We start from the raw sequence: 144,179 nt of genomic DNA, 5'->3' as shown, positions 1-144,179 counted from the left end.
TACACTATACACTGAACATGACCACGACAATACACTGCGTATGTTCATCAGTATACTAGTCCTCCACATGCGCTGTACTCGATTGCATTTGGATTGTATACAGACCGTAGAGGCCACGTGCGAATTTGGCCGCTGCAGGGCAGGTTTGATTGCATTTACAGCCCATAAATCGGACAGCGGATGTCGCTTATAAATCTTGTATCGCCATAAAATGTTCGCCGCCAGAACAATGTGAACGTTGCTGCTGTGTTCATAATTACGGAGATGCATTTAAGTATCGTTAGTGTCTGGGGAACTGTATCCCGTCCTGGCAAGATATTATTAATTGTGAGATTAGATTATTATTTGACGAGCTAATTTCTGCAACAGGCTAGAGAATTTTATTAGATTTATGAGTAAAAAACTTTGTGCATATGTGGATAAGCTGATGCCACGAATAGATATTTTACCCTATAAAATATATTCAAGTTGAATATACTGTCCAGCTGCCTGCCTTAAATCTTTGCCACTGGCTTTTAAAGTCGAAGTTTAATGTTGAGCCTGTTTAATTGTGTAATGTATTATATTTATCTCATTTCGCCTGTCTTGCGCTAGCCTTTTATCCAAGTAGGAGTTAGTATCTCTTAATTTTAGATGTATAATGTAAATAAGTTTCGTCAAATTTCCTATGGCCTGCTATTTTTCATTTTAGCAGATTTCTCGCCGGCTGACGAGGTGTCCTCAGTCAACGGCGGAATGATCCGAGGCGAGTTACACCCGTGCGTGGCTGGAAGGCATGTATGTATATAGGGTCTCGTCATGCTGATCTTGTCGCGATATCTCTTGTTGAACGTGTAACTCTGAATCTGAATAAAGAATTTCCAATGGCTGCCTGAACAAAATTTCTGAACCAAACTAGAACAAAAAAGTGACCCGACTACAGCCTCTACATTATCTCGTTATTTATAATACTGTATTAACTTATTTTCTTTGTTTTGTAACTCTTGCCACCTCCCTACATCGATTGTTCAACGCTGCTCGCCTCCAACACGACAAAGCTTCCTCCGGGGCCCTTGGGGCCCTTGTTATTCTCAACTGGAATTGGCCGGCAATCTGAGGTGCTGGTGAAGAGATCGCCCGCTCCAGGCGCCAACTTGAGACAAGCTTTGCCGCAACTTTTGAGTTCGACTCTCAAATGCGACGAACTTTGACGAACAAAAGAAGCGACTTGGAGAAAAAAATGTAATCGAAGGAATCAGCAGCGACTCTTGGAAATTGCTTCGGAAACTTATAGCCGATTTCGTTACGATGCAGCGTCGTCGGTGCCGCTCGAAACAAAGGCATATGCAGCTTCCTGGGCTGAGGCGATCGGGGTGACTCAAGAAATGATTGACTTCTTAATTATCAACGCGAGACAATGACCGAGCCCGCGAATTATTTACATAAGTCAAGTATCTGTGCTCCATGCACATGAACTTCTTAATAAAATCATGGTTCAAGCGCATTAATTATTGAGGCAATTTTAGAGTCAGGCGCATCGCTAGTGAATGATTGATATAATTCCGCTGTTGTGCGCCTAGTGCGTGGATTATAATAATCATTTATGCAATTTGTAAGCTACGCACGAGATATCCACATCAAGTTCCCCGGCTTGCACTATTCAGCAGGAAGTCTCTTGCGAGTGAATCTTTATTCATCAATTTATGTTACTCAAGGGAAGAGTATTCTTTGCTTCGAAAGGAAGGAATTTTTAAAAGTAAGATGTTTTTTCGTTTTAATTTTTCTATTGTTGAAAAATATATAGCAACTTGGGCACTTAANAGAGTACCAAGATTGGCGCAGAGAGGCGCGGGTTCGATCCCAGCTCTGTGCGCCAGTTTCTGGTCAGAATCGGCAAGGAGGCCGGGCGGTTAAGCAAAGCAGAAATTGAATCAGTGAGTTGTGAGTTTGAGACCGCAACAAGCTGTAAATATTCTGCGATGTCAAGAATCGGCGACAGGCCTACGGCCTACTAAACGCTGAAACCGCTATATATATAAGAGACCACGTGGAAAATAAAATGTTAAGTTTAAGTTATAAAAGTTAAAGCCGTTTAATTTCGAAGATTCTTTTCACAAGGTCCTAGTCTTGAGAGGTTAAAGTATCACTATAGAGTTCTGCGAAAATGCATATCAGATGGTCCGAGCTAGTATTTTCATTTCCTATGCGATATTGGTAATAAAAAATTGCATCATGCGTCGGCCTAGCGTCATTAGAGGGCATCTCTGTCCTCTGCCCGGTGTAAGGGCAGCCTTACAGCGTTGCATGCAGCAGAGCTACCCTGCATCATATGTTGCTTACGGTCCATTCGAGCTTTCGTGCTGCAAAGCTAAACTCTTAATGCAAGATGTCGCCAGACGATGTATCATTATAACAACTTTTTGGAAGTTTATGGAAGCTTTTAAGGCGAGTGCACGTCTGGTGAGGCTGCATTTCTGCTGCTTTTTTGCCGCTTCTTCCTCGACGTGAGCGCTGGGGTGATGGTCAGCGCTGACACTACCATTCCATCCACACTGCCGTCACCACCAGCAGTCTCAATGACACCAACATAAACGCACGTCTCGGACAATTTTACGACCGGTCTCACGGCCGGTCTCCAAGGAATATCTCCCAAAGTAATGAACGCAGCTCGATTAAACTAGGTAGATGTATGTAACAGTGGACAGGCCACATCAGGCCTACACTTCAGCGCCGAGATCAATATGTTATTAAGACCTAACGGCTACGCTTAGCTCGTGAAAATTTTGTCAATTTCACCTTCATTTGTGAGTTATACGATGAAACGGGCCAAAATTGCTGTGGCCAAGACATTTCTTCTCAACTACTGAACAGATGTGAACGAAACCTTGAATGTACATTTCTAACCACACAGCGGTGATGTTTAGCTCCTGACAACGTTTGCTACTATAATACTATACTATACTATACTATACTATACTATACTATACTATACTATACTATACTATACTATACTATACTATACTATACTATACTCTAATTAGTCTAATATCATCTTAGTATCATCATCATCTAACGAAGATTAGCATAATTTCTTTACTTTTTTTCTTCGAAAATTTGTTGATATTTTCTGGAAATTTTTGAAATGTTTGGACCAAAGTTACTGCAATTCTGGGCAAATGTTGTCAGGATATTGTAAAATAGCCCTATTTAAAAATAGAAAGAAAACTGCCTCGATAAATTTAAAATACATGAAGCAATGGAATATACGATGTTATTATGCACTTCCCTTTCAGTAACTCATAAATAATAATTTGAGTTGATAATCAAAGTGTCTTGTTGATAAATTTTACGACTTTCTCATTGTGATGAAGGATCCGCACTGGAGTGGTCGAACATGCACTTATCAAAACTTCATTATCATCAACCATCTAGCCAGAAGTGCTACCCATCCAGTAATGCATGAACTTTGTCGATAACTCATCACATGATCATAGTACAGTACAACGAAACTTTTTTCTAACTTTTGGCCAACGTAGCACTTAAAGTGCCAATCTTACTATAGCTGACGAAACAAAACAGTGCCTCAACTGCCATCGAAAACACAGGTTAATCGACGTCAACTGCCCATGCAGGAAAACGGTCATCATAAACAAACAAAAAACAGCACTAGTCAAGAAAATTCAGAAAACCCATCAAACATAGGTTAAATAGCCAAAAATTCAATACAATAAACCAACGTCCCCAAACAAGCAGAGCCTCACTCTCACAAACACCACACAAATCAAAATTAAATGAAATATACGAAACGCACATTGTCAGCTTCATTATATCGGAAATACGCTGGTGCTGACGCTGGTGCTGACGCTGGTGCTGACGCTGGTGCTGACGCTGGTGCTGACGCTGGTGCTGACGCTGGTGCTGACGCTGGTGCTAACGTTGGCGCTTGGCAGCACAACATTTTAACAAGGTCTTCAAGATCAAGCTATAAAAAATTCATAGATTGAATTTAATTAACGTACTTAGTTGATCAGCTTTGAAGCATTCGCCATTGATGAAAGTGGAAATTCATTGTTATTTTAGTTACTAATCGTGTATTTATCTGCTATTCAGAGGATTTGTGGTAAATTATAATGGTTTTTGCTGATTTTGGTTCTGGTTACAAATTATTAGATGGCTTCACTCGTGCTCATGCATATATTTTTTGTTAACACTGTTCTCCATTGGACTGATTTATTCAAATAACGACAGTAATATAGAACTTTTCACTGTGCTCTAATATTATGCTACGAGTGCTTCGTACTGAACGAGGAAATTTTTCATTTGCATGCTAAATTTTAAACCATTGCCTGCCGTATATTCTAGCTTCATATTGCGCGCACTCCACTGTAAATATTAAACTAATTATTATTTTCGTTTACACAGCCTTTTATTTTATGGTAGGTCGCAAATATTATCGTTGGAGTGTGAAGAATAAATAAATACACGAGTGTCGTCCGCTGCTCGCTGGACACGTGAGCCTTGAACTGAACGTCGTGGGGGGATTTTTACTCTGATGTAAAGTTGGTCGAATAAAGTTAGTCGAATAAAAAAAATCTGATTTTCCGATCGAATATTTAATATAGACTTCTTCACGATTCAACCGTGCGATTTATGTGCGCTTTTCCGTAACGAAAAATCAGTTCTTCTGCACATGTACCTTTGCCTATTATATATAATTTTACATTCACTTTGTCTCTTATATAGAATAAAATTTATTATATATAATAGAGCCGAGTAACTCAAATTATGTCGGAGAATGCGGCCTAGATTTTTTGTTAGTTTTACTTGGTCTCCAAATGCTGGCGGTAGTGTGCAGAAGTATATGAGGAAAATAACTCAAATATATTTGACTTATAGTCAAAACCACTCGTGCTGCCGAAACGGCCATGACTGCTGGCGCTGCTGCATCATAAAGAAGCGAACACCAACCCCTTGAACAACCTCTAAAACTGGCATTTTTATCAATTAAAATACAAATTAATTTTAAAAGTTTTGCAAGAAAAACGATAACAAAGAGGCTGCAGGGTTCTGTTTCTGTCTGAATAAATGTTCAATTTTGGGTCCCCTTTTTCAGCTGACGCCCACCAAAACGTGCAGTGTTGAATTTGAATATCGAGCTGGGATGAGACGTCTGGGATCAGACGTCTCATTTAACAAGCGGTTTGAAGGTAACGATAATTATTACAATGAAATGATGCAGGTAATGATAATTATTACGGAAGCTGATATAATCAAGCCACTTTTACGCTAACGTAACAAAATTCATAGCTATATTACTTGAAGGGAAATCCGTTGCTAAAGGAGGTCACATTCAAAGTGACTTCTACAGAATTATCCCGATGACTACCGCGAATCCTGATCACATGTTAATTAAATAAAGAAGGAAATCGAAAAACTGACAGCTCAATTTTTTAGACGTTGTTGCCAATATAAATTCATTTTAAAAGTTTTCGTAAAACTTACACTATGATAGAAGTATAGTACAATCATAATTTCACCTAATAGGCTTTTTATACGTGCCCTAGCATCTTTATGTGCTAAATTTTGAAAATTCAAGCAGTTTGCACTCGGAAAAAATTGAGATATACATGCATAATTGCTTATAACTATAACAACCGTTTCATGTAAGATTTAATAAACATAATACAACCGAAACCTTTGGTCTAAATGCTGTTCAAAACTATTCATTATTTTAAAGCCTCTCATGATTCCAAATCGTTGCCCTCTTTGCATAACTCAATAAATTTCACGAATACATTGTCAATGTTGCTCCTTCCTGCGCTAGCAATGTCTTCGTAAAAGGAATAATTACTGAGAACTCACGATCGGGTTCTCACAGTGCCCCGTATTGATCCAGGTTCTATAAACTCTGTTTTAGAGAGTGGCCAAGTCCCAAAGTCTCAGGGCTGTAAAGTCTCAAAGCGGTATATATCCGTGCTCGGTATATACCGCTTATCGGTTTGTGGTTTTAAAACGCGCGGTCTTAAGGTGGCCATCTCTTTTCGTTCTTTTATCGTTTAGGTCTGCCGTTCTCAAGAATCGCCGAGCGATAACAACTGAGTAATTTAAAACGTATACATCTCCTTATGTCTCCAACATCGCTTCTATGGGACGTATTATTATCCGTATTAGTAATCCCCGTTTCGGCATATATGTTTATAAAAATTACTTATGGGTGGTCAATATCCAATACAATTAGGATCATTGATAAATGTTCGTTATACACGCCATTGTAGTCTAAATGTTACACACGTGAAAATCTCAGAAATTTATACGAGTCGCACGATCCATAAATATTAGTGCACAAAATTTTCTCACCATGAATGCTTCCATACATGGTATATTTATTTGTATTGTTGTGCATTGATTGCAAATAAGCACGCGGAGAAGCAAGAGATTTCCAGAGTGCTATCTCATTTATGAGTGAAGCTGGTGTGATCCTTCTGAGTGAAGGAATATAGTTAGTTAAATGGTGTCAGAGATCTCGCGCAGTGAAACAGGGCTTTAACGAGAAAACTATATGCTGCTGAAGTCTTTACGTTTCTACGGAAACCATAAATGTGTGAAACAACAGCTCAACAAGTCTGGTTTGAACTCGTGCCTCCCCTGCTTACCTCTGTGTTTAATGCCATACTATCGTCATTTGGTTCCTATTTCTGCTATTAGTAGAGGTTCTAGAACCTCTCTCAAGTGCTCTGATCTAAGACTGCGGCTCCACACGCTGGTTCAACAAGCAGATTCAAACGCTCTTTTTGCAAGCTAGTACCATACGCTTGTTTAATACATTGTTTCAACATAATAGTTCAGTAAGCTGGTTCGACACGCTGTTTCAACATGCTGTTCGTTCCCATAGCCAGCTTAACATATCGGCACAGGCGCGTGACAGACCGCGTTGATTCCTGTGGCACAGAGCGAGTTCTGGATCTTCTGGTTGACCACCACAGCACACATCCAGTACATGTCGGGGTCCGGGTAGGTGGCGTTCCAGTCAGCGGCGGCAACCGCAACCTGGATGGTGCCTGTGCGGAATATGGTGCTCTTCCAAGCCCAGGAACCTGAGCGGTTCACGTAGCCGATGAAGAACGCGCCCCGGCTTTGCACTGCTCAAAAAATGTACGAATCTAAGCACACCTTGCGCATATAATTAAAAAATACCGTTTGCATTGGATGGTGTTATATAATTTGATATTCATCGAAAGGGTCTCAACATTGCCCGAAGTCCTCGCTGATAGGCCGGATATTTCAGCCTATCACCCGACGTTTCGGTTAACAAACAGTAAAGGCTCGGTACAAACTTGACTTCCGGGAGTAGAAAGACCTTCTACTCACCGGAAGTCTCAGCGAGCAAGGCGGTGAAGTCTGTGTACACGAGAGGAGCGAACAGGTCCATGCCCAGCGCGCGGCACGCAGTCTTGGCGCCCACGAAGGAGTAGTTCGCAGCCAAGTCCTTGAGGCAGCCGGCAGTGGTGGCCGACTTGGAGCTGTCACAGCAGGTGATGGGAGGCGCCGGCACTGAGGGCAAAACAGAGGGGTAGAGCTAATGTACTGGAGGTTGAAGAGAAGTAAGAAGGTCTTGTTGCTTTTCGTTGATATGAGATATTTCATGAGAATTACCTACTTTTCTTGACACTTAATCTCGGGTGAAATGAGCATTTTATGGAATATTAGACGACTTGGAAGAATCGTAACTAGTAAGATTTATGATATATTGATAGTTCAGTTATAGTGATTTGATTCAAAGTTTCACTGAATGTTTTTACCATGAAAATCAGACAGCTACCGCAGAAGATAACATATGAAACGCTGAGTTATCATACGCATATCTCATGTTAAGCACAGCCAAATGGATTGTGCAATGCCTTCACCCATTCATAGGCTTACTTTAACTTTACTTACACAAACTATTTCTATTAAAATTATTTACTTAGACCATTGATGATGTTATTTTCTGCAAGGAGGACAGAGATGAAGCCTAAGACTCACGGTTGGATTCAAGACCCGAGGGCCGACAGACGAAGCCACAGCCGGGCTCGGGGCTGTAGGAGGCGTACATCGGCACCGTCGTCGCGTCGGGCAGCACGCACTGCTGGATCCCTGGCACACCATGCGAACAATGTTACCTGCCTCACTTTAAGATAGTGTAAACTTATTTTGAACATCTCAACTAAGAATATGCTACCTTTGACTTAATACTTAATACTTGAGTGCAGAGTTAGGTATTATTCAAGGATCTAAATGCTTCCGTTGTGGGTATGGGATGAAGTGAATAATGTTTTTTGCAGGGCTACAATGTTGTTGCAGCAGCAAGAAAAAAATCCGTATATTTGTATTCAATTTGGCTCACCTGAGGTCAGGCATGACCAGCCAGCTGTTTGCGGACCAGAGACCAGGAAGAACTGGTCTGCAGCCAGGACGATGCACTCGGAGGAAGACTGACATATGATGGTATCAGTGGTCTGCATCATGCCTATGGCCCCGCATTGTACGACTGAGGTGCGAGGCCATGCGACAGCTGAGGACAGCTTGCGCATGGCAGGCACATCTACTTCGATGTGACGCCACATCTCGACTTTGTTGGAAATAGAACCCGCAGCCAGCGGCTCTTGAAGCACAAGTGACGTAACCACGAGCAGCACGTAGAGCTTGAACATCTTCGGTCGTTCTATAAAATAATGAATCGGAAATTATAAGCAGTTTGACTGAGAGCAATCATTAGAAAAATTGCACCTATGGCTCATACAACGGACAAACGGAAAGAAGCGCGAAATAAAATTTTCTTAGGCTTATAAAAGAGATGAAACAAGAAATCAATAAAAAATTATTAACATGTATTCACTCATTCCAAATTTACAGTAAAGGGCAATGACGTTGTTTACGACGTTGTTTACTTGAACGGCAATCAATTGTTTATCATCATGTTTTGGCCCCAACACACTTGATAGCAACTAATTTCACAAAATTATTAGCTGACGCAGAAAATGGATGACAACCATAATAGCTCACAAATGCTCTTGTACCGGAATATTAAAAAAATTGCGTTTGAATATTTCAATGTATTTATTCAATACATGATTCAAGTCAAGGGTTTCAATTTTATCAACAGGCGCTGCAAGCCTAGAGCAGTCTAAAGATTATAATTAATTATAAAAAAATGCCGGCAAAAGCAGTTGAGTTTTAAAAATTTTCTAGATGCGCGCTAATAATTGTGGACGGATTGAATTTGAGCAATTAATTCTTCCAGTCCAGGAAATAGAAAACTTTGAAAGCATTTTCCGCTTTACCGAACTAACGGTGGCTCGCCACTAGTTTCTGTTAATTTAGTCTGCTCGGGGTCATCACAGAATTTAAGCGAACCAGAAATCACAATGTTTATAAAATGCGTTTCATCGCCAGAAGCCACAAAAGTTCATGCAATTTGCGAAAAGTTTTGAGGGAATAATTGTCTTATGCGGCCGGCCACCCTGTCATTACTAATGATAGCCTCAGAAGTTGTGGCCGGAACGGACGAGCTGGCAACGAAAGAATCAAGCGTGCCATTTGTTTGTGGTGAACATAGCAGAGCACCTCGGCCAATCGATAATGACAAAATATCTTTAATTCAAATTTTTGAAGTCACCGCAGAGAGGCACATAACTTTATTGCAGAGACATGCGCTTATAATTTAAGAGATGTGCAGCGTATAATTGCCGAGACGTGCATCGCATTATTGCCGAGACTTGCATCGCATTATTGCCGAGACTTGCATCGCATTATTGCCGAGACGAGCATCGCATTATTGCCGAGACGTTTACATCGCATTATTGCCGAGACGTGCATCGCATTATTGCCGAGACTTGCATCGCATTATTGCCGAGACGTGCATCGCATTTTGCACTACGTTTGCACTACATTATTGCAGAGACACTCGCCGCATAATTACAAAGGCACGCATGCATTATTACAGAGAATTGGCACCAATGCCTTCATTCACATTGCATTATTTCTCTCAATTCACAATTCATTAGTTGCAGCAGCATATGAGATGATTGACTGCATTAATTATTTTTTGATTTATAAATGCATAGGCGAACGCCTTCTGACAATTGAAGATGTATTAGCTTCATAGAAAATAAATTCACAATACGCTTGCATGAATACATATTCTCTCGAGAATTTAATAATAAAAATGCGATTGATGGCATAATTAGTTTCGGTCTGCGGCATTTCGCCGGTGTCTTAAGTGGACGATATTTGTAAATGTGAATTTAATTTCGAGGAAAGATTTGAAAAGGCTTTTACAAAAAGTGTAAAATTTAAATATCTGTTTGGATAGCAATAGTTTTTAATGTCAGAACACCTTTATGATAAAAAAACTAGAATGCAAAATCTCAAAACGAAAAGACATGAAAATAATGACATAAATATTAGACTGTGAGTTAAATACCACAAGAGTGTCGACTAATGAATCGAAAAGTAATATGTCAAATGGAAATGTTAAAGTTAAATAGATTTTTAGTTTAAAGACATTTTCCTTACTAAACATTTCTTTGCACTTCATTTACATATTTTTCAGACAGGAAATTTTAGAAGGACACGAGAAAATTTTTTTTGCTCATGTGACTCTTGTGAGAAATTCACGATCGTCCTTTAAATTCACGCAAAACTTATTACGAATGCAACGAGATTAATGGGCAAAGAAGATTATTTGCATCCCAGCTTGAGGATCAGTATGAACGATTAAGTGAATTTCAACCGCATGAATTGAACGAAAACTTATTTAATGTATAGAGTAAAACTTAACCTTCACGCACTGGTAGCGAGACTACGACCGGAAGACATTTATCCAACATTACTTGGATTTACGATGTCGTTGTCTCCGGCATTGCAACAATTTGATCAGCTATTTTATCATAAAATTAATGTAATAGAGTAATTTAATACGTGAAAATAACCTCAAATTTTTTCTTTCTTATAAATAATATTTTTATTCGAGTTTAGTGCACTCACTGCCATCAGAGACATTCCTCTGCTCTTAAGTCATTATTTTTCACGTGATGGTTCTTCGCAACTTTATTTCCCAAATTATCATATTTTATTGAAATTTTTTTCAATAGATTTCCTTTATCTCCCAAATTATCATATTTTATAGACATTTCCTCCACCCCTTTAGGAAACGAGACTGAGATCGATCCTTAGAGGCATCATCGCTCAAAGAAATGTCGCTCAACAATGAAAAATAATTAAAACACGTTTATTTGAATACTATTTAAGTGACTTACACATTCTAGAATCATCTTGCTAGTTGCAATATAAGTGAGCATGTGGTGACAGTAGCAGGTAGGTTGGACGGATAAGTATCAAGACCTGATATTAGCGAGCTTGTAGTGACAGAATGACAGAAACAGGAAGGTTGAAAGGATTAGTAGCAGCACCTGATTTTAGCGACATGGTAGTGACAGAAACAGGTAAGTTAAAAGAATGAGTATTTTGCATTAATCAACAAATGAGGTCACTCAACAAGCCAAGGAAAGATGTAATATCATCATGTCATACGTCCAACAAATTAAACAATTTTACCAAATGTGTCTAAATTCACAAAATATGATTCAGTGTCAAAATGTGCACGCGTATGCATATCCGATAAAGTATGAAGAGAAAAACAATCAACGTTGAATGCTGCATTGAGGTCAAGCAATACTGCTGCCTTGCTGGCTGTCTGCAACGCACATTAAAAAGTTTCGGCTGAATACAGTAGATTGTTTAGCGAACCAATATCGCAACTTTCAACGGATAAACATTTATATACGAAAAATGTGATTATCAATGCACTCCTTCTAGATAATAATAATCATAAGACCTGTAAATAACTCACGTTAGCGACAGCGGTTGAGTACAGAGGGAACAGCAGTGCTGAGGGCGAGCGTCCGGGCAGAAGTGAGCGCTCGATCACTCGCACAAAACTCCTCGAAAACCGTGGGTAAAACTTCGGGCATCGGGCAGCTCAGGGGCTCATCAATGAACATTATCTCCGTGGCGACCGTCGCGATCAGGCCAAAACATTACGCGATTTTCACCAATTTCTTCGTCATATAGATCACCTGGATATATGCAGTTCATACCGCTGCATACTGGTGTCACTGAGGTATATTCGCGACTATTTTAAATCAGTTACTTCTCATGGATGGCTAAAAAATGGAGTCCCTATTATATAGCGTTTTGGGTTTTTTGTAAAATTTTATTTGTCATTACCTTATCAGCTTTAGGGACATGTATTACNAGCTTGAGGGACATGTAATACAATTTTTCCTCTTTACATTAATATTTTTCTATAAATTTAAATAATTTTCCTTCAGCTGCCTCAGCGAGAATTAACAAAGAATTTTGAAAACATCTTGAAGAAATCCAGTAAGCGAGCACGACGTATGTAGATCGGAACGCGATATGACGTTTCATGCCAAGACCTGACCTTTCGTACTTTGACCGTTCAGGAAAAGTAATGCATTGATGGGTGCAAGAGATATTTTATCATTGATTCATTTCATATTTGACTTATTTCATAACTATAGCAATTCATCATTGGGCATTTCATCACTATAACAATTCATCATAAAGGTTATTTGATGAGAGAAAAAATCTTTCTTATTTTTCATCTCCCCATAAAATTTATCGAAATGAATATTGTAATGCAGTGAATCTGAATCGGTTGATAATAAATTTTCTCTGTGACCGTGCATCGCATTTTTCGTATTAAATAGCGAGAAAATCATATGCCATTTTGAGTTTGGTTTTTGGTTGTGACACGCAATTACGTTTACAGGAAATATATCGAGTGCATCCAATTTTGGTATTCCATCTAAATTCCGCAATTCTTTATCGGTTTTAATCAGACTCTCTAGAAATTTAAAAGCAGAGAAAATGCCACAAAGAATCACCACATCCTTATAGAAAACGTTTCGGAGTGTAGTCAGTTATATGGAGTTCGTCATTTAGTATAAGCTAGCTGGTAAAGAGAACAGTGAATAGTTTTACTGTAAAGCGAAGAGTTAAAAATTTCACCGTTCCCTTGCATGCCATCTTTAATTTTCTATGCCACCCTCTATTGCATGCCACCCCGTTTTCTATGAATATGTCATGAATTTTTGTGGCATTTTCTCTGCTTTTGAATTTGTTGTGAATTTTTTATTTAAGCAATCGACTGATATTGATACTCTCTAATCAGGCTATCTTCTGAATTATTTGCAATGCTCAACGAAGCTCCCCGAACACAATTATTCATCGACTTGAAGAAATATTTATCAAAATCCGATTTTGCTTTTAGTTTTATTCTGTTATCTCATTCAATAAGTTCAACATTCTTCCAGCCCTTATCATATAACATAATAATATATTCAGATGAGCAGCAAACGAACAACAGATAAACACATCCATTATGATTAATCTGGTCAAATGAATGGGTTAAATAACATGAAATAAAATGTAAGTAGTTTTTTAGAGGAAGCTTCCTAACTGAATACCTAATATTGGAGTTATAATTAGAATTATATTTTAATCTACGTATAATTTGTGTTTAACAGATACATGTAATGGAAAGATATATTATAATCGTATATCCTTTGTAAAAGTATATTCAAGCGTAATTCAGTATTTCCTTTTAATTCGAATTCTGCAATAGTAATGTCCGGTTTTTGGTACAATTGCACCGTCATCCAATATATATAAGACATAACTTAGCGAGTATTGGATTAGGTAGTATTGTTTTTTTGCTCGTTTTAGCATTAAAATACCCAATAAAATGTTTTAATTGTCATTACTTTGCTTTTCTCATCGATGATCGAATTTTTTTCATATTCATGAAAAGGCAGGTGCATTTTAAACTCATTCTGGATTTGGTCTCAGACTGCATGAGGAAATATCACCATTCACACGAATGTTAAAAGGCATTCTGTTTGAACTTTCATATCCATTCTTGTATTTTGTATCGTTGTATCCAAGTTTTTTTCCACTTCCATGAAGTATGCTTCATTGTAATAAAATGTTTTCATTTAAACGACTAAACCCTTATGCAGTTTTGTTAGTTTTAGTTTCATTTTAAATGCGTTGAGCCGGACCAGTTTATCCAGTTTGTGCGTAACTTGAAGAATAAAAAAAAATTACTTAAGTGAAACCAAGTCTGTGGCCGTACTATCATTGATCATTGATAGTTTGTTACTCCGTCAGTTAATCGCTGATGGCTTTTCAAGTAAACCCAGAACACAGAGATGAGACCTCCACCGCTACGTGTACTTAAGACGCTTCGTGTACTTAATCAAGTTGTGATATAATGGCCTCTGAACGGTGATCGGATCGCTTGCGTCTAGCACCGGTTATAGTACCACAGTTTGGTTAAGTGGTTCAGGGTCTTATATTGTATCGTGTTTAAATGATATAATTTTGTTGATGAGGAAACTCTGACGTCAGACACAAAGTTGCTTTTTAGTAAACGTCCTTGTGACAGCAAAGGTTTCAATAAATATACAGTGTCTTTAGATTAAGTCGGATAAAGCATGCGGGTCGCCCTAGGGTAAATAGGAAAACTTATCGGAGTGACCTCAACTGAACTAAATTGAACGAAAAGTGTCGAGTCTTAGTTGGAGTTTGGAAGAGAATTTCAAGAGGAAAACTGAGATGGCTGTTGAAGGTTAAATGATTAGCTAGCTTTAGAGCAATCTGATTATAAAAACTGTAATTGTGAAACAAAATGAAACTGCCTGCCATCAATGGTATTTTTTAGATTGGGAAAAAACATATCATCAGTTTTTTTATTATACTGGACGGATGAGGAAACAGCACTTACAAGTACGTTTAAATAAGGCTTGTGATGACCTGATTACGGCCACTGTTCAGGTAACCGTAGTCTCTATGCTACTCTCATTCTTGACCACTTTATATTTATATCCTCATGTTGTAGCGGCCAACCATCAGCTGCGCTTGGAATGTTGTGCATCCCAGTCTTTAAAGCACCCACACTTCTCTGAAAACGACTAGCGATCAAAATTTGAATGCGTATCTTTTCTTTAGAAGTAACCGCGTCCTGAACAGTAGCCGGACAGCATTACCATCTTCGCTCTGACATCATTTGAATTTAATTTGTTAGAGTCTGGAAGATCTTCGGATCAAATCAAATCAATGTGCGTTTCTTCCGAGAATGTCGTGTCATGTCTCAAGACTCATTCCAATAAAGTTATCTTTTTGGCCTTAAATTATTCCCTTGTATGTTTTTTTACCGTTCAAGCCAACGCAGAGCCAGCGGACAGAAACGCTATAGTAATATTAATGTACCTACATCTCCCGCAACAACGTAGCTTCGCGTTATGAACGAATCATCAGTTTCAATTCTTGCCATGCTTTATAATTGGATTACAGACCGGCTGCTCGCTGGGATCAATCTTGCACTGCCAGAACCATTTTTGAGTTGATTTCGATGTTATCCTCGGGTCTTTAGCTTGTCATTACTATAACCACGCTTAAGCTTCGGGAATCTACCGAAAAATTAAAATGCTTTTCTTGAATCTCACGTTACCTATAAACATCGCATTTATGCGTAGTTTTATATAATTTTACATCTCGTCTTTTGATGATATATAGATGATAATTAATCTCTGGATGCTAATTAATGTTTCAAGTGTAATTAAAGTTTTTAAATTTCACCACCCCAATGCTGAGGCCGCCGTTTAGCGAATTCGCGCCGTGTTGCTGCAACTGTTGGGACGTCACAGACACCATTACGAAACCGAGTCGAGATCTATTTATGTGAATTGGAAATGCTTCCATGGACCTATTGAGAATCCCGCCGACAGCGAAGTGCGTGCATTTCTATGTGCTTAACACTTCATATCAGTTGGGAGTCATCGCCAAATCTGTGAAATGTTTGGTGAAAACATTATGAGTGCAGAAATGGGTAATTAAGGACCTTTAAAGATAGCTGCACAAACAGTTATGAAGATGAACGAGTTAGGAGCCTTACAGCCATTACCGATTGTACGATTAAGTGAAAGAGAACAGACGATTAACGACATTGTCCTAAGCTTAAAAGTTTGGGGCTGTCTCAAAAAGTGTTTTTATGAACTGTCTATTTAGGAGGCAAACTTTTCTGACGATGGCATGCGAAAGCTGGTCCTAAGATATAATAAATGCTTCAATACTAATGAGAATTATGTAGAAAAGTAAAGTATGACCTTCAAGTCAGTAAACTACGTATGGAAAGAAATTTACTTGTTTTTTTTCATGTCAAAACGGTACTTAGTTTAATAATACGCCTCGTATATAAAAGCGTTCAGTAAACTTTAATTATTTCCTTCTACGATGGAAGGCCGGTGGCCACAGTTTCTCGAAATCCAACATTGGACAAATTCAATCAAAACTTGGAAAGTATTATTTGATGACAAAGTTTCCGCAAGAGTAAATTAATAGTTATCAACAAATTAAGAAATGGCATTAAATGGAACAAGATACTCTTGTTGGAGCAAATTAACTAGACAAAAAATCAAATTTATACATAGAAAAGTAATAGTGAAAGAAAATTTAGTTGATGATTTTCTGGATGCGCTGGATGATTGTGTGGCGTGTAATTTGATAAATAAAATTTAACATCTTAATATGATAAAAATTTAAATTGATAGGTAGGTTGATAAAACTTTATTCATATTTATCTTGGATATAACCGTTGTGGTTTATCAGCTACATTCATCAGCAGGTGTCTTTTTTGGATCTAATGAATGAAAATGTCAGATATAATTTTGACTACTATTCATGTAATTTTCCTGCATTCTATCATTCATATTTTACAAATTATGGTATAGGTAGACAGTAGTAGTTCTTTGATGCACGTTTTTTGGAAGATCAGAGTATTTCTTATGCTTCTGAGAAATTGAGAGTGACAATAAAAAATTGGTTAATAAGAAATATTCTTTGGTCTTCAATGAAATGTTCATTTACTTTTAAAATTTCTTCATACATACACTAATTGTTACACTAATTACCATTATTTTTAGGAGTTTATAATAATAATAATAATAATAATAATAATAATAATATAAGTTCTCTAAATATCATTAGTCAGTGTTCAAATGGCAATTGTGTTCAATTTTAGCGAAGGTTCACTAGCAGCGATATATTCAACGCCCAGAACTTGCTGTACATAAACTTGCTACTCTTACTCCGACATTCCGAGAAACGCCCAATTGACCTGAACTCAATCACGCTAGGGCGAAAGTTTGTCAAGTTTGAAGCCTGGCGCTGTGAATGTATACGGGCCATTTGAGCACGTATCCTCACGGACAATCGTGTCCGGATATTACCTGAGACTGGAATGATAATTTTAATTTTTGTTTCATGAGATGATGATAAATGGGGGATTAAAAATTCGGAATTTAAAATGTAGTCATTTCAAATTTCAAGAATTCTTATTATATTATAATTTTTTACATAATGTTATTTCATTTTTCATATTCGTATCATAACTTCTTGTATTTATATAATTTGTTATCATTTTGGGAACATAATTAACATTTAAATTTGCTAAGCAGGAGTTTAGTGGAGGTAATCTGCCAATTTGTGTTTGAACCGGTCTTTCTGTAATTATCCTCACTTGTTTCTAAAATACAGTACGGTATTCCGGATAGTGGAATTTTCATTACCAGAGGTTTCTTCTCCCGAACAACGCGGGGGTTACCCTGTTGATATTTATATAATTGGAATTTGTTAAAAAAATGGGATTTCTTGGGAGATGGGACGGGAAGTTTCAACTTTCCAACACTTTTTCAACTACCCAACTTTCCTTTCAACTTATTGCATCAATCAATAAGCGGCCATTACCATACTAACATCTGCATTTACTAACTAACTAATTACAGTACAATTAATTATTTATAGAATTAGGACTTTTATTAGTCCAAATAATAGTACTAACACTGCATTAACTGGCCTAATATTACTAGACTTAACGAATATTCAGAAGATATGAAACCTGTCACGGATCAATGTATTAAAATGAGAACAATAAATAAAAGAAAAAGCAATTTTGAGGCCTTAATGTGCACGCGACTAAAAGAAAAAATAAAAAAAATACACGCGTATGTATAGAAGCAAATTTTTTAAAGCTGCAATGATTGCATGGCTTAGTAGTAATTTATTTATGGCTTGCTTGCATTAGAACAAAGCCTCAGCATGCAGAGCAAGGCCAGTTCCTCGTATCCATTTCATCTTTACTGTAGCAGCCTCCTGAGCAGCCTCGCTATGTACATGTCATTTCAAGATCTCTCCTGGCGGACGAGGAAATTCAGTCGGCAAATCCGGTCCGGTGTTCGTGTAGCCACGTGATCCCGTGGCTACACAAAAACAACGGAAAACTCAACACTCATTGCAAAACAACGGAAAACTCAACGATTATTATAATCAGTTGACCGTCGAAATTCATGTCTACCTTCAAGAGGGATTACAACTTTTACTGTAGGATTTTGGATTATTATTATTGTATTATTTTTTCTTCTTTATTACACTATTGAAATCAAATTAAATTTAAATGCATCATACATTGATCAATATGAACATGCTCTGATGTATGATATGTGAAAATATAGAATAAATCTGATGGATAACAAACACGCACTGTAATTTCATAAACTATCAAGGTATATTTTTAATACCATCATCAGACCAAGCTCGACTTATACTTAGGTATCGGTTGCTTCAATTCGCTGAACATTTTACCCAATCGGATTTTCCGTAGCTGTTTTTCAATGGAAGTTGTGATCCAATTCACCAAAATCATTCAGCGAATAAATCTTCTTCCGGATCGCCCATTCTCCACTCAGTCGAGAAACTCTTGCCATTCACGTAAAGAGTTTTCATTGGTGCAACGCATCGGAGTGGCCATAAAAATTCCTAAGCCATTGATTTTTTTACAAGCGCCACTGAAAAGCGGCTTTTATTTTGATTGCTGTCGTGTGTATTCCGCTACAGTTAGTGCAACAGTTAATCCGAACTTCAGCCATCTTATCTGAACTCAATGTCGTAACAATCCCACTCAGTCTGATGTCGGGGCGCTGCAGAAATGGTTGAGCTTTCCTTTTGCTTCTATATAATTCGTGACATTGAGTCAACCCACTTGAGTGACATCCAGTATCTGGTAGTTTTTACCTCTTCCATTTTCAGTTAATGGCTTGTGCTTTCATGTTTTTTTAACTTGTTTTGCTTGAGTGAATTGAAGGATTTACTCAAAAGTAAGCGCTAAGCGCTATATGCATCACTATTAAGATACACGGCAGGCGATTCAGCAACAGCAAGCAGCGGGCCGGCAGTCAACCTATAGTGTCAATAAAAATTTTGTCAATCATGAACGACTCGATAAAAAGGGAGAGGAATTTGTTTGCATGTCCAGCGGAAGGCTAGCGAACTTGAAGAACGAAAAAAATACATTTGCGCCTCATTATGATGGATACTTTACGCACACAAGCTTTGTGCTGACACTTCAAGGGCATGAGCTCCGTAATGTTACTCTACGTGAACGAACTTTTCAGACACTTAATCGGCACGAACTTTTTGCTGACAGTTCATGGGCTCGAGCTTTGTGCTGCAATTCAAGGGCACAAGTTTGGCGCTGACAATTTACAGGCACAAGCTTTGTGCGGACAATTCTCGAGCACGAGCTTATTGCAGTGCCCAGCCTCGCGCTGGCACTTAACACGGCACTCGTGACGGTGTACGGAAGGCCTCATGTGTCGTAACCTGACCTCTTGACCAGTCGCGCCCAAGGGGCGGTGGCCTACGACCGGCACCAAGCCTTCGTTTGTGATGCAGTGTGGCGGCCACGGCTCCTCTGAGGATACCGACATTTCGTCACCAATTGTTGCTGGCTGAAACACTTGAGAATAATATAAAGACTTGAGGTGGTATAGGTGGGGAATGTGGCTGTTGTGTCATTGATCGCATGGAATCATTATGAAGGTTTTTCTGAGCGAGGTAGAGAGATGATGTTCCATAGAACGGAACTATCTTTATCACAGTCAAGGATTCTGAAACAAGACCTAAAAACATGAAGTTACAAGTCATAATTCTCATTTCAAATAACGCAAAGAAGATTATTTAAGATGTTAAAATCGACATTAAAAATGGGACCCTTGTAATTGAATTTAAAGTAAATACTTTTATCATCTGATTTACTGCTGGAGCCGATGGTACAATTATTCGGTGTAAAAACTTAGCAAATCCCTTGATAGAGGTGATGAATGTGAAATGGTTTTGTAATGGCTGGCGAGATTGACAATACACCGCATTGAATGTGAAGGGACGGACCTAGTAATTTTTGAAATCCCTCGACAGTCATATTATATCTTTTGTGTAGAAATTAGGGGTGAATGATATATTAATGAAGTTTAATCTCGTCGCTTCCGAAGTAACAGTTCTTTGTGAAGTCTAAGTGCATCCAAAAGCGTGACCATGTCTTGTGCAATCGCATCAATTGAAGTTTTTCTTCTCAGTTGAATTCAACACAGAAGAAATGGTGGTGCCTCTTCATTTTTCATTCTTTTGCAGCAAACGCTTTCCTACTAGCCCTTCTCTGAGTAAACTCTAAACGCTGAAGTGTTGGCTTTTGTTATTTAGTATTTGTATCGACTGAAGTATGTCTCTTTTCAAGCCCAGTGGATTGAATTTCTTATTGACATGGAATATCTGTGCGTAGGAATCCATATCTTTTCTATATGTCAGACGGGTTACACTTCTAAAGAAGAATCCCCTTGCTTATAAAATCCTCGTACGAACAATAATTATCTACGTTCACGTAATCTCCGCCGGTTTGTAGCTACTGCACTGGTTGTAGAGATCTTTTATCACACACATGTAGTCTGAGGAACTGTGAAAGCAGGACTCGAGAGACCTACAAGAATGTAAAGTAATGTTATAGTTTACAAGTAATTTCATTTATCGTATTCGCGTCATGCTCTCCTAATTAAACAGAAAAAATTGAAATTTCTCGAGGTCAGTCTTAAATGAATTGGCGTAAGATACTTGAGTGTACGTTTAATCCTTTTTTGAATTTATTCATCTCTGCTCTGGAGTTATAGTCTGCGGACTTTGCTACCAGTATTATATTACCTCACAATGCTGCCATTGTATTACCCTATAATATATCAGGTACCGGAGCTAGCATACATAAGAATTAGTCATTCTAATTCTTCTATTTGAACTCGTGACGTGTTCTTTAGCAAGAGTTTCTAAGGAGTTCAAATTTACAGCTCACAGCCACGCAGGGCCCTCCGTTTCTATTGTTCGCAGCGGTCCATTTACAACGAGTACTGAGAACGAGCAAAATCCTGCTCCTAGTTATTGGCCTTGTTCGAGAGAGCCACAAAAGTGGCGCATTTTGGCGCTTTTCTTAGTGAAATAATGGCCTTTCAAAAGTGAGAGCGTAAAGCAAAACTTTAACAAAGCTTGTCTCTCCTCTTGAGATTTGCCTCCGTGCTAAGACTTGACTGTCATTTGCCTATCAAGAGATTTAAGAAATATGGTCATTTCAGTTTTATTTTATTTTGTTGGTACAATGTTTAGGAGATAAAGTTAATCCAATACATATCTTTTATTATCATTATCAATGCTCCATTGAAGTATGGTTCTTCTTCATTTAATTAAGGGATGCACAAGAATGAGCTCACGAATTGCCTTAAGGTGAAGTTTATAAGTTGCTAAACTCAGGCTAACAGTCGAAATAAATGCAATTTACATTATACCTTTAGTTATAAAAATATATAAACATAATAATTTGAAAAATGAACTGATATTCTTGCAATATTTACGCATTACCATTGTCCATTTCCTTCCTGTTGATGTGAAGGCGTTGAATAATAAGGTCCATTTTGGCCAAGATCCACCTATAGTTAAGAATTTATCACTTTGTAATGATGCGCTTTTCGGCCAAGTTCATGTTCTTAATTTTGATTTATAATCCCAGCCTTCATATCAAGTTTGCTCATCTCAATGTTAGCCGAAGCTGCAGCAGCCTCGGGGCATCGTGCACTGCCGCTGCTAAACTTAAGCTCCCTTTAGACAAAGCCTGGAGCTACAATTTCTGAAATTACCCGAGTCTCATTAGCTGTATTTCCGACACACTCCAGATTAGGTGTATTTCCAGAACACGGTCGCTTTTCCAGGTCTCCGTCAGACTGGCGTATTTCCCGTTCATAAATTAAGTCGGAAGTCATCAGAGCGAGATGGGACTGAGAGGCTCCAGAATTACGGATGTGATTACAAGTCTTGTGCTACAGCACCGAAGTGATCACGGCATCGGACGCCTCCAAACAACACATTAATTCACGTGACCCACAATCTGATGTGTGATGTGCACAGTGGGGCCTCTGTTGGAAACTATGTTGCGTTGACAGGCGATGCGTCAGCTTCTTTAAGCGAAATGTATGGTAACTATGCATAGAAAAATTAAGACATGAATCAGATTAGAAAAAATAAGTAGCAGATATATGCTCCTTACATGGAAACTCTATTGAAATAAGATTTAATCCGCCATTTGAAGAAACAGCGAGGAATTTTTTGTTTGATGTCTGCTTTTGGAGTGGACTGACAGAAAAATATTAGAATGAAAATATTTCTGACTCTTCCTCGACGAATTTAGTTCATTCGGTGCGTCGTACACGTCAGTGAGCCTGTAGCTATCTGAGCAAAAAATATACGTTTGAATATCTCTTGACTGCCACCAGACTTCATTGGCTTCAACCAACGCACCACACAACCAACGCACCACGCAACCAATGCACCACACAACCAACGCACCACGCAACCAATGCATCATGCTAACAAAGATTCACGCACTTCCCAAATAACGAATCAAGCAACTAGAAACCACAAAACTGATATATAACTGATATATAACTGATATAAACCACAAAACTAAATACATAAAACACCGCCATTCAAACATCCTCGCAGTTAACACGTTCCCTGCATATAAAACGATATGTGTACCAACATTTATATTCCACTGAGATACCAGGGTACCAAAGGCAATATTTTACGCCGCTTCGATAAAACATAAATAACGTGAAATTTCGTTGGTAAACTCGTTGGTAAAATTGTGCATTCCGGATACGCGGGAAACGTGTTAAGCTTAAAACATTTATTTATCAGTCAACCCAAGACCGTGCAATCATCAGTCCGCGCAAGACCACGCAATCGCCAGTCAACACAAAACCGTGCAATCATCAGTCTGCGCAAGACCACGCAATCGCCAGTGTATGCAAGACCACGCAATCGCCTGAGTATGCAAGACCACGCATCGGTCAGTGTATGCAAGACCACGCAATCGCCAGTGTATTTAAGACCACGCAATCATCATTCTACGCAAGACCACGCAATCATCAGTGTATGAAAGACCACGCAATCATCAGTCTACGCCAAACGACGCAATCGTCAGTGTATTTAAGACCACGCAATCATCAGTCTACGCCAAACCACGCAAACATCAGTCTACGCAAGACCACGCAATCGCCTGTGTATGCAAGACCGCGCAATCATCAGTCCACACAAAACATCGCAATCATTAATGCAGTGCAATCAACCCCCTGTGCCCCGCACCATGCACTGTCTCATAATTCAGCCTCGGCCTCACCCTTTGCAACTAAAGAAGAACTGCGGCGGTGCAAGCAAAGGACAAATTTGGAGATCCTTAATTCACTGCAGTCGCCACCACGAACAAAGAGATTTCCTGGCATGCTGGGATGAGGGAACCTTAAGAAATCAAGGGCTCGCCCGGAATATGTGATTAGCGCGGCTCGGGTCGGAGACCGCAAGAATTTCTAGATCTAAGTAACATGGAATCTGGCGCTCTGCCCTGCCGCCATTGTGGTGAAATATTTTAGCTTGATTTCAGTGACGGCCTCAGGATATATGAATTTTTATATTTGTTGACAAGCGAGGTCATCACTTGGCAAGCATCCTGTATTCATTATATGTGTTTTAGTAATTATTTTTCAATAACATTACCTAAACTAGCCTCTCAACCCTCACACAAGAGTTTCATGAGATTCGGTAAATCGTCTGAAAAGATGAGTAGCTTCGCTGGTTTCGCATCTTCAGAAGTCACAATTTGCTCAAAAAATGAAAATTTACTATATTATTCAAATAGATATACACTTTGTGCATTTAGCACTGATACGCAAAGCTAATGTTGAGCCAAACTGGACCAAAAGTGCATCGCTAATTGGACAAAGACTCAAAGATTTATAAAGTAACTGCGGAGCTCCAATCTCTTTTCACCTTTTCGATACAGCCGCGCAATAATCATGCTTTCGACACCTAATTAAAAACCGGCGAACAACTTTGTTTTCTTTCTCAATTACTTTAAAGTTACCATGCATTGATTGTTCCTTTATCACACACTCTAAACTAAAGCAGTCAAGCAGATTTCACGCCTCAGTCTCCAACAATAATAAATTCACAAATTATTAGTTTCCTCATCGCCCAATCTAAAGTAGCCATGAGCTCTCGCGCCTTCGTCACCATCTTTAAAGTAGCCATGCAGCGCTGGTCTTTTCACCACCCGCTCTAAAGTAGTCCTGGAACTCTCGAGCCTTCGCCACCCACTTTAAAAGAGGAACTCAACAAATGTCCTTTGGTCCCCCCTTTATATTAGCCCCACGTCTCTCGTCTCGTCTTCACCCACTCGTTGCAAACTCATAGCCTCCGTGAAGGCAATCTCAGATATTGAATGGAACTCAGACAATGCGTCGCCAAATCCAGAGACGCTCATATTATTAAGTGGTAAACCGTTGTTGTGTTGCCATTGGTCCCTTAAGTCTCTTATATGCAGCAAGCAGCGAGAGTGCAATCCTGATGCTTCCGCTTCTTCCTCTTTACTAACTGATTGGTTATAAGTTTTAGCAATATGAAGTTTGAGATTTCATGTACAAGGTTATTCTAAATAATTGACCCAATTTAATAAATTCGTATTTATTCAAATATAAATAAAAATGACTAATTTAAACACCAATGGAAAAAGAAAGATTAATTTTTTAGCATAATTATAAATGTTCAATATGTCCCCCATGTGCTGCACGGCAAACATATAAACGGTACCCAAACTCGTCTCACACGCGAGAAAGCATATCTTCTGTTACTGAGTGCACCGTTGCAGTGATACGGTTCTTCAGATCAACCAGAGTTGCTGGTAGAGGCGGGACGTAAACAGAGTTGCTGGTAGAGGCGGGACGTAAACAGAGTTGCTGGTAGAGGCGGGACGTAAACAGAGTTGCTGGTAGAGGCGGGACGTAAACAGCTTCCTTGACGTAACCCCATAAGAAATAGTCACATGGGGTGAGATCAGGTGATCTCGGTAGCCAGAAGTGTAGAGCCAGATCTCCATTTCCTATGTGTCCTACCCAACGCTCAGGAAGCTACGCTCAGGACGCAACTACCGCCGCCGCTGCCAAATTCCGCGTTTGAATAAGTTAAAAAAAATTGAATCTTTCCATTAGTGTATAAATTATTTATTTTAAAATTATACATGAATAAATTAGATGAATACAAATTTATTAAATTGGTCTATCATTTAGAATAGCCCTGTATAATAACTCCTTACGGTAAAATTATTCAGCTACATGAAATTGAAATTATCTTCGGAAAAGCGGAGGAGAGAATATGAATTTTTAATCGAAAATTTGTAAAATTTCTACTGTTCGAAAAACAAACTTTATAAGAAAACCCTTGCAAAAATAAATACCTAAATTATACCGAAAATCACTTGAGGAAATTATAGCAAAAATTTCGAACAAATTTCATTGACAGAAGGAAAATCGCATTTTAATACATTGGCTTCGTCAAACATATCACACTGGCTCTTTAAATTAAACTTAAACCGTAAGTAGAGTCGTCCAGTTATTTTATCATCAGCCAGCCACAGTATTTTAATCTGTGGAAATAAATTCGAAACATCGAGCCAAACTTCTCAAGAAAGTGGCTTGCTCCAAACTTGGGCGGTTAGCTTAAAGTCTACGGAGCTGCTCTGCTCAAGTCATTTGTGTGAGCGGCCAAAACTTGCAAGTTATGGGCGATATTCTTGATATTTTACGTGACGGAGGAGTCCATTTGCTCACTTCGTCGCTAATGGTGAACATAAAAACTGTCCGATGAATTATCAACTTCACGACTAAATTTCAGTGTTGTAAAACAAATGGAGATTTTTTTCGGAGAAATATAAAAATCAAAAGATTTTGGTATCGCATACTATGTATACAAAAAATATAACTTGAAAGGGAACGCTTTTGTTAGAATCTTCCATGAAGCAATGTCATATCTTTATAAAATTGTAATTTATTGAGTAAGTTGTAAGCTGAAGTCGGTACAGATGATAGATACCAAATCTGAGACAGTTTGTCACTGATTCGAATCGGAGGAAAATTATTCCACTCAATTTCTTGCGTCCTTTACATCAATTTAGTTATTTCCTGAAATGGTATCCAAATTTCAGCGGAAATAAAAATACTGAATGGATTAAAAATAATTTGAAATGATCTAGAATTTCTTAAATAAGCGATAATTTCAAGAGATGCCATGATAAAAGATATAAAAATAAGATATTAGAGATAAAAATAAAATAAGACTGTAATAGGCTAAAATTTAATAACAGCTAAAATTTTTCATATTGTCTCATAAGTTGCCAATTGTACTAACAAACTTATTTAAAATCAAATTACGCCATTCGTAGTTAGATTTATACAGTTGCGAGCAAAATCGTCGTTGTATTTGACTTTCACTCGGGCTTTGATCTACATCGTGAGTGCCACACCGAATATCTCCTGAAGTCAGAGCTTCTTGTTATGCTCTAATTTTTAATTTGTCTTCATGAATAAATTAAATCTTCGGTGTCTGTAACGTTCCCCTCGCAGCTCTCTACCCTCACCAGGACAAGCAAACAATCAAGCTGATCCTAATGGATCAATTCTTGCAACGCTCGGGCTGCAACATCACTAGGCGGACTGACCGAAAAGTTCCGCAATTTTTCAGTATGTATCCTCATGACGGAATCTCTGCAAGCCAAACACGGCAATCTCAAGGAAGCTGTGCTGTGTTTCCGATGCCGTGAGGTCCGTGAAATAAACTGCAATCTTGTTGCAAATTTCTCGAGTTTTCGAGACCGTACTCGGAGATTGTTGCCTTGACAAGTTGTTTAGTGAATATCATGTGCAGGAAATTGCATGAAGTAGGTAAACTGCATGCGGCTGAAGAATTAAAAAGTGGTAAGCTACCACTATAATCAATCCGTTATTAATGAGCTATCAGGAGGCTAATAGAGATTCGTTTGAGACTGTCTCTAGTGTTACTTTCTATAATTGTTCGAACAGTATCATTCCCAGAATCAGTTTTGGACTATATATATTTATTATAAGCATAAATTCTTAACTCAGAGCTTCCTTAATTAATTAGATAAGAAAGTCTTCTATTAATACTCTACCTCAGATTCTAAATAGAACAAGATTCATGAGCTTACCGTGACCGGGGATGCCAGTTGACAATGAGCTTGTAGGTCATGAAAAATTATTAATGATTTCATGGCAAGAAATCGTGCCATGACCTAAGCAGCAATAATGTGTATTCAAAACCTAAATTCAACAGCAATTAAACTGAAAATATCTCTTTATTCTTAAATTAGTCAAATTAAAGTCATAACATTATGATAAACCAAACAAGCAACCATCGAAACTCTTTCAATCTGTAGAGAAATATATTTGTGATATCACTAATTTTTTTTAATCAGCCTAGAAATCAAACGCATAACATTGATGGAAAAACTAATTATCAAACAGGAATAATATACTTATTGTTGGGTGCGGGTTTAGTTTTAAGAAGTCGTTGCAGGGTGGCCGCCCGTGAGGCCACATGAGAGGCCGCCCGCTACGAGCGCACGAGTCAGGCAATATGGCGGCATGGCTGCCACTCGGCCATGTAATCCGCGGCAAAACGCAGCCATGTGGCAATTTATAGCTGGCAGCTGTAGAGCACAGCTGTTTCGGCTAATGTAGAGCACTTGCTTTCGGCTACCATTCGAGCGATGATAATTTTAGTTTTGCAATCTATAGGTAGACTTCGAAGAAGAGAGGCAAAGTAATTTTTTACTTCGAGAAGCCGAAGCGGCAGCCGATTCTATCGGATCTTGCGATAGGTAATATTGTATTACTGAATATCAAATGATGCATAGGTGTGAAGAAACAGTGGGCTTCTTAAATCTGGTATTAAGCGTATTAAAGCTCTCGTGAAATCATTGAGTGAACTGGGTCGTGCAAGAGTAGAACAGGATTAGGTAAGTTGGGCTATTGGAAAGGAATTAGAAAAAGTTCTGACTTCGATAACACTCCATAACAATAGCGGTAATACTCCGTGCTGACTATAAAATGACGGAACAATAACGTCTAAACTGAGAGGTATGGAGATCGTGGCAGTTATTAAAAACTGTTAGATTTACGCTTGGAATGAATACGAAGACAGTTAACATAATGAACCAAGTTCTTAGTTCCCTTATCAAGTCATTTCCTTGCGATTATAAAAAAATTCATAGAAAGTGTTAACACTGCCAGTGAGACGCTTGTTGTTCAAAATACTACTCTGGCAGTTTCTCGAGTATTTTTATGTATTCAGTTTGTGGCCGCGGACAATGAAGACCCTGCGGTGGAGCTCCCCCTGCCGCACTCGCATTATACTTGGGTTTATCAAGCAAAAATTCCAGCGTATCTCGCTTAAGAAGCTCGAACGCCACCGGATTTGGTCGGCTCTTCGTCATCACTTATGCAAATAAGTCCGTTATTCTCGCGGCACTCGCGGCCAAAAACAACCTCCATGTTCCAGGAGTTGCAACATCGCTGTAAATAATATGAAATGTGACCTCCTCAGGAGCTCGCTTTAAAAAAATTTAATTTGTTCGGCTTATAGGCCCAGTGATTTTCAAACTCTTAAGGTCGATCCTACTTTATATCAGTAGGAACTTTAATGCCCCACTAGACCCTGTAGGCCTGCAAGAGTATTAACAAATTACATATTAACTTAATTAAGTGTTCACAGGTAGTGCAAGTTAAAATGAATTAAACAAATTGTATAAAATAGCAAATTTCATGGTGGGAAAATAAACAGGCAGCTGCAAGTGCTCCACGAAGACAAAGCCCAAATTTTAATTAACTTGGCAAATGTGCAGTGGTTTTCAGGAAAGAGAAAGTCATATCATTAAAAAAGGGAAAAGGAAATGGTAACCTTAGTACTACTTGATGCTATAAACTGTTAAAAAAATAGGTAAGTTGGTAGTTGAGGTTGGCCAATAAGCGTTGAAAAATTCTAGGCAGGACATGGCTTAGATCACCAAAATTCGAACGACAACATACGATGGGAATGAAAGTTTGTGGGTCGCAGTTTTCGGTACGAATTGAGCCTATTCCAGAATTATTGGTAGTAGCAGTAGTATGGTACTTAATAAGAAGTATTATTATTTGTACGGTTTACTACATTAGGAAATTTCTAGCACTTGGAGAGTGCTGACTGCTGACGAAGGAGGCACTGCTCCTGGCGGCGGCCAAGCCACAAGAAGCAAATGTTGTAAAGCAACCAAGTACTCAGCGTCACAACCATGTTGGGTGGCATGACGTAGAGCAGCCAGGCTCGTTCGATGGCAAAAAATAAACGAAATAAGATCGAAAAAAAGAAGAACAATCTATGTGATTCGGGTTAGTAAAGATGAGCTCAAAGTTCTTTTGAGTAATAGGGAGCAACTAACTTTGGTTCAGTAAAGCCCAGTGGTTACAGTTTGGTATTAGGATTGGAGATGAGATGTGCGGGTTCGAGACCTCAACAAGCTGTGAATGCTCTACGATGTTAAGAATCGACGACAGGCCTATACAGCCTAATAAACGCTTGAACCGCTATTAAAGAAGAACAATCAAGTTCGGGTGAACGACGAAGGACAATAAAGTTTGGTTGTGACGTTGATTAGACGGCGGGATGCCAGTCCTGGTTTATCCCAAATTGCTAAAGCAATTTAATTATGCAACCATAAATGAAGTGGGACAAAAGTAAAACAATGCATTTTTACGTAGATCAATAATCTGACTATAATTATTTATTCAGTCACACTGATGACATGTTGGTTATCATCATTTCATTATATTTCATTATGATTTTATCACGAATATAACTACACAATGTCTGTTGAATGTTGGGTTGGATCAACACGCTTTGTTAGGCGCGTCGTAGGAACAAATGCCTCACTGAAGCGCCATATCGCCGAGCAGTTTTAAATGGTGCTCCGCTCCGAGGATTGTCTCGTGTAAAACTCCTCGACATTTTTGGTCGACTTTGCCATGCCGCTTCCTGGCCGGCAACAAAGGCGGCGCGGAAGCTAGACTCCCGAGACTTCCGACTCCCAAGAAAACTGTGGTTGAGAGCTACAGCAATGAAATGGTAAACAAATTCATTTTCTACCCAAGTTTTTCTATAAAAATGTTCTTCAATTATTAAATTCACGAGTGTTATGATTAAAACCTGAACCGACGCACAACTTCAGCCGGAAATGAGTTAATATTTTATAAGCTATGAATGGGATTGGATAGGAACAGCGACACAAGGTCTTTTTTAAACTAACAAGCCAGTCTCTCAATGTGAGCAACAATAAACGGCGTGTGGTATTTCCCGTTCATTTGATTAAAAAAAATTATCTGTTGAGACTTTAACGTGTTACTTAAATCGTAATTATTTGCCATTACGTGTAAAATATAAGGACTGGGATAGCCATTGTAAAATTGTCTTACGATAAGCTGTCGACGCTATGGATGAAGGCATGTTTAGAGTACAATAAAGTCACTCTACAGCTTGGGGGTATCGCAAAAACGCCGTACTTGGAGCACCGGAACGCAATATATCCTTTCATTAACCGGAGAAACTTGAAAGATAACAAAAATTCTGATGCGAGAGATTCGTGTAACTTGCTTTTAATTAAAAAAAAGGTCTCCTGCAAGCTATCGCGGTCAACAAGCTTGCCCTTTGATTTCTCTTTCATCTATTATTTTTTGAAAGAGTTAGCAATTGCAAGACGTCTTCGTTCCACTTCTTAGTTTATTTGAATGATGTGCATTTGAGAGGTCATCGACAGAATTCTTGCACTCACGGGTAGAGCCTTCGAATGCTGAGATAGCATGAGAGCAGCCGAACATCAGGGACGGGCCATTACCGAATTACCGATAAGACGGATACCTGCCACGATGACATTCATCACAAGGCCTGCACTGACGTCTGATACCAGCGACAGTCTCGCCAGCCTCAAGAATAAACTATATTGAGTGACGCTCTGAAAGATGTAACATCAATCACGAGTGTCGGATACGATTTCGCTGACTTAGAGTTTAAAATATTATAAAAATTACACAAGATCTCGGGCTGTATTTTCATGTTAAGGAAAAATCCACACGGTTGATATGAAAAATTATTTTGGTTCAACTTTTAACAGAAATTCGGTTAAAGAGGTGCGTCATTTGTTATTCAAACTTGGCAGCAAAGCCAGAAGTTTTTGTTCAGTTTACTTGTAAATTGACTTTGAAATGAAACACTTATTCTCTGTTGAATCGTAACACCTACGGTTAAGCCAAATTCATATTATACTTTAGGAAGAAATCTTAACGTACTAATTCCTATTGCCATTCACAATTTCAAAGCATTAAACTAAATGATAAATATGTGATAACTTGATCTCTTCACTGAATAGTAATTTGCGCATAACTTTAATTGAGAAAGGCGACAGCGCAAGACTGCAGAGACTGCAGTATTAAATTACCCGTACTCTTTAATCGGACCTCGACGCTAACCACTGAACTGATTATGAAGAGGCACTCGAGGCTCCCATCATCAACGTGAGCTCATTTGCTGCCAGAGTAATGCTGCAGCTCCCTTAGTTAATAGGCAAGGGTAAGAGATATTAATGTTGTAGTGAATAAGATTCAACCTCGCATGACAGACATTTAATATTGTGGCACGAGTGTGCACGAGTCCACCCTCATTCAACTAACATTTAAACATGCCGTTAATTATCACAAATTTAATTATTTCGTGTAAATAATGATCTTTAGAGTTTAATTCACAACCGAAAAATGGAACGTAATAATATCAGAATCGGAGGGAATTTCAGCAAAATTTAATATAATATAAGTTAATTGCAGGCGTTTCGGAGACCAGCTCCATTGCCAGTTCAAAATTCGAGAGTGCAAAGATAACCAATTGATAAGAAAAAACTTACGGAACAGACATTAAACCTCATTTGGCATAATTACCTAAAATGTATCAAAGTATACAATAAAAAATCATTCATAAATTATATCAAATGGACTAGAAAAATCGGCGTGGTACAAAAAAAATGTTTTCGGTTAAAATATTCCAGATTTTCCAAGGTCCTCAAGTCGGAAGCATCGGAGGTGGAAGCTGAAATTTTTAAATCTCCATCAGATGCCGCGATGTCGCACAGTTCTGCACGAATGCTCACAGCTGAATGTCATTTGGACGCAAGCTTTTTTATTACAAGCCAATATTCTACAACAGATAAGGCGAAGTCACGTACATATATTACTTTCAATCAAACCTCAAAGGTTTCCAGTTTTTCTATTCTCTAACCTCATATGTCTGCAGTTTTTCTTATTTCTCAACTAAATTCATAAATTCAGAAGTCTATCATACAAAAGAGCCGCTTTTCCGATCCCGAAAATCGAGATATTCGATTGCAACAGTACTGATATATAATTTGTTACCTTTTCCAGGTAACGCATTAGGAATTTGAAATTTCGTGTCATAATTTTCCTACAAGTGGGCTTGCGCCAAACCTTGTGCTACTGCAATTTAGAGATTCTTGTCACTGTGAAATTATTTCAGATGTTTAGAATTTGTTTATTTAATTTAGTTGTGGCTGGAGATATCATACGGGATACCTTCTTGCGAACTTGCCTTATTCAGCTGTGCGCACATATGCACAACTATGCGCGACATTACGGTGACATAAAGTGATTTTAAAATTTTAGCTTCCAGTCCAGTGCTTTCGTTTTCGAAATCGATGTTTATATTTAAACGATAGCAATGCTTCAACAACGGATATAGCTCTATTTTGCTCAAAAATGTTGGTAGATGATTTAAAATAATTTTTTTCCGCTACTCTGATTTTTTATCGTCTAACTAAAATTTAATGGCCACTTGTAAGTCGCATGAATTGTTATCGTATTAATCTCAAAATTTTAATGAATGCCGGAAATCGTTTGCGGAACGTTTGAATCGAAGATATGATGAATGTTCCTGGTATTTTTTCGATGGTGTATTTATGTTTGACTTTCGGTTCAGGCTATCGAATGATCTTATGCATATTTTTTGATTGACTTGAAATTTAGTTTAGTAAAAAGTTTATTTATTTATTTAGTTTTTATTTATTTATTTATGTTTTTATTTATTTAGTTTTTGATTGACTTGAAATGCATTTTAATTTTTTCAAATTAAATTTAGCAATTTAATTTTTTGTCACATAATTGATAATTATTTGTTTAAAGCTTTCAAGTGATGACAAAAGATCTCTACAAAACAATTAAAAGCAAAATCAGTATTAGCATACAAAATACAGTGGAATATTATATCTTAATTATCTGCTACCAGAATTACCAGCAACAAGATGGAGGTATTTCTTATAGTCGTGTACTGAATTCATTACCAGCAGTTAATTTGTGAGCGAGAAAATCGCATACAAGCTCAGTGCAGTAATCACAGAGCTTGGCGCCCTCTAGCAAGCACCTTATAATTAAAAGCAATTACGAGCGGGAATGCAATTCAGTGGGTCTTTATTGTCCTGTCTGGAATAGGGAAAGTCTTAATCAAGCTGCTGTCCGTCTTTCCCTCGGTTTAGAGTAACACACAAACACTCACAACGAGGTTCTCACCGCGGCCAGACATGCACGCATAATACATTCTAACTTGAGCCCATCGTATCTGCCTTGTCTGCACTCAATCCTTACCTGAGCCCAGGTATCGTATCTGCCTTGTCTGCACTCGATCCTTACTTGAGCCCAGGCATCGTGTCTGCCTTGTCTGCACTCAATCCTTACTTGAGCCAAACCTTCGTATCTGTCTTGTCTGCACTCAATCCTTACTTGAACCAAACCTTCGTATATATATCTGCCTTGTCTGCACTCAATCCTTACTTGAGCCATACCTTCGTATCTGCCATGTCTGCACTCAATCCTTACTTGAGCACCGGCATAGTGTCTGCCTTGTCTGCACTCAATCCTTACTTGAGCCAAGACTTCGTATCTTTTATGTGTGCACTAAATCAAGGTCATAATCTGAGTGGTGTAATCTTATTAGTGAAATATTATCAATTTCGATCCTAAGCCATGATAAAATTAGTGAGCTTTCGTGCGGCTTATGGCATGTAAGACCCAACTTTGATCAGTTCATAATTAAAGATAACAGATTGACCTCCAAGTAAATAGGTTGAATATTATTTCATTAGAAATAGAGTAAAAAAAATATTTTATTGATTACTTCCAGACTGAACAGTTCTCAGTTCTCTAATTGGATGAGATTGAAGGATTTAATTATTTTAACATTCCTTATAATCGGTGCAGTAGTGTGGGTTGTGGCTCTCTCACAACTCCAAATTCAATACAATCAGTGAATGTTGACCTGAAGATCTAATGCATTTGAGTAAACCATGCAGGTAGCTGACTGCGTGTGTACTCGCATATATCTCGACCCGACCACAAGCAAACAGTTCACTTTATTGGCGGCCGCCCACAAACAGCGGACGGAGGCAGTGCAATTCTCGACATCGCCGAACTAAACCAATCGACTCGATCGTTTTCGGGATCCTCGACATCCTTTGCAAGGATTCCAGCGATCGTCGGCAGGAAGCAACCGACGCGGTTATCTGCGGCAGGAGAAACTTTGCGTATCACGGATATGGCTTAGCACTTGGCGTGCAGGCGCTGAAGTTGTTTGGACGCAATTGCCAGGGAATGAAGCCTGCGAGGTGGCAACCGGACGGGAGGAGCATCTGGGAACCTGGGAACGGTTAACATTTAGCGCTCTCTAGAGTGAATTCGAGTTAATTCTAGCTGCAGAAGTTCAGACATTCGATTCCCTAGGCCGAAGGAAATCTGTAATCAATTATATGTTGTTTGGGCGAGCGCCCGAAATTGTTTTGAATGCATGGAGCTGGTAACACGAGGAGCATTTGTAACTTTATATGCTAGTTTGAGGTTCAATTGAAGGCTCTTGAACTCGTTGAGATTTGAAGTTAAATAGGAAAATATGAAAAATCTGATATCGAGGACGTTATCAAGATACTGAGTGTTGAATATATAACTTGCTGCTTGATAGTTTAAAATTAAAGGGAGATTACATATATAATTCAATTGACAATTTTTTTGAAATTTATTTATGGTCGTTTTCTTTGATTTCAGGATGCAGACGTAAGAGCTTTCAAAATTTTCAGCTGTAGCAGACAAATCCTATTTATAATCTATTGTAAACAATCCAGAAGGTTGAAGGTGTAGGGTTGAACCCTCGTTTAAATAATACGTGGTGAAGTAAGTGTGACGTGAGAAAAGAAGTTCAGTAAATTTCAGTTTCTATAGAATGGGATAACTGCATACTGAAGAAGAAATTAGTTGATTAGAATAATCGTTAAAATTAGCGTGGGTTCAATAATCATAGAATCAAGGACTGTCTGTATCGATGGATGCCTTTGCTCGGCAATCAAGAACTGTAATAAATTAAAAAAATAACAAGTTTAGCTAGAAATTTCATGAGTTTGTGATGAGTGCGAGCAATTTATACAACAGACATTGTGCGCTCCAGCCGTTTTATCGTACTTTTGTTAAAAATGAATAAAATTATCGAGGAATTCTGCTCAAATTTTCATTTTTAGGATGAATATTGAATTATCTATTCCATAAAATTATCTACTCAGATATAATCTGATGTTATTTTTTTCAAAGTAAATTTATACTATTGATACCCGATAACAAATTGTTTATATGAAACTCCAGCTCTCACATAGTACATACATAAGTCAGTAATGAATTTAGTAATGTATATCTGATTGTATTCAGTCATCCCATTATATCATCGCATATCGCATTGTGTCATCGCATTGTGAGTACGGAATGTTGTGAGTTACATGGAATGTCGTGAATCACAACATCCCATTGTGAGTACGTCATCCCATTTCCAATGTCATTCCATTGCGTCAACTGTATGGTCAACTCAGTTCTAACGGAGTGACGATGTTGTTGACGATGTTGTGCATAGTATTTAGTAATGTATATCGAATATATTGCTTATTTGAAACTCAACCACTCTCATCGTACCTACATATCTAACCCGGCATTGAATCGGGCGAGCCTCTTAATAAATCTTTCATCACTAGCAAAGTTCTACCAGCCGGCTACGCCAGGTAAACCTCTCGGTTTAACCTGCAGCATAACCCTTACAAGTTGATTGTCTATGACAAGTTACAATGCGAGGGTAAACCAACAGTGCATTGTTGACTCGCTATTTCTTATTTGTGTTGGTAAACCTGCGAGGTTAACCTGCCATTTATGATACACGTCCTCTGCAGCAACGCATGGTTCATCCTGCTAGTTTCTCCCGTACAGCGACGCCAGATTATTCAAGCTTTGCTCGAGATGAACTATTTATTACTAGTCACGCCGATGCGATGCTAGGATACGTTAGTACGATGTGAGTGCTTCAATTTATTTAAATAATACTTTGTCATAGATTAATATCACAATTTTACTTTTCAAAGAAGGTAAATAATATGAATTTTATTTGAGCCTATAATTTTATGGTGGAAATAAATTCAATAGAAATCGTAGACCTTAATTAGCATAGGTGTTAGATAAAGCGTCTAAACCGTCCGATGCCTGTGGCGCAGATTACTCAGCATCCTATTTGATCCAAAGGGGAAGCACTCAACTAATTAACCCTGCACCAACGTCATAAAAGCAGATAGTTCAAGGCATAGCAAAAAATTCTTTAACCTAGCACTCGCGTCATAAATGCAGATTGTTCTCGAAATAGCCAAATTCTTTAATCCTACACCCGCGTTTTCAAGGCAAATGGTTCTAGACATAGCCAAAACTCTTTAACGTAGAAACCAATAGTTATATAGACAAATAATTCACGGTGAAGCATTGAATTATGGAATACTGTCTCCGAGCCACAAGAAAACAAGAACACTGTCTCCGAGCCACACTGTCTCCGAGCCACACTGTCTCCGAGCCACACTGTCTCCGAGCCACACTGTCTCCGAGCCACACTGTCTCCGAGCCAATGCACCCTTGATAGCTCAGATGATAAGTCCGAGAGCTGCATTCCATTCTAGCGGTGTCATTGAAAGGTGCACCACTAAACGAGGCATCAAATTTCAGACGATCTCCGATAGGTTAATTTGGTTATAAAAATCGACAGTAAACGCAATGTTAAAAATTCAAAAATTTGTGACGGAAAAAATGTAATTTTGATGCAATAAAATTGGGTATAAATATTTGTATGAGAATTTGGTTAGTTTTGGAATTTTAAAGACAATTTTTTAAGAAATTAACGGAGGAGCGAAGGTTGAAATACTGATGTGCAGTGTGGAGCTAGTGGAGGTTCTTGAAATGTATTGTTGCGACTGGTTGTAGTGGAATACGAGTTTGTAATTAGATTTGATAAATATTTAGGTTTCGTGTTAATTGACTAATTTATTGCTAGTTCATTTGTTTCATATGAGCGCCCCACCTGCTTCCAGCTTCAAGTGGCCAACTAAGAAAGAAGCAAGAAATTGACTTTTTTTTCAACTCAATATTTCTGAATTTGATTTTTGTTAAGCTGATCGAACTCCAACACATTCATTATTAATGTCATTTTGTCAATAAAGAGTTTTTCAACAGAGCGAAAAATATGTGTTTAATCATTATAAATTGAAACGTTCTTAGTTTTCTTTACAACGTGAAAAACTGTCACCTTTATCGGGTTATTCGTTATAATTATAAATGTTTGTAAAATGCTGACAATCATATATAATTTCATTTGTAACTGAAAACTATTTATGCATTCGTTCTGATTTCAAGATTGTGTTCACATGATCAGGAGCTGCAATTCCATTAAGTCTGTGCTCTTCGCTGATGATGCTGCTAATATCTCTTTACAATTTAAAAGTCACGGAGACCTACGAGTAAATGAATAAATGACTATATAAATCGGCTTATTCTCAGTCCATTAAGAGTTAAGCCTGTATTTTCTAAATAAAGCTCGCTCATATTTGCCACTTGTGCCCTCCTCAAAAAATTACCTACTATACAGAAATATGGCGTCGGGCTTCTTGTTCCTCAAAAATTTAATTATTTTTCTCTAGAAAAACATTATTTTTCCGGTATCTGAGGATGAAGGAGTACTTTACGGTAAGTAGTACAGTATGTAGTACAGGACAGTAATAAGGATCTACTTACATTAAGTAGTAAGTAGATGTACAGTCGCTTAACCCAAACTAAGTTCCTGAAGATAATGAAATATGGGACGTGGTTCAGGAATATCAATCCGCACTGAAAAGGATTCCCTTAATGGTTGCTCCTGCAAGCGGAGTTCCTCCGCCGTTCGTTTAAGAAATCTTACATTCGAATTTTTCATTTGTCTCCTGATACTTACACAGACTGGGTGAGCAGCGCATTTATATTCGTTTGCTTTTGGCATCTTCGGCTTATAGAGCTTTGCAATTAATTTACAAATCTCTTCCCTAAAATTTCTGAAGTGAACAAGATCGCTGGTCCACTTCCCCTCACAATACTTCACACCGTATGATCGCGGGCCACATGGATAAAGTAGGCAAGATACGGAATAGACTTTGACGCGTCGACTTGCAGTGATGCTCAATCGCCTACTTCAAAATTAAGTGTAATTATTCTCTTACAAAATCTCTTTTGCATAAAATAAATTGACTTTGACGCGTCGACTTGCAGTGATGCTCAATCGCCTAATTGAGAATTAATTGAAATTATTCTCTTGCAAAATCTCTTTTGCATCAAATAAAATTTATTTTAAAGTATAACTCACTGCCAACAGGTCGGGACACGCGAAGTCAAATATCCAATGTAATTTACCGCTGAACTAAGCCATGGATTTGAGGGTTATATCCCTATTGCATTCACAAGCCAGGCTGCGCTAGTATTTCACCGTCAAGAAGATAAAGCGCGTTTAATTAAACCTTATTTTCTTGCCTGTCGCTGGGGACTGCAACAAAGCAACAGTGACTGTGCACCTCCACGGTATACCTCAACGTTATTATCTTCAAAATCATAGCCATCACATCGCCGGCCAACTGCCGCGCGGCCATTCGCTCCAGCACCTGCGACTGTTATAAGGGTTATAAGTGTCCGGTGCTGGGCCGTCATAATTTTGGGTTTGACTTGTAAAATCTTGTGAATTGAAATCGAATTAAATTGATCATTGCAATAAATTTTAAACGAATTTTTACTAAGAGAAAATGTTATTGTTGTTCATAAAGATAAGAGCGACGCGTGTCAATTCATTGAATTTGTTTTGATTTTAATGAGCAATTTGAGGATAATTGCCCTACGCTCAGCTGCAGGGGATGAATCGAGCATTGAATCACGTAGCAAATTTCGCTTCTTTTGTCCACGTGACAAAAAAATCGCGATAACTGCGATGTTTCTGTCCGATCATCCTAATAATAAATCAAGAAACGTTTGCCGGCCTTCATTAATCACTCGGTAATCCTTCATCCGGAAACCTTAGGCGTCAAAACAGCTCGCTGCCTTCAATATATTCCACTCGAGAGTTCACGGAAGTTTGGCGCCATCGTTCAGTAGCTGTCAACTTGCTAGCCCCGTTGCCCTAACTTCCCGAGTCAAATGACTCTGATGATGGCTTCAGCCACTGAGAAAACTTCTGCCTCATGTGATGGCTGCCTAGAAATGCTAATTAAATTGCAGCCCAAGTATCTTCGCATCCAAACACCGCATGACTGAAGTTACGAAGAGAGTTCGCAGTTATTTTTTTTAAAGTAAGCACGCTTGAGAACAAGGCGAGGGGATTGTGTGATTATGGCTACCATGATATATTGGTTTGTGAGGTAAGTAAGATATTGCATTTTAATAGAGCGTGTTCGAAGAACCTACCACACACTGCTAGACCAGGACGACGCATTATGCGCTTGATGTCTATATGGATTAAAATAAATCCTACAAAGTCCGCGAGACCAAGGTCTCCAGGCTACTATATCAAATGTGTTGACACGGTGTGAGAAATAAGACTATAGTTAAACTTGGTATTTTATTCCATGATTATTAGTATATTATTAGATTAGATTAAATTAGAACCTTAGTGTATTATTAGTAGACGCCACTGCCGCTGCAACGACGCTGCCTCTAAGTACCTAATTTGTACTTCCAAGGATTCTCTTTGGACATCGCCAGTCGTCCTATACATCCAAGGACTCTCAACCCGAGCATCTTTATTCATAAAATTATGCACATGTCAGCACATTGAACAGCAAAACATACAATTGCTCTGGAAATCTGGCACGCTGTCCGACTCTGTAGCAAATTTGCTATTATTCTCCGCTTCTGTGGATTTAAATTCACTAATAAGTACTCTAGATGAGACACGAGGTTACCAATGTTTATGAACGACTGTGACAACCTGTACTATTGAACATGACTGCAGCTTGGTTATATTTACATTTTAATCCATTCGAAATTTTTACTGATTAATTCGATTTTAAGTAATGCTTCTTACCGAAGGGATGATTAGAGTGAAATGGTTATTAAAATAATGATGCTTATAGTATTTAATTTTTCTATTAGTCTTCTTACGTTGATTCTATTATAAAGAGACTTATGGACTCATCTTTGGACTGACGCAACGAATGCGTTTGGCGGTGCACATTCGATGAGCTGCTTTGAGACATTTCATAAATGGGCAACAAAATTAATTTGATAATCATCTGAGTTTCAAGTTATTCATTTTCCTTGAACTGTTCATCCATAGCTATATATACAGTAACATCATAAGAGAATGTTGAGTGTTTAATTTACATAGTATGTCGAGCTCCGCAAAATAATCTAGTGATAATTATAACCGTCATAATCATGGCGAGAGACGAGCTGGATGTGCACAAACGATGGTTTTGAAACCCGAGTCAGCAATCAGCGGCCGAAGAGAATAAATCTCGCGTTTTTAGCGGGATTGCCTCTGAGATCGTCAGGAGATTACCTTGGGGAACGATTACCTCCAACTTTGGCGTAAAGTTCTTGCTAGTTTGCGAATTCTGTCGCTGTTCACGTGCCATATTGGCTCTGTTTTGGAATACGTGGAACTCTGGTGCAGGTCATTAAAGAACTTTAACATGTAGGCACGAATTGGCTTCCAAGTAGTTCAGTTGCAGAACAAGGGCTCACCACAAAATTAAACCTAAATATTTGATCAAAAGGAAATGGAAGAGGTTAAAAGTAGGTAAATCAGTAGCGAAAGTAAGGCTGAGCTCAACACCAAAACGAAGTTGATCAGGCCAAAATCAAACCACTCTAGTTGTGTGTGTTTTTTTCTTACCTCGTGTTGAAACTACCGTTTCGACTAGCATTGTTTCTAAAGCATTCAGTGTACCAACAATGTTTTATTTTATTTAACAACCTAAATACGTAGTGTACCAACAATGTCTTTTGATTTTTTTAAGCGCTCATTGTTTTCTAGATAAAATCTGCACTTGAAGCCCATGGATTTTTGCTTCATCTACGTAGATTTATACTAAATCTACTTTATTGGCGTGCCACACCTCCACGATGTTGCTGCGCAATATTCATTAACTAACAATGCAATGTAAGTATGTGAACTTTGTATAACAAAAATAATGACGGAAGAAAATATTTCCCATTAAGCCGCATTAATTTTACGACTTATGTGCTTTTTTAGATGTTAATTGGTTTTACTAGATTTCGTTAAAGCTGTGATATATTGCATAGCTTCTAACTCACCAGAAATAAAATTTGATTTTAATGAAACGACAGTTTACCTACTCTACTGGGATTTGAAGATGACATAAAGTGCTAGATGAAACGACAGAAGGAATATAATTAATCCATTAGTGCAATACTTGTTCACTGTAGTGTAACACATTAATCGTACTGATTTACACAATATCGCACAAAGATTTTTCCTCAACGTTCCAGCAGTAAATGAAAAAATTAGAGAAAATGATTGCCTACTAATCTATCAAACCGTGTACCATTCACTGCATATGATAAAAATTTGGTTGTTGTTAAACCAATAATATTAGAATCGGGTTGAGATTTCAAAAATGTATCTTAGACACCGGGTGCGGTGAAGTAATTTTTGTTATATTACGCTCAAAATAAAACATTCTACAACTTTTGAAATTAAGTATTCGGATAAGGCGTTGATTACATGCAATGTAACTAAAATATTCTAATTGATCGCTCGAGTTCAAATATTAAAATTCATAACAGTGTGCCAAAACTGATTTAAGCCGCCCACACAAGGATATCAAGATTATTTTTCTGAATTAAGATTCGTTTCTAATTCATTGTGAAATAATGTTACGTTGCAATTAAGTAGATTTAACGAAAGTAAATTATCGCAAAAAGTAATATGATATCACTTATTTATTATCGAAGATGTATTTATTCAACAAAGTGACCTGTGAAATTTGAAACGAGGAAATTTGAGGATATATTTATTTTGGCATTGCCTTAACTCATGACGGACTGGCAATTAGTCAATTAGTCAATGACTAATTGACGGACTAGCAATTAGTCAAAAATATAATCAGATTGCCAATTGCAGATTTAGATAAAGTTCCATTATTAATTATATTTAGCTAGTTCCAGCAAAAAATTTCGACGTAATCTAACAGGAAGTTCAAGAATTTAAAGATTACATGTTATTTTAATATTTTGAACTGCAATGATACCTGCCAACTTTGTATAAATGAACTCTTTGATCTATCTGATTTGACAAATGCTTATATACATCTGGACAATGTCAGTTAGAAAGTTTTAAATTCATTTATAGAAAACATACAACTTCAAAATTCAGTGGCAGTATTCAAATTCAAAGCTTCACCTCACAATTAATGCGCGTCATTCATGGAAAAGTTTTAATATAATTTCGAGAAAATGTTCTGAAAATGACTATTTTAGAGCGGAGGTTGCAAAGCGACCATTATCGACCTTTGGGTGTCAAGAAAATAAGTCATTGCAAGGGTTCGAGGAATTTTCTGGGATCTTTCGGTTAAGAAAAATAGACATAATACATTTTTGGCGCATTTTCTCATTTATTGAAAAAATTCACTATTGTGCTCGCCTTGTCCGTCCGTCCGTCCGTCCGTCCGTCTGTCCGTCCGTGTTATATTTTTTTATTCTACTTGAAACGAGTGAAGACTGACTCTTTCCTTTATTATATTTCTTTTTACAGGGTTTGGGACGCCAAATTAGATTTGTTAGGTATACTATATTCATATATTCGTAAAAGCTGATTGATCGCACCAGTAATCCTTAGCTTATCGAGTTCGACGAGGTCTATAGCGATTTAGTTCATTAGTATTGGCTGGTGCTAATATAGTTGGCCATATTATAAATAATACACTCTTAATTATACCACATATATAGGAGCGTATGAGGGGCTTGAGCGTATATATACCATATATATAGGGTTGATAAAATTCTTGCCAATTAAATGTAAAGTAGTTTGCAGTTTGATAGCGACTGAATGCGGTGCAGGTAAACTGTTTATCCCTCTCTATTTTATACGAAGGGTCCCGAAGAAACACTTTAAATTGAGCATAGAAAAGTAATAAAGCAGGTAACCAGAGTTTAAAATAAATTATAATGTGTAAATTGGATAATAATTGATTAAAATTAAAGCCTAGCCCCACATGCAGTGGTCAAAGTAGTCTATTTCGATCCTTGTTTAGAGCAGGTATGATGTCAGTCACCTCGCCTCTGTGTCCAGGTCGAGGCCTCTAATTACCTCTTCATGAATATCTATCGAATTTTATTACACGTGCAAAGGGATGTCTGATTTCAAGCTTTGACAGCAATAGCGAGGAGAAGTAGAAAATTATCCTAAATATTTGACCGTGAAAAATGAATGTGCAGAATTAGTGCAGTTCTGGACATTCATTTCTCACAGCCAAATATTAAGGATATTTTTCAACTTATCCTCGCTAATGCTGTCAAAGCGTGAAATCAGACTCAGCTGTGAGAAATGAATGAGCAGAATACATTTGAATGCCTTGTGATGCTCCTCGCAATTCTTGTAATTAAAGACGAGCAATAGCTCTATAGAGTTTATACTTCTAACGGTTTGTGTAACTTATAATTCTTCTGTGCGTGTTGCCAACCACAAGGCTACCCATAATATTGTCTTTGCCAACGAGGGCAATATGGGCCCGGCAAAGGCACTGGGCACTGCCAATCAGATCCGAGATTGGCGTCCTTTGATCGATAAGACCTCGCCGGGCAAGACGCGCATCACAGATGCCGGCAAGATTGCAACAACTCGTGCATGCAGTGTGTTAACATGACAGATTACGACGTACATCCTCAAAAAATTCAAGTTTTCAGCGTGGAACAGGAACACCAATATGTCAATGAAGGTCATAATATTAACATAATAGTACATGTTTGGAACTTGTTATAAAATACATTCATTGTGGATCCACAGGAATCTCTTTGATATATTTCAAATATATAGTATAATAATATTATTTTCATTTCCCTTTGATGACTTGACTTAAGAATTTCACGATTTGTCGTCTTACATTAGCTTTCTTCTCCGCTGTGGTTTGGGCAAACGTTGGTTCAACAAAGTCAACTAATAATCAACGTTGATTTTAATGAAGCCAACTCTTAATCAACGTTGCTTTCGATGAAATCAACTCGTAATAAACGTGGTTTCAACGAAGGCAACTCGTAATCAACGTTGATTTAAAATTTTAAATAAAGCCAACTCGTACTCAATGTTGATTTCAACGAAATCAACTCCTAATTAACAAGATGTCCTCGTAAGTTAGCAATCATTTCTCCAGTTCAGGACTACAGTGCACATATATCAGGTAGGTAATTTATTTATTGCGACTAAATGTTTAAAAAATCGTCTGTAACACGGAAAATTGAACAATATAATTTCAACGGTTGTCAGCAAATTTTTGCAATAAAGTATCTACATTCAATTCTGCGAGCGGGANAGACGGACGGACAAACGGACAGACAGACGGACGGACGGACGGACATGGCGAGCACAATAGTGCATTTTTTCCATAAATGAGAAAATGCGCTAAAAAGACCCAAAAGGCAATCCCATGCAAAATGTATTCACCGTACGCAATCATTATTGTCAGATGTTCCTAATTTATGGTAAATTTAATGATGGTTTGTAGGCAATTTTCTTATATGCAATTCATACAATTACATATTTTGCATGCGTTGTTGTCATATGAGGGTTAAGTTCAAACGACTATAATCCTTTTGTAGCTCATGAAATTTCTTGGAATTTTGATCATAGTCCAATAATCTGCCAGGAACTTTCTCTAAGTTTGTTCTAAGGAGGAAAAAATTCGGCGGCGAGTGTGCCATCGAATGCTGTTAGTGAAATTTAAGGCCGGCGTTAGGTATCGGAAAAATCATCGATGCATCGATTATCCGCATTTGTTCTACCGATGAAATTGTCTCGTATCTCTTAGTGCAAGTATTTCTTCTCGAGAACAGACTGGATATCTTTTTCTATAATATCTGCAAATATTTTTGTTCAAATAAAGATCCCTACCGAGAACATTTCTGTAATATTTTTCCATATACCATGTTAACTCTCTAAAGGTAAAGAACTACCAGGTTAAGTACCATTTTCCGAGATAGCGAATTCGCGAGTTACTGCAATATTCTGTTGAAATTACACTACATATTCATGTAAAATGACGAGCTTTGCTTTGCTTAAACTGTACGTTAATAAAAATAAAATTCAGCAGGTATCAGTCGGTCTTTCATGCAATCGTTACTTGAAAATATTTACTACGTCCGTTGCATGGTTGAACTACTGTAGTGGATAGTTCAACCTTGGTGCGTTGCATCTTCACTCAGATTCCGACTGTGAACACGAATTAATTCATTATCGTAATAAATTTAGCATCTAGAAAAATTGCGCCGGAACTTCAGACGAAAACGTTAGTGGCGGCGAGGATTAAATTGTTTCTTGCCACTGGGATTATTCAAAGTAATCCTTCAAATGTCTAACATGAACCTCTCATTTACTCATAGTATGTACGTACCGCTCGTATATAATTGATTTAAATTGATATCAGCTTAAAATTCCATTTAATGATTGAAGTGAGAGTAAATGACGGCAAATTTACAAATCGGCACTTAAAAAAATCATTTAAAACATAAAATTTTCTTATCACGAGTAGGAACGATGTTACAATGCTTGTGCAATAATAATAACTATAGGACAAATACTCTTAACATACAATTAAATGTAGTCAAGTATTATCTCCTTCAGCGCACCGCGCTAATTCCAGAGTAAAGTATTTTCTCCGTCAATATACCACACTAATCTCTAAGTCACGTATTATCTCCCTTAACGTCTTCCTAATCGTAAACCATTAATGAGAAGTCATTGCGTTGGTTCGCGCCCCAGAGGCCAGGCTTCCAGCAATATAGGTCCTTCTGCTCTGACTTTCCCCGTCAGAGTTCTTAGCATCGAAAATATCCAAGAAGCTCTTGATAATATTGCAGCAATACACAGCACAATGGCTTCAATTTGCCTCAGGAATATGAAGATTCAGAATGACGACATCGAGGAAATATTAGCGATAACCAAGCAGAAATTGCCGCCTGGAGTCTTCGCACGACGGAAACGCATTTGATATAACCGGCCATTTTGTGTTCATCTCTGATACTTCACAGCGTTGCCTGCCAGATAATTTTGAATTTTGATGCAAAATTCGACGCTCCCGAAAGAATGCAGGTAGCTTATGTAATGCCAACGCAGCAAGTGAGTTTCAATAGAATGCGATATGCGAGTCTTTGTAGCTTCAGTTCAAGATTGAAGGACAGTATCAATGGGAAATACCTCTATTGTGTATTTTTCAAGTGACATTGATAAAAGTCTTTGAAGTGTGTTCAGGCGAAGCAAAAACCAATTATTTGCTCGTAATTATTTGAGTTCTTTTGACCACGAGCAAAAATTGACACTTTTCATTAGAACAGTTGAGATTATAAATGAACAGTGGATTAAAATTATTGAAAAAAATTCCATCAATTTCATGGTGGGCCTTTAACGACAGTACACATCTTAGATCAGTCAAATGAGTTCAGTCACGTTCTCGTTGAGCATCACCTTATCTCGAGAAGGCGTATAGATACGTGGCTGAGCACAGGTCTGTGCCCCGGTTTGCGCTTAGGCCGAGACTTGTGCCTCAATCTTGGAGGGGATCTTCTGAGCCAAGATCTGGTCATTCAGGGATCCTGCGCATCAGGAAGATCCAACGCAGATCCGAGTGGATCGTCGAGCCCGCAACACAAAGCCGTAGATGCCAAACGAGCTTCGCGAGTATCTCGCCGAAGATCTAATGATCCCAGCGTTGTAGCACAATTGATCTGTTAATTTAAGTGAGCGTGATGCAATACAATGCCATTGATCTTAGCGTTGTAGCAATATTGATCTGTTAATATAAGTGAGCGTAATGCAATATAATGCCATTGTTCATAGCGTTGTAGCTATATTGATCTGTTAATTTAAGTGAGCGTAATGCAATACAATGTCATTGATCTTAGCGCTGTAGCTATATTGATCTGTTAATTTAAGTGAGCGTGATGCACTACAATGCGTCAGGTCTTAGCGTTGTAGCAATATTAATGTTTTAATTTAGGTGATAGTAAAGCAATTCAGCGTCCGTTAATCTGAACGTGGTAGACTTGAAATAAAAATTCAAATATTAAAGATCACCGGATCTTGGAGCCGCTGTATTATCAAACAGAGATCACAACCATGAAAAATAATCAGTAATTGATCTCGTAGTCTTGTTGTTAAGGCAACAGAGATCTAATTATGTACGTCGTGGATTAATAATTGTTGAGTGGAGAAAGTTTTTAAACAAAACGAATACAATTATCCAATATAACTGGTTATTCACTTGAAGAGAGCCATAAACCCACTAGTAAAGAGCCGCTATGTCAAGAAAAATGAATGAATCATAGTTAGAAGCAATAATAAAGAATGATTTTAGTTGTGAAATGCAGTTAAATTGCAAAAGTTAAGAGACCATCGTGTTTCGATCATGTCAGACGCAAAATTAGAAACACGGGCTTAACCGCAGCAGCAAAATTCGAGGCGACGAGGGTGAATTTGTTTGTATTGAAGGATGCCGAGCTTAACGCCAGACATATTCCAGTATTGCTGAGGGTTCCGTGATGCTTCGTATGCGTCGGCCTAAACGAGGGCCGCGGCTGAGTGTATGCGGCACTAGAATTGGCGCCATGACTGAGGACGTTTCATGCCACTAGAATTATTGGCGCATGCGCTCTGAGGCCGCCGTCTTACCACTAAAATCTACGGCTACAAAGGCGTGTGTTTTTGCCATTTGAGTTTTCGAGAAGCAACGGTTGTAAGAAACTACGAAATGTTGATTAAACTACGGTAATATACCATGAACGATGGCGACGATGTGCTACGTTAACGACCGCTGTTATATTTTTAAGCCGAGCAATACTGCGGCCGTGAGAGGTTTAGAGAAGCAACAAGATGCGCAGCGTTCACAGAAAAATTTCCTTTGGTCAGTCCTCGCGATGACCTCGGCCGATACAAATTTTAAAAAACGCGCATCCACGTTATGTTTTTCCGGCCTAGCGGTCAAGCCATATTATGCATTTAATTGCTCAACGACTGTCGACCACTCTCATTAACGCGACAAAATCGAGATATAAGATATTTATTACTATACGGAGAAATCAGAATTCAACAACTGCTACTCATGTGTAACTAGTCTTAATTGTGTTCTTAATCTTTTATAATGAGTCATGCATACCGGTTTTGTATATCCGTTGCAGCTGTTTTGTATGTTTCCTAACTACTCGTTGAATCCTCGCCATTCAATCATTATCCGATATCCATGCACGTAATGTTAAGCTCGAACAACACTTTGTACTTGCGTTTGAACTTTAGACTAGTTCTTTAATATTCAGACTCAGCCGCATCGGCACTGTAAAAATCCTTCATTCCAAACACACGACTGTTCTCTTGCCACGCATCCTGCGCCCGCGTAGCGCTCCTATATTGCGTACTCATGAGTAGTGAATCGTACACAACCGCAATACGCTCAAGTTTTGTCGTTAACATACCTTATATTGTCGAGGCTGTGCTTAAACTATGGCTTAGATAAACTTCTTACCTAACTTCAACACTGCAGCCTTATTAAGTAAGTGTTTCGCTGGGACTGTTAATTAGCGACTGCGATTGTGTGCATTGCTATGCTTATGATGTCGTTGCTGTTACTGATGGTTCTCGTACAGGTAAAAGAAAGTACAATGCAGCCTTGATGCTGGAAAAAGAAAAAGCTGGTGAAGAATTAGTTTAATTTTAATAAGAAATTCACTAGATGTCGTATATTTCTGCAAAAACTAACCTCTTTTTTAGACAAAAAGGGCGAAAAATCATGCACCCGTTGCGGAAATGGCGAGCTGTTGAGATTGGATAAACGCAATACCCGGTAATGCAAGAGACTAAGATTACGACGTCTACGACATTCATGACGTAAGTTTGGCTCTACGACCACAATGGATTGTCTCCAGACAAACTCTGCTTTATTAGTGGAATTGGACTCGGAGCGAGCGGCGACTCGCCTAGATCACCAATTTCCTCACAAGCCACCGCAGAGTGGGACAGCCTTGCTACATGGGCCGGAAAAATGATAAATGCTGCTCGCGCAACTAAATAAGACATCGTGTTCTTTCTCTGTTGCAACGAGAAACATGTTCAGCTCTTCTAGTGGAATTGTTGGCTCCAGATGAGATTATATAAACATTGGAGATGACAAACAAATTTCGCGAGAGAGAGAGAGAGATCGCTGGTGAAAGTTTTTGAGTATTTTTTATGTTGTTAGTTTTTAGTTTAGATTGTAACTGTCAGAAATAATAAATAGCTGTATCATTTAGTACAGAGTATCGCATCTTTCAGTAAACTAAAGAGATCAGTTAATAAGTATCGTATATACTCCCTAACCATTGAATTGAATTTCACAAGCCGGCGCTTTTTTGAATTCTTAAGACGACTTCAGCTACAAATTCAATTTTCAACCAATATAGAGTCGGTCGCGATACTAAAGTCAGCCCTCGAATGTGACCAGAGTTCAACAATTAAGGCTAACTTGCATTTCACGTAGGAATAGTATTACAAGCAAGGGGCAATTCCAGCTATTGAGCAGTAAAGGCTCAACTCCATAATTCATTAGCAGCTGCTTTGCTTACTTTGATGCTAATGAGAGCCAGGCTCCCTCCTTATAACTTCATTAATAAGAGACGTCGAACTGCCCTCCGCTCTCGCCGTTGCAGGCGTCGGAGGTTCGCTGGCCGCAGTCTCATGGCACCGTAGAATAAAATAAATTACACAAAATAAATAAATCAATAAATAAATAAACACAGTCGGCGACTGTGTTTAGAACTTCAACATCAGCTCCTAGTTATCAGGCACTTAAAAATAACAATTTAATATTGGCAAAGTTGTTTCATATAATTAGCTGTTTAATACTGCCGGCAACATGGGACCTAATTCTCAGAACTTTATTGAAAACCTTTGGTTACATACTAACTATAAAAGAACTTATAATTAGCAAGAAAGACTTTCAAGCTGTTTGTGCAAGCAACATAATACGTGCAGTAGCTTCATTTTCATGCGGATAACAGAGGTATTCTCCTCTTTTAACATGTTCGTGTAAATTTATAGCATTAAAATAAATTTCTCTCATTTCATAATTTTAATAGTTTAAATCATAACAATCCCACCAGAAATCTGACGTGAGATCAATGTTGGATTAAACGTTGTTTTGTTGAATCGACGAATAAGTTATGAGGTTATTGCAAATCCTACGATTCCAAAACATATTTTTTAGCAAAATTATTATTTCAATCTATCTATAATATTCAATTGATGTTCTGGCAATTATTGGAATTTTGCCGGGATTATTTCCAACACATTACAATTGCAAATCCAGTGAGCAATTTTATCTCAAGTTGCCATAGTTTCCACTTTCTTGTAAAAGAAAGACGCGTGAAATGACTTGTTTTCGCATTTACTGAACCTGCTCCACTAGTTACACCAGTTACGGTAACTACTGATGATTTTCTCCTAATTGCTTTTGGTTAATTACTCTCACGCGAGCTCCAAGAACCACGTCGCCATTATCACGCATCGGCAAAATTCACGAATCTGCAAAAAATTCGCCTCGGAAGCTGCGGCAGCCGAAATAAAAACTTGGAACCTTTATTTTTTGTGTGATGCGCCAGCGCGGCTTTGGTGGAGCAATTAATGTCGGCGTAACGAGGAGTGCCGAGCACGAGGCCATTTGCTTTATAATGCGCACCGTGTTCAGAATTCTGCTGAAATTTCTGTTTTTATGAAATCGATTTTTGTCTCTCGGTTTCCTTGATTTTGAATTTCAGTTTTAATTTTGAATGAATAAATTTTCGTGTTATGTTCTTTATTTTTCTTACTGCCTTTTACATTTATTTAAATTTTCTACGTTCCTTGCTGCATCAGAGTAAGTATATTTTAACAGTTTACCTTGGTATAAACTAACGCTTTCTTTGCTTTTTTTCAAGATTCTTGAACTGCTTCTTAAGTATTGTTGATGCTTACAATCGATACATCCGCCTGAAATGTTTACAAAGCGACCGATCTTGCCTGAGAAGCAGCAAGGCCACAAGCAGAGGTGGGCAGTAGCGCGCTACATGTAGCGGCCGCAACATTTTCGGTAGCGGTAGCGGCGCTAAATTTAAGCAATTGTACCGGTAGCGGTAGCGCCCGCTACATTTAGAGCATGTAGCAGTAGCGGTAGCGGCCGCTACATTTCTAAATTGCGCTGCCCAGCTCTGGCGACAAGTTAATATATTCCTATTGATAAGCAAGGTAAATGATTGCATGTGTAAATATTTTTTCTCCAACTCCCTATTTGAGCCTGATTCACAATCATTATAAAAAGCTCCAAAAATAAACTAATTGTAAAAATTGGACTGTACAATTTTCTTTTAAAGTCAGTGCTGATACTAGGGACCAAGTCTAAGTTACGGAAGGAATAGTAAAGTTTTATGGCCGACAATATTCTTGCCGAAATTGATCAAAACATGAATATTTAAATAAGGGATTCCACATAAAATTTCAGCGCTAACATCACGGACAAAATTTGAGGAAGGAAACTGAATTGTAAATTCGGGCAGCACGCAATGGTTGGCGCTTGACAGCCCTACCGCGGAGTCCCGAATGCACCGGCGGGCGAAATGTCGGTCCGTATTTTAGGCTTGCCGGGCCCAAAAAAAACTAAGCTTCCGGCAATTGTGAAGTGGCGCTTGAAGTCCCCAAGCAACTGCGCGGCCGACGCCCCGGGGTGTCCGAACTTTGCCTGCTCGTCCAGGATTTCCAAAAAGGGATTCTCCGAAGCGGAATTTTTTTCTCCCGATAAGTCACTGCAGGCTTCAGATAGTCACATATGAAGACGAATACAAATTGCATGATTGGTTTCTTTATTTTTCATTTGAGGATCGTGTCTTTAAAATGTAGAAATAAATGAAATGTAGGTATAAATACATTTTTTTAATTAAAATAATATTATTTATATCACTAGTTCACTGGAATCGCAAATTATTCCAGAATTTCAAGGCCAGAAATATATTAGATTCGCCACTTTTTCATGAAGGTTTCCGAGAAAAGTTCCATCGTCAGTTCAAACATTCAGGAGTACACGTATAATCTTATAATCTTGGTTATTGTCAATTTACTTCGCTTCACTTTTTTGGTTTTTGGTATAACTTTTGTTTCGTCTTTTTTAATGTGGAATACACATCATCTAAAAATTCAAGGCAAATGATCAAACAAATATGTTGTTCTCATTTGTTGCTGTCACGAAAAAGGTCGCGATTGTAGATGCGGCAAATGTCGCTACCGACTTTAAGGAGCCTAGGCCTAAATTCTTGCAGTGACGATTTTCCATGTGCAAACACGGAAAAAAACTTTTAAAACATCACACCGCCGGGCATTTACTCCTGGGTCTGAAAATAAGGCACGAACGGTCAAAACTACCTAAGTATTTTTTTTTTGGTGCTGTGGACCAAATTATCTCCCGCTAGCTATTGTGTGAACTTTCATTTGTCTTGCCCTACCGTAAATTCCATCTTAAGTATGGAGAGTTCTTGAAGTTTTTACTCATAACTAGAAAGACTGATAAATAGACGCGGACGCCGAGAAAACTCATCTTGGATAAAAAGCATCAAAGGCAGGGTAAAATGAATACAGTTTATCTGGGTAATTAAAGGATAAGAAGCAGAGCCGGTAAAACTTCATCAATGTGGCAAGTTTAGAGCGGTTCAAGTTGCTTCATTAATCTTTGATTAATTTCCGGCGTTGAGCTGCCGTGTCCTAAAACTGGAGGTCGTTTCGCTAGAATTCTTCTTGCTTTATATGACACTCCATGTTTTGTTCATGCGTACCAAGACGCTCGGTATTCGTCATGAACAAAGCTTGTGGATATTCTTAGGATTCAGGCGTTGTGTCGTAGCACTACACTGTACATATGTAGAGGAAGCGTATGAGTAAAATAACAGTTTTGCCTATTAATATAACAGTTATATAATAACAGTTGATGCCTGTTTCGGTGCCTCCAGGGCAACGCCATCCATATTTTGATCTTTATGGATTTACAAATGATTATATATAACATTTGTCGGGCTGCTCTGGGTGCAAAAGACCAACGGTTTGATATTCTACTACGCAACGGATCTGTGGTTCACGATAAAAAGTGTAACGCTGTCGCTATTGAACGAGTTTGAATCACTTCTGTATTTACGAACATAAGTTCTTTATTTCTTACTTAATGAAAATCATGAAATATTCGTTCAATAATTTTATTACCTCTAACTTCTCAGTTATTCTCATTTTCAACCAAGTAAATATATTTGTAACGAGCTATTGAATTAATTTAAAAGAAGTATCACATGTTTGTACCGGCTATTTGTATATTTTTGGTTAAATTTTTGAACAATTTATAATTAATATAATAATTATTAATGATTTAAACACTTAAATTAGCTCCTTAATTTTATCTCAGTTTTCACAGTGTGAGGCTATAACCCTACCTATTTGCTCAAAACTGCTGTGTTCACCGCCTTTTTCTATCCAATATTACCATTTATATTATTAGCCATAACCCATTTACCTATACATCATTATGCCGACAATTCCATTACATGGCGTTAGTACTGTAGCCACTGAGGAACTTTTGAGTCAGCTACAATATCTGGTAGCTGTGATAAGCTTATCTAAGTTAATCCTTGACCTCCAATTACCAATGAACTATAATATTGAACAATCGAACATATGTTAAATTTGACGCTACGAATTTCATCTGCTGTATTACAAATTCCGGAAACTGGAGCACGTGACCCGCGGGGAGCAAGTGGGTCGGTGCACTCTGGGGGGGGGCGCCCTCGCAGGCGCAGGGTTGTTGCCGTGAGTGATGTGATGAGACGTCGGAGTTAATTTCCGAGAATTAAAAAGCAAATAAAATAGTTTAAAAATTCATCTCTTCTATATATGAGATAACGTTTCGTCCAGCTACACTGGATTATTTATGTTGTTTTAAAGCCATTTAAAATTTGCGATTTAAGCAATCAAGTGACCTCACTACTTTAATGAGTTGTACGTTGAAGTTTCATATATAAATTTGTCCGACGTTTCTCTCCAGGGTTTGGCTAAAATTCAAGTGATTTTAAAATTTTTTAGTGTGAAAGCTACACAATTTTACTGCCAAAACCGCATTGTAAGCAGTCATGAGAGCCACTGTGCATACAATGAAGTTCAATCCGGTGATTGAATCTTATTCCTGCACCTTATGTCCCATAGCTGTGAGACATCACTTCCTTTGAATATTCCATATTACATCATTTTACACTCCAAACATCGCATTAGCACGTTATTTTTCAATAGACGTTAGTGACGCGTTTTTCATTCCTAGCCTCACATCGTAACACATCACAAAATAGCGGCAAGAAAACCTCAACCTCATCGAGCATTCAATTCTATCTGTAACGTTAAACGCTGCCGTCCGATAAACTCGTATGGCAGTGAAATTATCCGTTCAGTTTAGCACAGCAGTCTTTGCCAATAACGGCATCACCGCTAATCAGTAATGAGCTCCAGAGCGCGACAACCGCAATGCAATTTTTCAAGTGTATCATCATTTAAAAGGCCCATAGAGTTTATGATTGCAAACCGCGTTCACTACGAACGAAAGTGGAACCTTTGCGATGTCAATAGCAAAGCCTGGCCATTTAACTGGATTAAACTGATGAGCGCATTACGCTCACGAGTCGTGAACTTATGTCCGGTGTTGCAAAATATGCCACCATGAAATAGAACAACGCGATGCTCGGCATGTAACTAATAACCTTAATGTATGCGCGGAATACTGAATACTAATGTATTTACAGGAGATAGAATGCTACTGCGTGTAGGAAAAGGCGTGTGTTAAATACAGGATTTCAATCCGTATATGAAACACTAGATCTAAATGCATGTTCAAAGCACAAAATCTCAATGCATAAACGCAATGCCAGATCTAAATGCATGCACAAAACGTAATGTCACTGGCACGAGTTGGGCGCGCGTGTGAAATGTAGCGTTGCGATGCGCTGCCTCGACGACGTGATGGATTACGGCGTAGGGAAAGTGCACGGCAGCAGTCGGGCGTGAGAACGAGTTACGGTAGCAGAGCAGGTTACGGTAGCAGAGCGGGTTACGGTAGCAGAGCAGGTTACAGTAGCAGAGCAGGTTACGGTAGCAGAGCAGGTTACGGCAGCAGAGCAGGTTACGGTAGCAGAGCAGGTTACGATAGCAGAACAGGTTACGGTAGCAAGCAGGCTACGATGTACTGGCTGAGTCCACGAAATCATTTGCTGGGATTACGCTAGCATTTAAGTGGATTATGACAGAGCTGATGATTGCTGTCCATAAATGATCAATTTGATGCGTTAGGCTCAATGACTTGAAAGTGATTGAGCTTGAAAAAATTCTTCTCACTTATTTTGGACAAGACTTATTATTTTTTATCAATGTCAATTTGATGCTAATTTGTGCAATTTGTGTCAATAAAGACACAGATTGTTGTGCATTCATGCTGTCGCTTTTGGCTTTCTGAGGACTTTTGTATATTTAGACATACTCGCCATGTACGGCAAGATCTTCATCCGAACCTGTACCTACAAAACACGCGAGAGTGATCTATGCAATGTAAGTGAATTCATAATTTATACAATTACCGTACTCAATTGCATAGGAATCATCGAGATAAACTACCGAAAAATTTTCATTATGATTTTTTACGACCTGTTGACGGGTCAAATGGGGAACCTGTTCCAGCCTTTCATGGAGCATAGTGGAAAGAATTTTTTTCGCAAACCCACTATTCTTGCAGCCACATCGTTTTGGAAGATCGTGTTTAATACTAATTATTGAACAAAAATGTACGTAGAAGTAGGCAGGCCTATGTGAATCTAAAATTATTTTCTTTTTTTATGGCATGCGACTTATGGAACAGCAAGGTTCCCAAACAGTTTAGTAAAAAACTGCCTTATCTTGCGTATTTTTTAATGAAATATTGACGTACCGAGTGTAGTATCATTCAATATTTTGCGTATTTCATATTACGTAATTTGTTTGCAGAGATCATTTATGGAAAAAAAATTTACGTAAAAGTAGGCAGGCCTACTCTTCAGCGCCGACATCACTATGTTATGTTATGTTATGGTTCGTTGAATAAAATGGAAAATACGCATACGTTTTTGACTACCTGCGACGAGAAAATTTTACAGCAATGCCAATTCGGGACCAAAGTCTCAAGTGAAAGGCAAATTAACGTTGCGATGCCCTGCACCGGCGACGATACGGATTACCGCGCAGGGAAAGTGCACGGCAGCAGTCGAGCCTGAGAACAGGTTACGGTAGCAAAATTTCTTTCGCATATTTCTACAGTTGTAGAAATATGCGAAACATCCATACCCAAATAACTAGCTACAATAATCAGACGTTCTTAGGTGTAGACTACATTCTACGTTGCAACGTCAACTTGTATACCAATCATTCTACTGAAGTCTACTGCAAATCTTGTATCTCGTGTCAATTATTTCCTAATCCATCATGTTTCAGTAGCACCAGCGCGTTTCAGAACCAGCAATAGTTTAACAGTAGAGGTCGTCTTTAATTTTAATACATGACAAAAACAAAGCCCCTGTAGACCAGGCCCCTGTCTTTTGCCTGATACTGCGATCACATCGCGCAGCTGGCAGGTGTTATAATCGCATCGCGCAGCTGGCAGGTTCTACGCTCACATTGTGCAGCTGACAGGTGTAATGATAACTGCGCAGCTGGCAGTTATTATAAACGGGTCGCGCTGCTGGCAGGAGCAAGTCAATTCACTGTAAGTAAATTCTGCAAGTCTCTTGATCAAAATCGGCGTGTAGCTGGTATCGCACCTGTTTAAGGTTTCTGTACAAATCTATGGGTTTCTCTGCACTTTTAAAAGAGATTTTAATGCACCCATTAACTACATTATGAGTGCATTACGCCTTTGTTGTCGCTTTAGTTGTCGAATGGGAATCTGAATAGGTCGTAGGTCTGCATGAGGAAATTCTAATGCAGCGAGCATTAGAATTCGCACGGAATGACCTGAGCGAGCATTACCGATGCAGCACTGCAGTTAGAAATAAATGGTGTGAGGGATGTTGTAAATCAATTGAATCAATAGCTGTTAGAAAGAAATATTTCGTTTTACTGTTGGAGTTGAATAATATCAATGTGTCATCTAGTCGTTATTTTAAGGGAAAATATGATGTCATTTGAATTTGGAAAATGAAGTGAATTTTAATTTATGTTTAATATACGAACACTTCAAGTACAATTGAATTTAAATTTAAAATAAATTTTTGTGTTTCTGTGTCAGGAAATCAATAAGAACATTTCAAGTCATTTTCTAGGCTCGGCACTAATTTGAGGAAGGCGCTCCGGAAGTACTCGCTCATACCTGCGCTGGGCGGAGGTCGGACAAACGGCGCTGTTTTGAGGGCCTTTACGGTCTTTTTAACGGCCCATTACATCCTCTTCCAATGAAAATAAAAGATATATTTTTCTGAACTTTACAGTCCGCAAGAATTTGCTCCTCAGCTGCGTTGGAGTGCGCTCAACTTACCAAGATTGCCTCCTCACTTCTTCGGTGAGCGGAGAGACGAAGCACTTTCTCTCATATTTATTTCACTGTGGATTATGAATTTCAGCGGAGACAGAACATATAAAAATCAACGTAAAATGTTCGATTGCTGATCTGCGTTTTCGTCGGTGAATAACTTTCCAGACATTTTTTGGCAAGAGAAGTTCTCTCCACAAAGGATCCTCTGCGAATTTTTAAGGCTCGCACTGGGGCTCGAATTTTGAAGCTGCAAATAGCTGTTCAACCGCACTAACGAGCTGCAAATATAACGCGCAATGAAACATATTATTTAAATGACAATAAATTCTAAGAATCATAAAAAAAATTTCACCACATGTGAGTCATTTTTGTGCCAGAATAAAATTATAAATGATCCAGCCTAATAAATGGACTCCACGAAGAAAATGAACTGTGTTTCAAACATAATCTTTTGGCGTAAAAAATAGCAATTGCAGGAATATATTAATTTGCCATCAAGAAATAACTTGCAGTATCCAAAATGGAGCATATGCAGTCCGCCAGTACCATTTAATATATTAGAGTTGTTAACCACGCAATTCTTGTAGTTCCTCTCATTACAGCAGGTCGAGATTTTGATATAATAATGGTTAAGTTGCACAAATATTGATGCGGGATTATAAATTCAAACACACGAATACAATTTTTAATTGTACCAAATAAATATTGCGTGCGATTACGAATAGTAGATATGAGAGAAAATATTAAATGCAAATAGTAGTTAAAGTAGATATCAACGCAATCATGATTAAAGTTGAAATTAATATATACCTTTCACTTGAGTAGGTTTAAATCACCTAAACATAAAACAGATGTAAATGAGCCTATAATAGAAGTAGGTATAAATCCCATAAACCTAAAGTAGATATAAATAACCTAAAAATAAAGTAGATATATGATGCCCCTTTAACTGAAGTAGATATAAATTTCTTTAAGGGGACCGACCTAGCTAAAATTTGAAAATTTTGAGTTTTTCTGTTTTGCCTAGAAATTGCGTAATTTAATTGCTTCTATAACTGAAGTTATAGAAGTCTACAACTGTACCTATGATCGAAATATATGTAAATCCACCTACGATTAAAGTTATTTAATTGCACCGCAAACTAAACTAGATGTGGATATCACCTTTGATCACAATTCATTTAACGACACCTATAAATAAACTAGATATAAGTACACCTGTGACTAAAGTTAATATCAATACACCTATACTTCAAGAAGAGGCCACTGTGACTAAAGTAGATTCAAAGCATCAATGAAAAAGTTGATAATAATATACCCATGGCCAAAATTGATATCAATACAACTATGTACAAGTAGAAATAATATACATATGACTCGAGTAAATAGAAATGACCTTACGACTAAATATCTTTCATTTTCCCTCTGTCAGTTTTATTCAGTGTTGCTTCAAAAACGATTCACACTTTCTTGCACTTTCCTCATGCATGTTAAATACGAAGGCAGATATGTTATTTGACGGAAATTTAGAGCAGGCACAAACTAATGGCTGTTTTGATCGCCTGTTTTCTACGGCCCACGGATTTAAGGAGCAATAACCCAGAAGTTGAAGCAATGAAAACCTGGGGAGTTAGCCACTTGCTTCAGATTTGCATTCACATCTCGATCGGTATAGGCAATCACCTAAATTTTTTTCACGTGAGATTTTACAGCGTTCACACACGCTGACATATGAGCTTCGTTGCAAGAAAATATCTTTGCTGGCAATATTTCTCATTTTTGTGCACTTTAGAAAGTATAGCGCCGAAGTACGAAAGAGAGAGAAGATTGTTGTTGTGTCATGACTTGCTGAATCTCGCAATTCCTGTCCACGATAATAACATCGACAAAGCAAGCATCGTCCGTAAAATATCACTCCGCGTTCCGTAACGTGCTGGGACGAAAATAAACGTTAGAAATTAAACGTAAATTTTGTAACGAGCCTCAAAATGTTTGTTTATTTATTTTGCCCTTTGCAGCAGTGCATCTCACTTTGTTATTGCAATCGCACAACTTTTCGCGGGTAAAAATAAAGTATAATTTATTTTAGGTTTCCGTAAATATTTTATAACTAGTGTTATATATGTGGCCGTAATCTTAGCCTGTCAACCATATTATACCAGGCCAAAATGCCTTCACCAGAGTGCTCCCCTATTGAGTTCTCAATGGCTTCCTCACCGTCCGTTCATTGGCTGTCAAAAAATGACTTTAATTTTACCCAGCGGCGACTACGCGCTTTCAAGTTTCAGGACTCTTGCATGTGGGCGTGAAGTCGCTAATCCGGCTGGCCGAACGGCTTACAATGGCTCCGGGTTTTAATTGTTTACCTTCAAAATTGATGAAGTCTTAAAACATGATGGCTTAAAATTGGGCTTAATGGCTTATTTCGGGAGCCCAATTAAAATTTTCATAATTTTTGCTTAGCTGACGGATCTTAAAATTAATTCCTCTTAAATGAACTATTCTATGGGGCCGTAACTTGTGTCACAAATTTCACTCAAAATTACGAATTTCACTCACAAATACTAATCTCACTCTTAAGTACTAATCTCACTCACAAATCCTCGTCTCACTCACATATACGAATCTCACTCACAAATTCTAATCTTACTCACAAATCATCTCAATCACATATACGAATCTCAATAAGAAATACGCATCTCACTCACAAATCATTATCTCACTCACAAATGCATTACTTTGACACTCGCATTATTTCTACAAATGTTCATGTTAGTCACTATTACTAATCTCGATAAGAATTATTTATGTCGTCCACAACTACGAGTATTATTCTAATTCAAAATTCTTTGACGTTTTGAGATTTATAGATCTTTATTTCTACATTACGAGACATGCCGAGGCATTCTCCGTATTTTCCAGCTGAGGTCTAAGATTAATTCTAGAATAAGAGTATGAAATTAGTTCGATAACAAGAGCATATAATTAAGTTCGAACCAACATGTTGAGGCGAATAACCGTGTCTACTTGATCATAGAGCGTTGCTCAACTACACTAATTTGGCGTCTGAGCCAAAAGTTGAATTTTATTCAACTTGGCCCCATGTCCAATATAAATTTCTGAAGCTGTTTTCAAATGACGACTAATCATCAGAGACGGTAAATTTTAGGAGCCTATTATAACGCTATAATCTTTGTGATAGAAATAACAGCACAAGAAATTCGTCTTCCTAGACAAAGAAGAATTTCCCGAACAATCGAGGATGCAGCAGCTGTCAGTTCAATGGATTTTCACCTGTCACGATCGCGCGAGTCTGTTAACTTGCTCGCTGACATTTGCAAATATGTTAATAAGGTACGCACTTAACGCCATTCTCGACTATAATGAAGACTCTGCGATTCCATTACGAAGAAAACAATCTAATTAGGCGATTCTACGCGCAATTCTGGCTCTTGCGAGAACTCAGTGGCGAGTGAATGGCCTTGTGTTCCAGAAAACTGTATGGACGCAACGTGCCGGAAAAACATTCAAGTCTCGCTCCTGGAAAGAATTTCTCGCAAAGTAAATTTTTTTTGGCACACTTGTTAGTGAATTTTAGCGAACTGTGGAATTCCCGAGCTACTTTAAACAAGTTTCCCGAGCTTTTTCCTATAGGGATGGTAATAAGAAGTTCAATTTCTAAACTTGCCAAAGTTGAAGCAGCATTTGTAGATGTCAAACTTTGGAACAGAATTTACAGGGGCTAAAAATCTTATCTAATTTACTGAAATAATACCTGTTTTTAGAAGATTGGTATTGAACAATTGTGGTATGATCGATAAAAATCTGATGTGGTCCGTGCCAAATAACTGGAAAAATATTTATTTAAAGTCAGGGCTGCACGAGGCGCTGTTATGACCAGCCTCCCTTCAAAGCCGTGCTCGACTGGCCTCTGCATGACAGTTAATCAGGCGAATTTTGCCGAGCTGTCTTTCAGTTGTCATATCGCAACGAACAAATTAAACAAAAATTATTTTCGTAAAAGTCTATTCCCGGCAGTCGTGAAAAATACGGTGAGCTTTTCATAACGAGATTTTTTTACGCTGGAATATGAAACAGGATCTCATTGAGCTCGTGAACGTGAAAGATGCGAACGATTTTCAGGAGCGTTATCTTAGAGGATTGTAATTTTTTCATTATTTTCATAGACACGAAACTTTAAATATAGACTTCTTATCAAAAATTTAATGCAAAATTTAAATTTTTTAATAAATTTCGTAATTTTTCCGCTGGAAAATGTCATGTGATTATTATCATAACGTTTTTATTTTAATTTATTAGTTAATTTGAGATTCGAGCAATTAAATGATTCTATAATATATTTTTCTGCTGTAGCAAAAGCTCATGCAAGGCGCATTATTACTACAATTCACTGATGAATTTCCTGACAAATTTTATACTGATCTTTAATTGCAAACTGGCTTCGTCAGTATAAGACGCAGTGGGCTGAAACTTTTCATGCTATACAACTGAAAAAAAACATCCATACACCATAAACAACTGATGTTAGGCTTTAAATAAAGATATACAATTTAAGCTTCTATTCGCGTACTATACGTCTCAGATCAAGTAGACTTGAGAGAAGAGTTCGAGCAAGCGTTCTCGTATATACAAATCGTGAGCAATACAGGTAGCTTTTAGAACAGTACAGCTTCGTCAGATCAGACGAATACCTGGCCTAACATTACTGTAAAAAGAAATTAACAGAGTTCTACAGCGGCCAGCAATGGAAAAGTTCGAATAATATGGTTATAATAAGATTTCAAGCTTCGACAATATGGATACAATCGTGTATAGACAAGGAATTTATCAGAAAAAAACACCCCAAACAAAAAGATACTAACAAATAATTAAGAAGTCTCGTCCGCAAGCCACAAAGATTCAGACGGCACCCTCCAGAAAAACAGTTATTATAAGGGAAAAAAGGTAGACTGTAGCAAATCTAAATCGAGTTTCAAGTTTGAAGAACATAATATTGTATTTCAATGTGTTACGTCAATTAATTGCACATTTTAAAGCTACCTTAAAATCTTTTGCGACCAGCTGTATACATATAATTTTAAGAGGCAATTAAGAGGCCAAATATCGGCGGAAAATATGAAAGCACAAGGAAAGGCAGACTCCGAAGTAAGAAATGAATATTACCTCGAAGAAGAACTCTGTTCTTCTTATTAAGGTAGGAATATATATTGAGGTATTCAATTAAAGTTAATAAGCCTGAGGCCAAGTTAGTTATAACGCGGTAAGGGCAACGCCCAAGATTAAGTCGGTGTCTGACTCATAATTAAAGTAGGAGCGAACATGTACTTAAATGCAAATAAACATAACGAAAACTAAGACTGATCACTCTAACAAAAATAAAGTAAAGAATGTATGGCGTTAAATACGGACTACCGAAACGCGTCCAAGAAAATCAATCTGTCTGTTCACCTTCAACGTATACAATTCCTACTACATTATTTATAAGCCCATACCCATCAATAGGTATGGAGAAAAAGAACTCCAAAGTTCTACTATATAAGAAATTAGGAAATTTCCAACACCGAGAATTGTATGGGAATTATGGAGATTAAGTTATTTTCAGTACGCTTAAATTCCATTCAGGATTCTGTACACCTGCAAGTTAAAGTTACAGCCTCCGCTGTACCGCGCACTTCTTTTGTTGTTATTTTTGTTGAAACCAACGGACTAAACATTCGAATATTTGCGAATTTAAAGTTGGGCAATAAAGACGGCCTTATAGAGGTTCAGACTACAGAGTTACGTTTCAAACTTGCCTGGTGGTCAATATGAAAACTTTCTCAGAGATCAAACTTCTGAATGCCATTCATTTCCTACACGTTCTACATGTTTTATCCCCGGGTATAATCAATCTATTGCTCCACGTGTGATTCCTATCAAGGTTGCCACGAATCCTGCTGTTTTATTCATATTCATTAGATAAAATATTATTGATTGTTAACACTTACGTATGCGATTTCTGCTTCATAAGTCGTAGCTATGCGTGGCAAAAGAAGCATTTGCATCAAATCTTCCCAGTTATGCTGGCGGTAAAGCTTTTAACATACACATTCTTTCAACTGTGATGTGCGATTTTCTGATAGTATTCCTAACCGTCTGTATAAACGTTATTAGTTACCAATTCACAAGTCCGTGATTCAGTCTGCGGGATTCATTTGAAGCCACTTTTAGAACGCAAAGTTTTTTTAAATAGAATCCATCAAGTGACTCGATTCGTATTCTGTGCGTTAATCAAAACCAAAGTTTAATAGTTTAATGCGGTCGCACGAATAGCCCCTTGCATCTATTAGTTGCACGGAAACTGTTGTCATCAGATCAAATTAATTAATCGCTGATGAACAACAACCTAATAAATATGAGGTCAATAATGGCTAATGTAGCCATGGCTGGTGTAGGTCGATGAGTTTTCATGGTTCCAAAAAAATCAACTATTAAATCATTGGAATTTGGGAAATTTACTTTAGAACGCGCAAAAGTTTATTATTTTGATGTGTAAAAATAGCGAAAATGGTCTTTATTTGTTCAAGGATTTGATTGGTACGCGTTCCGCTTGCGTGTTGTTGCCAAGACTCAGAGCTTCGAAAAATAACTCTAAAATTACGGCGTCTGAAAGGAATTCCGCCTTCTGATAAATAGCAGTGTTATAATTCTGGGCGCCCATCCATTATTCAGCGGACACCCCAAGCCATCTTTAATTTTGAACAAGAACTGAACGAGCGTGATACCACCAGGCGAATTACGGTAAGTAATATTTAATACTCGCCGATTTCTATTGGTCAACGTAGTTTCGACGCAAATTTTCGTATGGGATCGCATGTCTTGCTTTGCTGTCAGATAGACGCTATCGTCTTCTCCTGTTCGATTCCTGAAGTGCGCATCCCAGATCCGTTCATTCGATTCCTATCGACGAGCTAGAGGGTCTAGAGCGCTGCAGCCTCTCATCTCTAGGGAACGACATGGAATCTTCAACAAGTGCTTGGCTCCTTGGAATCGCTCACTTGAATCGTTGCCTCAATTCGCTGCTTGGAATGATGAACTTTGAGCTGCAAGCATCATTCTGTTCGAGTTTGTCCGAGTTTGAGGTTAAGTGGAGCGCTGGGAAGCATAAGCTCGGTACGCCAGCTAACTCCGCATTGCTCTGTTCATATCGAGACATTTAACTCAATTAACCTGGCATGCCGCTTGGTAGTAGGCAACTCAATCTCACTTTGACCAAACCACGCCTTTATTTCAGTCGTTTCATAAAAAGTTATTGTGAGGAAATATAGGAGTTCATATGAACTGAACTTCAGGCGCTTCAAAAAAAGCTAATGAGAAAATATTGCAAATTAAATGGACTGCATATCAGCCGTTTCTTAAAACTGCTTTTAGAGCAAATCTAAGAGTTAATTTCAACTCTATGTCTGGTGCTACATAAAAAGTTATAGCGAGGAATTATAGTAGCTTATTTGAATTTTATTTCGGTGCTTCATCAAAAGTTATAGTGAGGAAAACTTACAGCATATATGAACTTCATTTTAGGAGATTCTTAAAAAATCATAGAAAGAAAACCTAATAGCTTATATCATCACCAAGAATATATGAGGGTATGTCCCGTGTGAAACACGAAATGTTCTGTTCCAAGGAAAATTTATGGCATTTGCTTATAGCGACATTTGTTTACGCTGTTGTTGTGAGATTTTGTCGAATCTAGTGTCTAATTGTAATAATTGTAATTCGGTGTAATAAGCTATATCAGTGTTCAATTGACACTGATCTAGCCCCGACGTAACAGTGAAGTAAGTTTGAACCAGTTATTTTGTTTGTTATAATACCTTGGTCTATTTTTAGAAAAGACTTCGTTTATAAATAGTGAAAGTTGTCTCTGAATTCTAGCGACTTCATAATTCACTGCTGTATTTGGTTCCTTCAATTTTTTTTTTCAGTTAACTTCCTCAAAGTAGGCGGCATAAGTTAAATAACATCACATATAACGTTGTTACCTTAAAATTTACAAGCCACAATTATACGACAGCTCAACTGCCCTTAAATGAGAGGCTTCTCAACTTTTTGGCCCAATACACATTTTTATTAAAAAAATTCCTGTCTCAGTTGCGCAAGAAGTTAGACTGACAAATTCCTTTTAATCTTGAGTGTTTGATCGGGGATTGGCAAAATGTAATGAAATATAACACAATATGACAGAAAGTTTGAGAAGTAAACATAAAAAATACTGTTGCGCGCTCACCATGTGAATAAAATAGAAAAGGCTAACTACTAATGACAAAGATTTAAACGGCCTTTTCTACCTTTGAAAAATCATTCCTTGGGTTAACGGCTACAATGAGTTTATTTGAACTGCACAACTTCTCGGAATTTGGATTCCATCCTCAAACTTTCATCTTAAAATCATGCTCAACTTTAACCACTCGTATAATTAATTTTTTTGTTGTTTTAGGGACGTCACGACAGATAAAATGAATTAAATAACATAAAATGAATTCTAGATTGCAGTCCTGCAATCTAGAATTCACTGATATTACATTGTGTATGGACAGTGTACCTCAACCTCAGGATAGAATTTGGTGTCACCGCTGAAAATCGGTTTTAATTGGTGGTGGGCTAAATCAACTGGTCATGAAGGTGGAAAGAAATACGGTTAGCTTAACTGTCAGTGCGAAATGAACACCATATCTCGTTATAATTATTGCTAAGCTTTAATTGAAAATCATTTGGCTCCTTATCCCGCCATAATTATCGTAACGCTGCAATTGAAAATCATTTTACGATTACTGTTTTGCAATGTATCCACTCAAAACCCAAGCCGCTCAAGTATGGCTGCTTATATACCTAAATAAACAAATTTCGAGTTTAAAGCGTAGGGATTGTCTAATTTAATGCGCACTGAATATTCCTAGACATTCCTGCTATTGTTTTTGAACTTTCCGAAAGCAGAGGAAGCAGCGACCTGTTATTGCATGATCAAACTGATAAGGTAATCGTTAGTAAGCCACTTACTGTGTTCAATTGGATACGGCGTTTATCTTAGAATAGATTGAGATCGCATTCTCTAAATATTCTTTTAAGAATATCTAGGCGCATAATATTATCTTGCTTAACGATTGTGCCTAATGGTGCCAGACCCATTGTATTATTATAATAAAAATTAATTGCTATGCACATTTACACACAAAGTCAATCATGGAAGTATTATTATAATTACTTCATCATAGCGGCATAAATGAAATTTAAAATAGAACCCACTGCAAAAAGTACAATTTAACAATTTCCTTTCTTCAGGTTATAAAAACCGTTATCTTCAGGAGGTTCAGAAAATCATGATGAGCAATATTTCTTGTTTCGTTCCAAGAAGTGACAAGACTTGGGCTGGTCGACTAGGCCCAGTAAAATTTCAATCCGAAGCTCATATTGCGTCGCGACATTGAGCTGCCGCTCTAGGTTAACGGCTGCGGCAGTAACCCCAATTTCAGCTTCATGGCTACATCGCCCTAAAAATTTCCATAGATTTCTAGGGAAGGCGTGGGGAACTTGAAAGGGCTGCTGAGGTTTCCCGAGGCTTTATAATTCCGAGGGAGAATAAAAGCAGCCATGCGGCGACACCCAATCAACATAGTGTCGGAAATATGGCGCGTGAGACGTCGTTGTGGGCGCGCTCATTGCTGCGTACGCCGCTGCTCGAGACGTCGCTCCGCGGTGCTACCCGCATTCGCAGGAGGTGCAGGCGAAGATTGGCTGCGATTTCTGGGCAGGGAGATTCCTTTCTGGCTAATGTAAACTCAATGAATATATTCTCTTTATTTCGTTATTCATTGCAGTTAGAAGTCGGGTAGAACGTTAGAAGATGAGTAGTTTTAACAATTACATTCTCAACGTGGCATTCAATATTTTTTTGACTCTATGGAGATAGAAGTTTTCATTCGATTCATTTGTAAATATTCTTTTATTACCTGCCGTCGTGGTGAATAAATTCAACGGGTCATCGCAGTATCCAGAAAAATACCTAACAGGATGACATCATTAATATTATTTGATTTCAGTTTGTTTCTTGATCAATTATTTATGTTTAAACTTGCCTCTACCCTCACCTGTTAGGTGGATGTGGAGTTGAGTGAAGTTAGTGGTATGTCAGGGTGTAGAATTGGGAACTATGTAAACACTATGATTTTTGTACAATTTATTAATTAAGCTCGATCAGCCGGCCGGGGCATTGCAGGTACAGTGTGAAAACAAAGATCTACTCTTGTTTTTTAATTGTAGGGAGATAACATTAGAATAGTATGCCTACACTGCAATAGTATGCCTATAGGCATACTAGAATAGTATGCCTAGCTTAGACTAGCTTTACAGTAGTCTAAGCACTATCTTTTCTTTCTGCAATACCTACTTATTTTGACCTCGTCAGAATTTACAAATTTTTTTGAACCCCTTTACCGCGAGGTTTACTGATCATAAGTAAGTTAATAATTGTGGCGAGCTTTAAGTGGATTTAAGTGTTTTTTAATTGGAGAGCTTTACGTGTCTTGTTTCCGTGTGCCACAAGGTACGAGTATCTCTGCGAAGGTTGGCTCATCAACAATGGCATCTCTAATACCCAACTGCAGGTCACAGCTCAACATTGAGCATGATTTAGGAGTGAAAGTTTCGGGGCAGCAACCTAGTTTGGGGAACTTTTGTTCTTCAAAAAATGGCTGCACGGGAAAATGTCTGAGCTCTTTTCTTACTCACAGATTGCGAAGCAAAAACTCTTTGTCTGGATTCGTATTTTCTTTGTCTTTCACTCATTCTGCATTTGTCTTTCATTTATCTTTCTTTTGAATTTCCTTTGTTTGTTTTCAATTCGCCTTTTGCTAGTCTTTCATTTGTTTTCTAGTTGACACGTATTTGTTCCTTATTTTTGTTAAAATTTTCAGATCTCCTATTTAATTTCATTTGCTTTTCTAGTTGTCTTTCATTTATCTTTAAATTGTCCTTTCTTCGTCTTTCGTTTTACTTTCACAAGTCTTTCCTTTGCCTCTCATTTGTTTCTAATTTATATTTATTTTCCTTTCATTTATTTGTCATTCATTTTTCATTTATCTGTCTTTCATTTATCATTTATACGTCATTCATTTGTCTTTGATTTTATTTTCGCTTCATTTTTCGTTTATATAACTTTGCTCATTCATGTGTATTTACTCAAATTTCGTTTGTTTTCCCTTCGTTCTTCACTTATGTTTCATAGCTTCTCATTCGTCTTTCATTTTTGTTTCATTTGCTTAGCCTTGGTCTTTCATTCACCATTTATTTGCCTTCCATGAGTCATTCGTTGGTTTTCTCTGGGTAATTCATTTGAATTCATTTGTTTTCATTTGTTTTCCCTCTGTCATTAATTTGTCGTTAATTAGCATTAGTTTTGTCTTTTATTTGTCTACTGTGTTTAGTTTCTGCGTAAGAATATAAAAATGAGGGCACTACAAAGTTTTTATTTTTTGACTCCCAGAACTTTTTATTATTTGATATTATTGATCTTGAATCAATTTAAAATATCCTGGAAGCAGTTGGTTCAGAAACGTGGGAATGTAATTTGACAGCATTATTGTTTACGCTTCATTGACCGGTGGTGCGTGCTTATTAATGTAGGGAACCACCAAAAGACAGTAAATAACTCAATTAAACGAGGGCGATTCCAGCGAACTGCAGGGATCAAACGAGCAGGCAAAACTGTGAGCCTTGAGGCCAGTGCCTGTCATAGCCTACACTAAATTGTTTGGGGACTGAGTTTGGAGGAAAAGCAATAATCATTTAATAATCAACTTTATAATCATGTAATCATTTAATAATCAACTTTCTTATTGTCAACAACTGTAGACAATAAGATTATATTTACTCAAATTGAATGTTTTTCACTAGTCTAGATAATTATTTTAAACTGTCTTATGTAATGCCTTATGCTTCTTCCATCAGACGCTTTGAAATGATTAGATACAGTAGACTAGTGAAAATTATTTAAATTTAGGAAATATGATTTATTATCGATAGTCGCATTACTCAGTAATGATTATTGCGTCGTAGATAATTTAAAAGAGAGTTTGCAGCGTAACTGAAACAAATGGAAATATAATCTTGTTAATTATCTATTGAGTGTGAGAAATTTAGGGAAGAGTAAATCAGTTCAACAATCACTATTATTAGATAAGAGCTTCATCTAACTACGGAATTTATTGCTTCTTAATTATTGGGGCTAAGTTTGAAAAAAATTAATAACTTTGCATTGCGGAAGCATTACGTCAACGATCCGTAAGTTGTTTCTATTTCAAAGTGAAAAATAACCATTTAATGTAGTGTGTCTTAACTTGTAAATACTTAAACTTTAAACACACAATATAGAAGTTGCTGAAGCCATTCTCGGAACGGTAAGCTGCTGAAGCCTTTCAGTTAATTTGTACATATAAATGATTTCATGCAAATATCGTGCTTAACTTCAGACGCGTTTGACGATTTCGAATGATGATCCAAGGAAAAATGTAAACACCTTGTTTATAAAAAGTGTTGCGAACCAACTAATTGAATTGTCTTTAAGAACAAGCTAATTTCTGCTACTGACGCAGCAGCCGAATTCAATAATTATTTCATCTCCGTTGTTGATAGCATTATACCAACTACCTATTTGACCTATGAACAATGATATGGCACATGAAATTCCTTTCTGTGAGGCATCTTGCTACCTTTTCAAAAATTTAGAAATTGAAATAAAAAATATCTTGCGATTGTGCCAGGGCAAGCGACAGCAGATCGATGAAATTCAGCACAGAATATTGTCTCTTGTAGCTGACACTGCATAGCTCCAGTTTTAGCTTTAATTTTTAACCCATGCATGTCCACTGCATGGTGCACGTGTATCCTGATTCGTTGAAACGTGCTCGTGTTATACGCATTTTTAAATCTGGTGACCCCTGTAAAGTCTGAAATAATTGTCCAATATCAACCTTGCCTTTTCGTAATAAGATTTTTTTTTCAATTCTCCATTCCAGACTAACAAATTTTTTCGACTAATTTTCAATAATATCAGATAATCAGTTTGGTTTTCGTAGAGGTACTAATACGACAATGGCTATATTTTATCTTCTTCAAGACCTCCTTCATATAATTATAAGACGTATCATTCCAAAGCTTACTGTGTTGCTCTTTTTCTAGACCTACAAAAGGCTTCTGATTGTGTAAATCACCAAATTATCTTGAGTATTAGCTCCACCGGTATGGCATTAGAGGGTCTTTACTTTTACTTATCCAGTCTTACCTAGCGAATAGAGAACAGTTTGTCGCACTGAACGAGTTCAATTCCCCTATAGGACCCATCAATATAGGTGCATCGCAGGGCTCTGTACTTGGGCCTTTATTATTTAATACTTTTATCAATTATATCGCTTCATCTTAACGTGAACTGCAAGCTTTTTGTCGACGATGCCGTTTTCCATGTTTCGCGAAGTTGATTAAAATTTCGTGTGATTAAATTTCGGAGCTGGCGGTGGATTTGTCAAGATGGCTTTTAAAAACAAGCTATTGGTTCACACAGATAAGACCAAGTTGATGCTTTTTACCTCAGACCCATTTCCTTTTAACCTGTCATCACCTTTAATCGGACAATTTTAGAATGGGTCGATGATTTTAGATATTTTGGTTTAATAATCGGCAATAATATTTCCTTTAACAAACACATTAACTACGTCTGTCAGGGGCTGAGAAAAGACCACGGAGTTTTGCGTGTTCTATCAAGTGCTTTACCTATTCCATCATTAAGAACGCTTTTCTATTCATTGTCTTCATCAAAACTATGAAACACGATGGTAATCTGGGGTGGGGAAAAGAAACGGATCATCACCGTCATTAATAAATCGTTTCGTACAATATTTCGGGTAAGATGATGACAAAAATATCGCATTGATTACTAATAATTAATGTATTATATATAGGCAGTGTAATATCAAAACTTGACGATATGTACAAATTTCAGTTTTTAAAATTCATGAATAAGGCACTTTTCCATGATAATCGTCTTTTTTGAAGCTGCGTTCGCCTCTCTTGATCCTCAACATACCCATAATACCAGGGGCATACGCTTTAACTAACCCCCACTTCGGTTAGATATTGAATAAAACGACCCAGTTTTTAATTGTCTAAAATATTTTAATTAATTGCCTGATGATTTTAAAAAATGCTGTCCTAAATTCCTTTTAAAATACAAATTCCGCGATTTCATTCTTGCCCAATATTAATTTGATTTCGATTATCATGTACGAATAATATCAATTTGACATACTGTTTTCAATTACCTCTTAGTTCCAGTGTAATGCTGCTTTTGCCTTAGATATACTTGCTTCTAGTGACATGCTATTATCAGTTTTCTTGAGGTTATTGTAGTGGAGATGTTTATTTTTATAAAATTTCTGTCGTTTCTTATCATTATCGTATAATCATTTGAATTGGGTTAATGCACTCGAAAGCTTTTACTATTTTATTTCGTGTTCCTTTCTATTATATTGTCTTGCATGCTACTGTTTCTGAATAAATATCAATAAACAATTACGCTAGCCGTTTTGTAACCACCGAAGTGTCAGTAACAATTTTTTTTAGAGAAGCAGGCCGAGGCGATAGAGACTCGGGGCAGGAAGCAGCCCGGAAGCGTTCACTAACGACCGACGAGGAGCTCTGCTGCGCGTGAGTTCAATGCAAACCTCGATTTCGCAACGCTCGTTCCAGTACAAGAATTGCACGGGGGCATGAGGCTTCTTACTGAACTGGTATTGTGTCTGGAGCGAAGAGGTCTCGAGCAAATGGCTCAGAGTCATGCTTGTAATGCGTCTTCTAATTTTTATTCAACATGAGTGACATTTCGTTACATAATTTAAAAAATATAACTCAGTACTTACTGCAGTGAGTGACAGAGAACGCATTTTCTCGTCGACGAAAACTTGAGGTCACGGACGGATGGACAGACGGACAGACAGACAGACGGACATGGCAAGCGCAATAGTGCATTTTTTCATAAATGAGAAAATGCGCTAAAAATGAGATCATGTTGAACTGTAAATGAGTTGATTTATTTTACGAGGACAGTGGAGATTACCTATCTGAATTATATGTAAAAATACCTACAGGTATACAGATTTGAGGAAATATCTACTTGACTATGTAAGAGCTGGACGGTTCAAGTGTGCTACTACATTTCCAAGCCTCTGCTGAGCAGGTGCCAATTATGTACGAAGCTGATTCACATACTGAAGATGATTCATAGAACCTTCCGATAAATTCGGAATTATGATTCTATGCTTTTTCTAGTTTAACTTCCCGTCTATTTCAGCAACATGGATGTTGGAAGAAGCTATAGGTTATCTGAGTTGGCAAAATTTGTAACAAAGTTCGAAGCAATTGTTTATTAAATTTCCGAAGTTGATATCCTTGCATATTTAACATTGCGACCAGAATGTAGAAAATGCCATACCTGAAATGATTGTTCCTAAGAGATCATATAATAAAATTTATAAGATAACATTATCACATGAAGTTTTACTTAATTCATACAATATATTTTTGGGGGTCTGGCTGTTATTTACGCTAAGGGAGCGAGAGCCACAAACTGCGCAGTGCGCAGTGGTCGCTATATGACATGCAGTTCAGTGCGGTGCAGTGGTCGCAGTGGCATGCAGTTCAGTGCGGTGCAGTGGTCGCAGTGGCATGCAGTGCAGTGCGGTGCAGTGGTCGCAGTGGCATGCAGTGCAGTGCGGTGCAGTGGTCGCAATGGCATGCAGTGCAGTGCGGTGCAGTGGTCGCAATGGGTGCAGTGGCATACGGTGCAGTGGTCGGCGGCGGTGGCGAGCTTTAAGCCTGAATGATGGAGCAGCGCCGCCCGTCATCCCCCGCGGCGGGAGCGACGCTTTGCCGATACCGCTGAGTGGCGCACGACAACGGCGCGAGGCGCAAAATCCGAAGATGAAATGAATGACGCCATCAGAGGTGGCAGACTCCTGCAGAGCCGCCTGCTGTGTGCTGTGATCAATACCTCGCTTCTTGTATGCAAAGCTGTTCTAGTATTAACTGATGCTCTTCGCGAGTACCAGGAAATTTTATTTCATAGTTCTTAGGTGAGACTTTTAAATGTTTGATAATTTAACAGATAATTCGCTATGTCCAACGCTTGTATAATTTTCTGTTTACTTACGAGATTAATTATTTTAATGTACACTATTATTAAATTCACTCTTTCCTCGTCTGTGACACTCAAAGGAGAGTGTAATTTTTTGTTTGGCGTTTGAACAATTATTTCATTAATTAATATGCTTATCATCACTTCGGCAGATAAGTAAATTTTTCTTTACTCGTGACTTTTCTATACTCGTCCAACTCTGCATTTTTCAATGCAATCCTTTCAATACCAGCTATTGATTTAGCGCAAGTTTTGGCCAGCCATTATTGGTTTGCGATTATCCATCACGATTTAAATTCATGCAGTCCGCTGAAGACAAATGGACGGCAGTCCATGGGGTGGCTGTTGACAAAGATGGTAACTCGCAATGGAAGCCTGTCGTCAATTACATAGCATTCAAGTCCCTTGCTTTAACCAGAAGCTTAGCTTGTGTTTGTATTTGTCTGACGCAACCCCTGCTGCCTGTCCAGATGTGAGGCGAGTGGTGAAGAACCAAGTCCTCAGAAAGTGGACATAAGAAGAAGGGTTTGTTGAGCTGTTGACATGATAATCGTCGTGTATAGTTTAATGACTTTTGTTGAGTTGATAACATGATAACCGTAATAAGGACGTTTGTAAATGGGCAGTTAAATGGATAACCACGAAGTTCAGCAGCAAGTAAAGACCTGCAGTTCAGATACAAGTCATAACCTGCTATTAAAACATATCATAACCTGTTGTTCAGACATACATCGAACCACGTTCATGCCCCAGTGTTCTGGAAAGTTGGGTCACGGGCAAAGTTTCGCTGGTTGGTTGGTTGGGTTAGGTTAGGTTAGGTTAGGTAAGGTCGCGTCTCCGGTCGCGTGGGTGTCTGACGATCACACATGACATCTGCGATGGCCTGATCTACTGTCAGCTTTGGTATCACTTATTGGTGGTTAAAAATTTCTTAATTCCTTAATCAATAAAACTTTTATAATGGTTTTCTTCAAGTTCCCCGTAGAATGTTTGGTTTTATGTGTTTCCTTTTCTTATGTAAACATAAAAAATTAGCTTCCCTCAGCTTCGTTCATCAAACGATGCGTTAATATACTCTATATAACTTACATTTTCCATGTACCAGCTACAGACTTTCTCAGTGGTATTGCTGTATGATCGAATCTGCATGGGCTCCATAAACTCATCTATATTTCAATATCCATAAACTATTTGATCATTTTTAGGACAAAATTAGCTGAGAGTCTTCGAGTTTTCGATCGTGAGCGGGATTGCCTGAAGGCGTCAAAAGGATAACCCATGATTGACCGCATTCCTTATTAGCGCCTTGTCACCTTAGTGCCAAAAACTTCTCTTTAAATAACCCGAGAGTTTTTTCTCTCAGTGCCTCGCACGGAGCTGATATTTTCTCGACCAGGTCTCCAGTCCCCATGAATATTTGAGCTCGCAGCAAAGTTTTCTAAAAAGACAGACGCCAACGCCCAACAGGTCCTCCTCCATCTTGCATGGCTTTGCATCAACCAAAATCTGTTTTTTTTTGCTTGATCTTGGCACTTGAAGGGCGCCATCCACCGCGGCAAAGAGGATTTGGATGAGCTCATCCACGTTCAAAGCGTGATGTTTGACTGGTTGTTTCTGCGAAGGATGTTACTTCATTAAAAAATGCTCCCATTTCAATTTAGAACGTTACTCTTCGCAGACCTCAGCCGGTAAACATAGTTTGCCGCCCACGCTACTGAGGTGGCTTACTGAGATAAAGATAATACTTCCCATGCTAATATTAATAAATTACAAGCATAAATTCTACTCTATATGTTGATAAATTTTTATCTATTTATGTATCGTAAATTTTGTTGACAATTTATTTATCGGTGTAATTCGTTGAAAAACACAGTTTCAACCGAATAAATAAATTTAAAGAATATAAAAGACCACAGTCAATAAATCAGTTACGTAAAATAAACTCATTAATCATCAATTACTACAGGAAAATAGGCCGAAGTTTCATTGCAGCGCTAACTTGAATTAGGCTTAATTATGTGCTAATTTTCTTTGCTTTTATTTTCTATATTATTGCTTGGATATACGAGCAGGTGTTAAAAAATAGATGACAATTATTATGATACTCTCGTGCGGTCATGATCGAAGCATTTTCGGTAGAGGCAAAAATAATTTTTCGTCAATGTATATAAGATTTCATAATATTTGCGGTTTCAATCGGTGTTAGTGGCTGCTCGAGGGAAGGGTAGCGGGAGGTCGTTAAAGTTTCCCTATGTGAATTTTTCTTGCCCCAACTTCGCGCAGAGTGTCCCAATCCAGCGCCAGAAGAATGAAGACTTAATCAGTGTTGTGGTTTGTTAACAGCGTTGGAATGAGTGCACCATCCTGCCATTTGAACAAGATTTTGGACAAGATTCTCCTATGTATATTGCCTTTTCGACAAGATTCCTCTTTCTATCTTACCTTTTGGACAAGATTTTGGACACGATTTCTCTTAGTATTTTGTTCTTTGGACAAGATTTTGGACAAGATTTCCCTATCTATCTTGCCCTCTGGATATTTATCTCTTCAGGCAGACAAGTTTTAAGCTTCTATTTCATGAGCATTCAAGAAAGGAAGTGTACAACTTAACATGCTCTAAAATAATGCTGACCACACATCATAAAATAATGAACTGTCAAAATAGTTGTATTCATATATTCCCGTGTCCTAGGCTTATAAATATTTGTTTGTTATAATGAATTTAACAGAAAATTGTGCTAAGCTCAATGCTTCCTCCAAATTTATTCACACTATTCCGTTGCGAGTTCGTCTTCTATCTTTCACTAAGTCTAACCTTTGAATTATTTATATCGTGAAGTGCTCTGAAATTTGAAATAGATTAATTATTCCCCGAAGGTTCACTTATTGTTGCAGAATAAAAATCTTTATGATTATATAATGGGTATATCAAGCGTCTAACGCGTCCGCTCCACCTCGACGCCGCAGGCTTCGCCAAATTTCTGGAAGATATTCATGAGGATATTTTATTCTCTTCGAACATTTTGGTCTGTCCGCCAGTCGACGGTATTTTTCCTTAACTTTCTAGATGAATATCTTGAAGAAGCCAAAAGTTCGTGAACCATCAGGCTCTGCCGCCGTTGGCAGGCTTGAGAGCAAACTTGTTTTCGTCATCATAACTTCGGGACAATGCAATTGTCCAAAATTTTAAACCTTGTCAGGCCATAAAAGTTCACTCACACTCCCTTAGAAGTTCTCGACCAGGCGTTTTTGGTGCGTGTCCAGAGGCTCAGGGAAAAGCCCAGCTTGTGGCAACACAAATGATATTTTTCTTGGCACCAACGCATTGTTTTCTCTGATTCCTTTTCTTCTTTGTCATGGAATTGTCTGTTTTGCTCCAATAACACCAGTGCTGCATGAGTAGTAAGTTACGATGATAAAATTCGTTCACTAAATAAATATGACTTTCCAAATTATTAATTTAAATCTCAGAATGAAACATTACTCCACCATGAATAACTACTAGTACCTGGCTTTCGTTCACTAAATAAACATTTTCTGTATTATTTATTTAAATCTCCGAAGAAATCGTTACTCCACCTTCAATAACTACCCGGCGTATTTCTTTAATATCAGAACAATTCTAAGATGATTAATAAGTTTTCTTTATAATACTTGTAATTAAAATCAATTGAAATGAACGAAACTCAAAACTCGGCATCTCAGAATCAGCCGCTCAGGTAAACTAATAGAATATTCTTCACAGTTATTTATTACATTATTAGACATCATAATAATGAGCAGACATCCACACTACAAAGCAAGCGCTCAATATTAAATAATTCACGTGGCATTCAATTTGCTCTAAAATGTTAATATTTTACTATGTAATAAGCATCGTTGAGGTCATGTTTGTTTCTCACTGTTCTAAACCCAGAGATGAGGGCTATTCTGGTCTTTTTCTGTATAAAATCTTGAACAAAGTTTCTATATACATTGAATGCAACGCGTCACTCAAGTATATAAGAATTGCTGGTATGTGTGAAGAACGAATGTCAATCGTTCCTTCCTTCATGTATTTCTTAACACATTTCCTCCTAACCCAATGGCTAGAAGTGTTTGAATATAAAAATTGCTAATCAATAACTTGATACTGTCACAATTCTTATTCGGATAGAAATTACTTAACATTTATTAATACATAGAAAATCTGGTATTGTATGTGATTTTTTACTTTTTCTATATAATGCGAGCGATTTAACGAAAAATTTCATTTATTTCCTTAGTAATAATCAGAGGTAAATATTCTCATTACCGTGGAAAATAGCGTCGTTGCATGTTTTCGAAAATACAACGGAATGCACAACAAAATGCAACTAGGAGATTTCAAGTTACGATTGGAATGGAATTAAATTGTACTATTGAGTACACTATTGACTCCAAGTACACTGTAAACTTCCACAATAACCTACAGGATTGACAGTTTAATTTTTACTTTCATCAGCGAAAACGTATAAAAGATATTCTGCCCAAAACAGGGTTGGTTATTCTGAGAATATCAAAGTAAATTCACTGCATGCAGAGGATTTTAGTGTTAATCTTGCATGCAAATATTGCGATTCTGACGTCATAAACCCATCGACAACTGCTGTGGCTGGTCTGATGGCTGGAGCTCGGCCACTGAGTTTACAGCTATAAGCCGAGGATGATTTTCAATAAGGTACATGCGAGGTACACGACCAAGGGGCGCGCTGTACGTGAGCCAGCGCCTCTTGAAGCCACGTGGCCTATGAACGCCAACAAATATATCCGTTAGTTCAAAATACACTGTATCAACAGCAACAATTACGTTATAATTTCACGAAAATCGTCAAGTATTGGAATTTTGATCTGGAATATAATGATAGAATATGATTTGTATTGAGTAGTGAAGAATATTTTAATAGAGCGTAATGATTGAATTTGATTTGTATTGAGAAGTGAAGCATATTTTAATAGAGCGTAATGATTGACGATGATTTGTATTGAGTAGTGAAGAATATTTTTAATAGAGCGTAATGATTGACGATGATTTGTATTGAGTAGTGAATCATATTTTAATAAAGCGTGATGATTGAGGATGAATTGTATTGAGTAGTGAAGAATATTTAAATACAGCGTGTTACACACCTGGAGCAGGACCGCTGTTGAGTAGCGTAGGCAGATGCTGAGGCTCGTCAACCAACACAGGTGCCTCACCTGGTCCGAATGCCAATTATCAAAATGGATCCTGTGAAAGGAAGCCGTGCACCTGAACACAGGCTAACGAGCTGTGAGCAAAATTTTTAGCTTAGTCATTTTCCATTTTATTTTAACCATTCATCTATAAAACACAGACATCCCCTCCGAGCTTCCGATAACGTGTAAACTTACGAGCGCCTGAGCGAGCATGCTTCGATATCACCATGCATGTTGATATCGTATATTTAGATATACGTGTTCACTAAAGTTATGTTCACAACAACTTAAGTTCACAGTCGTCCACGTGCCATAAGTTCAACTTAATTTTAATTCTATAAGCTGCATGCCAGAAAACCGCATCAACCTTTTCCATGCGCATTACTTTAAGAATGTGGTGCTATCTCAATTTATATCTCATTCAATACAAAATTGAAATGTTGCTTATTTACATTATTATGTAGGAACAACTTTACAATCTGTTTTAGTTTGGAATTACCATTCTGAATCAGAGTGCATTTTTTAGTTTCAATTTTTTCTGCAGTCCTCATTTCACTCTGATCTTCTGCGCCCTAGAATTTCAGCAAGATTTTCTAGGATCTGACTATCTAGCGTAGCATCTTTAAATTTCCTAGTTAAAGTGGCGCCTTGCGTCCTTGCTACCGACTTCACATCTGCGCTGGACTCGACCTTCCCGCCCTGGGGTGCCGGCAACAAATCTGCGACTGCAGGATTGCGCGCATCCTTCACGAGTCCAATTTGCAAAAGCCATCCCAGAGATCGGCAGGTCAGGGCCACAGCTAACCAGATCTTTCTTATTGCGGCATCCATCATCAGCGCCTGCTGCAGGCCCAATGGCTTCCACCATCTGCCGCCACAGATGGACCGACGAACCACATTCGGCAGGGACCACGAAAAAAGTCATCGTGCAATCCTAGGGAAGACAATGGGCACGCTTTATGGCCAAGATAATTTATTGGTCAATAAATGGGAAGCGCGGGGAATGGATGGACCGCACGCATGTAAGCTTCAAAACGAAGGCTGCACGCATGTAAGCTTCAAAACGAAGGCTGCACGCTTGTAAGCTTCAAAACGAAGGCTGCCTTCATGTAAACTTCAAAACGAAGGCTGCCATCTTGTAAACTTCAAAACGAAGGCTGCCTTCTTGTAAACTTCAAAACGAAGGCTACCTTCTTGTAAACTTTAAAACGAAGGCTGCCTTCTTGTAAACTTCCAAACGAAGGCTGCCTTCTTGTAAACTTCAAAACGAAGGCTGCCTTCTTGTAAACTTCAAAACGAAGGCTGCCTTCTTGTAAGCTTCAAAACGAAGGGTGCCTTCTTGTAAACTTCAAAACGAAGGCTACCTTCTTGTAAACTTTAAAACGATGGCTGCCTTCTTGTAAACTTTAAAACTAAGGCTGCCTTCTTGTAAACTTCAAAACGAAGGCTGCCTTTTTTAAACTTCAAAACGAAGGCTGCCTTCTTGTAAACTTCAAAACGAAGGGTGCACGCACGTGCAGCAGGATAACAACAGCAGCAGGATAACTAAGGATAACTATATAACGTGTAGCAGGATACGAAGGCTGCCTTCTTGTAAACTTCAAAACGAAGGCGCCTTCTTGTAAACTTCAAAACGAAGGGTGCACGCACGTAAGCTTCAAACAAAGGCTGCACGATTGTAAGCTTTAAAAATAAGTCTATTCGCTCTGAGCATCGATAAGCCGGCACACAAAAATACGCGGTTACTCCAGTCGTCATTTGCTCTGGCATTATTTGCGCGGTCCCGTGGGTGGGGCCGACTTAACTCGAACTCCCTCGAGTTGAAGTTTGCCTAATCCAATCATGGAGTTAGATTGGAAAAATATTGCTTCTGTAAATGTGGGTAAATGGTGATTGCGCTTTAATTATCGAGGGAATATCCAGCTCTCTTGGAAGGCAGCGCTCTGCCACCGCGGTTAGAAAAGAATCATTTGCCGCGTGATCGCTTGTCGTTAAAACCGTGTGATTGAATTGTTGGAGAACATGTAGGACGGTAAAAATATGTACATGTAGGACGGTAAAAATATGTACATGTAGGACGGTAGAAAAATTTGTGAGGTTATCAAGGATGCATCCACTGTCACATTTTCACAACTAACGTCAATTCAAATTCATCCAAATGATTTGAATATTCAGTAGGCAATTTCGGTCTTTGGCTGTTGAATCGAGCACATCTCATATTATATTCAATTTACAAACGCATGAAAAAGATTGGAAAAAGTAGTGTGGTTGAGAAGAATTTTTCCAGACTTCTATATATGCGCAACCGAGCAAAGAAGGAAGCCGTGTGATTGTTATATATATTTTGTGGCAGCTTGACAAAACTCAAGTGGATCACGCGAAACAATCCGACAACATCAAACGAGGCAATTCTATCTAAATAATTAATGCGACTGAAAACAAACAAAATGGACTATCTCACTACCTGCACCACTAATACCTGCATCGAGAACACCTACGTCACTTACCTACATCACTAATACATGCATCAAGACCACCTACATCAAGACCACCTACATCAAGACCACCAACATCAAGACCACCTACATCAAGACCACCTACATCAAGACCACCTACATCAAGACTACCTACACCAAGACTACCTACATCAAGGCCACCTGCATCAAGACCACCTACATCAAGACCACCTACATCAAGACTACCTACATCAAGGCCACTTGCATCAAGACTACCTACATCAAGACCACCTACACCAAGACTACCTACATCAAGACTACCTACATCAAGACTACCTACATCAAGGCCACCTACATCAAGACCACCTACATCAAGACCACCTACACCAAGACTACCTACATCAAGACTACCTACATCAAGACTACCTACATCAAGGCCACCTGCATCATGCAATCAACAGAGCGCCACTCACCTGAGCGTGACAACATTCCTCCTGGCCAGTCGCCGCGTGGCTGGGAGACGCAGCGTCAGGGAGTCTGTGTACAGAGTCTCCTCAGCGCCGTCAGCCGGCACGCTGCTTACGGCCTGTTCGCCCCCTCTGTTGCTGTGCACCTCTGTGTTGCTGGTCCCCCCTCTGTTGCTGGTCCCCTCTCTGTTGCTGGTCCCCCCTCTGTTGCTGGTCCGCCCTCTGTTGCTGTCACCTCCTCTGTTGCTGCTATTTACCGTTTGTTCACTGTCAGCCCTGCTGCTACTGCCTCTCCAGACGACCTCCACAACGGGTGGTTGCTCCTCTGTAAGCGCCTTCTCTATCTGGATGAAAAGACTGTTTCTTGATACGCAATATTCCAGGTTAGTTAAAATACGAGTAAATTAAATTCAAAATGCTCTACTTGCCAATCCTCTACTCTCATGGCATTTAAAATATGCGTGACTGAAAGCGAATGGTGAATTGTTTGTATTTATGCATGGGCTCTTCATGTCTCGTCTTGAATAAACTAAATCGCGGCTGTTAGTATGAAAATATACGTTGCACGTAAGAAAAACTTGCTACATAATGTGCGAACACGAGAAACAAATCGAAATAGAATAAATTAAATTTCGGAATATTCGCAGCATCGCTTTGCAATTTTTTGTAATGAAAGGCTAAATATCCTGCCTCTTCTGATCCTCAGTATAAAGGAAGTCCCTTTACGAGCGAACGATACCGGCGTATTTCCTTCCATTTCCAAAAATATTTATGGTGTAAAAAATTATTCGCACAATTTTATGAATTATCAAATAAAATAATTTTGATAAGAAACAACGAACTTAATTGAATATAGAAATATAAAAATTGTATAAACAATTTTAGTGATCAAACAAACTTTGATCAGTGCAAGTCAAATGCAATCTTGCGACGAGCCCGAGGCTGTACTGGAGCTACACGAAGTGTGCATTTGTATGCAATGCATAAATTTCGTAATAAACTTACAGGCAGCCTGCATCCGACATCACTGACAGGGCCAGAATATCTCTCGCCAGGACACCGAAGCTACATTCACCTGTCGGAAAGCGTGCCTCGCCCTCTCAGAGGGCGCGTGCTGCTGTGGCCCGACAGCCCTCGTTTGCAGGGCCAAGCGATGCTTCGGTAGACCAGGAAGCTCTTCTCGTGAGACGTGCGCGTTTACGAGTTCTTTAGCTGCGGAGAGGGAGCCGTGCTCGCGGACCACGCGTTCCGTTTGTTGTTTGTTGTGGTGTACTGTGTTGTGATGTACTTTGCTGTATGTGTTGTAATGTGGTGCAGTGGTGTGTTCGTTGGTGTTACGGAGTAAAGGGGAGGTGTATGAGTTGTGTACTTGTGTGGTTGTGTATGTGTGGTACATTTGTGTGGTAGTGTATGTGTTTTCAAGAGGTGGACCAGGAGTTGAAGAGTGAAAGTGTTTCTGAACATGCGGAGGTAAAGTAAGTTCTTGCAAGGTAGTTGCGTGTCTCAGGTTCGTTGCCTGTGACACAAGTTCGGATAACATAGGATAGTCGTAACTATTGTCCTTAGAATATAAACTGTTATCCTGATTAAAAAAAGGTGAAGCTGATGAGCCGCGCAGGTCTTTAACTTCCCTCCAGCCAAACAACTTCTTCTTCGAATAAAACGTTCGCTTATGGGTGAGTGTTGGCTGTTTGTTGGCCAATGAAATCGACTTGAGTGACCGGAACGAGAAAAATAGCGGATAGGACGAGCTCTCCCGCGAGTGAAGTAAATAATTTTGGGCCTTGCCGTGCACATCTGAAGAGATATTCTTTAAATCTTCCAAAACTTCACTGAATTTCCCATGATTCGTGGGGATTGCGCTTCGATTGAACTTCGTGGAGTAGGTGAAGGGTATGGGTGCGGTTGTTTTTCTCGCGGCCGCAGCGTCAGCGGCTTGGCCGTAAGCCGTGTGATCGCTGGCGCGCGTGTCTTTGCCTTTCAATATTTCACTCTGTGCCGGAATTTGCATGCGAATATTGGATCTGGGCAGGTCGTTCTTGCGAGCCTGCTCGAGGCCCAACGTGCCCTTGACTTTCTTATTTGTGACTGACTCAATTTTGCCGAGCCTCGGCTGAAGGCTTTGACGGTCGTCTAAGATATTACTTTGTTGCAGCTCCTCGTCCTCCTTAATGGACCAAGAAAGCTGGGCAGCTGGGAAGGATCTGTACGACGTACACGTTAGACTAATTACGTCGCCTTCATGGTACAGATCTTTGAGTCCTCTGATCACTGGAGGACCGTCCGGGGTGTCTGCACGCCAATAATGCATCACTCTTAAGTTGTTAACAGAATATTTGAAAATAAAATTCATTCACTGATTGAGAAATTCGCTACATTCATGATACCTTATTGCGATCCTGAGCGATTTTGTGTGATGATTAATTAAAATTAAATAAATACTTCCCTAGTAATAACTAATACATTAGTCCATTATATTGGTAAAGAAGAGAAATGAATAAACGATAGTAGAAAAGCAATAACTCACTGATGATGGAGAGGTTAGCAGAGGCGAAGGTGGTGGTGAAGGTAGGGCCTTCCCCCACCAGCTCACATCTGTACTGCCCGCCTGTGGCTGCCGTCACCCCTACCAGCTCCACACGGCCTTCTCTGGAGGCATCTATCTGCAATAGAAATCGACGGAATGCCTTTATTTATTTGTATAAATTCACTGATATAGTAAATATATATGATTATTAGATTATAATAGAAATAGATTATTACTAAAGAGCATGACAATCGCGCATCGCATGTTCGCTTTTAGTTCTTTTCAACATCAGAGTGCTCGAGCTGTCACTGGGATGTGCGGGACAGATTTCGCGTTCCAGAATTGTCTGCCTTGCCAATGGAGGTTCGGAGACCGAGTGAAAGTTTCCCGCAGCGGTCGGAATGTCAATGGAAGCTCTCGGCCATTCGAGTCTCTTTACTCGTCGAAGAAACTGCTTCCTCAGGACCTTTGTGCAGTGAATTCACGTCACATTCTGGACAAACTAATGCAATTAGTGCGGCCCATTTTACCCCATGATTTAAAATTGGCTTCCAATTTCTGTTATTTTAGAAAACAAGCTAAAAATTGGGAGCGACGTCTCGGTCGAGAGAGTTTACGACAGATCGATTTCTGTGTGGAAAAAACATGGGCTCTGGTGCAGCTTTTCGCCTAAAACGTTGGTTTTTCTGGTATCAAATAGATATGTTGTATAAAACTTCTGTTTCTTATCCGTCGTTTTGACCTGTCTTCGTCTCGTAAAATATTTCAGTTTCAAGACTAATAGCATTAATTCCACTGTGATTTTAATTTTGCCTAATTTTTTAGGCCAAAAAAAAATTTCTTCCTTCCTCTTGTACGGCTCAATTTATAGAAGTTCGATGAACTTCCATGTAAAATAGGGGAAAACTGTGGTATACAATATTAAAAGATTGGCTTCAACCAAATTCGCAAGAATGTAACAATTGGATACAATTGTAACAATTCTTGCTACATGAGTGAAGAAATACCAAGCTTTGTGCAGTGCTCGACACTTTCGAATTCCCTAGATGATTTTTTTCCGTTTTACTGTCGAAATTTCGAATTCTGGTGTGAAACAAACTTTCAACGTAGATACCTGGCAATAACTTATCAAAAGTTTGATTTCACTATAAACTTTGCCCACAACTCGAAGGGCAGTTTGTAAAAACCTTGTAAGTATTCCTCGGAGGCCTGGCCTCCTTGGCCACTTTCTTCGATACCGCAAAGCAGATAAAATATTTTTTGACAGGCCTTCGCTCTCAGCAAGTTTTTTTACATATCTTAGCCCGAGTTCCAAGAAAATCTCCATTCGTGAGTTACATCGTAGTACAAAAGAATGCTTCAAATTAGCCTTATGCATTGATACAAATCTTTACAATGCTCAAAATTTTCGCTAGTTAGTAGGAATCTGCCATATACCTTGAAAATCCAATGCTGCAGCTCAGGTCGAGCGAAAACACTAAAAAATATAACTCAGTACTCACTGTAGAGAGTGACAGAGAGCGCATTTTCTCGTCGACGAAAACGTGAAGTCACGGACGGACGGACAGACATGGCGAGCACAATAGTGCACTTTTTGCAAATATACGAGAAAATGCGCTAAAAACTAAACATTATTGTAAGTTTCTGTAAGGTTGGCACTAAAATCGAGGACAACTGCGACAGCTGCGTTAACATTTCTCATTTCATTGATAGTTAATGAATAACATCGCAGTGATTGTTCCTTCAGATGTGACATATCCAAAAGGTAAGTGATGAAGCTGCTTCAAGTGATTTTAACAATTTGACTGGAGACCAGTCTCAACTCTTCTTAAACGACGCTCTGCATTATACATTCGTTAAAATTAAATTCTCAGTTATCGACCGTGAGACAAAATGAATAGTGGGGATGGTTATACATGCATCCATGCCAGTGAATCGTCTTCACTGAGGGCCGAAAGGTTGAAACGAAAGAGCAGTTGTTTGTTAAACTCACAGCGATATTTTCTTACTGTTTTCATGAACGCCAGAATTCACTAGTATATTGTGAGATGTTTCTGGCATAAGCGAAGTATTTAGCTAACTAAACGAACTAGAGATTGGATTGATCCTCAGCAGATTATATTGAAATTCGCTGGAGATTACACCCATTGAGATTGCATTTGAAAATTCTCTTCATTTGCTAATAGTTGCTAAACAGTGCGCGGAATTACAGCATGAATAGTCTGCAAGTTTGTGCTCAAAGAAAAAGCTCTCACGTTAGCACCGATCTAAAACTGCTACGATTGATATAGGAGCTGTCCGGTGTGCAATTTACTTAAACCAATTCGCCACTTCAGCAGAAATAACTCAATCTCGCAAAATGCCTTTTCATTTAAACATGAGTCATCATTTCTAGAAAAACTATTATGGTCTGGAATCAAACTTGTTTAATGTCACTATGGATCTTTAATATCATCAGGAATATCCGTTGCTATGCTCAAAGTAAATGCAATGTAATATTCTAGAAAACATTTTACTATCTTCATGAGAAATAGGCATTTATATTCTATCCTGTGACTGCCGCTTGAAGAACACGTCGCTCATGCTCAAAATCAAACCATAGAGCAATAGTCTGGCCCCCAAGGAAGAGCTTTACTGCCGGCAAACTTGCGCAGTTAAGGCCGACAAAAAAGCAAATTGGCACAGGCCTCCTAAGCCGACTGCTCCGTGCACCCCTTACCTGCGATGGCCGGGCAACTGCTCGCTTTCTATAATGGATGAGCTCCACTCCTGAGCTCTTAATGGATATATGATGTACTGAGCTCCACTCCTGAGCTCCTAATGAATCTATGATGTCCTGAGCTCCACTCCTAAGCTCCTAATGGATCTATGATATACTGAGCTCCACTCCTGAGCTCCTAATAAATCTATGATGTACTGAGCTCCACTCCTGAGCTCCTAATGAATCTATGATGTACTGAGCTCCACTCCTGAGCTCCTAATGAATCTATGATGTACTGAGCTCCACTCCTGAGCTCCTAATGAATCTATGATGTCCTGAGCTCCACTCCTGAGCTCCTAATGGATCTCTGATGTCCTGAGCTCCACTCCTGAGCTCCTAATGAATCTATGATGTACTGAGCTCCACTCCTGAGCTCCTAATGAATCTATGATGTCCTGAGCTCCACTCCTGAGCTCCTAATGGATCTCTGATGTCCTGAGCTCCACTCCTGAGTTCCTAATGGATCTATGATGTCCTGAGCTCCACTCCTGAGTTCCTAATGGATCTATGATGTCCTGAGCTCCACTCCTGAGCTCCTATAGGTTAGTAGATGAGTGAACCATTCATGATTTTCCAATAGATTACCGTTTAGAGTTTACCAAAAGGAGAGTGACGAAGGCTAAAGTTAGTTGATTACTCTACCGTGTAATACCGGAGGAGAGAAGGGCCTCAAACCCAAATATCTAAGCTTAATCTACATGACTTGAACTAAAGCTTTGAAGTACTCAAAGAAAAAAGGAATGAATTAATGTCTAAAAGTTCACAAGTGTTCTTTCATTCTTATAGTTTAAAATTTTCGGAATATTTCATTTTTTTTATTTGTAGACAGTAGTGCATTTCAGTTTTTTGGTTACGATTTATTTTTAACCATAGACCTATGCAGGCCCTTGGACAAGTTGTAGTGTTCCTTCAAGCACCAACCCCTATATGGCTATCTTATATTTTGAAATAGGATTTTAATTTCTATGCCCTTGAAATGGGATCTGAGTGGCCGTACTTTTGATATTTAATCCCTGTGATCATACTCTTGAAATATGACCTCTATTATTATATTATTGAAATAAGGTCATACTCATAACCCTATTAGTACATACACATGAGTACGGCCTTGGTGGCAATACACTGAGTATAGGATTGAAATTTGCATGCTCGTGAAATTGGATCTCAATGGTCACACCATTGATATATTTTTCCATTGCTCACGCCATTGCAATAGGAATTGCATTGCCTCGCAGTGCGTTGAAAAGAGACGCTGTGCCGCAGGGCCGCTTTGAGGTTTTTCTTGGGGTTTCGTTTGAAGGAACACCGCGCCGTTCCTTCGCTCTGGACGACTTCAAAACGAACCCACGTCGAGGTTCTGAATCTCGTCATGAATATTCGGGTCTTGTGATGGATATTTCAAAAAATGACTATGAACTCTAGCATGTGTGAATGAACACCACGACAGATGTCTAGTCCAACATCTTGTACTTGTGCAATACCATTGATCTATTTCGAAGAATTTGTTGAATCTTTCAATCTATCGATTCGATTAGATTTTCTCCCATTATTTCCATCAAAAAAGAAGCATCAATTCCAATATTAACCCATATTAACATTCAAGCGATTCAAGACCCCGAACTTTTAAATTGCGTGCACTGATATTTCTAGCGTCATGTTTCAGATACTTATGTGCACTGAATTGCTACAAAGCAAATACCACAAACCCATCTAGATTGGAATTGGAACAGATGAACCGAATCGCTTGTGGAATGAATGATGACATTTAAATAACTTATCTGACATTCATCAATGCGCAAGACCCTCCTCGTGACAGGGACTTTTCAGTCAAGCATCTAAAGTCTCAGATATAATAAAGCAAACTAATGCTCGAACATCATCCACATCCAACGTAGTCTCCTTGTCCCTCGAATATAGGAGCTTGTAAGCATAATGCAGAAAGCCGTGTTCGATTTAGTCACAGTCCGGACCCTTTGATGGAATTCTCCCAGCTCCTGAGCTCCTTTCTGCACCCGAAATCTACTGGAATTAATGTTTGAAAGTTGACGTCCGGGTCGACGGTTCTCCGATGAACCACTTTCTCGGTTCCAGTGGTTATAGAAATTCGTTGGTAATCCCTTACACTGACTCATTTCTTACTCAGTTTGGTATAATTGACTAAACTGTTATGGCTGGCATCGTGTCCGCTACTTGACTCACTTAGCAGTCATGCTTGATTCGAAATCATTAATTATGAATAAACCTTTCATTCAATGCTTTTAAGTCAATAATGGTTGAGGGATGTCGACCGGCTAAATGATTTTCACAGAATCCACCCCAGTCCTCATTACAATGTTTTTATGCCGTTAATGGTTGAAGGATGTCGATTAGCTAAACAACTTTCACACCATCCAGCCTCACCCTCTAAAATAGAGTAATTGAACCCAAGCACACGCATCATCTCCAGCGTGGAGCAACTCTCGGAGGTAATCCATTTTTGCGACCGCTGTTTCTCCAGCGCCCTCGTCATAAATGGACGACGTTAAGCTAAGCCCCTGCGTAAGCTGATTGCCTGGTATGCGTGATGAAAAAAACGCAAGTTTTGTCCCAGCGACGCACGCCAGATTTGTGGCCCCTATGGGACGTACAGTCCTGCTTAGCTGCAACGAAACTCGTCTGTTTTATTACACGCTTTGAGGGGAATTGTTAAGGAGAATGCCATTCATATTAATGCTTAATTAGTGACAATGGATACTTAAATTAATTAATATTGCTTTGACACTCGCGGGGGTTTTGAAAATTACAAAAAAAGTTGATCGGTGTTAAAAAGATTGCTCTAAATTAATACAAATTGAGCTTCCACATACATAATGTATCAAAAATTTTGTTTTTGTGTACGTTGACACTGATTCCATTTGTCTAGACTAAATAACCAAGAATATCATATCATCGGGAAAACTCACTTGAGCGAAGCTTCAGTACAATAAATTGTATCCCGTATATCCCGAGCCGGATTCATATCATTGAAATAAATTGCATCGAAGTTTTTGCGCAGCATTGAAATGAATACTGATAAAATGCTAAAATATTAGTTAGTCAGCTTGATTACTCGTTTGTACAAACTCGAAATTTACGCCGACTATTTTTTTTTTTTCGCGCGAGATCATATCGCGTTGCTCGCATCGCTACTAATGTTATTTTATTTTGTAACGCGACGCTGAGGCGGCGTGGCAGTAATGCTTCAGTAATATGATATACATTTCATCTGCAGGTGTCATTACACCTAATGACCAAACAGTCGTACAAAATACAAGGGAATTGCTGAACTGGACGCAGTTTCAGAACTTTCATTATGATTCATCTCAATATCACTTCAAATCAGGCAGTGGATCATATAAGCTTTTATGATTACTGAGGAACTTTGTGACGTATTTTTTATGGTTTGCAGAAAATCTGGTATCATATTACTAATAAATTTGATTTAATGCTCAAAATCTTTGCTTGTGCCAGAGTACTTGTGTCGACGGCAACACAAAACACATCTAGGATTTTTTTTAATTAAAGAAAAATTTTAAAGTCTACGTAAATGTAATCAAAATAATACGTTTATACTCATAACCCTTCAAGTCAGGGCTTGACTCAACCATCTGGGCAGGGTGGCCCAGTAGTTGAAGTTCAGAGTACCAAGATTGGCGCAGAGAGTTGCGGGTTCGATCCCAGCTCTGTGCGCCAGTTTCTGGTCAGAATCGGCAAGGAGGCCGGGCGGTTAAGCAAAGAAAATTTTAAGCAGTGAGTAGCGAGTTCAAGCCCGCAACAAGCTGTGGATGTCCTGCAATGTTAAGAATCGGCGACAGGCCTACGGCCTACTAAACGCTGAAACCGCTAAATCTCACCCTAACGTAAGTTTGAGTCTGATATTAAGTGAAAGAATAATAAATGTCACACTCACATTGACGGTGACCCCAGGCACATTGAAGACGACGACCCTAGGGCTATTGCTGGGGATGTAGGAGTAGAACTGGCGACCGTCCTTCCACCAAGTGAGGGAGTATAGCACCTCGTCCTGCAGGCGGAAGTGACACGCCAGCGTAGCGCTCTCCCCCAGCAGCAGGTAGCGGGGCACCTCTACTGACGACACCTCCATCCCTGGGGGGTGGCATGCATTTCAGATAACATTACAAAATCCTCTTGAATATTTATATTAGTTTTTTGAATAAATAAGGTATTCAGTGAGTGGAAACATTACAGAATCCTCTTGAATATTAATATTATTTTTTTAATAAAATGAAGCATTTATTAAATTGAAAACATTACAAAATTCTCTTGAATATTAATATTAATTTTTTGAATAAAATGAAATATTCAGTGAGGCGAAAACATTGCAAAATCCTCTTGAATATTTCAATTAATTCTTTGAGTAAAATGAAGCATTCAGTGAGTGGAAGTGATTGGTGACAATCTATTAGTCTGACCAGTTGTACAGAGATGCTAAGTGTAAGTTCCCTATCAATTTAAGTGAACTAAAGAGTGCCATGGAAGAGATATCATTGATAGTGAGCTTACAGAAACGATTGCAGCAACTGATGCAATTATTTGATGTTTTTTATAGCGACGAAATCTATATGAATCTTTATCAACGTTAATGAAAAATATTCAGAGATTTTAATTACGGTACGGAAAACAACGCGAGAATCTTTAATTCCGCAAAAACCTCCATTAATTAAATGATTCGGGGTAATTGCCTAATTACCTCTTTCAGGTTCAGGACAAATTATGCTGCTGTAAACATATTTATAATTAACGCTAAACATATTTATTGTCATTTCATTAAGCAAGCTTGTCTGATTTAAGTTATACTAAGATTTATTGCTAGACTTATCGGTATCTGCAACCTTCGCTGACCTAGATGCAAAATAATTTCAACCTGTGGCATTAGGTCCATAACTGTGACTGGCTTGTGGCCTGTGTTAGCGAACATCTGTTTCTGTTAATTGGAATTAAATTTTCTCTGTTCAGTTACCAACTTTCATTAGCCATGCCCTTGTGTTAATTAAATAGACAAGAAACATGAAGACCGTCGCATAGGATGGTTAAGTATCCAAAATATAGGCTAAATGACTGGATTTAGCGGAGAGTGACACCTTCTGACGCTCATTTAAGAACACCCACAACTTTATTTCAAAGCTTTAAACCTATATTAGTAAGCCATTTTCGTACTACACTATAGATTTATAACTAAACATTGTAACATGCTACACTCGAATGCCAATGTCGATAGCTATCTCTTCCTTGCATTGATCAGACAAACGAGTTGTTTTATGAATAAGGTATATGTATTCTTATTAAATTATAAACCATCGCTCGACTGCCCTGTTACTGAAACTCGTTCAACAGATGAACCGCAATTACTACCTGAATTATTCTATTTAACGAGCAATCGAGATGAAGCCACTTACTGGCATGCTACCTTACTTAAGTGTGGGTATGCATATTTTACAGGGCAAATGAACATGGCGTGCCGAAGTCGCGTAGCTAAGACACAAAAAGCTCTACGCTTCACGAAGTGAATACATAATATTACAAAGATCATTTCATCTGTTATCAAACATTTGTAATGCGCATCATTCATCAGATATAAATCTTATAAAAATAAAAGCGAAAAATGTACGGCAGCTTGCTCTTAAATAAGGCAGCAATGCTGACTCGATGTCATAAATAATTTACCTTGCACGGCTGTGAGGCTCCCAACGGCCTGCAGTAGCAGCAGCACGGCAGCGCCACAGAGCTGAGCTGATGACTTCATTCTGGAACATAACAAACAGTTCATTAATGTGGCTATTATTATTATTATTATTATTATTATTATTATTATTATTATTATTAATATTTCTTATTGATTATATCAGAGCATGAGATGTATTGCAAGATAATATTTAACGAACAGATTTCAAGAACTGGTTTGCGCCATGGTTGAGATCCCCAGCTACAGAGTAGCTCTTGTAAATGGTTCCCATCTTCAGCAGAACATGAAGGAACTTTCAAAAACTGAAAGTAGTTCGTTAACCGCAGTCTTAGAGCGACATACTTTTGTAGCAGGACGTACCTTTTAATTTATAAGTAACAAAATGAATGTACGAGAGACATGCGACGAATGCATTTATGCGGTTCATTATTTTAAATTGTTGATGTCCATTGAAATATCTCGATCTCCTTGCAGGTCGTATTTTATGCAACACTGTATAGATAATTTTATTGATGGCATATGATGAGTTATAAAGTATTCGGTTCCCACCATAAAAGCAAAAATTTGATACGCTAACTTGCCTCTTCGTTGCTTTAGGGAGCATCTCGAAACGTAATCCTGTGGTCGAAAACAGACTGGAAGTTTGAGGGAGCAGTGCCCCTCGTTTGCTAAGCGCGCCCTTGGCGTAACAAGCACCAAGTTTTGCCTAGCCAAACAATGAAGATCGCATACGAGGCTCTGAACTTAGCGAATTACCGAGGGTGCAGCAAAGTCCTCGGCACCCGCCGCCAGCGTTATGCAAACTCGCCCGGCAAGACGAGCCCAGAGAGGCGCGGGCAGAGAAGCGAGCGGCTCAGATATATACACGAGAAGTTTTACGTATCATGATTTATTTTAGGCACCGTGATACGAAATATTCTGCAAGTTCAGGACAGGTATCAGCATTCTGTAATTTTGGGTATGGCTCAAGAAGGTAAATCTTCGCTGATGATCTTTATGGCTATTGCGGAAAAATTATTCCACCTGAAGACCAGTTTGGGTTTATGGTTTATCGCTTTCAATTATTGCAAGCGTAATGAAGAGGAGCGTAACAGAAGAAGTTCTTTTGTTACAGCTGGTCAATGTCATTTTTACGAGACTTCTAACAAATGGTTATTCACCTCTCAAGAATACGGAACCATACATTATAGGTTACACCAATTTACGGTCTAGTATCACGGATCGTGTCATCGCATTAAAAAGCAGCACTTCTCAACACTTGCGCTCACGTAATCTCCGAGCAGATGCAGTGTTGGCGCTGAATCCCTAACAATAATAGTCCAGCTTCTAAATTTCTTGTTACCTTCATTTTTTCTACTCAAGACCGCTCTTGCATGGGGTTGAAATGGAACGATTCGTAAGCTTCATGTGTGATTAAATAGCGCATAACACGTAACTTGAGTGCATGCGAGCTGGGGAAAGTGGGACTCGTGAAGCAGCGCCTCAAGGATCTTCTGGGTACCTCGATATTACAACGCACAATAATCAGTGAGAAACTCTACAATTTATTGCTTCCATGCATGCACAGTATACATCTGTGCAGTGTGCAGCATCCAGCTGAGTACGTAGAGCATTCGGTATCTGCAAACGAGCATTGCGTGTCGTCGATCCGCTCTTCTCGCCGTACAATGCCATATTGGGCAAAAACGCGGCCAAAAAGAACGTTCTCTCCGGAGGGCAAAAAAAAAGCACTGCTTACATAGAGCCTGTCTCAGTTGAGCATACTATTAATGCAATGCTTATATTCTTATCAAGGCTACAGATTTATCAGAGAGAGGACTCGAATGCAATGGATGTATAAATGAGAATGCATGTCATTAAGTAAGTGCACTGTTTTTCTGCTTCAGTGCTTGACATTCAATTTTTAGCCCCGAAAATCAGATTAAAATTTTGAAACACAGACTGATATCATGGAAATTTGCTGCTGAAACCTTCAGTCTACATGCAACTTATACGACAACATACTGTGGTGTCTTAGATGAGAAATGTCTGTCTAACGTTAAATAATACAGAAGCTACGTGGGAAACAAGTTACACGCAAAAATTACGTGAAAAATAAGTTACAAGGACAGGCAGACTCGCGCCAACGAGCGCAGTGTTTCCGTTAGAGGGTAAATCCTTAATTTAATCCCCTTGATGACATTTTAAAAGTATTCAACGAATCAGGTTCAGGTTTCCTATCAAACGAAAGCACATTTTTTATTAAAAACGGGTGTGCATGTATTAACAGGTACATGCCTATTCGAGATCATAAATTTTTCACATTATCACATATTCATAGATACGCCAACCGAATCAAATTTCCTTTGACCTGTAAGTTCTAACCAAATTACAAATTATTGGCTTGTTTTTAATCCATTTTAATTTTACTAATCCAGCACTTTTAATAATCCAGCACTTTTAATACTTTTTTCCAGTACTTTTCCAGCCACCCTAAGCAGGGTGGTCCAGTGGTTACAGTTCAGAGTACCAAGATTGGAGCAGAGAGGCGCGGGTTCGATCCCAGCTCTGTGCGCCAGTTTCTGGTCAGAATCGGCAAGGAGGCCGGGCGGTTAAGCAAAGAAAATGTGAAGCAGTGAGTTGTGAGTTCAAGCCTACAGCATGCTGTGAATGTTCTGCAATGTTAAGAATCGTCGACAGGCCTAAGGCCTAATAAACGCTTAAACCGTTATATATATAATCCACGACGAATTCTTCAAGGATATCCCATCAGCCGCTGTTGTCGGAGAGCTGTAGAGAGTCGTTTAGTCGCAAATGTGCAGGCAAATGTGCATCTTTTATTGCAGGTGTAACTCATATTGTGAGCGTGTAACTCATATCGTGAGCGTTTAACTCATATCGTGAGCGTGTAACTCATATCGTGAGCGTGTAACTCATATCGTGAGCATGTAACTCATATCGTGAGCGTGTAACTCATATTGTGAGCATGTAACTCATGTCATGAGCGTGTAACTCATGTCACGAGCGTGTAACTCATATTGTGAGCATGTAACTCATGTCACGAGCGTGTAACTCATGTCACGAGCGTGTAACTCATATTGTGAGCGTGTAAATCATATCGTGAGCGTTTTCATTATTAATGTAGGCATGCAAACATAACCGGTTCTCATGGGTTCGGGTACTTGTGCTATTATTGATTTAAAGAATTATTGGATTTAAATGAATAAAGAATATTGCACACATAAGTCAATTTAGTTCATACAATATCAATATAATATAACATCAATATATATAACATCTACATAATATCGGGTCAATAGAAACAATATTCCCAGAATTATATCATAGCTTTAGATAATACTATAAATAACTATTTACGGCGGTAGATACCCATAACTCCTTGGCTTGGAGCTTATTACAGACTATGGTCTTGCCCTTAACTATGCCACGCGCCGATTCTTTGATCTAAATTTTATTTACGATCTGTGCTACCAAATTCTCCTTACCGTGCGCTACATCCTGTCGAGTAAACCCTTTACCTTTGTCTAGGTTTAATGCGACTAAGTCCTGTAACACGCCAGTTCAGCGGTCCAGACTCGCTATTTCGACTGATCGATCTGGTCAAACTATCATTCACTGCTTCTATGTACTTCCCATTCCTATAATATTCCAAATCATTGTTTATGATATAAAAAAAGTCATCAAGTTAAGTTTATCTCGCGAGTGGTTGGGAGCAATCGGTTACCTATAAAGATTAAATTACTGGTTGAACAATTGATCGCTCTAACCTCTAAGTTACATTCATCAAAGTTTATTTTGCTATCCAGAAATTGGAGTAAAGCTATTAGAGTGCTCATGCACTCATTAGCCAAATATATAGGTTAAAAAGAGACAAAGACTCTTTGGTAAAGTTCTAGCTCAACGCTTAATGGATTTCCGTCCGACGAATGAACGGAGCTCGCCTCCTCCTTGATGTCGGACAACAGTGTGATGAACTTCAAACAGTCCATCTCACTCTGACCATCTGTGATGAACTTCAAACAGTCCATCTCACTCTGAACATCTGTGATGAACTTCAAATAGTCCATCTCACTCTGACCATCTGTGATGAACTTCAAATAGTCCATCTCACTCTGACCATCTGTAATGAACTTCAAACAGTCCATCTCACTCTGAACAACGCGTCTGATATATAATGCAACTCGTGACGCAACATAAATCACGCGAAACATTAAATGTCTAAAATTTTTATTGATTTTCACACGTCATTGCGCAATGGTAGTTGTGATACGCACTTATCGGAAGTTATTTGCGCATAAAATGAGCAGTGTTTGTAAAAAACGGTTCGTTTTAAAATGAAACTAAATTGTTTATTGTATTAAGAGGTATACCTGTTGTAAATGCTGACATGTCGTGTGAAATCTCCATTATTAGGGTAAGGTTTAAATTAACTTAATCACCGTTGTCTCCCCAACTCTGTTAAAGAAATCACAAAGAACGTCGATGCCAGTTTTCTCGGAGGTTAACATGAATGAAATTCAGCTTTATGATAATCCACTGGTTTTGGTTGTCAATGAGCAAGCGAGTCAACTTTTATGTACAAGCGTTAATCTTGAAGCATAATGTGAGGCGACTTAATTCTTCACGGCCTTAAGAAGCCCTTTGTACGAAGTGCATCACTGCCGGGCTGGTGTACGTATAATATAATTCACGCTCGATGTAATTGTCGATGAATTTAACAGGCTGCGTGAAAACATTATCAAACTCCGAACTAAACGCGAAAATGGCCCTCGCAAAAACTCGGGAGTTGTCCGAGAGGCCGTTGTGGTCTATACATTTTGCTTCAAAGAAGGTTGTAGACTTCTTCATCTTATGGACTACTTCGGACACTTTGGTTCAACAACCAAGACACCGAGACGCTGTCTCATTAGCTACCTCCAACCCGGAGGGCAAGGGAACCACACGCGACAATCTCACAACCAGACCGTCACTCGCTTTGTGCTGAAGGAACCCACCAGCATTGTCATCAAGCAGTGGCCTGACATCAATCGACCTAAGATGGCTAACCTCATCGTCTCTACGAATTTGACGCCTGCTACCTCTTTCTTAACTACCGGATTTGGCTGAACTTTGAAATGATTTTCAGAGTGATTTTTTTATTTAAAAATTTACTATAGTATCCTATTTACATATATTATGTACTTATTTCCACCAGAATTTCAATATTTAATGCCCTTTGTAACTTGAAAATGAATGTTTGTTACATTCGAAACGTCGTTAATAAACTAAAACTACTTCTTGATATATGCCTTTCGATCTACCAACGTCATCTGAAGAATTGTCCGACTCTTTGATAATTTAAATCAATTTATTCTCTGGTCGTTAATCGCACGCGTATAATATAATATGTACGTGTTGTAGTTGAATAAAAGTCAGGCTAGATCAGTCGTCATTAAAATGTGCGTGATATCAACAAATTAGGAAATTACAAACAAGTTAACTAATTCTACTAGAATACCAAAGATAGGGTTAGTAGCATTATGAGGAAAATGAGCTCATGGAAGAAGTCTGTCTTCCTACGTACCCATTTCCTCCTCACTTCCCTCAGTCGTCCACCAAATCAAGTCTTCAAGGAAAGGTTGCACAATGTAATTTCTCTAGTTGAGACACAAGTTCAAGCACTCACTGATAATACATTTCCTGCTCAGCCTTCGTGTAATCTTCATTGGAGATTGACCTCCTAATCTTGTTGGCTCGGCTCGCTCTGCCAGTCCTCCCAGCAAGGAAAAAACAGCATCCCGCCTCCTCTAGGGTTCCAAGGAGTCAAAAAGGTCGGGCGCTATGAATGCAACGTAGCATTCACAATTTGTGTTCGCAAAAGCACGCCACAAATGTGTAAAATTAAAGGATACGTGAACCCATTATTTTTAACGCATTTTATCACTTATGAAAAAAATGCCCTATTGTGCTCATGTCCGTCCGTCCGCCCGTCTGTCTGTCGGTGACTTCACGTTTTCGTCGATTTTGAGAAAATGTGCTCACTGTCACTCACTGCAGTGAGTACTGAGTTATATTTTTTTGATCATTCATGGTGTTATTGTTGTCAGGCAAGTCTAATAAACGTGATCCTTTAACGGATGTTTACTACTCATCACCTCTATTGAACACATCGGTTAGAACAGATTTAACCTAACCATGTGCTCCCTTAGATAAACATCAGAGTGAGTGATGAGCTCATTTAGATCCGAGTAGTCTTTGTTTAATTGGACGCAACATTATGTGATGATTTGTCTACTACTGTATTTCATGATCAACTCAAGAACTGTTTCAGAGACTGAGCTAATATTATTTTATTTACGTCTGTTCGTTTGAGAGATGGCAAAATATTTAATATACAATTCATGGCCAAAATAACTTCTTTCCATTCGAATGTTGGCACTGATTATCTACTGAGCGAAGTAACTTAAGTTTCACTAAATAAGGAATTACAGTATTTTGTTCTTTTTGAATTATTCGAGTATGAATTTTTTGAGGCCGAATTATGTTCGAGAAGCAACTTAGATTAGATTTATTTCTACGAGACCATCAGTGTCCATGAATAGTGAATCAAATTAAGATTTGTGGTTTTCTTCCCCATCGTCAGTCACGCGGAACTACGATTAAACAGATTCTGCATGGCTACCAAGCCAATATTCGCTTCCGTGATATTTCCACGAAGTTTATTTCTTCACGGTAATTATTAGAGTCAACCACACCCTACACTCTACGTAGCCTTCTTATCGCAATGCGCCATCACTAGTTATTCATTCCACTTTCGTATTCCTCTTCAGAGTATCGTTTTTTTACTGCACTTGAATGGCCCTTTCGATTACTGCCGGAAATGCTATAAATTGACAAGTAATTTCAGATTTAAATGAATGATGCTAATTTATAACATTTTGTCAGATTGTAGAGTGAGATTCAATGCTTTGTAGACAAACCTCAACTCTCACTAATAGCATCCGCCTCCGGATTGAGCAGCAACTGGGCAGGGGGTTAAAATATAAGCATTTGAGCATCATGACTGATGCGCTACACGCATGGCTGTTAAACGCGTGCCGTGCCTCCTCATGCATTGTATTATTCCTGAGGCGCTAAATACAAGACCTCGGCTGGCGAAGGCTTCTTTGGCGGCAGATACGGCGATAAATGCCGGCGCAGGGCCGGCCTGACGAGCCTATAAGCTTACGATGGCCGCAATAAAATCAATCTTGCTGCCTTCTCGCTGCTCGCAGAGCCTTTGGACGCCTCGCGATATTCAGCGTAAATGCGCGTCCGCCACTTACGATGCACCCAAATTATTACGCGCACGAACGTTCATGCACGTATAGAAATAACTGAGTAATGCATTGCTTCTTGGTGCCTGCTTGCTAGACATCAGACATCCTGTGTGTTTTGGTGTCGTGGCGGGAAACTTGGTGAGGCTAGGTGGATACTAGCCGATATTTCACTTAATAGTACAAATGTATACATTTTTATACATTGAATGTAAAAATGTATAAACTCGCAGCAGCATTACATTAGGCATACTTAGGAAACTCTTTTCGTGTTTCAAGACATTCTTGTTCAAAAATGCATGTTCAATTCATTTTTTATCAGAGTGATGCCACATTTTGTTGGTGAAGAGATATTTTTTATAAACGGAAATGGCACTATAAACCTAATAGCAGAAACAACGGTCGCTGCCATAAATATGGGGGATTCATGCAACCAATCAAACCACTTAACAGAACTTATTAAGCAATGACTGATCTTATGATACCAGCAATGCTATCACCTTGACAACTGTTGAAAATATATCTGCTAATGAAGAAGGTTTGTATCCACTGGTAGTGAATGCACCTATTGTTGAAGAGCGCCTCCACTAATGATGTTGTAATGGAGAATGCATGCATGGAAGCTGTGCCATCTAAGGAAAGGATTATGGAAGTCCGTGGTCGATAACAGGCATCTGAAAATAGCGCTCGAGGCAATATATTGACGAGCTACATGGAAGTGCTGAGGCAGGACACACTTGATATAGGCAATGTTTTAATGACCTACATGAAGGTTTTGATGCAGGACATGCTCGATGTTGGTAATGTTTTAAGGACCTACATGGAGGTGCTGAGGCAGGACACACTCGATGTAGGCAATGCTTTAATGACCTACATGAAGGTATTAAGGCAGGACACGTTCGATGTAGGCAATATTTTAATGACCTACATGGAGGTGCTGATGCAGGACACGTTCGATGTAGGCAATGTTTTAATGACCTACATGGAGGTGCTGATGCAGGACACGTTCGATGTAGGCAATATATTGAAGGCCTACATCAGGTGTTGAGGTATGACACGTATTATCGTATTATGTAGATAATTTCGTAACGCTTCCTAGACTTTGAGGACAGTATCTCCTAGCGAAGCTGAAAATTTCACTGCAAACTTACTTCAATGTGTCAAGGCTCATAACTGCGTAACATAATTGCCGTGAGCTTTGTTGTTTCCTTTTAAGTTAATTATTACGACTTCTCATGTTAATCAAACTTTATGTATTTTTTATTTCCGTTCCATTTAGTAATGTTTTCGTGAATTTTTTAATTTAAAATAAAAGCGTTGTTTCAATTTCAAACAAAGCACTTAATGAACGATCGGTTCACATTTTACAAGCATTTAATTCGTGAAGCAACTAATTCAAGAATCTCGGTGCTTCTCTAGGCAGGCTGGACACGTATCAATTTTTCAGACGAGCGACAAAAGCCGTCACGCCTCCTCCGCGTCCTGATTGAGAATGACAGTCGGCGCATCGCTGGCCATTCATTAACCTCCTCTGATACTGGGATTCTTTTTTTCAGGGCTGAAGTGCCGTTTTTACCTTTTAGCAATTTTGCGACGGTATAAAATGGACATTTTACTGTCTCATAAACTCCTCTCTCATAAACCTCGCTCAGAAGGCAGACGAACTGAGTACTTTATCTGCCCCATCGATCATATTTCGATATTAAATCAGTGAAAATTAGACGTAATACGCTGCGCAGAATATAGGAAAGTCGACAGAAAATTTAGATGGATGTACAATATGAATCATGTTGGGGTTGTTCCACAAGAAAAGTTTCTCGTAGTTCTTGAAGGTATACGTATAGTTTCTTCAAGTTATCGGAGGCTAACCCAAAGTGTTTTTTTTTTGAGGGTATACGCAGAGATTCTCTGAATTTGTGAAGGTATACGAAAGTTTTACTTAGTTCTTGAAGGTTTACGCAAAATTTCTCTGGGTTCTTGAAGGCATACGGAAAGCTTTTGTTATTTTTTGATGATATACCGTAATTTTCTAGTATTTTTTGAGGGTATACTGAAAATTTCTCGTAGTTCTTGAAGGCATACGAAAATTTTCTCGTAGTTCCTGAAAATATAGGAAAAGTTTCTTTTAGTTCTAGCTTACTATTTCATCTGTACTTTCGTTCTTCTAGCACTTGCAGGAAAATCACGGAATGACAAGTTCAACCGTGACGAAGGTTTACGGCAAAATAGTCATTTTGGGTGAAACAACTTCCTGATTTTCTACTATGGGCCAAAAAAATTGATAGTGTATAATTGTGGTTTTTATAATACTTTTATTTAATTAGAACCCTTACAACGAAGCACCAAAACCAACGCGTAGACTGAAAAGTCGCAAGAAAAGGTTCTGATGTAAAAGAGTTATACATTGAGTCCTGAAGAATAAAACGGCGACGGTTCTGATATTAATAGATAAAAATATGAGAATACATTTCTTAACAATGAAGAAACTTTGTTAATTGAAAAATTGAAAATATATCCCACACCTGACATGATGAAAAATTTGGTCAATGTTCAGGCTAATCTATTGAGAATTTCCATGGACCTGAAATGTGGGACCCTTAGCTTTAATCAAATATCGTCTGAAGAGCGGGGGCGGGTTCTTGGGTCATTACAGGCAGCTTTGACGGTGTAATTTCCGGACGTCGTATAGCGTCAACAACAATGGCCCCAAAGTTTTGCTATTTTTCGAGCCATGTCGCTTTTGTTTTCTTGCTGCCCCGTTAACTTTATTTTTTACAGGCACAGCCAATTGTGGCGCTCGAGGTGAGCTAGCAGCTCCAGAGAATGCAAAAGCCGGACAAATAAACGCTTGTCTTGGACTGGGAAATTCAACCGAACGCCAAACCACGCTCGAAATTTTTTCTTTTATGTATGTTTACAGTGAAGAATTATTTCAATTTTTCCAATATCTACCACCTCCCACCATTGTTAAAAGTAAAGTTCTGTAATTCTTTAATTTTTATCTTAAAACAGTTAGCTGCCGTGAACTGGCGCGATTGTAATGCATTAATGTTATTGCAAATTAATATGTTTAATTAATTTATTTTCCCAATTTGAGGCCAGATCCCCGCATTTCTACTAAGCTTTTCCCAAAACCACATTTTCTCAATGTGATATCAATTTAAATGTTGGCAGTTACTGGGTAAGCTGCATGCAGGCTGAGTTGAAAGACAATATTGCTCAGGAAAATCTGCGGTGTCTGTGACCAGGTTTTAAGTATCGAGGCAAAAACCCGAATAGGTGTTCGCAAAATTTTTGAGTGATTTGAATCCTAATTGCAAATTCCTCAGATTAGCATTGATTTTCCCACTCATAAATTTTGTAGGCATCATCAAATTAATTTTTCAAACTGATAATCTGCCATCTGTATCTCTGAACTCCCGTTGTATCTCCAGACATGAGCGCAATTGTATCATAACTTGTTCGCGATGTGAATACGTCGCAAATTCACTCTTGTGGTGTCTATTCAATTGGTGCTTTGTAAGCACAAGAAACTGCATTCCGAGTGTCATTTGAGACTTAAAATGTATTTGAATTGTACTGAATGGAATAACGATTATTTCCAGTAATGTGTAGGATCTTGTACTCTTTTATGCAAGTTTGATTGAAGACCAGAGCAGGTTTACTGGTCTTGCCCCTGAGCTTAACTCAAACTTGCACAATAGAAAAGCTTCTGTTGAATTACACCGATGTTATACTATAGTACTCGTTTGGCATTTAAAAATTTCATCTTTCAAAAGGAAGCAAACTTATCGAATTATTTCAAATCGTTCTTAAATTATCTCAAGTTTAAGCTACAGAATCCTTGCTTTCGTATGCGCTTTACAAGCAACCTAGCAAGATTAAAAACATTTGAATCCTGACGTCTTCAACAAAGCTCTATAAAAGTCGAGACTTGAATTGTGGAGCCTCCAGGCATAAAGGAGGCATGTCGTAAAGATGTGTATTTAGGCCAGCGGAATTGTTGGTACTCAGTACGGCAGGGTCGTAAAGTCCTATACTTGAAGTCACGGCACGGACGTTGCTGTGATGAGACGTACATCTTGCATGTCTTTCTTTTGACCAAGAAAAAGAGGATGTTTGTGATGTTGCTTCAAGAGATTAGTGCACGAGTTGTGGCAAGTTTTGTGTTAGCCTTAAAGAGTACTCCATTTCTGGAGAGTGGTTTTTCATTTCGTGCCATATTTGTCAGGGATTGAAGGTATATAGGTCCTATATATTTCATTTAAAAACCTAATACTTGGATAGAAGATCTAGCGAAATTTAGATTGGATGCTTTATGTGGTCAGTTCACCCCATTCTTTGATTGAGCTATGCTTTTGTGGAGCCACTATGTGTATTAGTCTATTTAAGAGGTATTTTCTTGAAATTTTGAAACTCTGAATATAGCTTGTGCCAAATGTCATGATGTACATTGGTTTCTCTCGTGATGAAATAGAAATGCATATCCAACCGCAGTGTGCCTCAGACTTTTTTCTCTCGCTTCTAAGAACGCTTTATTCTTACTTGTTCGCCTCTTTTACATTCCTGCTAAAATCAAACCTTATTGATGCAATTTCAAATTCTTCTTCATCCAAATTTCAAACTTCCAGATTACGATGTAGATGCTTCAACCACGCAGCAATTATACCATTCTGAGCATAATTAATTAGTTTTCGGCAAGATACATAGGTTATTATACAATGTCCTTAATACATCTGTTATTAACCTTCGTATTTCTTCGTCAGTACAAGTAACTAGAGGTGTTCACAAAACTGAGCTCACCTTCAGACTGCCAGCGTCTAGGCTTGCCAAGTGATCGTCGCAGTTGCGCCTGAGTCGTGTTTCATGTCCAGCAGACTGTCCGAGATGTTGGCAGCTATGTTGTCTACCTATCAGTCATCTGAACTTGAAAGCATCACTGTTATAGTCTATGTCGTTGATTCGTTTAAGGCATAAATATTATATGGTTAGAACAAGCTCAAGTAATATTATGAAACAAATTGAACCTAATTTAGGGAGTTTATACATAGGTAGCTGTTGCAGATCCAACAATTTGTATCACAAATGTGCCACTAATCTTAAATATTCAGCACCATCATTTCATCACGTGAGTCATCCTTCAGGCTTCAGCGTTCACCGAGCAGTTTGAGGCTTCAATTGCAGTCTGTTATTTACATGATGTTTTCATAAACATTACTGCTGCATGTCTAATGGTTGGTTAGATTTTCCTTCTCATTAAATCCTCATGCTTAATGGCCTAACATGTTGTCAATAAAATTACTGCAAACTTATATTCTAAACGAATTGCTCTAATTCTTCAGCCACGCCTTAACGTCAAAAGTCGCACTTGACTAAAATAATCGATAATTAAAAAATTAAAACGAATAATAAAATGCAAGACCATCATTTCTACATCCTAAATATACTCAAATTACCGGAAAATATTATCAGCTTTAGAAATTCTATTTCAAACTCTTTATGTATCGTTATATTGTACATTATGACTGGTGCAAGGCGGATAAATATGCCCCATTAGACCTCGTTCATTTTGTATCATCAATCGATTCTAGGAACTCTTTTATAGCCTCGCAATGCATCGTACAAAACTGGAGGCCGGAGTTCGTTTTTTTAGCTGCAAGTCCTAATTTTTTTTCTCGGAAATTTCGCGAGCTGCTATAAGGAGATCCGGAGCTCTAATCCTGCGTTGCACTGAAGCGAATCTCAATGATCAAGCGCGGATTTTTCGTTGCAGGAAATACTTGATAAGCAGGCCATAGTGGCAGAGACCCTTCAAACACATCGTTATCAGTGATGAGATACAACCTCTTGCTAAATCAGGGGCACTCACGATGTAATGAAGTAGAAAAGGTGCGCGTTGATGACTAAGTGATGAGGGAGAAGCTTTGCCAAGCCTCGGAGTTTACACGCGTGAATGAGCCCGAGCTTCAGCTATCGATTCCTTTATTTTTTCATGTTAACATGAATAATTTATTGCGCTACCAATGCCGCATGCTACATTAGTTAGAAAATATAGTGAATATAATCGTGTCAATTATTTAAATATGTAGGAAGCGTGCAGAGATTTAGTTAACAGTGTTTGAGCGTTTTTGTTACGCGTCATGCTATTTTCCAAGTCAGGAATGTACAAAGCTTCCTGCTAGGAATGACTAAAACATTCCCAATAAAGCATTAATTAATGACGCGACGCTGCGTCATTAATGCATTGTCGCCATCACTGCTACCCTCACAGTTATTCAGTGCTTTATTTGAGACAGAGATACGCTCATGCAACGTAAAATTTTCATGCCGCAACCTTTGATAATTCCAATTGAAACCATGACTGGAATGTCAGTAGTGGCCATTACTGTAATGATGCATGAAGCGAATAGGTAATCCTGAATTTATATAATATGATAATACTGAACATAGATTTTGAACATAGAAGTTGAAAGTGGTCGAAATTCGACGAGTAATTAAAAGCAGAGTATGACTTGACCGCGAGACGTGGTAACAACGTGAAAATTATTTTGTTTTGATTTTATATTCGTCGAGGGCAACGCAAGAGCCACCCTACTCACGATGGCGAGAGAACCAGAAATCGGCAGACAGAGCCGATTTCTTGGTTCTCTTTAATACGCATTTGTCCCACACTCGGCAGCCTTGAATATTAACATGCACCGAAACTTCATAGCGAGGTTGAATGCGTCTGTACGAAACGAAGACTTCGTCTGGACTAAATTTGGCTCCAAGCGACGAGCCATCTTCTTCCATGAGCGATGTAAAGTCGAGAAATAGCGAAATGTATAGCGAAACTCAAAACTGTCGCTCTGAGCACGGCGTCTTCAGGTAGGCTTAGCGGTGCACTGCGACTGTCTATAGGAGGTTCCCTTAAAACTGTTGTTTTTCTGTTGCAGCCGCCACTCAAATACGGTCTGCAACTAGCTTAGCAGACAGAGGTGGCGGCCTCGGTCCGTGGGCCGAGAAATAACGGCCGCACGAAGCTCTGAATCGTTCATGCAAATGAGGCTCCTGTATCAGTACAGGCAAAACGTGCAAGTAATAGATAAAACAGCGTTATATTTATGCACGGTCAACAGCAACACTATTGATGCAACATAGACGTAAGACTACACGACAGACAACGAAACGTTTAGTAATTATAAAGCCAATAGTAAAATCATTTACGTATCAAGCACCGCACAACAATTACCATCGGCACGGTCGTCTTTTACGGTCACTGCCATCATTATCAACGGTACGGCAACGAGCTGGGAGTAACATCATCATTACAACGCGTTCAGTCCGACGTACGATGGTTATAAAATTGACTATCAGAGCGACCGTAATCCCTCTACTATCAGAGCGACCGTAAGCCTTCAAGAGTTGAGGCTACGGTTACGAAGACAGCGCGACTACGCAACAAGACGGCCGCGAGTACGCTTGACTACGGCGCGATACGGCGACTCAAAATAAAACGGCCGCGTGCATGAGTCGTACCATTGTACGGAATCGCTGCACGGATCTACGTTTCTGATCCAGTAGGTGGTTCGAAAAATGTGATGGGATAGGTGTTCAGCTCGGACTGATTTTTCCGTACAAGTTTTTTGATTAGCACTTTAATTCTAGTTTCACATTGAGTGTCCCCGTGTTTCATTGTAACTCTCTCCTGGTACTATTTCGCCATGGCCTATAAAAACAATAACTTTAAACGCTACGCATTTTCTTTTGAGGAAGGCTAGAGACGCCACGAACACTGAGCTACCAGACGAAATGGAATCAAAGTACAGAGCAATAATACGTGAAATAAAGAAAAGCGAGAAAACCATCAATCTCTATACTGTATTATAAACAATGCCACTTGTAGCCGTGTCTGTCATGATGGTATATACAATTAAACATTATTGGAAGTTTCGAGGTTCATCCAATCTTGGATAAGGAAATACGTCTCTTTGTTTCAATCAAGGTAATTATATAATTTTCTTTATTTCGAATTAATTCTAAATTAAAATGTAGACGAAACAATACGGCAGATAAACGGTATTCTATTTGATAATTCTCTTGGGTTATCCCCCCCACTAATTGTAACTCGACTCATTGTCATGTCATGAATGTTGGAGCTTCTTCAGGCAGCTTGGAGCGGCTGATTAGGCAGCTAGGAGCGACTGATCAGGCAGCTAGGAGCGGCTTGCGTTCCCCCCGAGGTGCTACCACGCCAGGCTCAGAGCCACTGCCGCCACCGCACCACACGCCCTCACTCGGCCAGGGCTCGAGCACGACTGGACCCTTGAATGTTCCGAAGCTGCGGTCCTGCCGAGCGCTCGGTCCATCAGTCTATCCTGCAAGATTTCACTTCAAAAACGAACAGACTTTTGATTGAATTTTAATTATTAGTCGAATGATATCATTCTGTAAGGGATATAAGCGTCTAAAAATTGTTTTCAAAATTTGTCTAGTTTTATTTACATGCCATTCCACGCGCTTAATTAACTTAGTTTAGAAGCCACAGAAATTAATTCCCTCGGATTCAATATGTTAGGGGAAATATGAAAAAAAAATTTATGAGCGAGAGGATGTATATTGGTTCATGTAAAGTTAATAATAGGAGTAAAGTGGCACTAGATATTCATATATAATACTGACGAATATATTTATGGACCTTTTAAGTATTTAAAGAACATCACTGAAATCACGGATCAACATCATCTTCGTAGACGTTTTTCAAAGTTACAATTTTTTTCGTTATTCATTCTAGGTTCACTGAAATCCTGGAAGTCGACGTTAAATTTTGTTCAAATCGTGACGCTGAAGTCGAAGTGACCTTCGCGATTATTATAAAAATGTGCCGCTTGCCGCTCGTCCTCTGCTAGTTTTTCTCTGGCGTTATTCAGTTGGCGAAGAAACGTCTGCAGACGCAGCTGTCTGTTTTTGTTTGTTACAAGGTTTTTAGCGCTAAAAATATTCAGATGTCGGCCGTATCAGTACTAGACGCCCCACCTGGAACCAATGAACGTGCTTTCAAGATGTTGATGAAATTGAAATACTTCACTACAATATGCGTAGATTTTATCACATTATACAATTATTAATACTCTTAAGAGTTTATTGTTCAGATGATGCATCACATGCTATGAGCAATATTATGCTCTAAGATCTGAGTGGGTGGAATCTCATATGCAATTGACAAATCCGTTCAAACATTATCACAGTATGTCATTAAGATCTACCCGATATAGTTCTTGGTTGCTCGTCCACATAGTCGAGCAACGGTTAAATTTCAGAGTACCAAGATTGGCGCAGTGAGGCGCGGGTTCGATCCCAGCTCTGTGCGCCAGTTTCTGGTCAGAATCGGCGAGGAGGCCGAGCGGTTGAGCAAAGCAAATTCGAAGTAGTGAGTTGCATGTTCGAGCCCGCAACAAGCTGTGGATGTTCTGCGATGTTAAGAATCGGCGACAGGCCTACGGCCTAATAAACGCTGATACCGCTATATCATATCATATCGTAACCTAAGACAACGTTAGGATAGCCTCCGTATTTCTCAGGAGTTCCACCGAGGTCATTTGATGTCATATCCATCACCAATTACCGCCCTCGTCCAGCAGAAAGATCCGCGTAGGCTGACTGCTGAGCTACACTGCAATTTGAAGAGAAAATGAAACGCGGAATTCTTACAAGGAATTTTCAGGGCTAGCGGCTCTTGGCCGGCAAACTTGATTAGCTCCTATCAAGTTCGCCGAACTTTGCTTCGAATTTCTCCAGCGGCCGATCAAGAACTCTGCGTTCCAAGTTCATCATGCATTAGCAATGAGGCTAATTTTTTATTTCAAATCCCAGCCGTGTCACGACTTTGACCGGGGAGATGGTTAAAATAACTTACCTTCAACATTCAAACCGAACCATTATTTCGGCGCTGCTAGCATCATTATGTGTACTGAGGTTGAACTCTGAGTCTTTTATCTGGTTCTGCTTTCTGAATGGAGGCAGGCATTAATTGTACTTTGATCACAATAATCGTGGAAAATAGTTCCACCTCGAGCTTAATGAAAATAAATCGTTCCGACGTATAACACGTGTGGTGCCAGGCAATGTTGCGACGTGTGGGGCCTGGCAGTGTTGAGATATGCGGACGTGTGTGCGGTCGCTTTATGTGCGACGACTTTTAAGCGCGTTTCTTCGACTTGATTTGAAAAGATTTTAGATGAGGTTACAAAGCCTACCTCTTTATAATTTCTTCTTGCTTCTCTGCATTCCGTTGCAATGACAATATTCGTGTAATATTGGCCGAAATGAAGGTATTATTTTGGCCACCGAAGCGTAACCGCTGTAACACTGACTGAAATGCCCTACTATGTGGACATTTCATCATTCATTCATTCTTTTGCTCTGCCATGTTCACTCACAACTCTAAACTTGAATAATTTAGTAGTACGATAATTAATATTATTGGCTCTCCATCAGCAGCCATCCATGAGCCCATGGGTGACCACTTGTCCCTCGCTTTACACTAGGACTTGAGATTGGACCTTCTTACTTGATGCTTTGATGGCTCCAAATACCTCATGAATGTCAAAGATGTACCTATTACTAGTGACATAAATTACGTTAATCTGAATTTTAATAAAGCATTTTGAGTCTCCTGTAGATTTCCACCGAACCAACATCTTTGAGGCATTCACCTGGACAGCTTTGGAGACCCCTGGTGCAGTGATGCACTTTTGCCACATTTTCCTCCGGCTGGACCTCGAAAGTCCAAGTAACATAAGACGAAATGCTTGTAGCATTAAAATTAATGCTTGTAGCATTAAAATTAATGCTTGTAGCATTAAAATTAATGCTTGTAGCATTAAAAATTAATGCTTGTAGAAAAAAATTAATGCTTGTATCATTAAAACTTGAGCATACAGACTTATGCTTTCAGCATTGCTGAGCTTGTAGCATTAAAAATTCAGCATACAGACAGATACTTTCAGCTTTGCTGGGCTTGTAGCCACAAAACTTGAGCATCCAGACTTATACTTTCAGCATTGCTGAGCTTGTAGCAACAAAACTTCAGCATACCCACTGATACTTTCAGCATTGCTGAGCATGTAGCCACAAAACTTCAGCATACAGACTGATGCATTCGGCGCTGCATGGCTTGCAGCAAAAACGCTTTCTGTATATATCTTTCTCGGTCACGCTTAAATCTTTCATTTCTCGTATGACTCTAAAAAAGTTCCCGGCCGTAGAAAATTCTTCTATACCTGATATTGTATGAATCTGATATTATTGAATGAATATGATATTATTATATTAAATAATTAAGTATTTTAATCCTAGAATCATCTCTTTTACGAATTTTCGAGTGGGCTGGCCAGCACCGCCATGCTTATTTCACTTCCGTCAAATTCTCGTTTCGATCATCCAATAATTGCACTGCAAATGTTTAATGCTCGCTAATGCTTTGGCCAAATCTGTCTAGAATTATGACCGTCGTAAAACTAATGGTCTCGGCAGTATTGCCATCCTCGCTTTACTTCTCTGCGAATGAAATCAGGTTTTCTTGATCACAAATCAGACAATATTAGCCTTTCCAATAGCTGAACATAAAGAAGAATCATTAACGTGAAAATGGCGAGCTAATCACAGCTTCTTGCAATCATTAATGGTTTTCATCAGTGAACTAGAAATCGCTTCTATCTAATTCACCCAATGGAACCAATATAATAGCAATCCTGTCCATCTTCTGTTCAACAGCGTACTTCAATGCAATTTTCTTTCCAATGAAACATTATTCATGGACATAAACGCATTGCCAATTTTTTATATTATTTAATAAAGACGTGATTTGATTATAGTGTTATGAGAGGCGTTTCTACTCGGTAGCGTCGAATGCTCCACCCCAGTTTGGTGCCCAGCCTGCATTACTTCACAGCGCTCGTGACCAGCGGGCTCTTCCTTGCTCCGCAACTTTACGTTCATTTATTATTAAGTTATACTGCCATGTAGCTCACCGTCTATGGTGACTGACTCAGTCATGTGTCAGTAAAATTTGCATTCGTCCCTGTTTACTCTTCCTTTTTGTTTGTTAAGAAAATTATTATGTCTTTCACTTTAGGCAACTTCCTCTACACATTCGAGCGCAGAAGCTGAAGCTTTTCAACCTCTACTGGAAAAAAAGTTGTAGCAAATCACGCGTTAGTTCGTCACTAAAAATGGTGAATCCGATGACAGCGATGAGGCCATTAACACAACGCTGGAGGACAATGACACAGAGATGGAGGTTAGGAACATAAAATTTGTGGTCCTTCATTTAGAAACTAGTTGCTGCTTTTCATATTTTGAAAATAATTTTTATGATATTTTTCTCGCAAACTAAGTAAGAAATATTCTAATTTAGAAGAACTGATTTAAAACTGTTATTGGCATGGCTTATTTATTTAACTGACGCATTATTTTGAAAGTTAGCGATATAAATCTATCAGCAACATCGCTCAGAAATAATTCCCCAACTGGTGATAAAAAAAATTACGGGAAAAGGATTGGAAACTTCGCGGAATTTCTCCCCCTCCAGCGAGAGGCCTTATAACTTTACCTTTCCGTCAGCCTAAATTTCATCTTGCGGGAGCTATGGATCATTTCGTGTCCGCAACACAGGAATAAACTACGCATATTGTGAGGCCCCGAGCTTTTGTTGTGAGAGGTTGGTGCTGCTCATGTGAGATCAGAGCAGTTTAATTGACCGGACATTTTTGGTTTAATACTATACATTTTATGCATAACAATGAACCAGACGTAACAGTTAAGTATAAATAATGTAATAAGTTGTACAGGTTGAGTAACTTGCCGATTGACATTTCGTTAAAAAATGCTCATACATGGTTGATGAGAAAATGGTAACAACATTAGTGTTCAAAGACGAATGAATTCATAGCAACTTTGTCGAAAACTTGTTTCAAAAATCAAATAATTCTTTCTGTTGAGACCTGACTTTTTTATGCATCTTAAAATCAACAATAAATTTCAAATTTCAATGCTAAAAATCTTGGAGTGTTTCAATTATTGATTGCCTCAAGCTCCTTTTTGTTTCCGGTCCAACTTCTTATAGCCTTCAAACCGATTTCCTTGGATTTTTCGAGATTTAATTTTTGCAAATCCAATCAACGCACTATATATGTTGGCATTAAAAGATAAAACGGGCAAATGCACTGATTAAACATGGCATTATCTCCTCTGAAGATTCCATCTGAGCTAATTCTTTATACCACACTTTAAATTGAATTGCACATAAAGTATTTACAATATGCCGCCTATTCCCGTACCAGTAAATGCAATTACTCATGTCGCGGTGGCGTCACCCAATCCGTATATTTCACAGAGCTGCCAGACCGGACGCCAGCCTGCCTGGAGGTAGACGGATCGCATTATTGAGATGTGATGCTTTTCGCATTTGGGATTCATTTGGGGAATGGAAAAGAGTGAATCTTTACAAGAGAATTGATTCAATATTTGAAATAAAATGCAACGAATTTGACTGCTTTTTACAATTTGAGAGTTGAACTTGATGCCAGTTTTGTACTTTTCAATATACTCGTACTCTTTGCATGGTAAAACTTACCCTTCGTAAGTGAGCTTGCAATCTGCGTTATTTACATTGCATTAAAATTGACGGCCGTGTGCGCAAACGCTTTTGGGTGAAATGCATTACCGTGTTCTACTTACTATACAGCTAAAGTTCAACAACTGATGCTCATCTGAGTCATCTGAAGCAATTTCATGAGGCTTCTAAAATTACGTAACTTTATTGCATTGCGTGACAAATTAGGTACAAAGTAAACAGTTGCCCGCTGCTGCTATAACAGTTAGCTCGACTGTGCACGCTCATCACCTTCAGCAGCTAGGGGCACTTAACCGGCCGAAACCGACGGCCTGCCCTGGAATCAACATTGGGCTGGCGATGGGCATTGGGCTGAGATGAGCCGCGGAGGTACAGTGGTGAGAGACTCAGTCTCTCGCACCCAGCTCCTGGGTTCGAGTCCCACTGAGGACAAGTTCTTCAAGAAAGCTCAGCTCATGGTCAACTCAGCCATTCATCCAACTCTGGTTGATAATAGAGTATCTGCCCTGTCCAGGGTGTTATGTAATATAAACAAAATGGGTCTGGCGGATCAGCGAGCCATGCAGTGATGGTTGTAGAACTACCAGTGGCCTGAGTGCACTTAGAACTAACCTATCACCTCATCCCCAGACGACACTACCAGGATGGGCAATTACAACAACAACAACGATAACATGATGGAGATAATGCAATCTACAAACCGATGTTTCCTAATGCAGGTTCCGGCCACTGGAATTTACGTCAATATGCTGGGCACAACACAACAGTCTGAAAAGATTGGGTGTAAAATATTCAATCGGCTCCACATACTAAAAAATCGGCTCCTTTTTCAGACCACTGGCATTTATGTCATTAGGCTAGGCACAACACAAAAATCTTAAAAGATTGGGTGTACAATATTCAATCGGCTCCATAGAAGAGATAACCGAACTTAATTTCTATTCATTCAGCTTCATATTACGTGAGCATTTCCAGCCCTTCCGTGTTCCTGTGAGAAGATCGCCACGTGGCACTCACGGTAACGAGCCCAGCAACACGGAGGGCCATCACTCGAGTATACACAAACGATATCTAGATTTAATGTTCAACTCCGCTCCAAAAAAATGATGTGTACCACTGCAACAATTCAAATGTGAACAGTACATCCGTAATGTAAGCGCACTTTAGTCCACCAATAAGGAAGAAGCTCAATCGAATATTTATATTTCGTGTCTAACAAATCTTGAAATTTTCTAATATAACTTCTAGTACCTATGCTTGTTTCTATACCTGATGGCTGCAAAACTCTTTCCTCACTTGCTTCCGGCGTACTTACGAAAATACACAGGACATTCCATTCAAGGCTGGTTTATGCGCAAAATTTTGTGGTGGATGGCTGCACTCTCGCACCACTTTACTGAATGTGATGTTAATCGCAATTTTATAGACGAGTCACGTGGCTTTTTTGTCCAGACCTTGAGTCGCCCGTTTTTATGTTCCGCCATTTATTTGCCAGTTCATTCGACGAGGTATCGAAAATACTTTGCATCAAGATTTTTATCGCTTCACATATTATGCTGTACGAATCACCGCACCTGGCACATAATTACTGAATACTAGGCTTAAAGCCTGTTCCTTATGAGCCAGTTTTAACACCAATTTAACCATACTGACTTCACGATGGTCGAACGAATGAAAACCCAAATAAGCTGAACATCATGACTGCACAGAAGTAAGACCAAATTTATAATTCCATACGATATACATATTTTATTAATATACGAGCTCGTATGAAATACGTACATGTATCCTTGTCTGCATGCAATGATATGTGAGGCTTGGCTATTTGTATAGTAGCTGTTGGTGTTGCGGCTGTGAGGGTGTGAAAAATTCATCAGTCGTCACTGTAAATTTGTATATAGACCTCAATAGGTCACTGGTTACCAAACTTTTTCAATATAGGGCCCCTATCTCTGCATGGGACCGAACTTGTTAAGACCCCCTATTTACATACACGGACGAAAACGATGATAATAAGTTAATAACATATTAATGGTTATGAAGATCATTTAATCTGGTCTTTTCTGCCCCGATTAGTATAAATAATTGATGTGCTTATGAAAATGAGTGTGTTTTCATTAGTATAAATTAGGGGGTCATGACAGGTTTGGTACCACGGATAGGTGTCCCGTTTCGAAAAAGTTTGGGAACCACTGACAAAAATACACAATCAATTTACTCAAAAAGAGCATTCTTTCCTCTAAATTTTGAGCTAAGCTAATATGCGTTTTGGCTAAATTTAAGTGTTAAAAATATTGAAATCTAAAATAATAATACATATTCAATTCGCAAAAATGAGCGTTTTTGAGTAAATGGTGCTCAAAATGGTACGTTTGTTTCTACATGTCAAACAGCACTCGATCAGCCAAGGTCACATTAAGATTCTTTAGGTCATTCGCGAATGCAAAGTCATTCAACAGCTCTCAATTCTTATTCCCTACTTGACCTATAATATCTATACGCCCGTTCATGTAACTAAGCCCCACAAGCCTTTCCTTCCATACTCATCTACAGTATAAGTTTCTTGACACATTCATACTTTACTTCATTCTCTCGCTCAGCTCGTTCCCCTCCCTCAGTCATGTAACACACTATCAGAACTCGTGCCGAAGGACTCGTGTCCTTCATTGTCCATAGTTTCATTCTCAATCATGACAACAACTCAACAAGTGTGTCTCGTTCATTTCGCTTGAACTAAAACTTGTATCCACCACGTTCTACCCAGCCTCCATAAGCACATTAACTCTAAATACTCCGGACCTTGTTTGTTGCTTATTTCTCCCCTTATAAAATCTACGTAAGTTACGATCAGTTGCTAGGCACTTAGAATTGTATAATTTATGTTCATCACATTCCGAAACATTTAGATTTTGCATCGTATTCGTGAATTGTCATTTGTCAAAATTTTGTAGAACCAGTCCATTTTGTTCTTATCGTTGTACATGGTTTTCCTGCTCTCTGGCAGGTCCATGCCTTAATTAAGTAAATGCCACCAACTATAAACGCTGAACGCCTTTTATTCCCAACCAAAGTGGCGTACTCGACAGTGGCAGGCGAGTGATTTATGAGTTTTGCGGCTCCCTCATAAACCATTGAGCATGCCTAGACTTCTTCAATGTAGGATACGCAAAGCTGAAATCGTGTGGTAATCTACGGAAATTTCGCCGAAATTTTCAAGTTAATTGACTTTTATCTACTACAAGGAATTCTGATTCAGAAGTGCTTGGTATGCCGATCAATGAAGAATAAAATGTTAAACTTGCGTACATCGAGAAAATGTTAGAAAAGTCGCGCGCTATACGAACATTGGGGTGCAAAATTTTAAACCTACCTGATAACAGTTGAAATAAAAAGTAAACAAAACTTATCTTAACGTACGACGTGAAATGAAGAAAAATAGGCTGGAACGACATTCCAAATTTCAGACTTCTAACTTATTTAGGAGGGTAGTAATTTGTCTTTTTCATAGTTAAAAAACGCCATAGGAGATTACCGCGGGTGACCGCCTTGATGATTGCTCGTAAAGTAGGCTTTTTCTTTCTGGGATGTATGTCGTTCCTATTGTGATGGGTCCTTATTGGATATTTATTGTGAGTTTAAGGATATATGTATGAAAATTGGCATGTAGTGACAAAGTAAATTACGTTTAATTGCTAAGGCATCACCGATGTCAATTGTGTTGTATTTTTTGCAACCATGGACGTTGTAATTGAATAGCTTGAGAGGCGGTTTGTCGTCTGTTATGGAGTGATCTTAGATAAGTATTATGTCGCGATCTGCGAGTATGTTGTTCTAAACATTTACTTATGTAGATCATTTATTGTGCCAGTGTTGGACATTGTGTTGTAATATCTTCAGTGATGATTAAGGGATCATGGAGGCAGGGGGTTCAAATTGGATTCTTTCGGTTTCTCGGCGGTGCATGCTTTCTTTTATGGATGTGTTCCTGTCCATGGTTGAGGTGTCGCGGGGGATGATATTGATTGTGTTCCTGTTGTGTTTTGTTTTGTTGCGTCTCAAATAGTCAAAACGCTTGGAGGAGTCAAGGTCTTTCACTGAGAGCTTCAGTCCATAATCGTTATTTCTCAGTTCGACGATGCACCGGATGCTTGGGACGGCAACGATTGGGTTTGAGGCTGCGCCGCTTCTCAACAGTCGAACAAATGTTATTTCGTCTAGTTCTGGCATTGGAATAGGTGATTCCTTGTATTGCTCGTCTCTTATTCTTCTCTTTCTTGGGTCGCGTTCTTCGTAGTGGATCTTGATTACGGGGGGGGGGGGGGAGGGAAGGGGCGTTCTGAGGGGTTTCGTCGTCTGCCTGCATTTCTGTTGGTTTAGTGAGGATCACCTCAACTTTTCGTCATCTATAAATTCAGTTCTGAGGTTTAAGTCGGTGTCCAGACTCTTGGTTTCAATTTGGTTATAAAAAACGTTAAATATTGTTTCTGAGTCTCTATCTCAGCCTCTCGTGAGAGGCTGACGATGGGAGCTTCGGAAATGATGGCTGTCAGTTTCAGTTGCGTCTTGTCAGGCTAGGTTGATGAATGTTGGTTTTTTGAATGATTTGCTTTGTTATGTTCACGTATGTTTAATTGCTTCTTGTCGCGATTGCAGTTTATTTGGTATTTTTATTTGCAGTAAGGACAGATCGCTGCTGAAGAACGGTGGTCGTTGTGACTGATGAGTCAGTTTTTAGATGTAAGTGCATCGGGTGCAGTTTTAGTCTGGTCGTACAGTCGGAGCAAGAGGGAGTTGTGGATGTGCATTGGTGTGTAGGATGGTCTTCTATTTTGTAATATTTGTAACAGATAAGTAGGCTTATTCAAGTTCAGAGATTGAGGAGGGGGCATGTGGATACAGGGGAAAAGTGTTGAGGTAGGGAGTGAAAACGTAGGTACATGGTTTGAGTGCACTCTTACATAAAATGGAATGTTAGAGATAGAAGCACGAAAGAAATAAGTCTCAGTTTCCTAATGACACGCACTTACTTCACAGATACGTAAGTCTGATCCACGAGGATTAGGGAGAACAACGAAGTCGCAAAACCACATATGGAGATATGGCCATGAAGTGCTTAAAAATGCTGTATATTCTGTGTTGGGAATTAGTAGTGGGAGGTCGTGGATGATAACATCTGTGTGTAGTAGTCTGCTAGTCTTTTTGTAAGGGACGGTGTAGAGGAGGGAAATACACATTTATGGATCTCTTTTACATTGATGCGTTTCAATCAAAACGAATCGGACGCTCGAGCGATGTTGCCGGATCGACCGTGTAGTGCTGAACAGTCGCTAACGATAGGTTCACTCGATTTGGGCCTTCATGCTGAACTGGTGTGTACTGCTCTCTGAGTCATTTGATACTTTTAAATTGGGCCAGAGTGGTTGTGCCTTATTGTGACCTGGAATATATTAGTGTTAACCTGTATAGATGTGAAGAGATCGTGTGAGTTTTTCTGATGTAGCTATATGCATGAACGATTATGAACTTTCAGTGCCCGTAATAGGTTTTATTTCTCGTGCAAAGAGACCTCTGAGATCTTGACCTGACGTCAACTCACAAACCCTCTATTAACCTGTCGTTGTTGAAGTTTGATGTTTGGCCGTCCTTATTCACCTGTCTGCACTCGGATTTTTAGCGGGACGGACTGAGGTGGGCTATTACGGATACTTTGAAGTCTCACGTTACGCCCAGTGAATGCTGGCCTCGATACATATTGGTGCCGTGATCTCTTATTGTCGTTTACCTTTGATTTTGTCTAGTGCTCGCATGCAGATTAGTCCACTGGTGAGAAATTTATTCAAAGTGGTTCATGCGTAAGCAACGTAGTTAAGCGTGAGTGATTCGGCGTTATCTTGACAGTTGGTTGTAAGAGTGGTGTCACTTGTACAGTTTAGTTTAGCCGAATCCACATCAGAGTGTGATTGGTTGTACGTCATCGAATAGTCAATAGAGGAAAGTTCCTTTGGTGTGGAGGTGGTGAGAAATTGCAGATTTTACAGTGTGAAAGGAGTGTGAATCTACATATCTTTTTCTTTGGCTTTTGCTTGACTGCGCATGGTTGTGTTTGGAGGAAACCATTAAAATGTCTTTGAACGGCGACAGTCCTGCTGATGTTGTACCTGGTTTAGATATGAAAGGAAGTTCATATGAGATTCTAGATTTCATAGAGAATTTTATGGACAGAATAGGTTTTACTGATTGGAGCAATTATTGTTCTAAGGCAAGAAAAGGCTACGCCATTCTAAGGAAAAAGTACGGCGGTACTTCAATCCCGTCACTCTGGATGGGAAATCTAGTTCTGCTGATGTATTAGTAAAGCCCCATTCACTGTATAGAATAGTATAGTATAGTAGGTATAGTATCTTCGACATTGAAGAATAGGCCTGGATAGGCCTGTCACTGATTCTTGAATTTTTCCTGACTAGACTGGATTAGTGAATCTCATGCGACTGGTATTAGTAGAACGAGCGTTATAGCTGGGGTTAGGAGTGTTTTGTACAATGCAGGTATGTCCAATGATGCAGAATGTTCATAAGGGGTATTATTGCAGATTAACTACATCCAAAAAAAAGGGTGTTTTTTTTTTAATTATATGTTTTTTGGGGTGTAGATTACGAATCTGAAATCCATTTTTGGCGGTCGGCATCGGAAAACCGATTTTTTTCGCGACTTACTAACATATTATTGCAAAAAATCGGTTTTCCGATGCCGACCGCCAAAAATGGATTTCAGATTCGTAATCTACACCCCAAAAAACATATAATTAAAAAAAAAACACCCTTTTTTTTGGATGTAGTTAATCTGCAATAATACCAAATGGATTTCAGATTCGTAATCTACACCCCAAAAAACATATAATTAAAAAAAAAACACCCTTTTTTTGGATGTAGTTAATCTGCAATAATACCTCATAAGGTGTATCGTACTTGCGGGAAACGTCCAGCAGTGATAAGGCACAAAATGAATGGTGCTAATTAGGGAACGTAAAGCCAGCCAGGAAGAGAACCCCTAGGAGGTCGGGCAAGGTAAGTTAGGGAAAAATTTACGTTTTGTTTCGTCATTTGAGAACGTTGGAACTTGGACAGTAGAAAGATGACCGCAATGTCGATATTCGGTTTTGATGGCAACTTAGGGTACGCACACAGTGAAAGCAGGTTTGCCCGCGCGGGCAACCTGCCACAAGAATGAACATAGGATAATAATGTAAGTGTTCACAGTGAAAACCTGTACGAATAGGCTTCTGTATTCTATGGTTTCAGGCGCCAGCCTGAGCAGGTAACCAGCACGCTGGCAACCTGCTTTCACTGTATGCGTACCCTTAGCTTAGGCTTGAAAAGTTACTTGCGGAAATTTGAGTGCTATTGTGAAAACCCCAAGAAGAATAGGAATATATTGCAGCAGGTTAAGTTAGTGAATGACGAGTCGCTTTTCTTATTTAGAGGCCGCTTAATTTATAGAGGGAGTATATAGAGTTGCTCATCCTGAGCCCGAGGTCAGTACGCGCAAGATATTTAGACATTTGTGAGCTCTTTGCCTAAAATATGTGCTTCTTGCTTGTTTTTCTCAGATCAGGGCTCTCAGAATAGATGGATCTTGAGTAACATGGACATAGGTTGCCGAAGGCATACGATAAAGAAATAGAGCATCGGAGTAGAGGGAAATAAGCGGTTTGAACCGAATTTTTATTCATTTGGGGGAGAACTGAGCCAAATTAGTCTCTGGGAGTAACGTTATTACAGGTGCCATTTAGCAAGAAGCTGTTTCGTAATTCAGAAATGGGAAGCCACTCACGTTAACCCAAGGCTCTTGAACGTTTTTCAGGTTTTCGGGTTTCCAAATATTTAGACTATTTTCAGCAAACTAGGCAATGACAAAAGCCAGAGCATTTTAGCAGTAGGCCACTTGTGAGGGATGCATGTCAGTTTGGGAAACCTGTCTGTCGTTATTAGTGACTCGGTGTTGAACTGCGAGAAGCTTGACGAACCGTGAAGGGTTATTGCGGATCCGTTCGAGTCTAGCGTTACTCCCAGTGCATGCTGGCTCCATAACAGGTGGATGTTGAGTTGGATGATTTTGTACCGTAGTCAGGTTGGCCGAAGCACATAGCGAAGCACAATGTGTGTGGTGCGTCGTGTTTCATGAAACCGTGTTTTCTTGTATGATGCGTGTTATGTAAGGTCGGATCTTATTATAATGAGTATTTCTCTAAAATCTTCGCACGGTAGTATAGAAGTTAAATGCGTCTTTAGTTTTGAACTTGATGTTTTTGAGGTAATGATTTTAAGCAGGATGATCATGATGGTGTGTTTGAGTGAGTCGAGGAAAGAAGGATGCCTGTCGGAGACCACCACTGCTGTGTCCCGAATGGACTGTCATGATCCCTCGCCTCAAAAACGTAGCCTATAACACTTTTTGACTGTGACATTATCAGCCGCAAGCCACCAGACAGATCACATCCATTCAAGTACACCAATCAGCCCACAGGAAAACATCCTGCAAAATTGTAGCACAGAATCGTCTACCAGTGCGCGAAAAAATTCTGCACCACTCGGACACCGCGAGCCGCAGCCTTGCAGTAAATTTGAAGACCGCCATCAACCCGTCCGTATTAATTCTTTGCATCGAATCAGCCCACGGTCGAACGGCAGCTCGTCAATGGACGATGGATCTTGGAACAGAACTCTATCTGAAACCTAACCCCAGATGCTGTGAGCTAAGAGTTACGTAATTTAACGAAACCCCGGAAGTCACTCCTCGAAGGACGATAGATTTTGGAACAGAACTCGCCATCTGATACCTAACCCCAGATGCTGTGAGCTAAAAGTTATGTAATATAACGAATCGTCGGAAGTCGTGTTCCATCCGCGGTCTGGTGGTGCACGGTAAGATTCGTGCAGTTCCACATGCGAGCTAGGCTGATTGATCGCAATCTGTTGTCCGCTGGTTACAGTTAGAGCTAAAGTCAGAGTATGAAGTGATGATTCGATGCAACGTTCAGTGGTGGACGATCATTTTACTCTGGGCTATTCGCTTCAGAATATGGTGGCGTAAAGCTCTAGAAATTTAATAAAACAAGATGACATGGGCAGAATGACGGCAGGATTAATACGCGGCTGGTTGGTGGCTTACGGAAATATGCTAGGCGGTTTATTCAGGGTTGATTGGTGTACAAAATTGATGGTGCACGGCTGCTCTCCCGAGGCAAGTTACCAGTCAAGATTGAGTGATTGTCTATGTTTTTGGGTAGGTGCTTGGGTTTTAGGGTTGTGATGCCTGAGAGGCTTGGTGCTTCCTGCTCGATTGTTTTTGCTGTGGTGATGTCGCGCTCGTATGTGATGGATTAGAAGCCTTGTATGGTGTAGATTTGTTCAATTTCAGCCTTCGTTACCCTCAGGAGGGACTTCTGACGCGTGTCTGTGCTCGTCAGAACTCAGAAGTCCTATGGGATCTCGCGCTCCTAGGGGGATTGTTCCTAAGCGCCCCACCGCTGAGCTCGTTGTGTCTGACTGCAGGTCTGATTGTGGGGTTAAGTTATTATGTAGGTAGGATTCCTTACATAAAGTTATTATGTAGGTAGGATTCCTTACATTAAGTTATTATGTAGGTAGGATTCCTTACATTTCCCTTCGGTCTCTCTCGTGCGGGCGGCCGACGTCCCGTGTAAGCGACCTCTTGCCCGAGTGTCTTCGTTTCTGTTGCGTTTCGCCTGTCCCTCCTTCCACCGCTTTGGTGATATGTTCATCATGACTTCCGGTGTGAGATCGCTAAATAGCTGAAGCGCTAGTAAACATTTGGCCACTAAACTAACTCAACCTTCTTTGTCAATGTATTTATTATAAGTGAATATGTCGTGACACAAAATATTTTTATATCAGTTCTTTTATTCAGGTAAGTCGTGTATATTATCGTGTTGAAGGTATGTGATGGTTTGTTTGAAGTTGGAACCTAGAATACGCATTAGGGAGTGCTAGAAATTTTTAGGGATCTTCAAGTGTTTCGAGTGTATTTATGATCCCTTGCCATGCCTGTGTGTGTAAGTATCTTCATTTTTTGCGTCGAGTGAGGAAGTTACCTTTGAATGCTATTGACGGACCGTGGATGCAGCACTTTCGAAGAGTTGCTCGATATCGTGTTAGTATAAATAGTGTTCCGTGGGTGAGTTTGATGCCAGGAATGATGCGGTGTGTTATTTTGATAATCTAGGTTCAGCGTTCAGCTGCGTTCTGTGCGTCTCTTGTCCCATTGTCTATATGTGTGCCTGATTAGGTTAGGGAAATTTAAACGACTGAAAATTTGATTCATTGCTATAATTTTATCTTTGATCGGCAATTGCTTTAATTTAGTCAGGTTGCGTCTGTCAGGTTGCGTCTGTCAGGTTGCGTCTGTAGTCTCCGGCTTTACTCGGAGTATACGTATGAAATAAGGTGCGTATGAAATACGTACTTTATTGGCAATACGTACCTCTCTCTGTACGGCAAAAATCGTACGAAACAGGGTTCCAATGAAACGCTGATACGTTTAGTATTAAATAGAAAAGTCTTGATGTGCGTAGCTTAATAGCCTTTTTTAGAAACATTAAAAGGATACGAAGAAAGCGAAGGTAATTCTGACTATTGTTTATATTTTTATATTAAGCATAGCTTGTGTAAAGTTATGAATGCAGCCCGAGCGTTGTTAAGCAATTATAGGCAGGATGTTACTTGACCGCAAAGTTGGAGTAAAATGGAGTAAAAAACCGTGCGAGCAAATTTATTTATAGTTCGGAAGGGGGCGCAGCCGTGAACAACAAATTTAACTCTTAATTAAATAAGCCATCGAGCCAACGCTTAGCCTCAGCACGCAATAATTTTACTTAGCCTCGGAGATAGAAGCCGCAGTCTACGCTGGAACACCGTAATCCGCATCAGTGATATACTGCCTAAAGATAATAGCGCTGTAGGTCTTCAGCCAAAACTTCTGCATGATCACTCATAAACTGGCAGTTCTGCATCCGGCCTCATCTTCTATGGCCTAACCCATTCACGCTGCCCCGGCTCACAACCTTCTTGCAGCCAATGACTGGCTCTACCTTCTCATTTGCCCCTCCTCTTTAGCGTCCAGCAGCCAGTGAGGTTAGGTTAGGTTCGCTCGCAGGTTCGTTTTAGGGGGTGAAATGTTGCAACGTGTGTAGGTTAGGCCAGAAGAGGTTAGGCGGGAATGGGTTTGGCCAGATGCAGGATGATCACGCTCAACTTGGGCATGCTTAAGCGGTTGCTGTGGACATATGGCGGTGCGACTTAAGAACAACACTTCTTAGGCTTATATTCCCTCTAACGTTCTTACCCACGGAAAGAAATATGATTAAAGTGTGAAGTTGGGCGAAGCTGGCCTTCGGCACGCTCCCCGTTCGGAATGGCCGAGGGTATCGAAAGGGTTGACCCTTGTGGAACTCGATACTATCGCGGCGTCCTGTGGTGGCTTGGTAGGCTTATGTGTGCTCGTCTGCCTATGTAAGGACCCTAAAATACGTGCCTAAATGTTGTTCTACTGGGTTACCGTCACGCCAGGACGGTGTGCAGCTATCTTTGCAGACGTAGGTGACGGCCCCTGCCGTCGGCCAGCGGGGTCAGAAATTACAGCCGTTCTGCTTCGAGACGTTTATACCACTACCGCACGTATATGAAAACGTCAAAAATCGATGAGTAACCGCCGTGACTTCGCTTATTTGTACGGTCAACATTCATTGCCACGGCTGTGACAGCCTTAAAACGGCACGAGAGACAAGAAGGCCTCCAACGAGTATAGATTCTGCAATCAGCACATTCAAGAGCGAGCACTGAGCAACAATTATCATCGGCACGGACATCAACACGATATGGTCACAGAGTTCGTCAGTAGCGGTACGGTCACAGTCTTCGTCAATAGCGGTACGGTCACGGTCATCAACAGCAGAAGCACAGCAATGAGCTTGAGGTAACATCGACGATAAAGACTACACCACCATCGGTCGTAAAGAAGTACGGTCGTAATTAAACGGCCAAACTGACCGTCGTGAGAGATATATATATATATCTGCGAGGCACGAAAGGCTATACAGATAGAACGACCGCGGACAGCGAGGATACGAGGCAACGGCTGCGGTACGGCAACTGGCAATACGGCCGCAAACGTGCGCGGCAGTTACGGTCGTTTCCGACAGTCTTGCTACTCAACGGAACTGCAACGAATTAACATTTCTTGTTATTTGAATGTTTAAGAGACTATACTGATAGATTCTCCACTTTAATGTTCGGATTTTCTATTCCCTGTACTAGAGGTTTTTAGCTAATGTAGGATACGACTTGAATTTTCCAACTTAATAATAAATTTATCAGGGTTTCATTGAAACCCACTATATGTACGATTTTGCTGTAACCTATTTTATACGAGAACTTGTATAGACGAATACTCCCAGTAAAGCCTAACACGCTACAGACGCAACCTGACTGAGTAAAAGCAATTACCTATCAATGATAAAATTGTAACAATTAATCAAATCTCCAATCATTTACATTTTCATAACCTAGTCGTGCTTATTTCTTTCAGTGTAGGGTCGGATTGTGGGTGTAATGGGTGTTGAGATAGTTTGTTTGTATGAGGCCCAATCTGCTATGAGGAAGGATCTGCACGGACAAATGGGTATTTGCCATTTTTGCATGCAGTTAGCAGATACCGACCATACCGTGACTATTAAGACACTGTAGTATGAGGGGGTGAAGGGTTCTGGTTGTACGTGTACATTATGAAATGCCCTGTTGTTCTATATGACTCTGCTTGTGAAGTTGTGCTGTTGCGAGTAATAATCCGAGTATTGAGGGCTGGAAGGAAGTGGCCGTGGTGGATACATGTGCATTGAACTTTTAGCGAGTGTAATTGTCTCCCTTTGTGGTTGGAGGGGCTTTTACTTACTGTTCCGAGACCGGCGTTTAAATGTGCTAACTGTTAAACGGGACAAGACCTGTCCAATGAAGACAAGACCTATCCAAGTCGATGTAGTTTGTACGAGGTGAGATCTATGTTGATCTTATTGTGACGGATCCGTATTGAGTATCGATTGTGCTATTTACAGTTGGCGAGGAATTGTATGACAGTTGTGGACTTTATATGGATGTGAACTATGAAGTTAAATTGCTGTTTGATGTGTCATGGTCTAGTGTAATTTGTTTGTTAATGGTGGCTTGTTTCCTGTAATGGCAGTTGGCTGAATGTGGTTTGAGTTCTTGGAGGCAATTGAAGACTTTTATGTGCGTGTTGCATAGTATGTAGGTGTGGCCTAAGAATGCACATTCGGAACAATATGTGTTGGAGGTATACATGTGGGTGAGGTGTTATTCAAAATTGAAATATTTGTAATACATGAGAATGTCTGTCCATTTCTTCAGTTCGCAATTATGTGTGGGTGTGATTTTGGTGTTAAACATGGGGAAGACATCGTCGAGTTTGCGTTGCATTGCGTTATGGTGGGTGGCGTCTGTTGTGATTTTATTACATGAATGGAGTCTAATTTTGACAATGTCCTTTTATTTTGATCCAGTTTTGTGTGGGAAATTTTTCCCACCATCAATAATTTTTGTCGTTCTTCGTAAATTTTGTTGGCTAGATGTCGTTTTTTTTTGTTTATGTTGCCTTCATAGTTTTGCTGTATTCAGTGTGGTTTCGTAGTTTAAGTAGGTAGCACTATCCGCTAGGTAGGAATTCCTTTATAAGCCTCCGCATACCGTTCAATCAGCTGATGTCGTAACGTGCCTTATCTCATTCAGAGCCACATTGTTATTCAATTCGGGACTAAGTACCCAGTTACTTCAACTAGCTCAACAGCAGGATCTCCTGAAGTTCTAAACGTCTTCCTGGCTACCTTTTCTCTATCTTTATGTTCGTATGAATGTTTTTTTTTAATTATTTACGCTCTGTATGCAATTTTTTCTATGGTACTCTAGACAAATCAATATTTAATTATTAATATCTCAAATTTCGAATTACCTGTAAACGTGGTCTCTGATAGTGGCAGAGGAATTAGTTTCCTTATAGCTGTGACCCACGATTCAATAGCTTTATCTTCTATTTTCCAACGCCAAAATCTCCAACTGTTCTCTATTTTTCCGTCTAGAGTACCTTCCTTTAACTGATTTAGTCTAAATTTCTAATTTGTCACTTACCAACTGCATTAGCACTGCGAAACACCAAAATCTTAGGTTTGTTGATTTAGTTATTTATATTTTTGCTGTTGCTTGATTCATACTTTTGAGTAGCCTATTACTTAGGTAGTGTCCGATCAGTTAATTCTTTAGTAAGAGGTCAAATTTTTCTTTCAGTATCTGGGACTCTTCGGAGCAATGCCAACAATTCTAGGGGGAACGTCCTCCGCAGCGAGGATTCTACGTCCTCCGCAGCGAGCATTCTACGTCCTCCGCAGCGAGCTGGAGGACTGGGTTGAGGAGCGGCGCAAGGCAGCATACTAACATTTCTACCTCACTGGCGAGGTCACGAACCACGCACTACAATCGGCGACTATCACGGCACTGCAGGCAACTCCCTGAAATACCACGCCCGGGCGCCCTTCAGCTTCAGCGACCGCGACAATGACAACAACCCCATGAGTCACTGCGCCAGAACCTTTCACGGCGCCTGGTGGTTCACGGCGTGCCATGAGTCGCACCTGAACGGCCGCTACCACCGATACCCTCACCGCATATCCGGCGACGGCATCAACTGGATGACCTTCAAGGGACTCGGCTACTCGCACAAATTTACCCTCATGATGGTCAGGCCTGCTTCATATTCCGTGGGGCGCGGCGCTCCTGACGGTAGAGTCGCCGGCGACTCGAGGTCCACACTTTACGCTCCCCCGACCGTCTTAACGCGCGTCTTTATCTCCCAATAAAGTCTATTAGCGTTTTAAGTGGCGTTGTAATTGCAGATAATTCCTGCCTTGAATCCGTTGTGATCAATGAGCCCAAAATCTCTTTCAATTTCATCACCTGGGCAGGGTGACCCAGTGATTACAGTTCAGAGTACCAAAACTGGATCAGTGAGTTGTAGGTTCGATCCCAGCTACCCGCTGGGATCGAGGTGGCCGTGCGTTTAAGCACCCGGCACAATTGCAACGGTGAATTGCTTTTTCGAAACCCGCAACAAGGTGCGAATATTCTGCGATGTTAAGAAAGGACGACAGGTCTAACGGCCTAGTGATCACCGACACCGCTGTACTAAACATAAAAGTTCCTAGAATGATCAGTTCTTTACCTTGGCTTCCTCGATTGTGTGAAATTGTCACAGTTCATGGTTATGAAGATGACGTGGAGGACAGTAATCATTGTTGGTGTTTTAAATTTTAGTTTGTTGCGTCGCAAATAGTCTATTATTTAGGAGGAGTCCATGTCATTCACCGAAAGCTTTAGCCCAAGGTCCTTTTTCCTTAATTCGTCAAAGTACCAAGTGCTGATGGGGACATCAGGGAATTGGGTTGGGGTCTTTTTCACTCCTCAATAATTGAATGCATATTGGTTCGTCGAGTTCTGGCATTAAGAAAGGCGATTCCTTGTTCTGCTCGTCACTTATTTTTCGCTTTCTTTGATCGCGGTTTCCGTAGTGGGTTTTGGTTGTCGGGAGTAGGGTATTGTTCTTGGGGGTTTCGTTGTCCATTTGTGGTCCTGCTAGATTTAGCGAGGACTGTCTCGTATATCTTCGTCGTCCATTAATTCGTTTCTGAGGTTGAAGTCGTTAATGTCTGAGTCTGATTTACTCTCGTCGTGGTTATATTAAAAATTAAATATCTTTGCTGAGGCACGGCCGAGGAATGCGCGTTGATGTCGTAGGCTCGTAGCTTGCTTTCAATGATTTGGAGAGTATTGGACCAAAGCCCTCTTGTCTGATGAGGCTAGCTATATGTGCTTCAAGAATGATTGTTCTCGGTTTGATTTTTTGTGATGTCTCTGAGAGGGAGGCTTACTTGCGGAATGTTGGTTTGTTGTATTGCCTGTTTAGCTGTTTCGGGGCATGAAAAAAAAACAGCGTTGGAACACATCCATGCGACAACATTTCTTCTCGCTTCGCGTCACCGACATGTGGAACAGCCTCCCTGATAGCATCGTTGATTCCCTTGTGAATCAAGTCACGAAAAGTTCAAGAATCGGCAACAGGCCATGGGCCTATTTCTTCAACGCCGATACTTCTATTCTATTCTATTCTATGTGTGTTGAATCATCTGTGATTCTTGGTCTAGTGTTGTTCGTTATTTCCTTCTGTTGGCTTTTTTTCTGTATGGGCAGTTGGCGGCGATTGTTCTGTGTTCTTGTTGGCAATTAAGACATTTTAAAACGCGTTTCTGCATTGTGTGATTGTGTGTCGGTTTGGTCGTGAAATGCTTACTCAGAGGATTGTGTCGCAGCTGCACACTCGGAGGATTGAGTCGTGAAGGCACACAAAGGTGTAGGGTGATCTTCAAATTTATAGCATTTGTAGCAAATGATATGAGTGTATTTTTCTTGTTCACACTGTGAGGGCGTAATTCTGGTATTAAACTGGTAAAGCCGTCGTTGAAAATGCTTTGTGCTATGGTTGTGTCAGTTGTGATTATTTTAATAACGTCGGCTCAGTCCTTGATTTTGACGACATCTTGAATTTGTATCCAGTTCTGCAGTCTTGAAATTTAGTCTTAATTTCTATCGGAGTCATTCGGCCTATGTCTTTTTCTAGTTGTCAAGCGAAAATGGTACTTTAGATCGGAGGTTAGGTGGAATTCTATACACTGGGAAAATAGGAAAGGATTGGATCAAGAATTTAAATTTTATTATGCAATGGGTGAATATAAAAAGCAAAATAGTTCCATATTTTTAAATGAGAGTAAAATGAATACTGTCTTCTATCTAATATGTTTGAAGGGGACTTAATTTAGTTAGAATAAGTATGCTTTATCATTTATCGGACTAAGGGTTATGTGGATGGTCGTATTTTGATTTAATAAGTACAGGATTATCAAGCCCAGACCACGCCGGGCTAACGTGCTGGTATCATGTGTAAAGAAACCAGTTTCGTAAATTTAAGGGGACCGTCTAACCTAAATTGGAGATAGCCTATAACTCCTAAAGTTATTATCCGATCATCATGAAACTTCACATTCAAACGTAAAATTCTGCCACCCGCTTCCCTTTAAAGAGACGTCATGAACGTAAATATTGGCGTACAGCGATGGCAGTGGTACCATTGGAAAGAGCAGAATTTCAGCTTTAAGATGAGCTCAAAAACCGGAAAAGCCAAAATTGAAAATTTTAGGTTAGACGGTCCCCTTAAAATGAAAATATTTCTTTGTTTCAGAAAGCAATGGCTTCACAGTCAGATTGTCGTGATAATATTGCACATAGCCTCTTGACAACGGATGAGCATGGCTACACTGCTCTTCATCATGCAGTTCTGGCTACTGATCTCGAAATGTTAAGGAAACTTCTTCCATATGCAGGTAATTTTACAATAATGGAGGAACAATTTCGATTCGTTGTGTTTCTATTTTTTTTTTTTTGGCTTCCGCCACATCAATGATAGTTTGAAATGACTTGGTATATTATTTAAAGATTATTGAAATGACGTTTTAAGTTGCTATTGCCAAGTAAGGCGGTCACGCTGCAAGTGTTGTAAACTTGTTACCTAATACATTGACTCGTTATTGAATTTCAAGTTTACGTGAAGCTAAATATTTAAATGATGCTATTGAGCGAAGTACTGCATATAGCCATGGAACCAAAATACAAGTAATATAGCCAATCATAAGATATGGCCCAGGGGCCGGATTATCTAAACATCGCAAAGTACACGTAGCGACTTAAGTGTGGCGTAAGTGCTGATATGAAGACGTAACTCTAGCGGTGGTATTATCAAAATATTTGCGCGGGAAGCTACGTACAAGAAGCCGTACGTAGCTCTACGCCTGCTCGGAGGTGTTGTAAGTGGAGTTACGTAGACGTTTTGAGTGTGCCGAAGCTATATAAAACTATTGATTTACTTGCAATACGGTGAATTGTGATAGAATTTTGTCAAAAATTCAACATAGGCATAATAAGTAATTGTGATAAACATTGGTTTTTGGGAAAAAAATTCAATTGAGTTTATGCCAGCTAATTTCTTTTCCTTTTGAGCTATAATTTACAAGCAAATGTTGATATTCGTATCGAAGAGTCTTCTGATCATTCACTGAAATAATATCTTCATGACTTTTTGATTCAAAATTAAGTGGAGGTTGACAAGCCAACCATTTTTATAGCTACGTACATTAAATCCTTTCTTTCTCCGTAGTATATCATCCTTGGTTGATATACTCGTAACTCTTCAACGTTGTCATCCTCTCCTTGTGGTCAAGCCACATCCTGCCTTCAATCGCTCAATGGTTTTCGACCCCCAAACCTCTCAGCACAATCTATGTTCCATTTATATTATGTCAAATTGATATCACATACGCTTCTCATTATCGGTTGGTAGCACTGGAGAGCTGAACTGGTATTTAACCAATTAATTGATGAGCTAATTTCCTATGAGAAACTTAGATTGTCAGCTAACGTGTTACTCTCCGCCTATGTTCATTGTAGATGATAGGTGCATCAACCAAGAATCCCGTGACCGATCCACTGCACTTCTGCTCCTGTGTAGAAGGTTCACCTCGTCATCAGTGTCAACGGCAGCGAGTGGTCCCCGTATAGAGGTTTTTATCTGCATTTGGCAATTTCCATATTTGTAGATCCATATCGCAATTGCTGCCCACAAACTCTTTTTTGGAGTTTATGCTGCCTCCTTTCAACTTGACTATATGTTTGCTATGTAATAAGTAATTCTCTTATGTCAAAAGCATGCAAATTATTTGCAGAATAGCCGGTCAGCCTATCGTTGCCCGTGATCGATATTCCCTGCAATCTGATCCCGTCATCTCGAATCCCGTCGTCCCGAATCCCGTCATCCCGAATCACGTCGTCCCGAATCCCGTCATCCCGAATCACGTCGTCCCGAATCACGTCGTCCCGAATCTCCTCATGCTTGAAAAACTTACTTTTTCCATTACATTGCAGATAATTCCTAACAACTTTAAACTTATAAAAATACTGTGATCAGTGAGACATCTTTGTGATTATAGAGTTGAAAGCTCGTTGCCTCTCCAACTCGTAGTCCTACTTGCGATAATTTAGTGACTTGAATTGCGAGCCTGGGCTCTTCTCGTTTTCTCCTGTTGCGTTACCATCAGTTAAATTCAATATACTTTTTTCAGGAAGAGATTTTGTTGAGCCTCCTCGAAGCAGGTGCTAACCCTAACCTGCCGCAACAGGATCCTATTTCCTTGCCCCTTTTATGCGGTACGTCTGCCTGTATTTCTTTCTGATTTTTCTTTGTGTTATCGTTTTTGGAGACAGTTTTTCTGTGAAATATTTGGCAAGATAATAACGGAACATAAATCGTCTAGTATATAAAAATCAACAAATAATTCATGCTCAAACTATTCGCAAGAAAGCTCCGTTAACTGTGCATGTCTATGCTACCAGTGAAAGAAGCAACTCATTACCTTATGCAACCATTGTCTAGCTCTGGAGAGGCATTGGTGGCGGGGCGCTGAGCTGCTGCTGGATGCGGGAGCGAACCCCAAGGCAACGGACTCGGAGCACGATCAGCAACCAGCCACATTCTTTGCCAGTGTGCGAGCTACTTCCAGTTTGTGAGGTTAAATAGTGAACAAGAAAGTAAATCAAATAGTGAACGACGTTTACCTTTATCAAGCCCCTAATCACTTGAGTGTGTTTTTTATTTGACTGGTCCATCTATTCCTGGAGCTTTTTGTTTTCAGACTAAAATTCCATTCTAATATAATATATGGAAAGCTCAATCATTAGGATTTTTACAGCAATACCGTGTTGAAATGATTTGAAATTCCTTTGATTTCCTCCCACTCGTGATTCCTAGTAATTTTGATGGCAAACACATTTCTATAGCACTTTTATTGCTGTTTTTAATCAGACTCCTGCTTCTGGTAATTTTTCTCTTCGAAACGAGACTAGACATAACAGTCTGTTCGAATTAGTGACAAAAATCGGGACAATTTTCAGCACTCAGTGGGAATTCAGGAACTGTACCTACTGAGACGATACGAAAAGTTTCGGTTTAAATAAGAGCTTTAAAATTTTCCTGAATTCGAATTTTTTTAAACGAGACACAATGAGTTTGAAATTTAAATAAGAAGTTGTTACAGATATTATCTGCTGAACGACATTTTTTCTGTTTATAAGGTTTAAGGCATTTTACTTCGTAAATGATTTCGCGAATGCCCACACTGCAAATGCGAGCAAATTTAAAAAGCCGGATTAAGTCCGTCCACACACTCCCAAATGTCTGACTAATAATGTGCGTTGTCACGCTGCCTGTTGTGGCCACCACTTATTATCGGGCTGGTGGCCTCGTGTACTGCCTGTTTCAGGGGTTAGTAGCGAGTAGCGGCCAGCAGATGCCCGTCTTGTACCCACTTTCATGCTGTATAATTTCAATAACACTGTTGAAGATAACCGAGAAAAACGGCGTAGCCGGCGTTCTAGTGGCTGGCCACTCTGTGAAAATAAAGTATTTTGCTGTTTTTTTAATCTTGTATGGGTCCCTCTGTTGAATTAAAAAAACGGCGACACGGTTTTTTTTCGCGTGCCTGCCGGCTACGAAAATGCCGGTAAGATCGTTTCACGGGGAGTTTTCGAACAGTGAAGCAGTCGTCCACTTGCTGAACAACTATGCTTCTTTTGAAAAATTGTTGCTGAACAATTTAATAACTGAGATTTATGTTTCTGCAGCTTCTGAAATTAAGAATATGGGCGCGAAGTAAGCATCTACACATGCCCGATTGTTGATATCATTGAACTTGTAAACATTGCCGCAAAGTTTGCACTGAATATTGGCCTGGTTTATTCCTCAGTTAATTCTTGCCTTTTCTCTGCTCTTACAAAAAAACTCCCAGATACCACGTTAAATTCGTGGCATCTTGCAGGGCCTGAAAAGACCTTCCGTACTCAACTAAGCGGCTGGCCAAAAAACCTGCATCACTGACACGCGATGACATTGCTTGTCTGAATGCGTGCGGAAGTCGTACGGTTGTCGTCAGCTGTGATTAAGGGCCTTACAGTAACATTCACTCGATATTCAGCCATACATCGCCAAGTTATCCCACTAATTTCACAGCAATTTGGTTAAACAGCCAAATGTAGCCAAATCAGCCAATGACTGGTAACTGTCTGTTAGCAATCGAGGGCTAACTCTGTATTAATTAATCCGAACACTAAGAATGTTTCTTTTTGTTTCTGTTCGTAATAGAAAAACATCTATCTCGTATCGTTTCATAAAGACCGGGATACAAGTATTGTCTCAGTTCATACCATTATTCCGAGACAAATTTTTTCTTCTGTCTCGTTACTTTTTTCAAGTTTTCGTCATGCCTCGTTATCCCGGCTCATTTCGAGAACTTTATTCCGACACGCAGGAGTCTACAGTTTTTATTTTAATAGTTTGAAGAATCGTAATTATTTTTTTCACTACTTCCGCAATGTCTATGTGTAGTCCTTTTGATTTTCAGGATAACGTTGAGATACTGCGAAGACTGGTTAAAGGAGGGTGTGAAAATGAAATGGTCGGCCTTTGGATTAAAGAAAAACGCTATAGCGAAGCCCAGCTGAAGCAGATGGTATTTGCAGAGCACGATTTTGGGCCGTGAGTGATGAAGTAGCTAATTATCAAAGTATAGAAGCAGGTGATCAGACAATGTGGAGCAAGCGTTTTAGTTATAAATATGATGGATTAATATTTTTTTACATTGTTCACTTGAATTCTTCTCCAGGGGCTTCGTCACAGAGACTCTGCTAAGTGAAACCATGTCGTTCCCGGACCCTAGCTGCTCATTCTACCTCTTCGAAAACTTTATTATATCAAATTTCAATCTTAGAAGTATCTTCGCGAAAATCTTTCAGGATAGAACAACGAACTGGAATTGCAGGGTGAAGTAAGTTCTAATAAATTTCTCGTTTGCGATGTCAATGCGTAATTTCTTTGCTGTCTCGTCCTTTTGCTACCTTGGCCTGAATATCAATCTGTCCGATGAATATGATAAGCGTCCTTTGAATGCCCTCGTCTGAATTCTCACCAGATACGTGACTACAGTGACTAACTACATCGTCCGAAATGCAGAGAAAAAAGAAGAACTGCTGTTCCAGCTTTTCTTGCGATCTTTCCAGTAAGTTTCTGCTGATCAGCAAGTTTACGAAATTGCAGAACATCGGTTGTATTCGCCCATTAGCAAACCATTCAATATTTTTTCGCTGCACGATGATGTTTTTAATATTTAAATCGATATTTTTCGCTGGATATAACTTTTGACTTGTGTTGCCTTTGATGAGAAGAAATTATTCACGAGTCTCTATGCAGGAATAATTTAGCAAAATAAATACATTTATCATGTTTTCAGGTACTGCCAAAAAATGCCCGGATTTTGCCAAGGTGGCTGCGGCTGGGATGTTTCTCCAGAAGGACCATTTCTTAAAATACAGTAAGCCCATATTTCATTTACATGACCAGGATTCGAGTTTGTGCATGGCCGTATTCGGTGATATCTGACTTGTTTTTTTTCGGATCTATGTATGAAACAATAGGTGCAATCACCATTGACTATGGAAAATGCATTTCCAGGAAGGAACATGATTTTTTTATATTTTACCAGGCTGGATATGCTTAAACAAATAATGGAAATAGCGGAGAACAACGGTCTGCCGATTGAGATTTGGAATTTGAACGAAGCAGAGTGCAGAGTGTTTAAGTAAGTATCACTTGCACGGTTATCGAGACGTAATTACCTGGCTCATGCTATGTCACTGAGTGCAGGTTATGAGATTAATAATTAATCACAGGTCCAAAAATATAAGATTATTGCAAAATTCTATTCCTATTTTAACGCTTGACATCTATGGGTAATATTTCATTCAATTCCGGTGTTCACAAAAGATACAGTGACACGCAAAAGTATTATATACATTACAGCTGAAGAATATGAAGCTGAATATTATCTTCACCGAAACGCAAAATCTTGTAAACAATAGCAAACTGATCTGATTGGCCAATTAGATAACGACATGAGATTAGTGGAATGTCTAAAGTGAAAAGCAAAATTTAAGTACTTGGAGAAAAAGATATTTTTGTTCATTTTTGAACATGTACCCAATACTTTTGCGCGGGTTGATTTCTCTATTTGTTAATTGAAATCTAAACACTGCTTACTTTTCAATATTCTTCCTATATAATTTTTCTAGTAACAATAGCAACATACTGACCAAATATTATGAAAAGTCGTGCATTAAACTCGAGATATAAAGAAAGCTGTAATGTATCCAATATTTTTGCGTGTCACTGTATCTTCCTTTTTAGTTCAAGTTCGACGTTGGACGTGATTTATAACAATGTTTTGGCTTTATAAAGCTCATTTGACACTACTCGTCACCGTTCATCTTGTAAAATAGCGAAATTTGTCAAGAATATCCCTTCTGTTATGAAGTTACCATGATAACATCAGGCCAAACGATTGAGTTTCAAGGATAATGGAAGATGATAATTAGGGTCTATTACCTTTACTCTCAATTTAAAGGTAAAGGTTTATAATGGAATATGTTTGAAGTAAGTTTGCTGAGTTTTATTTTTTAATTTATTTTTAAAATTATATTTTGCTCGTGCACCTACTGACGGCTGGTAAGCCCTGCACTCAAGAAGAGTAGCCTCAACGTGCTGAATGCCTTGCTAAACCAAACGGATTTTTGCAGTATTCCACTCTTCATGAAGCTGCTGCCACTATTGGAACAGAAAGGTACACTAGGGATTTATGGTCCTGTAACTTTTTCAATCTTATTCCAATCATTCCAATAGCTTGTAACTCTCCTACAACGTGACGTCTCCAAGCGTTGCCCTGTTGGACAAGGTTTCCCTTTTTATAGCTAAAATTTAGCATTTATATGAGTATGAGGAAGAGCCCATCATGACCGTTTGCATAAACGAACCACTTTTAATAACCGCCAGTTTAAACCTGTGAACAGCAACTTGAGCCTAACTCTATTAGTTAACTGTGAGCATTTAACCTTGGAAAGCAGAACCCTACAGCAGAATCGGCACTTAACCAAGAATTTTTTCGGACATCTACAACTTTTCCGCGCTATGGTGAAATCGAACTCCGAAAAGTTTGAAATAACGCTCCACCCTAATATAATATAGTAAAGAAGCTAAACACCAAGAAGGAAGCCAAAAACGTTATTTACGAACTCGCAGCTATGCTGAGTATAGCCTCTTTGCAAGAGCTCGAAATCACGCTAAACAAATCTGTCGCACCGCAGTGAAAACCTTCGAAAAAAAATATTACCAAAAAATATAAAAAACGCGAAAACCTTCTTTTTGTACGCTAGTTCGAAGTGTAAGACAAACGACGGTATGTCTGATTTGAAAGTAGACGAACGAAAGATATCTTATGACGAGGGCAAGTCTAACGATCTTAATCAGTTCTTTAGCAGTGTGTTCATAGATGAGGACTTGAACAGTATTCCAGATACTGATGAGCGCCCAGTCGGCTAGAAGTTAAAATGTTTTTAAATACACGAAGAAGAGGTTCTTAAGCGCCTGGTCGCTCTAAATCCCAACTCATGTGCACCAGCCGGCTTCCACTCGAGATTGCTCCAAGAATTAGCAGCCGCCCTGGCTGGCCTTTTGACAGTATTCTCTCAAAAAGACCTTGAACGGATTTGAAGAGACTTTGCAGACCGATTGAAAAGAAGCCCAAGTGAAACCACTGTTCAAAAAAAGTGACATAAGTAGCCCCGTTTACTATCGCCCTGTCAGTCTGACAAGTGTTGTTTGTAAGGTAATGGAATCTGTTGTGAGGGATAGATAATCGATCCTCTGACTGTTAACCATCTCCATCAGACTGTCAACATGGCTTTATTTCCGGTAGATCCTGCAGCACTAACCTCTTGTCTACGTTGAACGATTGCACTCGCCTGCTAGGCGAAAGGAAGCCAGTGCACCTCGATTTTGCCAAAGAATTTGACAGTGTTCCGCATGAGCAGCTGTTGCGTAAAGTGAAGTCTTTGGGAATAGAGGGAAACTTACTCCATTGGATCAGAGATTTTCCAGTGGGTAAACGACAACGTGTCAGTATTAACGGAACCGTGTCAGACTGGGCATTAGTGCACAGTGGCGTCCCACAAGGAAGCGTTCTTGAGCCTCTTTAGTTAGTTGCTTATATAAGCGGATACCGATGTGGGGGTGCTGCATGTATGCCGATGACCCAAAAGTTTATACCTGTAATACAGTTAAGGATACGTCAAGAAGTGAAAGTTCGAGATGATCTGATAGTTTACTTAACTGGGCTGATACGTGACAGCTGCGTTTTAATGCTGACAAGTGTAAAGTACTTCACCTCGGGAATAACGGGGTCGCAGCCGTAGGCCAAAAATTTTACTCTTAAAATAAGCCCTGGAGCCAACGCCTCGCTTCACCATGCATTAAGTTTACTCAGCCTCAGAGCTAGAAGCCGCAGACTACGCTTGAACTCCGTAATCCAGACAAGTGACACACTGCCGAAAGATAATAGCGCCGTAGGTCTTCAGCCACTGCTTAAGCATGCTCGCTCATAAACAGGCAGTTCCCCATCTGGCTGTACCTACTCGGGCCTAACCTATTCACGCTGTCCCGGCTCACAACCTTCTTGCAGCCAATAAATGGCTCTACCAGCACACTTGGACCGCCTTTCTAATTTTCTGTAGCCAATAAGGTTAGCTTAGGTCGGCTCAGGTTTGTTTTGAGTGGAGAAATGTTACAACTTGTGAATGTTATGCCTGAAGAGATTAGGCCGGGAGAGGTGTGGCCAGATGCAGTATGGCCTTGCTTACTTTTAGCAAGCGTATTTTGCAGATATCCGGAGCTCCGGCTTAGTGCACTTGACTTCATAGGCTGTTATGCCCTCTAGCGTGCTTAAAAGCTACGGAAAGAAATATGAACTAAGTGTGAAGTTTGGCAAAACTGGCCTCTGGCATGCGCCCCGAGAATAACAATGAAGAGCAAGATTATAGTATGAGAAGACATGGTTGCAATGAGTGAGTAATGATTGAAGTCTAGCGTAGAAAAATATTTGATAGTTTATGTCGACAAGAAGCTGAAATTTTCCAGGTATATTGAAACGCAAGCCAATAAATCGAATAAACTTCTTGGGCTGATCAGACGCTCCTACGTGTTCTTGGATGCAGAAGCGACGAAGCTGTCGTTCGTCGCTATTGTGCGCCCGAATCTAGAGTTTAGAAACGCCGTGTGGTCACCGAAATTTGAGGACAAAAATTTAGTGGAGAGTGTTCAAAGACGTGCAACGAGGATAATTCCAGGCTTGAGGAGCATGTCCTATGAAGAAAGCTTAGAGATAATGCAGCTTCCAAGCCTCTTATATCGACGTCTGCGTGATTACCTCACTGAAGTATACAAGTATACTCATGGTTTATAAAAAAGTCCCAGAGGGATTGCTAGAATTTAAAACAAGAACCAACACCAGGGGGCCACGGCTAAAAACTAAAAAATGCGCTGCACCTTATCCACGCGACATTTCTTCTCGCTTCGAGTCACCGACAAGTAGAACAGCCTCCCTGATTACCTCGTTGACGCTCCGAGTATGAATGCGTTCAAGGACAGACCAGATAAAGCTATGGAGAAATATTTGTTCAGACTTGAAATGCCTAGCACCTTATAGAACTTGGTGGAAGTCTAGTAGCTATTTCAAACTATCGTCAGTTATGAAAAGATCCGGTCAAAGGACATGTTTTTACATTTCCTATGAAATGTCTCGAAAAACAGGAATCGACGACAGGCCACATCTGGCCTATTCTTCAGCACCGACATCACTATTTTATGTTATCATATGGCTTATTGTTCGCTTCAAAGACTAGATTTCGTCTTCAGCTGCACTACCACTTCGCGGCGTTAGCCGGGAGTTAGGTTGATTGCCTCTCTTATTTTGCCTCTCTTATTTTTTTCCATCCTCAACTAAATTTATAATTTTGATTTTTTGTTCCAATACATCCTAAATATTCTCTATACATGATTGACAATATGTGATCTCTTCAGGTTTTCAGCTCACGGCCGTATCTGTGGCAGCACTTGTGACTAACACTCGCATTAGCAAGCGTCTCTATGAAAAGTTGTACGATGCCAATTTCATGGAAAATATCGTGCACGGATCGGAGTCTGGATATCGAATTTTGCTTGCAGAACTAACTAAAAACTGCTGCCGGAACGGCCCGTGTTGGTTCAGGTGTGTTGGGGGTGGGCATTATTTGACTGAACATGCGCTCTGCCAAAACATTCAGTTGATTATGCTGCTGTATAAGGGCTTCTGGTCAGAGAGAAATTTTTTCCAGTTCAACTAATTTTGAACTGGAAATTTTATGATTTTTGATGCTCACACACTTTTTTGGGGGGGGGAGCGTCTGGGTCTTTTTGTAACTCGGTAATTTACAGACCAATCACTTCGAAATTTCGTACACGTATGTAAAACAGAAATTTTAAGACTTTTTGTTCATGTGAATTTTTCGAAAAAAATGAAAGAAAACGAGATTAGAAAACTGCCAAAAATGGGGGTACTGTAGAAATCTATACCCTCCTAGGATTTCCAAGCTGCAACATCGAGACACATATCATTCGATGCGTAAAGACCATATCTACAAACGCTAGTAGGCGTTTTTTAAATTCTAATTTTTGTGTGTGTATAGGCATTTTTTGTATATTTTTCGGAAATTTTTCGATTTTTCCCCCGCCACTCCCCCTTTTTGCAAAATAAAATCCAAACTATAAAAAATCAGAAAAAAGTCTACTATCATTTGTATATATTTTTCTTGCAAATCGAATGGTATATGTCTCATTGTTGTAGCTTTAAAAACTGTAGGAGGAGATAGGTTTGCCGTGAGTGAGGTTTTCAGTTTACCAACTTTTCAGTAGAGGCGAAAAACCGCCGCGCGCTATGTAAAGGTAGGTAACGTAGCTTAGATACCGAAAGTAAGCGTTATCTCACTTCAAAGTCAGTCAGCGGTGCATAGGACGACTACATAAACACCTTCCCACATGATGGCTGAGTGGTAACTGAGCTGCAGGTCCAGTGATAGCACATTTAATAGTGCCTGGCCGGAATTATCCCCCTTGACTTTTGTTAAGGGACTCCACCACCCTCCCCCTTTCAGGATCTGTCGTGAACGCATAAATCAACGTACAGATAGTTCTAGTACCGTTCGATGCGGCATAATGTAAGCTTTAAGATGAGCATAAGAACCGAAAAAGCAGAAAATTTTTATTTTGGACCCAGACGCTCCCCTTAATTGTTGAAAACGTCGAACTACACTAAACAATTATTCTCATGTCTGCCTCAGGTCATCTATGCTAACGAGTGCCTGCAGGGAGTTTATTCGTGTTTCATCCCAGATTCCTGCACTCTTGCTACTGCAGTTTGGTGTGCACAATTTCACGCCATACGAGGAGTGAGTATTACGGCCGAACATTTATCGAGATACTGTATATAATGAGATATCTTGTGTACTCCCTGTAGGCTTGGAAGTGTGACTCCTGATACAGTACAACGTGTCCAGCTTAAACCTTCATTGATCGCCTGGCAAAATCAAAATTGACGTGTAGGTTCAGTTATTTAAGCTAACTTGGCTGCTCCGATTTTATAGAATTGTAACACTGCTCATTAACAAATTATATTGGTCTTCTAACCTGCTCTTATGCCTTTTATGTCATTTATACACTGCCGGATGAAGGCATATTTTCGTTGTTGATAGTTCTTTCAAAGTCTTTTGCATTCAGCTTGCGGATAGACAGTTCCTGGCAAAGTGTTATTGGACGCAACACGTATATTATCCACCGGTACGCTGCTCAATATCGGAGGCTGGTGACGAAATACGAAGTTCTGTCGCCTTCAGGTGAGGATGGTTTGTGCCTCATTCATATTAAGCTCTCGTAAAGCGAGTTGAGATACTTCACATAAATTTTTGTTTATAAGAAAAAAATTACGTCCTTAATATGGAAAAAGATCTCATTACTATAAGATTTCACGCTTGACACTCTGAGCTCAAAAGAATTGAGCTCTTATTTAAAACTTAAGAGGCTACATAACTATGTGGAACCGTGCTGCTGGAAACGACTTCAGTTCCTGCATGAGGAATTAGTTAATGATGAGCTCACGTTGGTGAATTGATCCATTATACCTAACTATTGAT

The 144,179-nt window shown here is 39.2% G+C and overlaps 4 protein-coding genes across 4 annotated transcripts; 2 read left to right on the top strand and 2 right to left on the bottom strand.

Annotated features, from left to right (window-relative positions):
• Positions 1–5,184: 5,184 nt before the first annotated feature.
• LOC108680387 lies at positions 5,185–8,071 on the bottom strand. The gene is made up of 3 exons (XM_018169196.2): positions 8,002–8,071; positions 7,348–7,530; positions 5,185–7,118 (listed from the first exon to the last, which is right to left on the bottom strand). Exons 1-3 carry the CDS (start codon positions 8,069–8,071, stop codon positions 6,877–6,879), a joined length of 495 nt encoding a protein of 164 aa, XP_018024685.1. The 3' UTR covers positions 5,185–6,876.
• Positions 8,072–82,466: 74,395 nt separating this feature from the next.
• On the bottom strand, positions 82,467–106,262 carry LOC125179208. Its single transcript, XM_047884613.1, has 7 exons — positions 106,026–106,262; positions 93,909–93,988; positions 92,134–92,330; positions 85,445–85,580; positions 83,993–85,209; positions 82,924–83,261; positions 82,467–82,473 (listed from the first exon to the last, which is right to left on the bottom strand). Exons 2-7 carry the CDS (start codon positions 93,985–93,987, stop codon positions 82,467–82,469), a joined length of 1,974 nt encoding a protein of 657 aa, XP_047740569.1. The 5' UTR covers position 93,988; positions 106,026–106,262.
• LOC125179207 lies at positions 101,980–137,711 on the top strand. The gene is made up of 11 exons (XM_047884612.1): positions 101,980–102,263; positions 129,457–129,745; positions 132,208–132,349; positions 133,470–133,582; positions 134,141–134,225; positions 134,452–134,561; positions 136,475–136,608; positions 136,736–136,897; positions 137,042–137,128; positions 137,360–137,440; positions 137,612–137,711. The coding sequence occupies exons 1-11, from the start codon at positions 101,980–101,982 to the stop codon at positions 137,709–137,711; spliced, it is 1,587 nt and encodes a 528-aa protein (XP_047740568.1).
• Positions 137,712–138,585: 874 nt separating this feature from the next.
• Positions 138,586–143,882, top strand: LOC125179206 (the record flags this gene model as incomplete). Its single annotated transcript, XM_047884611.1, has 4 exons — positions 138,586–138,745; positions 142,036–142,222; positions 143,331–143,438; positions 143,767–143,882. Coding segments are annotated over exons 1-4 (442 nt in total), but the record flags the coding sequence as incomplete, so codon positions are not given.
• Between the last annotated feature and the right edge of the window lie 297 nt (positions 143,883–144,179).

Source organism: Hyalella azteca, unplaced genomic scaffold (genome assembly GCF_000764305.2).
Source record: "Hyalella azteca isolate HAZT.00-mixed unplaced genomic scaffold, Hazt_2.0.2 contig15713, whole genome shotgun sequence".
Classification (NCBI taxonomy): Eukaryota; Metazoa; Arthropoda; class Malacostraca; order Amphipoda; family Hyalellidae; genus Hyalella; species Hyalella azteca.
The sequence above is the reverse complement of the archived record's forward strand: the minus strand, read 5'-3'. Positions and strand labels throughout refer to the sequence as shown.

What these genes read in the sequence shown, in the direction of transcription:
- LOC125179208 (XM_047884613.1), bottom strand. Translation starts at nt 93,987, where the DNA reads ATGAAGTCATCAGCTCAGCTCTGTGGCGCTGCCGTGCTGCTGCTACTG. An exon ending in TGCCTGGGGTCACCGTCAAT is followed by an intron (nt 85,581 to 92,133) that starts GTGAGTGTGACA and finishes TTTCTATTGCAG; the next exon opens with ATAGATGCCTCCAGAGAAGG. An exon ending in CGAGGCACGCTTTCCGACAG is followed by an intron (nt 83,262 to 83,992) that starts GTGAATGTAGCT and finishes CTTTTCATCCAG; the next exon opens with ATAGAGAAGGCGCTTACAGA.
- LOC125179207 (XM_047884612.1), top strand. Translation starts at nt 101,980, where the DNA reads ATGACCTACATGAAGGTTTTGATGCAGGACATGCTCGATGTTGGTAAT. An exon ending in TTCCTTGCCCCTTTTATGCG is followed by an intron (nt 134,226 to 134,451) that starts GTACGTCTGCCT and finishes ACCATTGTCTAG; the next exon opens with CTCTGGAGAGGCATTGGTGG. An exon ending in CTTTTCTTGCGATCTTTCCA is followed by an intron (nt 137,129 to 137,359) that starts GTAAGTTTCTGC and finishes TCATGTTTTCAG; the next exon opens with GTACTGCCAAAAAATGCCCG.
- LOC108680387 (XM_018169196.2), bottom strand. Translation starts at nt 8,071, where the DNA reads ATGTACGCCTCCTACAGCCCCGAGCCCGGCTGTGGCTTCGTCTGTCGG. An exon ending in CTCGGGTCTTGAATCCAACC is followed by an intron (nt 7,531 to 8,001) that starts GTGAGTCTTAGG and finishes TTTTGCCCTCAG; the next exon opens with TGCCGGCGCCTCCCATCACC. An exon ending in CTTGCTCGCTGAGACTTCCG is followed by an intron (nt 7,119 to 7,347) that starts GTGAGTAGAAGG and finishes TTTTTTGAGCAG; the next exon opens with TGCAAAGCCGGGGCGCGTTC.